Raw genomic sequence first — 121,896 nt, 5'->3', positions numbered from 1 at the left:
TTGTGGTTGCTAGGTGACGTACAACCTCTGCTGCTAGGAGGTGATTAGTGAGCAGTGAGTCGCTCACTTTTTGTTTTTGTTCTTTCCGTTGTAGTTTTTTCTGCCTGGTTTTCCAACACGTATTTCTCTACCAGCGGCCGCCTGTTTCACTTCCAACGAGGAGGTGAGAAGTCAAGAGACAAGAAGGGTGAGATGGAAGACTACAGCACAGGGCTGGACCGAATATCCGAATAGTCGTTCGCTACAGCGGTATCCGGATATTAATTTTGGTATCCGAATATTCGCTCCCCTGCCCCCCGGTCGGACATTACTGGGCAGAAGGAACATTCTGCGTTACTGTCTTCCCTCCGCCTTCGCCTCATCCTGTCGTGTTCGGCTCATCTCGGCTCCTCCATTCCTGTTTCTTACCACCACCTGAATGTCCGGGTTGCTGCCGACTCTGACGTCACGCTTCACTTTGTTGCATAAACACAAGACAAGATGCTGAAGACCTCTGCTGTTTGGGAATTCTTCAGTTTAACTGAAGACAAAACGAAGGCAAATTTGGACCCAGGAGACCAGACCAACGGATCCAAATATTCGGGCCATCTCCGCCACAAGCCCCGCCCCCCGTCGGACGTTACGGGGCAGAACGAATATTCGTCTTTAATAGGGTCCGAATGTGCGGGGGCCAGAAACCACTATTCGGGCCAGCCCTACTACAGCAGCACTGTGGCAGAGCTGCCGTTGTTTCAGCCGACGCCGAGGAAGAAGTAATGAAGAATTTAAAGAGCAACGCTTCAGGACAGTAAACGCCTTTTAGTCTGCAAACAATTAAACCTGCTGTTCCTACAGAGCACACGCTGGCAGGGTATTACAGCTTCCACTCAAACCATTACAGTTTTCACTCCTAAATTCTTGAATATTATCATTTCTTAAAGATTATGACTGCCACAGAGGAATATATTGGAGAACAAATGGAACAGCATTTTGATAATACAGCGGCGTCTGCTAGAAAGAAACGCATCACATTTAGTTTAGTGCATCTGAGGAGAATAAAAGCTCTAAATTACACAGGACACATAACAGCTTCTCTGAGTAGTTCTTAAGTCATTTGAATTTTCATCAACATGGACTTTTTTCCTCATAAACAGGGCGATTATGGCTTTTAGGCGAGCAGAAACAGGAGAGCAGGAAGTGATGAGTAAAAAAAGCAGAGCGGCTTTATGAAGCTGGGGCCACTTCTTATGGGAAAATGGAAATTATGCAAATGAGGGCCAGACTTTAAAAACATTAACACAGGGAGAAGTCTTGCAAATTGCAAAAGTTCTAGATACCAGAAGAATTCTAAGTGAATTCATCTCCACAGTTTCTGTTTACGGAGCGCTTCGTGTGGAAACTGAATCTGTTTTTTTCTCAGGAGGCCGAGGACACGAAGCTTCAGTCTGACAGGAACAAGCGGTCGCCTTCATGAATGTCAGTCATTTCTCTGAAGCCGCTTCTGCTGCTGCACGACTTGCAAATCACTTTAATTAGTTTATTGACATGATTTGCATTATTTAATTAGCGGGGGCATGAGGTGGTGCACGCTCCCCATAGTGTGAGTGATGTTGATGGTTCAGTCATATGGACAGACTCAGCGGTAGACGTGGATTTGTTTTGCAGAGATATGCAGCAGACGGGAGTTCCATTGAAGCAGGAACAAATCAGATTTGTCGTCTTTTACCTGCAGATTTAACGGAGCCTCAGGCCAGTGCTATGCTTTCTAACGCTGGCCCGAATAGTGGTTTCTGGCCTCCAAGTATTTGGGCCCTATTAAAGACGAATATCTGAATATTCGTTCCGCCCCGTAACGTCCAACGGGGGTGGGTGGGGCTTGTGGCGGAAACGGCCCGAATATTCAGATCCATTCGTCTGGTCTCCCGGGTCCAAATTTTGCCTTCGTTTTGTCTTCAGTTAAACTGAAGAATTCCCAAACAGCGGAGGTCTTCAGCATCTTGTCTTGTGTTTATGCAATGAAGTGAAGCGTGACGTCAGAGTCTGCAGCCACCCGGCCATTCAGGTGGTGGAAAGAAACAGGAATCAGGAATGGGTGAGCCGAGATGAGACGAACACGACGGGATGAGCCGAAGTGTGCCGAAGGCGGAGGGTAGACAGCAACGCCGAATATTCTTTCTGCTCGGCAACGTCCGAGGGAGGGGGGGATATTTGGATACCAAAATTATATTCGGGATATTCGGGTCCAGCCCTGATGCTTTCTTTCTTTCTTTCTTTCAAGTTTATTTGTAAAAGGACAGCGTGCAGTTACATTAAAAAGATGGCTGCACCAGATTTAGCTTCAAGCTAATTTCCATCTGTAGTCAGTGTTCAGTGTTTTCATAATTATTTGAAGGACTATGACTTGGAAAAGCAGGATTTTTTCTTTTTCTTCAGGAACAATATTGTATGACTTTTACAGTTGGGATGCTATCGGAACATTTTCACCATGAAACCTTTATTTTTTCTAATTCTTTTCTTTACCGTTGCTTCACTTCAGTCCACCAATCGTGTATTTGATGAATCGTCAGTAAATGAAGGAGAAACGTCAAACATGTAGAGTTGTATTAGAACCCAAACCAGGTCACTTTAGAGTCTAACTTGAACTTTACTTCTAACATATTAAAGTGTTTAAAGTGTGGTATTTCCTGCAGCAATGCAGTTCTGGTGCTTAAACCAAAAAAACAAGTGAAAACGGAAAGTTAGCAATGGCACCACGTCACAGCTACACTTCAGCATATTTGAGAATTCAGATTGAGTTGTATAGAAGCGTAATTTTGTGGACACTGGGCTGCAAAGGCAGTAATGTGTGGAACAGGTAGAAGTCAATCTCATGCACATTTATGGTCCTCTAAGGCGACAGGACAGTAGTCCAATAGCAATAACTGCATGTTTGCGGTGTCCAAAGTCATCCACAGTCAAGGCTAAACATGTCCGAACTGCAGCAGACTGAAATCAGCAACCAGCAGCTTTCTATTTATAATGAAGTTGTTAAATGTTTCTGTGGGTTTTGCTGCCTTTCAATCTGTTTTTATCATCGCTAACAGTGCTCTTAGTCTAAAACCTCCTGATTTGCTCACTGACAGATGTTTTTCACTCCAACGGATTCAGCCGTCCTCATGCTCTTCCTTCAACAATCTCCAAAAGCAGCTCTAATTCACTGACTGTGGAGTTTAATCTGAGGAGTGAGCAGCGTTACGCCGCTGCCAGCAGCTTTGTGGGCTGCTAATTTTTGCAGAGTTTTGAATTTTTCCCCGGATCAATGAACAAACGGCGTGTGCAGTAAAGTTCAGAGCGTTTGCTTGGAAACATTTACAAATTAGCACAAAACACAAAGAACAGCTGAAGCCCGTAGAGATGCTATTAGGGTTGCATATATTTAATGATAAATAAAAGAACTGGACACTATAGAAAGTTTTATGAGTTGGTGAAACTAGAGTTATTACAAATCATGCTGACGTAAACACGAGAGCAGCTGTTAAACTGAAACTTCAAGTCAATCTACTGATGATGCTAAAAGAAAATTCAGAAGATCACAAAAATCATGGATATCTAAAGTTTCAAAGTGACAGAATTATTTCTTTCAGCACGTCTTTTCATGCATTAAAATTTGAGGATGTGTTTGAACAAAAGTATCTCCAGATTTATAAAAGATAAAAGCCTGATATTTTCTGTTATTTCTCGTCACCATGATTAATCTTAAGACTCATAATCTGCAACATTCAACACGTAGATCAAATAGTTTCTGATTGATGGGTGACTTTAAATATAAAAACATCCTCAATAACAAGTCTCGTATTTGAGCTCATATTAACAAAAAAAGATGAAACATTTGTCAAAAAGTGATGTTTTCTGAACCATACAGTGCCGTGAAAAAGTATTTACCCCCTTCTCGAATTAGTCCAGTCAAAGTCTGGACTTGAATCTGATTGAAATGTTGTTTTATGACCTTAAAAAGGCAGTTCATGCTGAAAACCCTCCAGTGTTGCTCAATTAAAACAATTCTGCAAAGAAGAGTCTGCCAAAATATCTCCACAGAGATGTGAAAGACTCATTGGCAGTTCTAGAAAATGCTTTATTATCCCCCGCCTCCACGAAGTGGAAAAGGGGGATATAGGTTTGGCGTCCGTCCGTCCGACATGAAGGGGACAGCTTTTCTCGGAAACTATTACAGCTAGGATCACGAAATTTAGTGTGTAGCTTCACACCATGGACACCTTGATCAAGTTCAAAAATGAGACCTGTGCGATAATATTTAACAGAGTTATGGCCCTTGATCACTATTTTGGATATAGACTCATAGACATCACATGTGGCGGGGGATATTGATGACCATGTCGTCTTGTTTCAGTTGTTGTTACTGAGGGTGGACCAACCAGTTATTAGGTTTAGGGGGCAATTACTTTTTTTTACACAGAGCCAGGGAGCTTTGAATAAATAAAATCATCATTTAAAAACTGCATTTCACGTTTACTTGGGTTATCTATGTCTGATATTTACATTTGTGTGATGATCCTAAACATTAAAGTGGCAAAATATGCAAAAAAGAAGAATTTGAGAAGGGGGCAAATACTTTTTCTTGGCACTGTATGCAGCTGCATGTCACAGTGATATAAAACTGAGCATAACCTTCAATGTGAGTATGCAAAAAAATAAAAAACAGAAATCTAAAGAACTATATATGCTTGAAAAATCAATCTAAAAGTTAACAGATTCCATTTTAAATGTCTAGAATTTATGATTTTTGCTGAGTTTCACAGAGAAACTCAAAAAATTCAACTATTGTGTTGAGATGAAAAAAGTCTCTTTTAAGATGAATTAACCTCCAGTAGAACCAGGTTCAGGGTGAGCAGTTGGGGTGAGGATAAAGGAGAAAAATAAGAATAAAGCAAAGAGAAACAAACACTGTCCTATAAATGAGCCATAGAGGCCAAAACTGTGTTTGTAACAAGCTGTAAATATGTTAAATTTGTCTGTCAAGTTGGACATTTTAACATGGAGGTCTATGGGGTTTGGAGCCAGCCCCAAGTGGCCGTTCGAGGAACTACAGTTGTTAGCACTTCCCTGTTTTTCAGACCCAGATTTTGCTGTTCGTTCTGCCCATAGAGCCACATGGCTAGTGTGGTTAAACCCCGTTAGCTTTCTGTTTCAGCCCCTCAGCCTCATCGCTGCCTCAGATTATCAGATCTGTGTCAGTTCCTCTTCTACCTCGTAATTAACACGGGGACACTGCTGCAGATTAGCACACAGCAAATATGTAATTATGCATCATTCACCATGTTGAAACACGATTAGGCTCAGGCAGGGATGTTTGGTGTGAATGTGTGTGTGAGACAGAGATAGCGTGTGTTTGTCTATCTATTCTTGAACACTGTCGAACGGCAGAACCTCGAGGGCGAAGAAAGAAAAGCAAAGAGCAAAAAGATAAGAGCTGAAAGGATGCTGTGTGCTCAGGGTTAAACATCAGGTGCTGCTTCAATACCAGGAAGGACGGTTTCCCCCCGTTAAAACACAGATGTGGGTTTAAAATCTTCACATCTACACTAGATCTCACATTAAAGAAAGTTTTAAAATAAAGTAAATTAAAAGTTCTCCACAGAGGGGTGTCCAACATGAGGCCCGTGGTCCAAAAGTGGTCCTCCAGAGGGTCCAACATGAGGCCCGTGGTCCAAAAGTGGTCCTCCAGAGGGTCCAATCCGGCCCTCAGAGTGGAAAAGTTACAGAGAAGACATTAACTGCAGATTGTAAATTAGTAAAACTATAAATTTAGAATAATTTCTAGATCATGACACGTTGTTTGGATCAGAAAGTACAATACGAGTTTGTTCGTTTGTCATTTTGTGTCTAGTTTTGTCATTTTGTGTCTCGTTTTAAATTGTTCATTTGTTGTTTTCTCATTTTTGTAATATTTTGTCGTTTTTGTTGTTTTTTGTCAGACTTTTGTTTCTTGTTTTTGTCGATTTGTGTTTCCTTTTTGTCTAGCTTTAGTTGTTTGTCCATTTTTTGTCATTTTGTTTCTCGCTTCTGTCAATTTTTGTCTCGTTTGTGTCATTTGTCTAATTTTGTCAATTTGTGTCTCATTTTTGTAATATTTTGTCTAGTTTTTTTGCCTGACATTTGTCGTTTGTCTCATGTTTTTGTCGTTTTGTGTTTCCGTTTTGTCTCGCTTGTGTTTTTGTCATATTTTTTGTCATTTTGTGTTTCACTTCATTTGTTGTTTTATACTTTTTTCTTTGTGTTTTCTATTTTTTTGTCGCTTTGTTTCTTGTTTTGTCATTTTTTGTCCTGTTTGTCAATTTTTTTGTCATTTTAAAACATTTTTTCCAAATTTTTTGTCTTCGTTTAGTTTCATGTTGTCTAATTTTTGCCAACTTGTGTTTTGTTTTTGTAACATTTTGTCTTGTTTTTGCTGATTTTTTTTTTGTCTTTTTGTATGACTTTTGCTGTTTTGATCATAAAGTAAAATTCTCTATCATTCAGTTCCAGTTTGTTTTGTGCCTTTTTGTAGATACTCTGATCTGTCAGGTGTAATGTGGAAATGATGAAGTGAGGCATAATCTTTGGCACTAAAACAAAGGAAAGATGGGGTTACTCTGCTGTGGTTTTACTGCCCGCTTAAAATCAGATTGGGCTGAATGTGGAACCTGGACTAAGATGAGTTGGACACCCCTGATCTAAACCTTCATATCTGCACCAGATCTCTCATTGATCACTTGGAGACATCTCATCCTCCAGCTGATTAAACAGCAGCGTAATCTCCTGGAATCCATCTGAACACAAGCTCTTTTTAAAGAATGCTGTTTTTCATGCGGTTTGTTTTGAAATACCAGTGGAAGAAAAGAAGAGGGAGAGGCTGAAGAGCGGTAACATCTGACTGCTCTGGTGGAGCAGAATGGAGATGCCTCATTAAATTTTAATTGCAGCACGATGTTGAGTGCATCGCCATCTACATTGAGATGCGTGTGACCTTCTTTTTTCTCATTTCACTTCCACTGAGCGAGCGTGCACGGCTCATCCGTCCTCCTGTCAGCTGAGAGGCGTGTGACTGAATTAAAAGGAAAAACTGTCTCTACGATTTTAAAAAACCACAAACAGAAGATTTTAAATCGTCACCTGAAGACAGACCGCAACAATAGAAATCACACTCCTCCAGGAAGAATAAAAACCTGAGTCACTCCTCACAGTTTCCAGGTTTGATGTGAGAAAAAAGCAGAGCAGGAAGCAGCTGGTAGCGTCGGTGCTGCAGGAGGTTTGTGTGTTTATCGTCTTCCTGTCCTGGACGGGTGTTGCATTACAAGGTACTGTCTCCAAACTGCCAGAATCAATTAACATGAATAATGAATGTTACTGTCGCTGTCCGTCTTGAGCGCTCATTTTGTCTCGGCGCCCATTGTTCCCGCACATGCAGAGCAGTTTAATTCTGCAGCAGCTACAAGGAGCTAATTCTTTAAAAGATAAAAACTCAGGCCTCCCGAGTCGTTCCTTTACCAGGTTAAAGGCGCCACACGTCCTCAACAAGCCTCAACACCACAAACTCTGCACTCCAGCAGCCCCGAGCCGACCGCCGTGGCTCTCAGAAAGGATCTAATTCACACGGAGCCGCTAAATCAAGAAACATCGATGGCATTACTCGGCCCACTAAGATCACTTTACACACTCCAGCACCCTCAGCTGGAGAGCATTAGCCCGGTCAACAGGCACTAACCGCCGGTCACCGAGCTCCAGCAGACACCGGCCTCTTTACCGCTCGCTCCGAAATCAGGATTTATGGCCCAGAGAGACCGAAAATATAGAAGATGTTTGTCCAATCTGACAAGGAAGCTCTGAAAAGCTGTAGAAATGAAACCAGTTTACGACATCAGAGGAGAAGCTGCTCCATCCAGACGTTAGGGTTTCAAAGCAAATCATTTTATGTACACGATGGAATAACTGGTGAATCCAAGAATGAAAAAAAAAACAACAATCAAGGCCTTTTATCTGCAGATACAGCACTGCTTGGTGTTCATTCCTTTATTCACAGAATCCACGTTGATCTGACACGATATTAAAACCATCTGCCTTGCATTATACGGGTCAAAATATAATTACAGGACTTTTTGTGTCATAGTCACATTTTTGCTGTTTTCACGCCTAAAACCAACATGGCCGCCTATAACCAAACACCAAATGGCATTTTAGAGAAAGATTCTTCTAAATAGTAGATATACAACTGAGTAAAATTGAAATGTAAAGTTATTTCTAAAGATATCATAGTAAACATGTTGACTACTTTACATTAAATAAGTCAGAAAGCCTTGGAGTGTGTCCAGTCTTTTCTTCAGGAGGAAATGACATCATGTGGAGCAGGTCATGTGATCTGGAGTTAACACACTTCCTGGAGAGGAGTTTTTGGAACAGGAAACTTAAGGGCCGTTTACACGAGGACCATCTGAACAGAAAACACAAAAGTGGCGTCCTGTCATTTCACGTTTAGACGAGCGGTTTTGAAGGAAATCTGCGTATATACGGTGACTCTATAGTGTGTGGAATTCGATTGGATATGCATGCCAGGCAGCTGGGTGGCGCTGTGATAAAACTCCACCATGTCTACGCGCATGCGTACTATCTCCCTTTTCAGATCTCTGCTGCGGTAAATGTTCATGAATGGAATCTGTACAGATTCTGTACGTTTGTTGGTACGACTCCTGTAGTGTACATAGAGCTGCCAGAGTCGCTTGAAGGTACGAAGGATGGAAATAATCACATCTTTGTTTACTTCCTTGTACCAGCCGGCAAACCAAAGCACCGGCGCACGTATGTGACGTAATCACGTACGCGACGTGGTCAGATCTCGGCAAAGTTTTGCGTTTTGCTGTTTAGACGGAAACGTAAAGGCGGAGCGTTTTCGACTTTTCCACTCTGGAGGCCGGTTTCAAATTTTTGCGTTTTTAAGCCCCCAGAACGCCGTCCTCGTATAAACGATAGGGTGTTTTGTTGAAATATTTTGACGTTTTTACCTGCAAGCGTCCTCGTGTAAACGGCCCCTTAGCTGAAAGGGATTTCTTGCACTCGGATACAATTTGTTATTTTGTGCTATAAAACAACACAAGAAAAACAGAAAAACACAAATGACTCAATAAGACACAAAATTATCATAAAAAGAGACAAAATGACCACAAACAGACTGATAATGACCAAAAATGACCACAGAGAGACTCAAACTGACAAAAAAAAAAAACCCACAATATTACCAAAAAAGGCTCAAAAAGACACAAAATGACTCAATGAGACACACAGTTATCACATAAAGATACAAAATGACAAGAGGCACACGAAATGACCACAAAACACCTAGAATTACCCCAGACTGAAAACGGCCTCAGTGGCCCAAAATGACCACAAAATGACCTAAAATGCTCACAGAACAGTCTGAAAATGACCAAAAAAGAAATAAAATGAGCACAAAGACACACCAAACAACCACAATAAGACATATGACCACAAAAATGCACAAAATGACAAAAAATGACACAAAATGACTCAGTGAGACAGATAATTATCACATAAAGACACGAGATGAGACACACTCACAATAACGACAAAAAAAATGCAAAATGACCACAAAACACCTAAAATGACCACAAACAACCTGAAAATGGCAACAAAGCGGCACAAAATGACCACAAAAAGAACTAAAATGCCCACAAAACAGTCTGAAAATGACCAAAAAAGAAACTAAATGAGCACACAGACGCACAAAACAACCACAAAAATGCACAAAATGACCACAGAAAAACACAAAATGACTCAGTGAGACAGACAATTATATAAAGACACAAAATGACAATACGCACAAAATAACCAGAAAACAAATTGCAAAGAGTGAAACTTTCCCTGTAATCAGCTCTGCTCAGGGTTTCAGAGCTGCTGGTGGTGGAGGAGCTAATTAGAGCTGACTGCTAAGTAACATTATGAAGCAGATTTAACGCTAAACCCTCCGTGTGTGCGTTCTTTAGTTGGAGGATGCTGCTGACATAAAGTGCCGTCATGCGGAGAGAAGCTTGATTATTTCTGCAGCAACTCGTCGTCACAAATACACCAACGTTCTCACTTTGTCTCGTGAAATCCTGGAGAGCAGGAGGCGTTTCCTGATCGCCTGAAGATAACTGAAGGTGCATCAACGCCATCTTCACACGTTATTTTTCCTTTTGGTATTTTCTGCACCTTTAATCCACGGTGATAATTAACAGAAACTCTCCACTGCTGCTCGCATCCTGCTGATGCTGTTTCTCCTGAACAGATGTCGCCCTCTAGTGGTGCAGAAACGCCTCCACAAGCACATTTTAACCAGCTGTTCTCACCCTCGTGTCACCTTGCAGGTCAAATTGACCCGTTTTAAAGTTTGAAAATGTGGGAAACAAAAGTATTTTCACAGTGAATATTCTGATGGCCACATGTTCAACATTTCTGGGAAGTTTTTAACTTTTTTTTTTGTGGAAAAAAGCAACGTTTCTTAAGACATTCACAAACAAATCAACAAAAAGCCAGCAATTTTATTTGTCAGTGTTCTTAAAGAAAATATTAGAAGTTTTACTGATATATATGTAATCACTTTAGATGTTTTTAGGATCTCTTTGGGAAGATTTTTAATCATTTAAAAAATATATATTTAGAATTTTCTTGCCAAATTTGGAGCTTTTTTAAAAATAAAACATTTAACGGAAACTTTTAAGGAATTATCGGAATTTTCTTCTTGAAGGTTTTACAAAATTTCAGAAATTTGGGGAATTTTTTTTCAGACATTTGGTGTAAATGAAAACAACAGGAAGGTTAAGAAGCAAAATGCATCTCAACTGATGCTAAATGAATATTACTCTTGTTTCTTGTCTTCTCTTTCTTTATATTTGATCTTTTATGTTTTTCTTTCCATCTTCTGGCAGTGAAACACTTTGAAAACCTCTGTATCAGATAAAACGCTGCATAAATAACCTTACATTTGGGCTGTGATGTTTAATTTTTTCCACCAAGGGACTGAAAACTGACAGAAAAGACTTTGTTGCTCACATGCAGTGACCTCTGCAGTTGATTAACAGATTTAAAACAACAAACACACAGACGTTTTCACTGATCCTGGCTGATTAGGTTTATGTTCGAGATGAAAAGGGCCTTTTTGATCCCACAGCTCAGGTGTTTCTAATAACATCATCCATGGCTCTGCTGCAGTTAAGTGTCTCACTGAGTAACACGCCTTTTTCTGTTTAATCCGCTAATCTCACTGTGATCAAGGGATAATAGCCCTAATTAGAAAATCTATCAACACAAAGACAGCTGTGGGATTCAGATCTCTGACAGCCTGACAGGACAGCACCACTTCAGGACTCTGAAACAGCTGAGAGGAATGCATCATTTTCATTTTTTACATGTCAAAACATCTTGAAATTGGTCTAAAAAGCCTCCATCTGCAGACACTGCTGTCAAACAGTCCACAAAATTACATCCTGTGTTTTTTCCCCCCAAACACTTTTCCTTCACCTTGACGTTGTGAAGTCATGGAAAGACGTGAAGAAGAATCCATGAAGACACAGGAGAAGACAGCTGTGATGCTGAGAGTCCTTCCACTGGGCTGTTTAGTCATGTGATGGTTGTTGTTGCTGACATGATGCTTTCATTGTTACAGCTGCAAGAAACTGTAGGACAAAGACTCACACTTTTATCCATGTGATAATATAACTGCTGCAAGGGTTTTCTGATCATCAATGAGCCTTTCAGCACCATTAGCTAACACAATGTAGCATTAGAACACAGGAGTGATGGTTGCTGGAAATGTTCCTCTGTACCTCTATGGAGATATTCCATTAAAAATCAGCTGTTTACAGCTACAATAGTCATTTACCACATTAACTATGTCTACACTGGATTTATCATTCATTTAATGTGATCTTCATTGAGTAAAAACTGCCTTTCTTTCAAAAATAAGGACATTTCTAAGTGACCCCAAACCTTTTAACAGTAGTGCATCTAAAATATTACCAAATAATGACCTTTCAATGAGGTTTTGTGTTGGAGTTTGGTTTATTTTAAATTTAGACACCATTTTACCCCATATGTACATCTGTTATAGGTCTCCTTGATTATCAAACATCAGTATTGAATCAGGTCAACCCCTGTGTTTGTAAAAAGTAAATCATTGTTGCAATTTTTCAAAAACACAATTTACAATGATTACTGTTTAGTTTATATGTCAGATATATTCATTTAAAATGCATGATAGTGACTCTGATTCAGCTGCCTGACCCACTCGTCTTGTCAAACTCGCTCAAATCCTTACGTTTACCCACTTATTCTGCTTCTAATATCAACTTTGAGGACAAAATGTTCCCTTTCTGTCTAATATATCCAACCGACCAACAGTGTTCTTCACCCGTCAGTGCACAGTGGGCTGGGACCTGGAAATCTAGAAAATTTGACCCCCTCCAAATTGCTTTTATTTTTGTTTTTCTTATAGTAGAATAAAAATCCAGTTCAAAAAAATAAAAATAAAAAATCAAGTCAAACGGTCTATTCTTTAAAAAGTTCGGCCAGTTTGAATCTCAGGAAATGACACATTCCACAGGCGTAAAAACATTGATATTTGAGCTTTTCATTCTATTTCTTTTTGAGAAATTAATAATTTTTACCTGAGATTTTAACAATATTCAGGTTTACCTGCTCCAAATTTTCTTAATTGCTTAAATTTAGAAGATTTCTGCAAAGTTTGAAAAAAATATAGTAAATTTTCACTTTTTTTCTGAGACTATTTTCATGTACCACCCAGAATATTTTCACTTGCCATAAGCCAGATATGGGAAAGTATATATTTTCTGAAAGAATAGGATGTCAGGTGTTGAAAAATACAAGTGTCAGAAAATCTGGCTTACGGCAACTCTCACAGATCAGATTTTACTGAAGAAGGTCTAAGTTCCCCTGTGTGGGCGATTGATGTTAACACGTATGTATCCAAACTGTAAGTAGTACTTCTAATATACACAAACTTTGCAGTATAAAAAGACTTCTAGATGTCTAAGTGTAACAACTGCCTTCAAATTTTGAAAATGGTCGTTTAAGGCATCAATTTAGGGCAGATTTCATTAAAAATTCTTGAAATTTGGTAGATTTTTCCAGTTTAGACTTCATGTTTCACTGTTATGTTTTTTGTAAAGTAGTCATTTACTCTGCATAGAATTAGTTAATAAAACATTTGAAGGCAATATCATGTCTCGCCTTTCAAATTTACGTTTAATCACCAAATTCCATCGGTGGAACCCTACACTTATGTCTAGAAAAATCTCCCTGCAGCCTTAACTTTTCATATAATTTAAAGATATCTTTTTAGATGTATTCCCAAGTATATTGCGGATGAAATGAGCCCTCAGTCACTACCAGGGGATGATTTTTAGCCAAGATATTACATTTTTTCCAAAAAATAAGCCGAGCTGCCCACTGTGCAGTGGTCATGATGTCATGTCTGATCGGTGTATGTTCATATTTTATTTTATTTGTAAAATTGCATCTGTATTCTATATAATTTATTTTACTGTAAATCCTGACCAGGGACAAAGACTGCAAATTAGCTGAAGCTAGACGTCCTATATACATTCACATTTTCCCATTGTGGCAATGTTGTATGTATCGTCCCTGTTAAATAAACATTAATTAAATTAAATGTGATAAAAACCTCCATAGAGACTTTAATCTAAACATAGACAACAGATAAATAATAAAACAGAAAATAGCAATCTTTCTCTGAGTACAAGAAGAATGATTGTGAATCACATTATGTTACTGCTGAGCAATGATTCATGCTTCATGTATGTACGAACAATAAATAAACTCATTATCTGTAAAGAATACAAACACATCTGTGTTCATAGAAAACAATAATTCCTCACTGAAGCCTCCAGAATAGAGTCTGTAAGTGACTCCAGCCTCAGACTGAACTGAAGTTAATTATCGTTCCTGTTTTTCCGCTGGAAAACATTTCGGATCACTTGGATTTGGATGAGCTGCATATTTTGCCTCAAGCTTTAAAATTACTTCACGAACATCATTTCCTGACAAAAACAACCACATCTGTGAATAAACGGATAAAACCAACAAAGCAACATCAGATACTTGGAGTAATGAAGCTAAAAAAGTATTTCTCGTGCTCCTACGTTATTTAGTTTCAGCCGGACCGCTGTAATTCGTGTCTTTACATCATCTGTGATTCCAGACAGAACTGAGACCATCCGGCTGCCAAACACAGGAAATAAATCCCAAGTCTGAAATCAGGTTTGTCTGTCTGGCAGGTTAACTGAGATGGAAACCATCCAGTGGGAGGTTTCCAAACCGCAGCCAGAAAACTGCAGAAATCTGAGGAAAACAAAAACTTCATGTCAGAAATTCCTCACTAAGAAAAAACTTCATTATATTTGAAACTTGCCCTCACCGTGCACATTAGAGGCAGTGGAATTATAGCGCTGAGAGCTGGATTAACTTCATATTATGTGTAAAGGAAGCTCCATTTTCTGTGTTGGCTGATTAAAAGTCACATTTTTGTTCATAATACCAGTCATAATTAAACATATATTTGACTGCAGAGAAAGTAAAATTGCCACAAAGTCAGTGTATTCTGTCAGATTAATTAGAAGTCTATAATGTAATAGCTGCCTATAAGTACTGGGAAAATGTATTGCCTGTAGTGATATGTACTAATGTGTGAGCCGATTGGTACGCCAGTAACTGATATAAGGAAAAACATTTAGAATTATTTCATATTTGGGCATTTTAATCTGAGGACTGAAATGACATCTTAATCTGTATAAATGTAGTGGACTATAAAGGACATTATTTCCCTCAGAACTGCATTTTAAAACACATATATCTATAAAATACTTGACTAAATGTTCTGACTCCACCACTGAATTTGTTTTTCTCCAGTAAAGAGAGAAATATTGCATTGTGTCATATTAAATATTCACAAACCCCACTTTTTTCCCCGCTGGTTAAGGGTTTAAACGAATCAATTTTGTAATTTTGAGTCATCGCAAGTCAAAGAGAGGCCGAGTTTTATTTGTCTCTTTCCAAGAAACAATTTTAAGCAAGGCCCGACTGGTGTTTAAAGCTGAAGTCTCGAAGGACCATAAACTACCACCTAAATTCTAAAAGGGGGAGTCTGGAGAGTGTAAAGTACGACTCAGAAGTCTAAGCTTCAGTCAATTTTCGCCTGAAATTTCTCCTGAAGATGTACAGAAAGTAAATTGAATGCTGTTCTTGAACTGTTTGGAGTACAGGCATGGTTGGGGTCTCCTTTGAAAGCTGACAACCTGAATTTTCATCCAGTGCAGTCAGAATTACTCTAGGTGCTACTGGCACAGAGTTATTTATGTTGGAACACACTGAATTAGGATGACTTTTATTCTCGTCTAAATTTTTTCCCTAATAAAACACCTGAAAATTAGTGTGGCAGCACTGTGACAGCTTGAAAACACAAAAAGGCAACAGCCTGGGGTCTTACATAGTTCAGGACAAAATTTCAGAGCAATACTACAAGAAATGAGTGTTTCACACATGTTTTTGTACTAATATGCCCCGGCGCTGTCAATTTTGGACACCCTATGTACACCCTGGGCAAAAATGGTATATGTTCGTTTATCAGCCCTTTTTCACATTATTTTCACTCCAAAAACTCAAAGATTTGCTCTGAATTTATTGACTAAATGAGGTAAGTCTAGATCCATCAGTCTCGGCAACAGTTGGCTGTTTAGGCTTCGGAGGCAGCGATGAGTCACTTGATTGGTTGAAATGCGGTTGGAATCGAAAGCAGAGGGTTCAGTCGCCATTTTCAGTCCAAGACCGTGTGGATATCTGAATGCTTCATAAAATTATGGACAGAAATATAGTGAAAATGGAATGCGCAGCGCCACGTGGACGCGCACGGAGCCGAGCTATTTATGGATTATTTACTTATTTCTAGACATGTTTTGGACAAAATATGATACTTGATAGTATTGTCTGGATGCCTACTCTTGGATTATGGCCGTTTTTTGTGGATTATTTTCATCTTTGACCAGTAAAATAGCGTCCAAAGGTGAGGTCTGCCCTTTAAATGTTTTGTTGTTTGTTGGATAAATGTGTTTATATTACCCGCTGTGGTAATCACATCTGAAAGTGGTTTATACCGGTGGATTCATGAGAATCTAAGCTTTCCATGGATGTATAGTGTTTCTATCATCGCGTTTGCAGCTAAAATGCTTTTGCAGATAAACTTCAGCGGGCTCGTATTCGGGCCCTTACAGCGTAAGGGAAGGACTATAAACTACCAAGTCTGGCAGGACTATAAATAAACACCTAAATTTTAAGAGGAAGAGTCTGCAAGGACTATAAAGTATGACTCAGAAGTGTGGAAGGACTATAAACCACCACAAACAGCACTGTCTGAAATTGTTGAGGACTGAGACAATAAAACAACGGGATCTTCTGAGAGTAAACTCACTGCGGATGCCAAAATACACGAATAAAATCAATTCAAAATCAACACAACATCTTAAAACGTGGAAAAATGAATATAGATTCAATGGTAAATTAACGTGGACGTTTGCAGGAAACAGAAAAACACAGAGATAAAAGAAGTATTAGCTCTAGAAGATGTACGACTAATTAAAGAAACTCTGCTTTGGCTTTGGTGACTGTGTGTCTTTCAGAAAACTTCTCTGACAATATATAGGTTATGTTTTTACCTTTACAAATAATCAACACTTGATTTAATATTTTCTTGCTTTTCAAAGTATAAAAACGTTGTTGTTTAAAAAAAAAAAAAAACATTCCAGAGTAACATCTAAGAAACGTTCATTCATGCAGTGGAAAAAAGGAATTTGCTTCCCTCTAGTGGCGGAATCAATAATCAATAACAACTCATTTAATTCCACAGTGGCTCTGTCACAATGAACTCCTGTTTTTAAACATTTTGTTCAGTGTGTGTGAAAATATTTTTAATGCCATTAAAAGATACCAACGTTTCCAAAGACATTGGATGAGATATGTTCGGTCTGTTTTGTGCCTCATTGTCGTTGCTGCCTATTTATTTTGTAAATAAATCCACTTTATTTTGTAAATAAATCCACTTTATTTTGTAAATAAATACTTAAATACAGATGTCTTTTAAACATTTGCTTTCCTCTCTTGTCAGCACACAACGCGAAAACTACCAAAAATTAAAAGCACATACAGCAAAGGTTTCAAAGCAGTTGTTTTTAAAAGTGTGTGTAATTAGACAGACCCAATGAGCTCGCTCTCAAGCTAGTTCCAGTTGATAGACGGGTCCATATATGTTAACTGGCAACAACAAACGCATCAAACCGTCCACAAAAACGGACCTGGACAAATAATTAACACAAATGTGAGACAGATAAAAGTTAAAAAGTCACAAATTACCGTGTGAGCCTCTTTGACGGAGCAGAATGAGGTTTTTTAAGGACTGTTTTTCCTCTGTAGCATTGTTAGCTTCCTCCCCTTTAGCCGTATAGTTTGACCCATAATTCCACAGGTGAGCTCATTAACTAACCTGTGGTCATGTGACCTGCTGTAGTCTTCATCAAAATAAACATTTTAATAAAGAGCATTGCATTAACCAAACATTATTTGTTGTGGTGTGGTGGTGTATTTTTAAGGTTACCTACTATATTTAATCAATTTAAATGTCTGTTTGATTTCAGACTGTAGTGAAACCATGACAGAAAGTGCATCCTGTATTCAGTCTGTGTCACTCTGCAGATGTTTAGCTTCTCTTTGTGACCATTTTGTGCCTTTGTTAACACTTTATGTAACTTTACGGTCATTTTATGTCTCTTGGTGGTTATTCAACGTGTCTTTGTTGTCGTTTTACGTATCTATGATCATTTTCTGTCTCATTGTGGACATTTTAAAGGCATTAATGATAATTTTGCACCTCTAAGTGGTCATTTTATGTCCATTTATGATCATATTATGTCTGAGGCCATTTTATGTCTCTTTGATTATTTTATGTTTTTTGTGGACATTTTATGTCCCTTTATGATGATTATTTATCTCTTGATGATAACTTTGCATGTCTTTGTGGTTATTTTATATCTTTGTTGTTACTTTATGTCTCTTCATGGACATTCTGTGACCCTTTTTTATGTCCCTTTGAGGGTTTTTTGTGTATCTGTGATTATTTTATGTCTTTTTGTGGCCATTTTATGTCTGTTTCTGATAATTTTACATCTCTTTGTGCTTATTGAATATGTCTTTGTTGTCATATTATGTCTCTTTGTGGTCAGTTTATGGTTCTTTGGGGTTGTATGTCCTGTTACAGTCATTTCACTTCTCTTTGTGGTCATTTTATGTCTTTTCATTATACTTTCATGTCTTTTGTTGGTAATTTTATTGCCTCTGTGATCATTGTACATGTCTTTCTAGTTATTTTACCTGTCCTTCTTGTCATTTTATGTCTCTTCATGGACATTCTGAGTCCCTTTATGATCATTGTATGTCAGTTTGTACGTCTCTGTGGTTATTTAATGTCTTTTTGTGGATATTTTATGTGCCTTTATACACATTTGTTGTCATTTTATGATTCTTTTTGGTAGTGCGTACCTTTGTAGAAATTTTGCGCACCCTTGTGGTCATTTTATGTTTCTTGGTGGATATTTTACATCTCTTTATGGTTGTATTTCATGTCTTTGTGGTCACTTTATATCTCTTCATGATCATTATGCATCTCTTTGCAGTTATTCTAATTATTCTGATCTCATTTGATGTCTTTTTGAGCTATTGTTTTTTGGTTTTGTACATCTCCTTGTTGTCATTTTCTGTCACTTAGTGGTCTTTCTATGTTTCTTTGTGGTTGTTTTGTGTTTCTTTTGGGTTGTATCGAACGTTGTGGTCAATTTATCATCTCTTTGTGGGTATTTTATGTCTCTTTATGGTCATTTTATTTCTCTTTGCTGTCCTTTTATATCCTTTTTGATCATTTCAAATCCCTTAGGGGTCGTTTTATTTTTCTTTCAGGTTTGTTTTGCTTGTCTCTGATGTTGTTTTGAGTCTCTTAGTGGCATTATTATGAGAACATACCTGGATTTTAAACTGTCGTGTGTATTTTGTAATTAAACTGATTACATCTCAGTGTGTGTTCACAGACTTTGATTGTGTTGCTGAAGCAGACGGAGCCATATGTTATGACTACTTTGCATTTATTCCAGATTAATAATAGATTAAACGGTGAAGTGGCTGCTGCTGCTGCCTGTAGTTAAGATGAGCTTCATTAAGCAGGACGCCTGGTGCTGCTTCTGTACGGCAGCTTGTTTGACACTAATGGACTGAAGCAGGGAGTTAATGTTTGGTTCTGGGAGGAGGAAAAGACGAATGTTTCCGAGACTAGGGAGGGAAATAACGCCGTTACTGGCAGTTACCGCTTATCATCAGCCTGCACATTATTTATCACACACCAGTTAGATGGACAAGGCACGCCTCCCTCCTGACAGCCGGTGGCATTTATTTTATGTCTGGATGACTAAAGCTCCACCTCAGTGAATATTTGTCATTATTTTCTGTTCATATTAGGCTTTATTTTACTTGGAAAAGGTTGCCGGCTCCATTGTTCCACTGATCCTTCAGCACATCATGCTAGGAAGTCTCATACTCTGGAAAACTTTCAGCCAGAGTTCAACTTTTAAACATCCTAAAGATGCTCCTTGTCTTTGCTTCCACCTTGTGGAGAAGCTCTGCACAGCCTCAGACTGAACTCTACTGTGGGTCTGATGGCACAAATGAATGATCGCTCCACTGGTTTCTTATTAGTTTGAAATGGTTTATTCTGTTTAAAATCAACGTTTAAGATATGTGAGAAATGGCTGCATTATTACGGCATCGATCCACTTCAACACGCTGATGAATCTGTGCTCAGAGGAAGAAGAAAAATGCTCGATGTCACACGTGTGATGAGGAACAATCTGATTTTTGAACATGAAGCTACAGTTTTATAGTCTTATTTTAATATTCAGTTACTTTGTTGGTTCTAGTCTGCACACATATGGGCTCATATGTTTGGTGGAGATTCTTTTATGAATTAAGAATCAGTAATATGTTGGATGTTGTTCAAAGGTGGAGTCAACAGATCTCCATTCCAGAATCTGGATTTTAGGGATTTTTATTCCACTTGGTTGATTTGTAAAACTTTCAACAAGAAGGCACCTTTTCTATTAAAGTCTCAAATGATGCAATTTTTTTTTGTTGTTATTGAGAAAAAACCCACTGAGGAAACAGGTTATAAGGTTTTTATACATTAAATCGGCTCACGGGCCAAAAGTGGTCCTCCAGAGGGTCCAATCCGGTCCTCAAAGTGGAAAAATTACAGAGAAGACATTAACTGCAGATTGTAAATTAGTAAAACTATAAATTTAAAATCATTTCTAGACCATGACAAGTTGTTTTAATCAAACTAATAATCATTCTCAGTGGTGAAAGTGTGTGTGTGTGTGTGTGTGTGTGTTCAGGTGCTGGCTATACTTGCGATAGCTATATATATATAGCTATCGCGCGATTTCAGAACGAGATTTGCTTTCTAGCGTCCTGAGATTTGGATACAGACCACAACAAAGAGCGATCGCCAGGTAATGTGGAGGTTTTCGTTCACTTCTCATCTCTAGTATGTTGTGGGACACTCGTTGAGACTATCCGAGCCGGTCAGTGTGGGAAAAAAAGCATGTTCGGGCGGACTTTGACGCGGGGGGGCAAGTTGCCCCATACTTTTTGCTAGCTGAGCTGCGAAGCTGCCTGCCTGGCTAAATACTGGAGCTATGTCGAAAATTCATTTCTCCATCACTCACATGTATGAAATGACATATGGAAACAGACCCCAGGTTGAAAAAAACGAAGTTCCCCTTTAAATGTACAGCACTTTGTGCGACATTCTTCAGATAAAAAGTGCTCTATGAATAAAGTTTGATTTGACTTGATTTGATTTAAAGTAAAATACTAGATTGTTCATTGTTCTTTTGTTGTTTTGTGTCTCGTTTTTGGAATATTTTGTCTTGTTTGTTGTCTGACTTTTGTTGTTTTTGTCATTTTGTTTCTCGTTTTTGTCTTATTTTTGTAATTTTGTGTTTTGCTTTATTTGCTGTTTTTTCATTTTGTGTTTTTTTTCTCACTTGCATTTGTCCATTTTTTTCTCTTTTTGTTTTGTTTTGTGTCGTTTGTCTATTTTTTTGTCCCATACTGGGTTAAATCTGCATTATTTTTGCTCTCATTTGGTGAGTATTTGGACGAATGGATTATCTGCATGCCGTTTTGCGACATACAGAATAAAGACTCCATGAGTTGCCCATAATTCACAGCTCAAGGCTTCGATGTATGAGGGGGTTTCAGGGTGATAAGTGAGCACAGATGGCACGTTTTCAGACACTACAGGCAAAGACATTGTTTCATACACAAGACAAACCGGACATTTGGAGATGTTTGCTTCCATAACGTCTGCTTTCAGTTTAATGGAAATAAAACATCCAAAATGCACATTTAGGTGTTTATCTGAATACATTTTAGCTGTTTTTGTCATCAGATTTAAATTATATGACATATTTTTATATGCTGTTTTCTCAAAATGATTTTTTTCTCAGACTCTGAGAACTCCGATAGATAGAGATGGATAGATGGATGGATGGATAGATAGATAGATGACTATTAGATCAATATTTAGACTACTGTGCTGTTGTTCAGCAGGTTTGTGGGTTGTAAAATGCTGCTAGTACAAATAATTTCCTTGTTAGGATCAATAAAGTTTACATTCTATTCTATTCTATTCTAGATAGATAGATACTAAAAGCAAATATCAAATTTAAATTTTTATTTCTCCAGAAAAAAGTAAAATAATCATGCACTTAGTATAAACTGACAGGTTCATTTAAATCTGTATGGATCCACTGAGTAAATTAAGGCAAATTATGGCATTTTCCCACTAAAATAATACCTAATTTGCATATTCAGACATGAAATTTGATAAAAACTTGTCACTGGACAGCCATCAGGTCCTGACAGTGAACTGGGTCAGTTCCAGTTAAACATTTCCCTCCAGTTCCCTCACAGCTTCTCCTCCGGTGTCAAACATTACTCTGCTACTATTTCATGTAAACTTAAGTTAACAAACAACCAAACTTCGACAACAAAACCCCACCCAGGCTGAACGGGGCGGACTCATTGGTCCGTGCGTCTGTAAATCGGTTCCCTCTCCGCGCGCCGCCTCCTATTGGCCGCCGGTGACGACAATCGCGCGCGCAGCTCCCGCCCACCGAGCGGATCAAGTTTGAATGAACAGCAGCAGTCTGCTCCGGAGCTGCCACTTGCATTTGCAGTAATTATTAAAAAGTGAGTATCGTGTCGCAGGGCGCGCACATCCACGATGGACATGAAGAAGCGGATTCACCTGGAGTTGCGGAACCGCACTCCGTCAGACGTAAGTTGGACCCGCTCTGCTCTGCGCCTCCCGCCGCTCCGCTCTCCGTTAATGGAGAATTATTTCGTGTGATGATCTCGGATACAAAGTTTCCTCCTGAAGTTAAAAGAGGAGCGGCCGTGGGGTCACATTGTTGCTCCGCCGTCGTGTTTCCAGCCGGCAGGTGCTGCGGCTCCAACTTTTCCGCGGCTCCTGCTTCACGTCTGAGGATGAGCAGTTTGAAAATGCAGCCGAGCTTTCATAAAAACACACAAACAACCGGACCAGGAGCCATATTTGGAACTTTTGCACGTTTAAAGCCCCTCGGTGTTGTTGTTATTGTTGTGTGCGCGCCGCTACTCTGCAGCTTTGGGGCTTTTTTACGCTTAGCTCTTGGCGCGGTTCGGGATGCGGATCCTCAAAGTCAGGAATTAGCAGCGATGCGTAAAGGAGCACCGGCCCGGTTCGAGCTGCACGCTGCGCCCCGATGGTTCGCTCGGAAAGTGACCGGTTTGGAGCGGTGTGTCGGTTCGTTCAGACGAGCCCCGGCAGCCCCTCCAAGACCCGGAGCCTCAGTGCGCACCGGGGAGAAAGCACCGGAGAGCACCGGGATGGAGGAGAACGAGGAGGTGGAGGGAGGGAGAGGGAGGGAGGCGAAAACACGCAGACATTGGACGCAAACACGCCCGTTATCCGGTCGTTTTTCATCAGGAGGGTCTGGTGAAAACAAACCGCCGCGCTGTTGCTCCAGTTTTCCAGAACTAGGACAAGCCGCCATTTTACCGAGAAACAAAGGCAACCCACCGAAAGCCCTTTTCTACTCGACACCGAGCGGCGACTCTCGGTTACCTCCGCGGTGACAGAAGCCTACAGGCGCCACCGAGTCCAACCGGAGGGAACCGTTTGGCATCACCGACAATGAAACGTTTGCCTGGCAGCGATGTGCGCGGCTTTAGCGGCCCCTCCTACTCACGGATGACCCCGTGCACGACTCGTAGCCGCTCACTGCGCCGCGCAACACCCTCAGCCTCCCGTTACCGCGGAGAAAAACACCCTCAGCCTCCCGTTACCGCGGAGAAAAACACCCTCAGCCTCCCGTTACCGCGGAGAGATTCTTTAAAAAGCGGCCAAATGTGGTGAAATTACGCAGCGGATGGAGCATCGCGATATCTGCGGCCGGTTAAACGCGGCTCGGTACCGACGGAAGGTGTTTTGTTTATTCTAGTCCCGCTGCTCGCCGCTGATTGGCTGAGTCACGTCCGAGGCCGAGGTGAAAGATCCGATCAGTGCACACCTGTGACCGCAGAACAGCGTCAGTATCAGTGCGCAGAGCGTTCAGGTGCTGCGTCAGAAGGTGACCGCTTCTCCTGTGACCTGAGATATGATTATTAATATATTATAACACCTCTGCTCTGATTAATGGCTTTAAAGGACCAGTGAGTCATTAAATGTAGTTTTCTACCTGTTTTAAAGTGGTACCAGCTGTTACTGATGTGATTTCATTTAATTGTTTTTATAGATTATAGGTCATAGGTCATCGTAGAATATTTTCTTTCTGTATTTTGAATTTCAGATTTCATTTTTTTATCATCTAATTTATTACAAATAGGACACAATGTTACCACATTACATTATATATTGTTATTATTATTATTATTGTACATCATTACCTTTTTAGCACTGTATTAACACAAGCTAATATCTTGTATGTCCCTATATAACCCACCTTCGCAACGAAATACATCAGTTTTATTTTTTTAAATATTATTTTCTATTATGTCTATCTATCATCTATATATATATGTATATGTATGTATGTATATATATATATATATATATATATATAAATCAAAAAATTATTTTCTCTTTTTTTTAAACTCACTGATTATGGGCCGACAAGTTTAAACTTCACTGACTTTGCTGTCATAATGGTAGAATTTCATGCATAAGTAAAAAGTTTGTATTGATTGAAATGACTTCTGAAGTTCAATTTAAAACTGATGAGCCTAGTAGAAAAGTTTTAGCTTTCCTGTAACTTTTTTTTTAATCATAATAATGTAATTTTATGCATAAAAAACAAGTCTGTATTGATTGAAGCGACTTCTGAAGTTTGATTCCCCTCCAGGAGCTTCTGCCAGTGTTGACCTATTTATATATATTTTTAAAGAAAAACATAAAATAGCCTTACAGCAGCTTACTTAGATTTTAATTTCAGCATTATACCGTACTTATATCTGATCACTTTTCTATTAGGAGCTGCATTTATTCCCTATTAACAGTTTCCTTTGGGATGAATAAAGTTCCATCTTAGCAAATCTTACCTTTGATAAAATGCAGAAATTATTTAGAATTCTTGAGTTTGATTGTTGACAATTAGTTTAGAATTGATGGACCAAGGACAGAAGTTCTGACTGTAGTTTAACTTTATCATCACTGATATTTAAATTCCACTTTTCTCAGTAGTAGTTTGGTTAATCTTTATTTTATATAATGTTGTAGCATCTTAATCTCTCCACTCCGGTAAGTTTACACAGTAAATAATATTGTAGGGTTTTAATTTAATATTTGAACTTGCTAATTTCTCCACTTTGGTGCTGCTGCTTTGGATGTGCAGTGACTTTAATATTGACATTTCGCATTTGTTTTAACTTTATCTTAATGGTTATTCTGCTGCCATCTGGATATCCTGTTTTCAGTTTGTCTTTAAAAGTATTTAGTTAACACCTTATGTATAGAAATCCAACCTTAAATCATGTTAATTACCAGGATATTAGATGAACCAGACAGTAATACCGTATTACCTAATTTAATCCTAATTTCCGTGCTTAATTTCTGTATAAACTGCAAACAAAAAGTCAGAATTATTCAGTTACAAGAAAAAAAAAATCACAAAAAACTGTTTTGCTCCAAACAGACCCAAAGTTTTGTGTATTTGCTCGTCATGTCTGTTAGATCCTGATAAAAGCAGCTGCAGATGTTCTGTAAACTGGCCGTTACAGCTTCAGTTTTTGGCAGAAAAACACTTTTTGGCACGAAACTGGAATTACTGTGTTGACTGTAAAACATGGCACCAACTGGACGATACGCAACAAACTGATACTGAGATGATTCTAACAGATATTTAAAGTTTTCTTTTCCACTGAAAACAATCAAACATTTCTGAAGCTTTTCCCTGATGTGTGGAGAATCTAATTTTAGTCCGGTAACGGTACGCTGAGACACATTCAACCTGCATTTGTGACGTTTGCAGCTCCTGCAGTGTGGACGTTAAACGTGGCCGTGCATTGATGATATTTCTATTAATTGTTCAGCTGTAGCACCAACACACAACATTTTATTGCCCTTTTAGAGAGGACAACATCTTCTATTCTGTCTTTTTTTATTATTATTCAGGGGAGCTTTTAAGCAGTCTGTGAATCCTATCAGCAAAACAACACAATAAAAGTGTTTCTTTACAGTTTAGCCTGCTTAATATGATATTGTTATTTCATAGAAATATCAAAAATAAAAGTGATTTATATTTTTAAATATAGGGGTGTCACATATTGGACTGTTAGTCGTGTAGTTGACACATGCAGCGGTGTTAAAATGACGTCTTTAGTCAACTTGGGCTGTTAAGCAGTTTAGTATTGGATCATATTTATAATTTTTCTGAAAAATCTTCAGCAGTCAAATGATTGCAGCGTGGTAGCTGTCCAATATCTTCCTCTGAGTGGGAGAGAAAAGTGCTGAACATTTCCACTTTTCCTGTCAATACGGTTTTAAGGTTAAATTAAATCATCTTACATCGACTTTTTTTTTCTTCCAGAAATGAACACTTTATTTAACTCTAAAAATAAGAAACCTCGACGGGAAAAGTAGCTGAACGGAGCTTCTCAAAAAGCTGAAACCAAATAGGTTTATTGTGTCAAACAGTTCTGAACATTTCTGCAGTGGATTTATTCTGAAGTCATCTTCAGCTAGAGGACGTCAGACATGACCACAAAACTGCTTCTATCCAGACAGGTTTTACATCTTTCCCTTCCTGTGTTTGACTTTTTTATGTTGATAAATGCTGATCAGTTCTGTCGGTTCGTTCTGCAGGTCAAAGAACTTGTGCTAGACAACTGTCGCTCGAACGAAGGGAAGATCGAGGGTCTGACGGACGAGTTTGAGGAGTTGGAGTTTCTAAGCACAATCAACGTCGGTCTGACGACGGTTGCCCACTTGCCGAAGCTAAATAAACTCAAAAAGGTGGGCGTCTTTTCTTCCATACGCAACAATTCCATATTCTTTATTGGGGTTTTTGCACATTTTTATTTGTTTAATTCATCCACAGCTTGAACTCAGCGATAACCGGATCTCAGGAGGGTTGGAAGTTCTGGCGGATAAATGCCCCAACCTCACACACCTCAACCTCAGCGGCAACAAGATTAAAGACCTCAGCACAATAGGACCGCTGGTACGTAGCAGCCCACAGTACGTTTTAAAAGGACAAACCTGAGTAGCAGATTTGTTGATCAAACCTGGATTTGTCTCCCGACAGAAAGAACTGGGGACCCTGAAGAGCTTAGATCTGTTCAACTGTGAAGTGACGAACCTGAACGAATACAGAGACAACGTGTTCAAGCTTTTACCCCAGCTCACGTACCTGGACGGCTACGACAAAGACGACAAAGAGGCGCCGGATTCAGACGCCGAGGTTTACGCCGAGGGTCTGGATGATGACGAGGACGATGAAGACGGTAGGTCTGGAGGAGCCTCGTCTGTCCAGCACAGGGGTGTTGAAACCATAATAACCTATAAATAACCACAACTCCAAATGTTTTCCTTGTTTTAGTGCAAAAAGTAGAGCCTAGAAATGTTCAACTTTAAGCAATTATCTTTTTACAAAACAACATAAACCACCTGAAATTTCTTAAGAAAAATAAGTTCAATTTCAGCAACATTATGCCTCACTTTATCATTCACATAAATATATGACAAAAACAAGACACGAAACGACAAAAAAAGAGACAAAAGACATGAAACAAAAAGACAAAAATTAGACAAAAAAGTTGCAAAGCGACAAAAAATGGACAAACGAAAAAACGAGACAAAAAATGACACAAATATCACAACCAACAACAAAAACGACAAAACCGAGAAACAAAATGGCAAAAAAAATAGACACAAACGAGACAAAAAACCCCCGATACAAACGATGCACAAAACAACGAATGAAGAAAACACAAAATATTACAAAAATAAGACCAAAAACACGATCGAGACAAAAAGGCAACACAAAGCAGCAGAAATGAGAAACAAAACGACAAAATATTACAAACGTGAGACAAAGCGATAAAAAAACGGACGAGCCAGACAAAAACGAGACAAAAACAACCCATAAAGCGAAACACAAAACGACAAAAAAATTAGACAAACGACACGAAACAAAACAACGAAAAGACAAAAAAATGGACAAACGAAAAAGCAAGAGAAAAAAATTACACAATTGACACAAACAAGATCAAAAACAACAAAAGCCAGACACAAAACGGCAAAAACAATAGACACAAACGAGACAAAAAAAACACAAAACGAATAAAGCAAAACACAAAATATTACAAAAATGAGACAAAAAAACACAATCGAGACAAAAAGGCAACACAAAAAGGGAAAAATAAGAAACAAAATGACAAACACATGAGACAGACGACAAACTTCAGGCCAAAAAACTAAACAAAATATTACAAAAGTGAGACACAAAGAGACAAAAACGAAAACAAAATGACCAAAAAATTTGACAAATGACACAAACGAGACAAAAAATTACAAAAGTGAGAAACTAAACTACAAAAAATGGACAAACAACTCAAGCCAGACAAAACACAACATGACAAAAACAAGAATCAAAATCAGACAAAAAAAGGCCAAAAAAACAACAAAAACAAGACAAAATATTACAAAAATGAGACACAAAATGACAAAAGAACAATCTAGTATTTTACTTTCTGATCCAAACAACTTGTCATGGTCTAGAAATGATTTTAAATTTACAGTTTTACTAATTTACAATCTGCAGTTAATGTCTTCTCTGTAATTATCCCACTTTGAGGGCCGGATTGGACCCTCTGGAGGACCACTTTTGGACCACGGGCCTCATGTTTGACACCCCTGGTCTAGCATCTGCTTTTAAGGTTACACGTTTGAACTGATGATGAACCGGTTTTTCTCAGATGTAGACGAGGAGGACTACGACGAAGACGCAGCACCGGGAGACGAGGAAGAGGAGGAAGGAGAGGAGGATGAAGAGGAGAATGAGGAGGAGGAAGAGGAGGATCTCAGCGGAGAGGTGGGACGAGAAAAGATTAGAGTTGTGTTGTGTAATCGTGGAACAGAACATAAGTTCATTTTGTCTTTCTAATGAAGGAGGAAGAGGAGGAAGACTTGAATGACAGAGAGGTCGACGATGAGGACGATGAAGGTGAGCAGAAAGCGTCATTTATCGTTTTATTTGCAGTTTTTAGACAACAAAATCTGCAGAAATGTCGTATTACTCACCAAAATACATCGTCTGTATCCCTGAGGGCTCATTATACGCTGAATATTTTAATTTTACCGTGTTTATATGCAGGTTTGTGTGCATTTTTTCTTTGCATGTTTCCACCAAAAAGCGGAAAACCAGCTGCAGAATTTTTACTGTGGTTCATATAAACACATATCCTGGGTGTGTGTGTGTTAGCGTGCACGATGCAAACAAAACTGAAGAAAAATAAAAGGTTTCAGAGGAAAGCTATTCCCGCACCAACAGGAAATGATCCACGACTGCCAATTAAACTTTTTCCAAAATTTCTGTCATTACTTTTGGCCTTCTGAAGTGAGTCCTGGACCGTTTCCACCGTTAGCTGTAATGTTTTCCAGCTGCAGCTTCCTTTTTCTGTGCTTTCAGATTGCCGTAAAGGTGGTTTTCTGAACACACAAACACTTAAAACCTGCTTAAACTGATTCTGAACATCCCAATAGTCCACGTGAACTTGTCTGTTAATGTGAAATTAGTGTGTTTTTGGAGCCAGTTAGCATTTGTTTGCTTGATTCTGGTGTTTTTCTCTCTAAAAAGGCTAAAGGCTTCTTACTGGTTTTAACAGACGACATCACATCTCCTCTATTCTGGCTTCTCTTCATGGCTCCCTGTTCATTTTAGAATAGATTTTAAGGTTTTACTGATCACTTTTTAAGCTCTCCAGGTGTATTTAGACATGTTAACCCCGTACGTCCTTACAGCAGCCTTAGATCTTCAGGAACGACTTACCTGAGGAGACCAGACTCACCCAATCAGTAACTTCTTTAAAGTCACTTCTAAAAACCCACTTTTATAGACTCAAGTAAAGTTCTCTTTTATCACTCTCTGTCTTTTTATCCCTTTAAAATGTTCACTGCTTGTAGTCCCTCTTTCTAACCTCCTGATCTTCATGTATTTCTATCTTTTATTTTCTCTTCAGCTTCTCTCTTAACCTCTTTGTGTGATGTCGTCCTTTTAACCAGCTTTAACTTCGCTATCCATTCTGGACATTTTAGCTTTTTTTATGTGCTACCTGTCAAAGCACTTCTAAAAGGTGCTATATAAATAAAGTTGTTATAATAATGATAATTATTATTATTATTGTCTACTTTTTCATTTTATGTTGTTTTTGTTATTTTGTGTTTCATTTTTGTCATTTTGTCTGATTTTTGTGTCTTGTTTTTGTCATTTTGTCTCATTTGTGTCTCGTTTTTCTGTCAGATTTTTGTGTCTAATTTTTGTGATCTTGTCTCATTTGTCATGTTGTGTCTCATTAATATCATTTTGTGTTTCATTTTTGTCATTTTATGTCTAGTTTTTGCCATTTTGTCTGATTTGTGTCTGGTTTTTGTCATTTTGTGTCTAGTTTTGTCATTCTGTGTCTGTTTTTTCTATTTTTTTGTCTCATTTTTGTCATTTTGTCTCATTTTTGTCATTTTGTGTCTGGTTTTTGTCATCTTGTCTCATTTTTGTCATTTTGTCTCATTTTTGTCATTTTGTGTCTGTTTTTTTTTCTTCTCATTTTCGTGTCTCATTTTTGTCATTCTGTGTCTCATTTTTGTTGTTTTGTGTCTCATTGTTGTGTGTGGTTCTTGTCATTTTGTCTCATTTTTGTGTCTGGTTTTTGTCATTTTGTGTCTCGTTTTTCCCCATTTTTTTGTCTCGTTTTTCTCATTTTTTGTCTCGTTTTTGTCATTTCGTGTCCCATTTTTGCCACGCAGCAGCTCGTTTTCTTACTGTTTTAACAGATGACATCACATCTCCAGTATTGTGGCTTCTCGATGTCTATCTTTTATTTTCTCTTCAGCTTCTCTCTTTACCTCCTCGTGTGATGTCGTCCTTTTAACCAGCGTTTAATCAGCGATCCATTCTGGACAGTTTTGTCTTTTTTATGTTCTTCCTGTGAATGTTCTTCTTGAAGGTGCCATACTAATAAAGTTATTATTTTTAACGTGACTCTTTATGTTCCAGAAGAGGAGCGAGGTCAGAAGAGGAAAAGGGAACTGGATGAAGAAGGGGAGGATGATGAAGACGATTGAGAAGCCTCTTTAAGCTAATTCGTGAACTGTTTTAAACTCGTATCTCCCCGTCACTTCCCAACAGCCCCATGTACTCCCCCCCCCCAGTTTCATATTGCAGTAGGAGTGCTTTTTGTTATCGGCCAGTCAGGTAGATGGGGTTGTCTGGAGGAAAGAAAAACTACAAAAAAAAAGGATAAATTTCTGTACCTTTGATGCTCCCGTGTTCTAGTCTTTTCTGTCCACTTTTACCGGCTTCGTGGACACCAGTTTTGTAAAATGGAATAATAGCAAACCTTTTTGAGAAATGTTTCTGTTTTCTCACTGTTTGTGTAAAACCAGTTTTTGATGTATTTTAAGACCTCCCCTTGAAAAGAAAAAGAGAAAAATCAAACAAAAAGAGTGCATGTCTAATACATTCTAAAGTCAACTACTGGATTCATGTACGGCTGTCCTCTACTCGTCTTGAACTCGTTTTTTTTTTTTTTTGCATCGTACTTTTTCTTAATCATGATTTTTTTTAAGTTATGTGTTCGTAGTGTCACCAGTATGCCAATACTCTGCTGTCCTGGTGTGAATCTTGTGTCCGAACATGCACAGTGTGATATTTTTAAATCATAGCAAACAAATGTCTGCCCTTGTCAAAGCTGCTCCTCCTCCTCCAGCCCTCAGCTTTGATAGTTCGGAAATTACGTGTTCTTGTAAATAATGACCAAATCTATTTTTTTGTATTCTCTTTGATGACGGCAGACATTGAACAGACAACTGAGGTGAAACTATGAATTGTAATAAGATATTAAATATGTATGCTGCTTTATCTAAAAGAAAAACAAACTTACGCAGTGTGAAATTTCTTGAATTTGAACATGACTTTGTATGCATCAACTTTCCATAGAGAGAACGCCATCGTTGCTTTTCCCGTGTTCTTTTTGTCCGTGACGCATCAGGTGGAGACGTTTGGATCCGTGGTGGTGGTCGTGCAGGGAAGTGCTCGATATAAATGGAGGTTACAACTTCATGTGCATTGAAAATTTATTGTTTCAAAGTGTAAACTCTGGAAAACGGTCATTTATTTGAACGTTGTTTTCTCAAGTTATACGCAGCGGTCAGATTGGCCTACCTCAGTGATTCTTCACTCTATGTTAATTCCACTGTCATCAGCCAAATTCTGTTTCTTTTTGTTTCTTCTCCCTCCCATTCACTTCAATAAATCCCTTTTATATATGTGTTTGAAGTTTGTGGTCCTTGTACAGCAACACGGTTCAGTCAAAAGGATGAAATGTGTACAGCAGGGGTGTCAAACATGAGGCCCGTGGGCCAAAAGCGATCCTCCAGAGGATCCAATCCGGCCCTCAAAGTGGAAAAATTACAGAGAAGATATTAACTGCAGATTGTAAATGAGTAAAACTATAAATTTAAAATCATTTCTAGACCATGACAAGTTGTTTGGATCATAAAGTAAAATACGAGGTTGTTCGTTTGTCATTTTGTGTCTGGTTTTTGTCATTTTGTGTCTAGTTTTGTCATTTTATGTCTCGTTTTTCTAATTTTTTTTCTCATTTTTGTCATTTTGTCTCTCATTTTTCTCATTTTTAGTCTCATTTTTGTCATTTTGTTGTTTTGTGTCTTGTTTTTCTCATTTTGTGTCTTGTTTTTGTCATTTTGTGTCTCATTTTTCTAATTTTGTCTCATTTTTGTCATTTTGTTGTTTTGTGTCTCGTTTTTCTCATTTTGTGTCTTGTTTTTGTCATTTTGTGTCTCATTTTTCTAATTTTGTCTCATTTTTGTCATTTCGTGTCTCATTTTCTCATTTTTTTTTCTCATTTTTGTCATTTCGGGTCCCATTTTTGCCACGCAGCAGCTCGGCTATATCTGTCTCTTATTTTTGTCTTTTCTTGTCTGACTGTTGCTTGTCTCTTGTTTTTGTCATTTTCTGTTTCTCATTTTTGTCATTTTGTTTCCTTTTTGGTTCGTTTGCATCATTTGTCTTTTATGTCGTTTTTTTGGCTCGTTTTTGTAATATTTTGTCAAGTTTTTGTTGTTTTTTTTGTCTGACTTTTGTCATTGTGATCATAAAGTAAAATTCCAGGTGACTAAATGTTGTGTTTCTTTGTAGACACTCTGTGATCTGGAAGTTGTAATGTGGAAATGATAAACTGAGGCTGAATGTTGATGAAATTGAACTTATTTTTCTTCAGAAATTTCAGGTTGTTGATGATGTTTTGTAAACATTTTCAGAGCACACTCTTTTTGCTCTAAAACAAAGGGAAAGGTGTGGAGTTGTGGTTATTTATAGATTGTTATGCTGTGATTTTACTGGAGATTAAACTGGGCTGAATGTGGAACCTGGACTAAATAGTTTGACACCCCTGATGTACAGAATTCCAGGTTTCGATTATTCATTTCGATGACGCATTTTCACAAGACTTGAGACGTAAACTCTTAGCTTAGAATACAAATTGAAGCCAGGTTTTACTCAAATTCCCAAAAATTCCAGTTCAACACTATCAAACTTTGAGGTTCTGCCAGTTTTTCAAAGTCAAAATGCCGTTTAGCAGCTGTACAAAAAGACACTTTAAAAGCACATTTCTGCCTTGTTATCCTACCTTCTCAAACGAGAACAGCTAAGTGGTTGATTTTAGTCCTCGGTTCATCTAAATGAGAAGCCCTGTCAGTCTGGAAGATCCCTTTTCTCTCTTTCTACTTTCACTGCAGCCTTTTACTTTCCCTGCAAGAAACACACACATTTAGCATTAGCCTGTCGCTAGTTCAAGTCTGCTTCTCAAGGGTCCCTGTGCTTTTATTTTCAAGCTTCTGACCCTTTATGTCCCCGCTGTGTTGTGAGCAGAGAAGACTTGTGACCTTTAATCCTTAACTTACTTTCTACTTTCAAATTATAACTGAAAATGGCATTTAAGCAGAATCCTTCGTGAACCTGGACGTTACATCGGAGCCAATCCAACGCTAATACAGTACCCATTTCTCTTACAATGTAACACCGACGGAAAACAATATCTGGAGGTGAAATTGAGGCATTTAAACTACAATTTAGCCTAAAATCTGTTGATGGTACAAGTGGAGGAGAGGCGGATGACCTGAAGTCTTAAAGAGCAAAATTACACATCTACAGGCAAACACGTCTCAGTAGGAGTAATATACTTAAGTTTAAATGTAAAAGGACGGTTATTAATACAGTCTGCACTGTTAGGAAGAGGCAAGAATATAGCTTCATAACTTATCTTAAGTTATGCAGTTGGAGTCGAAGAACTAAATACCGTTTAAGGTGCCGTTTCACACAACACGTCTCGCACCATTTCAACCGGAGACATTCAGCAGAAATCTATCAAGCATCACAATCATTACTTGCGCAGCCACGTCGTACAAAAACAGTGGGATTAACAAATATACATGTTATTAGCTAAAAAGGTAAGATGTGACAAATAAATAGAAGCAAATATACATTACCCCCCCAATCCTCAAAATTAGCCCTAAAAACCAGAAACAGCCAATAAAGTCCACGTGGATCCACGTCTCCTGCTGCTTTCCCACTATTTAAATAAAGAACAGAGTGTGAGCTATCCACCCTCCTGGACGGCATTAAGAGAGCTATGCGTCGGTGTTAGGGAGCAGATTTAGAGTCAACATCTGTAGGTGAAGAAAGCAGTTACAGGATAAGCAGCTTTGTGGGAAAAAACAACAGGATCCACCTCAGCAGAACTCTTCAGGTCTGTCAGAGGACTACTACTTCTTCAGCCGTTTGGAGATGAAGCTGCAGCTCAGCAGGGTCTAAGGCCTTAGGGAAGAAGAAGAGGAGGAGTCGGTGATAGTCTGTTTCATCCTCCGGTTTGAACCTGGATGAGGATTCGTGGGTGGTTTGGAATGGGAACTGTAGTTTTTTTTTTTTTTTGCACGGTGATCAAGGCATTGCCACGAGGACAACAGGGCAGGCATGGTGAGAAGAATACCGAGGCGGTGCGGTGGAAAATATTCAGTCCTAACACTCATTTATAAAAACAGAAAATACCCAAACTGACTGGATCAGTTGAATGTATGAGCTGAATGTGAACTGTCTCCCCTTCATCACTTATCAGTCCCTCCAGGTGTTTGTGATGTTTCAATATCAACAATTAACACAAATTTAACCAATCTCCATTAATTCTGTGCAATCTTGCAATTTTGTCCAATCACCGCAACGTTTCCGCAAATTTGTCCCGCCTCCCGTGAGTTCCACCAATCACAGCAGTCCCCAGCATAACGCACGTACGTCACTGAATTCACTTCCTGGTTTATGGTCTGAAAATGCAGACATGTCCCATTCTAATGTCTCTCATTTACCAACAAAAACTACTGCTAAAGACGTGAAAAACAATTCCCTGATGTTCTTCACCAAAGCAGAGCTAAACTGTTTTACACCTGTGAAATGCTGTGGTGGAAAACAAACGAAAACCATCGACTGACAAACACTTTTCTACCTCCAAACATATCAGGAGAACGTCTGAAAGGAGCGGAAACAAACCAGACAGATCACCGTGATGGAAGCTGTTGATCCAGATCTGTTGGAGCTCTAAAAGGATGAAGGGAAGTTGGATTCATTATTCCGCCAAGAAACACGGCAGAGTTATGTGACGATCAGCGTACAAGAATCATTCTGTCAACAACATTACCCAAAAACAGACCAACGGATTTGGATGCAATTTTCAGGGAAGGTCAGGATCGAGTGTTTAGATTTTGGCAGTGATGCGGCTTATAGTCTGGATGCAGGGACTTTTTAAAGATTTCCCTCTGAGGTAGCGGCACGGTAACCATGACAACAAGTGAACGCTACGAATCCACCGCTGCAGAATTATCGGAAATGATGCAAGACATAATTGATTGAATTGTGGGGGTGTTCCTGAGTCCCATCAATTCCCACCGCCCGCTACATATTTAGGTCACGCGATTTGGTACCCGTACATAATGTACACGTGCAGAACAGACGCCTGTGCCTTGAATCTACCAACCACTTCATGTTAAATCAGCTGCTGCTGATAAGTTCCCGCCATGGTGTGCCCGCTTGTGGAAATGGGTTGGAGCGTGTTAAAGAATTAGTCCTGGTGATCGTAGGAGCTTCAGAAGAAACCAGCCGGATTTCTCTGGAAGACGTTAAAAGGTGGTGTAGGAAGAACGTTCTCGCATCAGCTCTGGTTGGAGGAATAAATACTGTCAATTAAAATGTTTAAACATGTTCTAAAAGCTGAACAAAATGCAACTTTTTAGCAACTGTCTCCCAGGATTTCATCACAACAAATACGCTTAAAACATCGCAGAGATGCAACGATCTGGAAAAATGCCTGCGAAATCCTGGAGGGACTGGTTTTAGTTTTATCGTGGATGTAGCAAGGAATTGGATACAAGAATTAAAGAATCAATCGTGAATTAGGAACCATCCACAGATGCTTGGTTAAATCTGTCATCCTGCAATAAAAACACTCTGGTTATTGTGGAAATTAGTGCTGCTTGGAGGTCATTAATGACCACAGAAGTCTCTGTCATGGTGCCCGTTGCTGCTAAACTCATCCAGTAAACGTCTTCCAGAGAAGTCTGGCTGGTTTCTCCTGGAGCTGCTACGACTAAAAGGAGGCGTAGGAAGAACGTTCTCGCATCAGCTCTGGTTGGAGGAGTAAATATAATCAATTAAAATGTTAAAACATGTTCTAAAAGCTTTTAGCAAATGTCTCCTGTGATTTCATCGCAACAAATACGCTTAAAACATCACAACTTGCATCGCAATTTTTTAGAAAAGCTGCCGCGAATTCAAGAGTTTTAGGGGCGCAACAATCTGGAAAAACTCCACGGAATCCTGGAGGGACTGATTTCTGATCACTACTACAATAGTCCAGTAAATTGCATCAGTCAACACTTTATCCCAGTTTCCATGTTACCATGAGCACTATGTGGGGCAGCAGGAATGAACTTATGATATAATGACATATATCAAAAATGCAGGGCGGAGTCTCAGGAGCTTGTCGGAGGTCTGAGTTGGGGGCAGCTTTGCCAGTCCGGGAGGCTCCAAGGTCAGACGTTGTTGGGACTAACGTTCTTCAGGTTGTTGAGCTCCAGCTCCAGCTGGCGTATTCGCACATCCTTGGTGGTCAGCTCCTCCTTCAGCCGCCGCAGCTCATCCTGCTGCCGGAAAAACATCCGCAGGAGCTACGCAGAGGAAAGAAGAAGAAGAAGCACACATGCAAGAAGGTTCATGTACCGATGCTTTGACTCATGGAGGAAAGCTAGAGAGAAGGCCAGAGGACATTAGTGGAGTGACTCACTGCTCTGACCTACACAACAGACTGGAACCTGACAAAACAACCTGATCTCAGAGTCCATTTCTTATCGTTTCGAGATAGCATCACACTGGACTGTTAATATTCTGAGTAAAGCCTGCTGCAGATAGAAAACGAACCTTGAGGTGAGGCTGCTTTGTCAACTCCTGCTTCAGTTACATTCAAGTATAAACTCTAAAATTCCAACCAAATAATTTTCCTTTTAATATCCATCAAGTAGCTCTTCTCCTGATCTACTTATCTATTTCTCTTTTCTGCTGAGTTAATCTGATGTTTTATCAAATTCTGCGACTGATCTAATGACTCTTTTGTATGTTCTCTTCATTTTTCTTTTTTTTTTCACCTTGTTAACATGCCCACATGGCATTTTACATTTTGTGTCTCATTTTTTCATTTTGGTTCTTGTTTTTATTTTGTGTCTTGTTTTTGTTACTTTGTGTCTTGTTTTTGTCGTTTTGCGTCTTGTTTTTGTCGTTTTGTGTCTCGTTTTTGTCATTTTGTGTCTCATTTTTGTCATTTTGTGTCTCATTTTTGTCATTTTGTCTCTTGTTTTTGTCGTTTTGTGTCTTGTTTTTGTCATTTTGTGTCTCGTTTTTGTCATTTTGTGTCTCATTTTTGTCATTTTGTCTCTTGTTTTTGTCGTTTTGCGTCTTGTTTTTGTCATTTTTGGGTCTTGTTTTTCTCATATTGTTTCATTTTTGTCGTTTTGTGTCTCATTTTTGTCATTTTGGGTCTTGTTTTTGTCATTTTGTGTCTCATTTTTGTCGTTTTCTGTCTCGTTTTTGTTGTTTTCTGTCTCGTTTTTGTCATTTTGGGTCTTGTTTTTGTCATTTTGTGTCTCATTTTTGTCTCGTTTTTGTCGTTTTCTGTCTTGTTTTTGTCATTTTGTGTCTCATTTTTGTCGTTTTCTGTCTCATTTTTGTCATTTTGAGTCTCATTTTTGTCGTTTTCTGTCTCGTTTTTGTCATTTTGTGTCTCGTTTTTGTCATTTTGTGTCTCATTTTTGTCATTTTGTGTCTCATTTTTGTCGTTTCACACAGTTGCGTTCTCCCTGTTCCACCCAGACTGAAACAACCCCAGATGGTCACTGATCCACCCCCATGTTTTACTGTAGGGGCAGACAGTCTGGTTTGGAGCTTCTTCAGGCTTCCTCCCAACCAGGAAGTTTGCCGGATTGGGCATCAACTAATATTTTTTTCCATGAATATATATTTTTTAAATTTTAAGCTCAGGCATTAGACCCAATTAGCTGTCAAAACAGTAAACCTTGTCTTCATTTGGTTCATGTGTACAAACAGATGAAGCAGCAATGAATCCTACACATATGCACCACACTGTAGTATGCAGAGCAACCCCTCATGCTCTTTACAGAAAAGAAAAACACTGTACAGCAAGACTAATATGTCGAATATTTGCAGTGTTATCTGACTCTCTACAGGTGTCGTCTAGGACATTTTTCTCAGTGATTCCCTGTGCAGAACGGCTCCTAGCTTTACCTCGTTCTCCGTCCTGGGCGGTACGTTCTCCAGCAGGTCGATCCCGTTCACCACCACGCTCTTCTTCTCCTTCACCGGGGCCTTGAACACGAGCTGGTTTGGCCGGTGGTAACCGTCCTTCAGGGACATCAAGACGGGGTCTGTTTGGAGCGAGGAGCAGAAACACTTCTCACTGAGCATGTGAATACCAACACAAAGCACAAAGAGGCTTAAGTCCTCCGCAGATCGCCACAGGGAGTCTCTTGTTGCTCCGTGCTGCTCTTTAACTCCTGCGACCGTGACAGCATCGTTTGATCATCTACAGAGTGCGGCTTGAATATGCAGCTTCCTCGTTAAATGCTTGGTAATGTTTGGGAAGCGTTACATTCTCCTTCCACTGGCTCTTTGTTATGGAGGATACAAACGCTGAGAACACACAGACCATGAAGGATGAGGGTGAGGAAAAGACAAAAAAACAGATTTCCTCGATCTGCTCCTGGATGTGATGCTCTCTTGGGTAACGCTGTCATTTTAAGGCTCCACGAAATGCAAATCAGAGCCCCATTCAACTTGTATGATGCTGATTAAAAGGAAATATCTGTGGGAGTTTGCGCTACAGCGGTGACAATACAAGCCGTATGCTGTCAACAAAACAAAGATTCCATGATTGAAGTTGGCTGTAGTTTAATCACCACGCTCTGCTTCAGTTTTGTTCAGTTTTTAGAGTGAAAGTTTTGGTCCAACTTATCTGGAAAATAAGTTACAGCACATGATTATGATCCAAGTTTACCTCACATGGGTTTACATTTTGCAGAAAGTAAAAGTGGATTAACCCTCTTAACCCCAAGCAGTTTCTGAGCATTTTTGGATCCTGTCAGGTTTTTTTTACTCCATGTCGGTTCATTTTTCATTGCACCTCTATGGAAACAGCACAGCCATGGCTGGAAGCAGAGAGAACAGCTGTTAAATGTAACAAATCACAAAAAAGAGACACAAAAGTTGAATTATTTTATTAAAATTGATGAAACTTGAATCAGTATGTTAACTTTTTAAGTGCCCACAGGTGTTAGCAATACTAGAAAAAAGGTGGATGCTGTAGATGTTTTAGTTTTTTAATAATTTTATAAACCTTTACATACCAGGAAATATTTCACCCTACTCTGCACATCAACACTCTCTCTCTCTCGCTATATATATATATTTATATTTCACCGTGCAGAATGTATCTTCCAACAACTAGCTCACAATTTTTCTGCTCAGTTTTGCGCGTTTGTTTCCATTCTATTGTCTGAAAACACGGCCTGCAGTTCAGCTGAATAGTGTCGCAGCTCAGTAGCTGAACGTTCTCAGTTGTACAAATGAGTGCAGAGATTTTAGTTTTTTACTGGATCTGGTACAAAAAAGAAGATTTTTTTAAAATGAAAAATGTACAATAAAGAGATTTTGTTGATGTCGCATGATTTTAACTGACGGTGAGACGCGATAAAAAATTAATGTAATTAATTCAAGGCTTTGTAATTAACTAATCGATAAAATAGCAAAGCTTTTCAATTCAAATTGACGACTGAATGGATGAATACGTGAACTTAAACAGCAAAAATGTTTGTTTCATTTCTATTTATCTGTCTACATTCACAGATTACTGCAAACTCAGTTTTGCAATTCTAGCGATTATATTCAACATTTTAAGACTTTTTGTAAACTCAAGCACTTTCAGTGTCTTGAAAAGTGGTCTACTGTTGGATAGTTACACCGTTAGCCAGGACCAGGACTATCATAGCTAACATATGGGCGTCGCTCCGGAGCTCATTTGCATAAAGTAGTGTAATTTATGCAAAAGTAGAGCGGAGGTTTGACGCACTAAGAAATTTTTGCTAAATGTCTAAACGAGCCGTCGGTGAACTAAAACCAGGACGGATTCAGCAGCAGATTATTTCTCAAATGCTTCCAGAAATACTACAGTTTTCATAATAAAAGAGAAAGTTTGCGACCCAAACGCCATGTGGGTCTGACGTTTCTGCACCGATTCACTCTTTATGGCGGCTGGAAAACAGGCTTTAGGTTCATTAGCGCCACCTACTGGGCTGGAGTGTTCATCATACAATCAAATGCGTTCTTTCCTTTAAAGCGTTATTTTTTCTGTAATTAATTAAAGTCCCAGCCCGAGTTTTAACCTCAGATTTGGTGAATTTTGTCAGTGACACTGCATGTCACACGATACGTTGAAACACGAAAAGAAAGCAGAAAATCAGACGATTCCGGCTGTGAAATGGGCTAATTTTGGGAATTTAAAAAAAACAAAAAAAACACCACATATTTAAAATCCATCTGAGGGTTTTGGGGTTCAGAGGGTTAAAATGTGGCTCAACAAACCCGTCTATAGGTGTCTACTGTGTTGTTTTTTTTACCTCTATCAATCCCGCTGAGCCATTCGCTGGCGGACAGGGCGGGTTCTGTCCCTGCTGTCATGGGGTAGATGTCCTCCTGGTATGTGTCCGACTGTGAACACACATTTTCAGATGCTTCAACCACATTTTCCATCAGTGCATATCCTTACTTTATTTGATTTGATACACAAGGTCCTTTGCATGAAATTTCTTTCCTTGAAGATAATCAATACACTGCAAAAACTCAAAATCTTACCAAGTTTATTTGTCTTATTTTTAGTCAAGATGTCTCATCCCATTTGATTTAAGATAAATTCACTTAACAAGAGACATTTCAGCAGATGGAGGGACTTGTTTTAAGATGATGCATCTTAAAAATCTTGTTAAGTCAGACAATCTTGAAATTATCTTGTTTTTTAGTTGAATTTTACAAGAAAACTCAAAATAAGTTTAACCCTCGTGTCGTCCTGCGGGTCAAACTGACCCGTTTTAAAGTTTGAAAATGTGGAAAATATATATGTTTCCACAGTGAAACTTCTGATGTCCACATTTTCAACATTTTTGGGAAATCTTTGAACATTTTTTGGTGGAAAAAAAGAAATGTTAAAAATGTTTTCTTTAAGAACATTCCCAATCAACCAAAATTCAGCAAAATTCAATGGATTTTGGCAGATTTTTTTGTGAATGTTCTTAAAGAAAATATTAAAAGTTTTACTGATATATATGTAATCACTTTAGATATTGAATATTTTTTTGGAATATTTCACTAATTTTTTGAAAATATTTACAAGAATTTTCTTGCCAAATTTGGGAGATTTTTTTTTTTTTAGAAATAAAACTTTCAAGGGAAACTTTGAAGGAATTATTGGAATTTTCTTCCTGAAGGTTTTGCAAATTTTCATAAATTTGGGGAATTTTTTGCGAATTTTGGGATTTTTTTTCAGACAAGGAAACAATATTTTTTGGTGCCTGTAAATGAGGACAACAGGAGGGTTAATACATCTCAGATTAGGAGGTTACGAAAGTGGAAATCTATTTTTGAGTGACAAACTGCTAATTTTTTTTTAGCATGTCTGGCTTGTTCTAAGACACCTTAGCTTGACAATCCTGGTAAAATATAGTTTAAAATAAATTTCCCAACTAATTTTAAGATGTCAGTATTCTAAATATCATCTCTTATTTCAAGAAATCTTACCAAGACATTTCACTTGTTCTATTGGCAGATTTTTTTCACTTATTTCAAGGTAAAAGTTCCTTGAAATAAGTTTTTTTTTCTTGTTTTTAGAGGGGCATTTTTTCCAGTGTAGAATCTTTCTACACGGGCCTGAATGGACTTTATGCTAGCAAGATGCTTTAGACATCACTTTGACAATTCTGTGACCTCTAAGAGCTTCAGCAGGAGATAACTGAACCTCTATCAGATTATCTCCATACACCTCTGTCCTCTCATTAGCTATGTCTGTCTGTCCTTTCATCACATGAGAAAACACTGCACATGTCGCGTTGCTAAGAGATGTTAATTAAAGCCAAACAAACACTGCAAAAGCCTCCAAGTGTTGAATAAATGTCATATACTGCAGACGTCAACCCTTCACTCACCCTCCTCGGCACAATCATGGAAATTGGCTCAATCAAACCCTTGAGCGTCACCAGTTTGTAGAAGCGAAACACCTCGCAGGCTGCCACATCCAGCCCGTGCTTTGGCATCACACCTGCAGACAAAAACAGCGGCATGCGGTGACAGAAATCATCTCAACCACATGAAACCCCTTCCCAGAATTCACAGCTATTCTGGAACCTCATCAGCAAGTTCTAAAAAAAAAAAAGCTGCAATGTGACGCTGCTGGACCAGTTGGAGGAGCCTCTTCAGCTTCATTCAGGGAATATTTGATTTCATCTTGCTCTTTTTTTTCCTCAATGAATTTCATCCTTTCAGGCGTGCGGCTTCCATTTTTAGAGCCGTTTTGAAGCTGAGCCCAGTTTCACAGTGATTCCCTCCCTGCCTCCTCCGTCTCTAAAGACTGCTAATGAAGTGGTGAGGGTTTCTCTTTCTGCTCTGGCAGGAAAGATCACATATTGCTGATCAACGACTGACTTACCGAGTCCTTTCTGCGGGGCCGGGGACCGGAACTCCATTAGGTATTGGATGTACGGCTTCTCCGAGGTGATTTCAAAGTAACGGATGTTGCCGTCCCCCTGCCAAAGCAGCACAACGTGGCCGTTAGACTCTTAACATCACAAGTACAGCTTCCTCTCATTTGCTGCTACACTACAAAAACTCAAACTCTTACCAAGTCTATGTGTCTTATTTTTAGTCTAAATGTCTCATCCCACTCGATTTAAGATAAATTCACTTAAGTGACATTTCAGCAGATGGAGGGACTTGTTTAAAGAGAATGCATCTTAAATATCTTCTTCAGTCAAACAATCTTGAAATTATCTTGTTTTGAGTTGAATTTTACAAGAAAACTCAAAATAAGTTTAAGCCTCGTGTTGTCCTGTGGGTCAAATTAACCCGTTTTAAAGTTTAAAAATGTGGAGAAAAAAAAAATTCACAGTGAAACTTCTGATGTCCACATTTTCAACATTTTTGGGAAATCTTTTTTAGCGTATCTGACTTAGTTTAAGACACCTAAGCTTGACAGTCCTGGTAAAATAGGGCTTAAAATAAGTTTTCACAGCTAATTTTATGATCTCACTATTCTAAATATCACATCTTATTTCAAGAAATCTTACCAAGCCATTTTTCACTTGTTCTATTGGCAGATTTTTTCACATAATTCAAGGTGAAAGTTCCTTGAAATAAGTTTTTTTTTTCTTGTTTCGAGAGGAGCATACGCTCAGATCCCCAGAACAAACGATGCTTCTTAGATTCTTAGAAAAGTACTAATTCACCCCTTAGAGACAAACCACAATATCATAAAACCTCACAGCACTTCTCAGAGTAGTTTTAGTCTAACCCTCGGCTATTTTCAGGCTAATTTTACTACCTTTACTTTTAAGCTCTTATCTTGGTCATTATGAGGGTTAAGCACGTTGTAGTTTGTTCATTTTCAGTCCAGTTTGATCTCTAGTGGACCAGACCAGTAAAATCACAGCACAATATCCTATAAATAATCACAACTACAAATGTTTCCTTTGTTTTAGTGCAAAAAAGAATGTTCTGAAAATGTTCCTACTGAAGGAATTATTTCTCTACAAAACATCATGAACATCTTGAAATGTCTAAAGAAAAATAAGTGAAATTTCATCAACATTCATCCTCAGTTTATCATTTCCACATTACAACTTCCAGATCACAGAGTGTCTACAAAGGAACACAACATTTAGTCACCTGGAACTGAACCAGAGAGGATTTTATATTATGATCAAATGAGAAAAGACAACAAAAACCGCACAAAATATTACAAAAACGAGACACAAAATGACCAAAAAAATAGACAAACGACGCAGGCAAGACAAAAAGGAAACAGAAAACGACAAAAATGAGAAACAAAACGACAAAAGGATGGGACAGGCGACAAAAGTCAGACAAAAAACAACAAAAACAAGACAAAATATTACAAAAATGAGACAAAACGACAAAAATGAGAAACAAAATGAGAAAAGTGAGACACAAAACGACAAAAGAACAATGAACAATCGAGTATTTTGCTTTATAATCCAAACAACTTGTCATGGTCTAGAAATGATTCTAAATTTATAGTTTTACTAATTTACAATCAGCAGTTAATGTCTTCTCTGTAATTTTTACACTTTGAGGGCCGGATTGGACCCTCTGGAGGACCACTTTTGGACCACGGGCCTCATGTTGGACACCCCTGGTCTAGAAAGTGGCAATAATGGTGGGATTTTGTATGATTTAGAAATTGGAAAAAAAAACCTATACAATACAAAATACAGTTAATTGCGTACCTTAACCCTGTTACTGTGTGATCAGGTGTGTTCACTGCTCTTTTTACATTTCATACCAAGACCAAAATCTTTTCTTTTCTGCAAAAAAAGTTTGTTTTTCTTGCATCTGTTGCCATCTGTGTGCAAAGGCTTTTCATGCAAATTAAAATACCACTGCATTCTGTAGAAACCCCCCCCACAAAATAATAAAAACTGTAAAAAGATGCTGGTGTGACCCAGTGAGGGCCGGCGGTTCTGACCTTTCCTGCCAGGTACAACATGTGCGTGTCGGCGTCGTAGAAAGGAAACAGCAGTCCCGAGAGCCCGTCTATGTCCTCCTCTACAATTGGCATCGACAGATCCTCCTGGGAAGAGCAACGCATGCGTGGAATTAAACTCACAAACACACCGACTCCAACCAGCGTGGTGTCAGAGACAGACGGAGGTGTTTCCTGACCTGATCCCAGAGAGCGATCTGCCGGGTGTTCCAGCGAGAAACTCCTGTGGTGAGCAGTCGCTTCATGTTGCCCAGGAACACCACTCGGTTCACACGGTGGTTCTTACAGCTGGCTTGCTGTTGGAGAAGCACATAAAAGTTAGCCTTAGATGCTAAAAAGCTGAAGCTCTGATACAGGGCTGTCAAAGTCATTTTAGTCCACATTCAGCCCAATTTGATCTTAAGTGGGTCGGACCAGTAAAATCGCCACACAATAACCTATAAATAACCACAACTCCAAATGTTTTTATGCAAAAAAGTCTTGTTTTGTCATTTTGTGTCTTGTTTTTGTTGTTTTGTGTCTTGTTTTTGTTTTGCGTCTTGTTTTTGTCGTTTTGTGTCTCATTTTTGTCATTTTGTGTCTCATTTTTGTCATTTTCTCTTATTTTTGTCATTTTGTGTATCATTTTTGTCGTTTTGTGTCTCATTTTTATCGTTTTGTGTCTTGTTTTGGTCATTTTGTGTCTCATTTTTGTCGTTTTGTGTCTCATTTTACATTTTGCATCTTGTTTTTGTCATTTTGTGTCTCATTTTTGTCATTTTGTGTCTCATTTTTGTCGTTTTCTGTCTCATTTTTGTAATTTTCTGTCTTATTTTTGTCATTTTGTGTCTCATTTTTGTCGTTTTGTGTCTCATTTTACATTTTGCATCTTGTTTTTGTCGTTTTGTGTCTCATTTTTGTCATTTTCTGTCTCATTTTTGTCATTTTCTGTCTTATTTTTGTCATTTTCTGTCTCATTTTTGTCATTTTCTGTCTTATTTTTGTCGTTTTGTGTCTTGTTTTTGTCGTTTTCTGTCTCATTTTTGTCGTTTCACACAGTTGCGTTCTCCCTGTTCCACCCAGACTGAAACAACCCCAGATGGTCACTGATCCACCCCCATGTTTTACTGGAGGGGCAGACAGTCTGGTTTGGAGCTTCTTCAGGCTTCCTCCTAACCAGGAAGTTGCCGGGGTGGACATCAACTAATATTTTTTTCCATGAATATATATTTTTTTAATTTTAAGCTCAGGCATTAGACCCAATTAGCTGTCAAAACAGTAAAACTTGTCTTCATTTAGGTCATATGTACAAACAATTCCAAATGTTTTCATGCAAAAAAAAAAGTTTGGTCAGCTGCCATAAAGCCTCCTCCTAACCTGAAGGACTCTCCCGGAACGCGGCTCGATGACTCGCAGCTTCTTGTCTTTGCAGCTGGTGGCCAGCAGGCTGCCGTCTGTGTTGAAGGACATGCTGAGGATGACGTCGGTGTGGCAGTCGATCATCTTCACCGGCTCCCCGATCTCCAGGTTCCAAATGAGGATCTGACACAGACGGGAAGGATTGTTTGGGTGGAGACGTTAGACGGTGCTGTGATTGTGTCATGAGCTTGTGAATGGAACTTTCTCGGTGGTGATTAATCCCACACATCAACACTGTGATAAATTTAATTCAAGCTGTGTTGATTGGAGCTGGTTGGTACCTTGTAGTCGTATCCTGCGCTGAAGAGGATGCCGCTGCTGGTCGGGTGCCACTCGATCAGACCCACCCGTCTGCTGTGACCGTACAGCTCCAGGACCGCCTCCGTCATGTTGCGCCTCAAACCGCCCTCTGGGATCTCCCATACTCGGACCTGCCACGTTCACAAACACACAGGATGAGAATGAATACACAAACGATATCTCCACTTAAAACAGCAACCAAAATGAGAGTATTCAAGGCGTCAGTGGGATCCATCTCGCTCTCTGGATCTGATCCTCAAAAAGAAGTGATGGGACTTCCACCAGAATGTTCTGGATGGAACAAAACATCTCCGAGAAATCACACCTCACCAACAAGTCGCTATACGGCTCACATCTACGCTGGCCATCCATCATTAGGCGACGTAGACCAGCCCTGGATAGACATGTGGAGAGACACAGCGAAGCAGCTGGTCGTTGCTATGGAAACCTGATGCTATCAGAAGGGCAGGCAGGCCGAGCCTAACCGGATGGTCAAACCCATCTTAGTCCAGGTTCCACATTCAGCCCAGTTTGATCTCAAGTGGGCCGGAGCGGTAAAATCACAGAATAATAACCTGTAAATAACCACAGCTCCGAATCTTCCAAGATACAATTTTACTTCACGATCAAGTCAGACAAAAAAGACAAAACAACAAAAAATTTGACAAAATAATTACAAAAACGAGGCTCAAAACGACAAAAGCGAGAAACAAAAAAAAGCAACAAACGGCAAAACAAAACAAAAACTGAGAAAAAAGTTACAAAGTGATAAAAAATGGACAAATGACAAAAATGAGACAAAAAATTACACAAATGACACGAGAGAAAAAATGACAAAACCGAGAAACAAAACAACAAAATGAACAGCCTAACAATGCAAGCGAGACAAAAACACACAAAACGACAAAAATGACACACAAAACAACAAATAAAGCAAAATGCAAAATGACAAAAATAAAACAAAAACCGCAAGTGAGACAAATGGGAAGCGCAAAACAAAAAAAAGAGAAACAAAACGACAAAAAATGAGACAAACGACACGGAATAAAACAAAAAAGAGAAAAAAGATTTGACAAACAAGTTACAAAGCACCAAAAATTGAAGAAATGACAAAAATAAGACAAAAAAGTACAAAAATTAGACGAAAAACACAAGACACAAAAAGGAAGCACAAAATGACAAAAACAAGAAACAAAACGACAAAAACGTGACACAAACGACAGAAATCAGACAAAAAACAACAAAAATGAGACACAAAACAACAAAAAGTTTGACAAACAAGTTACAAAGAGACAAAAAAATGGACAAGGGGCAAAAACGAGACAAAAAAAAAACAAAACGACAAAAACGGAACACAAAACAACGAATAAAGCAAAACACAAAAGGACAAAAACAAGACAAAAAACATAAGCAAGGCAAAAAGGAAACACAAGACGACAAAAACGAGGAACAAAACGAGAAAAACACGAGACAAACGACAAAAGTCAGACATAAAACAACAAAAAGAGACACAAAATAACCATGCCGTGTTAGAAATGCTGAGTCCATCTGTAAACACTTCTGCTCTGGTTGGCCTCAAACCTTAACCTGTGTGACTGTGCAGGTAATTCTTCTATAACTAAGCTGAGCTACATGACAACTGTTCCCGAACAACAAAGATATATGTACATAAAATAAAGAAAACGTCAGAGCTTGCCACTGATCTTCTGCAGGTTGGGTGAGTAAAAGTTCACGAGGCAACGGTCTGAAGCTTCCACCTGTGGATGTGGACGTGGAGCAACGACAGCCAGCTCCAAACTTTCCTGTCTTTTTTTCCTTGATGACTTCAAACATTTTCAGTGGGCAGTGATGTACAGCTTTATAGTACACAGTTATACCCCACAATAGGAGTCATGTATTGGTATCGTTGACCCAGAACACATTACCTGCTGACTTATTATTATTATTATATTTTTGAAGTTATTACTATTGAGTGAGGGGCCGCTACATGATTTTCATAAACCATTACTGGGAAGTGGTTACGACACAGCCAGAGATCCCTCTGATCAAAAATAGCCCACGCTATCACTGCAGCCCATCGCATTAGGATTAGAGTGGATTACAGCTGTGGCCTGAGGCTCTGTGTTGGACCACATCAGATTATCCTTCAACAAGTGAAAGTACAACACAGAACACATTACAATCACGCCTCTACTGTACTCAGCAGCGTAACAGGTGCTCGTGTCGGAAAATAAAATGGCCTCAGAGATCGTAGTTATGTAAAATATTAAAGATTAACAGAAACAGTGATTGAGGTTTGATCTCATTGATGCAGCAGCAACTGAGCAGCCTTCAGTTTTAAGTCCTTTTGTTCACACAAAAGGTGAAGATAAAGATGCTGATTTGACCTTGAGCAGCTCTCGTCTTCTTCAGAAGCGTCTCGCCGAGAGGAGGTCAGTGAGACGCTACGTCTGAACTGGGGCTGGCCCGAATAGTGGTTTCTGGTCTCCGGATATTCGGGCCCTATTAAAGACGAATATCCGAATATTCGTTCCGCCCCGTAACGTCTGATGGAGGGTGGTGGAGACGGCCTGAATATTCGGATCCATTCGTCTGGTGTCCCGGGTCCAAATTTTGCCTTCATTTTGTCTTCAGTTAAACTGAAGAATTCCCAAACAGCGGAGGTCTTCAGCATCTTGTGTTGTGTTAATGCAACAAAGTGAAGCGTGACGTCAGAGTCGGCAGCAACCCGGCCATTCGGGTGGTGGTAAGAATGAGCCGAACACGGTGGGATGAGAAGAAGTGGGCCGAAGGCGAAGAGACGAGCTCTGAAAATTCCTATTTTCGTCTGGGGGGAGGAGGGGGTGATCACATAGACATATGTGTATATGTTTATGTGATCACAGGACGGGATCAGCTGGTATGAGCCGATGTGGGCCAAACAACAGTAACGCCGAATATTCGTTCCGCCCGGTAACGTCCGACGGTGGGGGGGGGGAGATATTCGGATACCAAAATTATTATCCGGATACCGCCGTAGTGAACAAATATTCAGGATATTTGGGTCCAGCCCTAGTCTGAACAAAAGAACTTCAGAACCGCAAGCCTTTTTTATAGACTCACTACTGAATACTGCAGGAAAGAAAGGCTAGAATGAAAAGGAAATATTTTAACCCTCCTGTTGTCCTCATTTACAGGCACCAAAAAAATACTGTTTCCTTGTCTGAAAAAAATCCCAAAATTCGCCAAAAAAACCCCCAAAATTTCTGAAAAAGTCCAAAACCTTCAAGAAGAAAATTCCAATAATTCCTTAAAAATTTCCCTCAAAAGTTTGATTTAAAAAACCCTAAATGTGGCAAGAAAATTCTTGTAAATATTTTCAAAAAATGAGTAAAAATGTTCCAAAAAATCCTAAAAAATACCGAAAGTGATTACATATATATATATCAGTAAAACTTCTAATGTTTTCTTTAAGAACATTCACATAAAAATCAATCAAAATTTTGGTTGATTTTTATGTGAATGTTTTTAAGAAACATTTTTTAAAAAAAATTTTCCACCAAAAAAATGTTCAAAGATTTCCCAAAAATGTTGAAAATGTGACATCAGAAGTTTCACTGTGGAAATAGATTTTCTTTCCACATTTTCAAACTTTAAAACGTTCCAATATTGACCTGCAGGACAACACGAGGGTTAACTGATATATATGCAATCACTTTAGATATTTTCAGAATTTTTTGGACGATTTTACTCATTTTTTAAAAAATATTTACAAGAATTTGGGAGATTATTTTAAAGTAAACCTTTAAAGGGAAACTTTTAAGGAATTATTGGAATTTTCTTCCTGAAGGTTTGCAAATTTTCAGAAATTTGGGGAATTTTTTTGCTGATTTTTTATTTTTTTATTTTTTTAGACAAAGAAACAATATTTTTTGGATGCCCATAAGTGAAGACAGCAGGAGGTTTAAGCTAACCTGCATTAGTGAGAAGACATGATGAACATTTTTCAGATTTGTGCCTTGCTCAAAGGCGTTTCACTTCTGCCATTTGTCATTCTCAAGCCACTGGTTCACAACAACAACAATAACAACGACAACAACAGGAACCAGAGCAGCTGCCAGACAAAATCCAATCATGAGCTTGCGTCCAGTACGAGCTCAGCCAATCAGTGACCCTCTGACCAGAACACGCCGCTGACCTCTTTATCTTCCTTTCAACCTCAGCATCTAAAAAACTGTGTGATTTCAGGGATACCAGACGTCTGTGTCATCTTCAAAGTGAGAAAAGACGGGCATAAAAAGAGGCTGTGCTCACTGACCGAGGTGTCCTCAGAGCAGGATGCTATGATGTTTTCAAAGAAGGGATTCCACTTGATATCCAGCACATTGCCTTGGTGGCCGCACACTTTGGGGTAATGAGAGTCCAGACGGCCAGACTGAAAGAGAACGACAAAAACACATTACTTTTGTTGTTTAACGGCACATACGACAGCACGTCAGCGGAAGAAAGCGCCCTCTGAATGGTGTGCTATTACAATAATGTGAAATAATGTTGGTGTTAATGTTAGGAAATGAATCACATGAAACTATTTTAGCAAGGGAAGTAATGTAATCTTTGAAAACCTAATAAGCAAAGAAGTAAGACAGCTGATTAATTCCCCTGCAAAGTGCATCACTGTACAGAACTCTTTGTGCTGTTATTGAAGTGAACATGAAAGACCGATAATAAAAGTGAAATCACATCAGCCAGGCGGCTCCATAAATCCTGAAGAAAACAAAGCGGACCTGGTTATTGTACGGGGACGTCTGAGGCACATTATTGTTATTGCAATAACCCTGAGAGTCCACAGAGGGGCACTGGCTCATAACAGCAGCTGACAGGAAACCTTAATGTCGGTCATGATGTCATCAATGTTTGATGTCACTTCAATCCACTGACCTCTTTTTTTATTTCCTCAGAGATTTGTTTCAGAGCGCCGGGTCATGAATCTGTGTGTGTGTGTGTGTGTGTGTGTGTGTGTGTGTGTGTGTGTGTGTGTGTGTGTGTGTGTGTGTGTGTGTGTGTGTGTGTGTGTGTGTGTTTACATGCAGTATCCTCGCTGAACCCTGCCGACTGACTCTGGATATGTTAACAACCTCTGCTTGTAATAATAAACAGTTTATTTTATTCATCCTGAACATGTAGCGGCACTTTAACCCGCACACAGAATCAAACACATAAATTAGCTTCTCTCCTCTGGTCCCAAACAGACAGAAATACATCCAGTTTTACAACTCTAGGAGGTAAAATGGGGAATTACAATCAGTAAAGCTCGGATTTAAAGAATTCTCAGTGTTTATATTAATACTTTATTTAGTTATCTGACAGTGCTGAGCCAATATTAGCTTCCTACTGACATGTAGGCGTCAAGTTTGAGAGCTAAAAGGTTCAGTTCATGTCAGTATAATCCCAGAAACACATATTAGAGGTGTCAAACTCATTTTAGTTCAGGTTCCACATTCAGTCCAGTTTGATCTCCAGCGGACCGGAGCAGTAAAATCACAGCATAATAACCGATAAATAACCACAACTATAAACATCTCCCTTTGTTTCAGTGGAAAAAAGTACGTTCTGATAATGTCCACATTTAAGGACTTATCTTTTTACAAAACATCATCAACAACCTGATATTTCTAAAGAAAAATAAGTTCAATTTCATCAGCATTCATCCTCAGTTTATCATTTCCACATTACAGCTTCCAGATCACAGAGTGTCTACAAAGAAACACAACATTTAGTCATCTGGAACTGAACCACAGAGGATTTTACTTCAAAAAACACAAAAAAAAACAACAAAAACAAGACAAAATGTTCCAAAAATGAGACACATAATGACAAAAGTGAGAAACAAAATGACAGAAAACGAGGAAAACGACACGAAACAAACAAAAAAGAGGCAAAAAATTAGACAAAAAGGTTAGAAAGCGACAAAAGAAAAAAGCGACAAAAGAATGGACAAACGACAAAAATGTGAAACAAAACCACAAAAACGACACACAAAACAATGAATAAGTGAAAACACAAAATGACAAAAATAAGACAAAAAACACAAGCGAGACATAAACGAGCAACAAAACGACAAAAACATGAAACACGACAAAAGTCAGACACAAAAAAACCCCTAAAACTAAATATTACAAACATGAGACACAAAAGAACAAAGAACAATCTAATATTTTACTTTCTGATCCAAACAACTTGTCATGGTCTAGAAATGATTTTAAATTTATAGTTTTACTAATTTACAATCTGCAGTTAATGTCTTCTCTGTAATTTTTACACTTTGAGGGCCGGACTGGACCCTCTGGAGGACCACTTTTGGCCCACGGGCCTCATGTTGGACACCCCTGCTGTAGAAAGCCTCAGTTTTATTCATTTCAGGCTCAGTTATAACTCTGGTTTCCTCATCAGCCCTCGTGGACGCTCTGAACTCAGCGGTTCCCAGCAGAGTTGATCTTTTTGTAGGTAATTAGCTGCTCCCAAATAAGGAGTCCCAGATCACGTCTTATTAATGTTTCGAGGTCGTGTTGAAACCGCCTCGTCACCGTCACATCTGAATGAGTCATCAGAGCTTACACTGGGCTGGTCGCTCATTTTAAACACTGAACGTACATTTATTTACATCCAGGTACATCTAAAGTCCCGTGTGAGACCCTGACAGGAGAGTGACATCAAACAGATTCGATCACATCCCTCCTGGTCTGCATTCACTGCAAAAACTCAAACTCTTACCAAGTCGATTTGTCTTACTTTTAGTCAAAGTGTCTCATCCCACTAGCCTAGCCGCGCTAGACAACCCACAGCAACGAATTTAATTCTCTGCCAGGGTGGGTCTAGTTACCCTCCATAAGGCTCGAGGTTGGATTCTCCTAAAACTGGCCGGACCAATCACCATGAAGTGTAGAGTCAGAAGGCGGGCGTAACGAAGTGACGACAGAGGCGCGACGATTCTGACAGAAACAACCGGCGCACAATAAACAGTTATCTTTCCACTCGGCTTTGGCCACAGCCCTTAAAGATTTGAAGCTAAAATTCAACTTGAAAGATAAACAAAGGACGGCACTGAAGTGTTTCATTGAGAAGAAAGACGTATTTGGACTTATGCTGACGGGATATGGCAAATCCTTAATATACCAGTTGGCTCCGCTGGTTGGGAAGCTAATGGGACTTAGCCACAATCCGCCGGCGCTCTCGGAACTCCGTCAGCCTATTCGTTGCACTGATTGGTTGTATACCTACCCAATTGCTGCAGAGTGATTTGAAAGACAACCTTTTAGCCCGCCTCCCTCCCTGTCGAGCGTTCCTAGACCCTTGTGCCTTCAGAAACATGGGTCTAGCGCGGCTAGGCTACCATCCCACTTGATTTAAGATAAATTCACTTAACTGGTGACATGTCAGCAAAAGGAGGGACTTGTTTTAACGCAATCTTCTTTTAACCCCTGTGTCGTCCTGTGGGTCAAATTGACCCATTTTAAAATTTGGAAACGTGGAAAAAAATATTTTCACAGTGAAAACTTCCATGTTTTAATTTTTTGGGGGAAATTTAAAAAAAAAAAATATTTAAATGGGACATTTTTGATGGGAAAAAAAGACATGTTAAAAAAAAAGTTTCTTTAAGAACATTCGGGGAAAAAAATTCACCAAAATCCAGCGAATTTTGCTGGATTTTGGTTAATTTTCAGAATATACTTTTTTTGCACTAAAACAAAAGGACCATCAGGAGTTGTGGTTATTTACAGGTTATTATGCTGTGCTTTTACTGGTTCAGTCCACTGGAGATCAAACTGAATGTGGAACCTGAACTGAGATGCATTTGACTCCTCTGATTTACAGTTTGGATTTCATTTACTTCACAGTCTACCTTTTAAAACTAGCTGTTATAAACTGGCCAGCATTCATCTGACAGGAAAACGCTGCCGGCCTCATGGTCTTGGTGCAGATCATTTCCTGAGGCTGTGGCACAGATGAGCTTCTGGTGACGCACAGATGTGTGGGTCAGGGACCAACGTCTGCAAAACGTCAGAGACTCCCAGCGTTTATCGATCCATAATTCCCAATGAATCATTACTAATGCAGTTTACCGCTGCTGCTCTGTGATTACAGCATTACAAGAGCTCGTTTCAATAGCAGACAACACAGCAAAACAGAACATGGCTCCTCTGGCCGTGGAACAACGCGTGAATTACAAAGCAGCAGGAACTCAACAGCTAATCTTATCTTCACCATATGAGTCTGCAGGAGTCTATTCTGCAGCCGTTTGTTCTCTGGAAACCTCACTGATGCTGCAGCTACACATCAGTGTTTCTGCACGCTGATTACAGACCATGAATCTTTGCGCTTATAAATATTCTGTGGTATATCCTCCCATATGGCGTGCCACACCTCAGTGAACCGAGATGAACGTGCTGAGTCATGCTTATGAAAGTGAACCGAGTGAATATTCTGCTGCTGTGTTTTATCTCCTGTTGATGGTCTAAAGATCTGCATGCAGTCCAGCAATTTAGGAAAGAAAACGCAGAGTTTCCAGGGGGCACATTCAGCCCAGTTTGAAAACATACTAACCTATAAATTACCACAACTCCTAATTTTCCAAGAAACACAGGTATCTATGTAGAATTTTACTTTATGATCAAATGACAAAATTCAGGCAAAACAGACGAAACAACAAAAATCAGACCAAAATAATTACAAAAATGAGGCACAAAATGACAAAAGCAAGATACAAAATGACAAAAAATATACTAACAACACAAGCGAGACAAAAAAAAACACAAAACGACCAAAACGATGCACAAAAAAATGAATAAAGCAAAACACAAAATGACAAAAACAAGAAAAAAAACCCCCCAAGTGAGACAAAAAGGAAACAAAACAAAAAAAAGGAGAAACAAAATGACAAAAACATAACACAAACGACAAAAATCAGACAAAAAAAAACAACAAAAACAAGACAAAATGTTACAGAAATGAGACACAAAACAACAAAAGAACAATCCAGTGTTTTACTTTCTGATCCAAACAACTTGTCATGGTCTAGAAAGGATTTTAAATTTATAGTTTTACTAATTTACAATCTGCAGTTAATGTCTTCTCTGGAATTTTTCCACTTTGAGGGCCGGATTGGACCCTCTGGAGGACCACTTTTGGACCACGGGCCTCATGTTGGACACCCTTGGTTTAGAGTATAAAATGTCAGAAAATAGCACCAAAAAAATGCCGATTAAAATATCGCAAAGCAGAAACTGATGTCTGAAAATAACTAGCTTGTTTAACCACCAGTCGAACACAAGTCACAGTCACACTAAAACAAAAACAGAAAAAGATATTCTCACAATTTAGGAGCTGGAACCAATACTTCATTTGCATCTTGGCAGGAAAAACGACTGAATCCCAGAGCAGCATCATGCATGGTGGCAGATAGGAGCAGCGATACACAAAGCACCACACCCACTGCACTCTCCTTCTTTGTGTGATGAGAAGGTGTCTGTGACCTTCTGTCATCCTCTGGGTACCAGGTGGTGCCAGCGGCAGGCCGTCCACTCGCTCCTGCTTCTGTCTGCAGGCGACCATATGGCCGTCTCGCCGGCTGTCATCGTCATCTGCTCATAGCTCACCGTCAGAAAACCCGTCACAGACAAGCCTGAGTTCTAACGGAGCCAGTTTTGAAACAGAAAATGTGAATCCAGATTCCCTTTCGCGCTTGTCTTTTCAAACGGTCTAAATATTCACATCTAAAGCTCAAAGTCTGCTTTTTTTATGTCATTTTTCTATTTGAGTGACAATTTGTATCTCGTTTTTGTCGTTTTCTGTCTCAATTTTGTCATTTCGTGTCTCTTTTCTGTCACTTTGTGTCTCAGTTTTGGCGTTTTCCGTCTCGTTTTTGTTATTCCGTGCCTCGTTTCTGTCGTTCCGTGTCTCAACTTTGTCGTTTTGTGTTTTGATTTTGTCATTTTGTGTCTTGTTTGTGTCATTTTGTGCCTCATTTTTGTTATTTTGTGTCTTGGTTTTATCATTTTGTCTCTTTTTAGTAATTTTGTGTCTCGATTTTGCTATTTTATGTCTCACTTATTAATTTAAAATGACTGGATATCACTAAAATATCAACTAAATAACCGTCCACATTTAATACCAACCACATTCTAATGAGCTAAACAATAATAAAATGAGCTGATTCAGAAATAGCTTTGACAATTTGTGCCTCGTTTTTGTCGTTTTGTCTCTCGGTTTTGTCGTTTTCTGTCTCAATTTTGTCATTTCGCGTCTCTTTTCTGTCGCTTTGTGTCTCTGTTTTGGCGTTTTCCGTCTCGTTTTTGTTATTCCGTGCCTCGTTTCTGTCGCTCCGTGTCTCAACTTTGTCGTTCTGTGTTTTGATTTTGTCATTTTGTGTCTTGTTTGTGTCATTTTGTGCCTCGTTTTTGTTATTTTGTGTCTTGGTTTTATCATTTTGTCTCTTTTTTGTAATTTCGTGTCTCGATTTCGCTATTTTATGTCTCACTTATTAATTAAAAATGACTGGATATCACTAAAATATCAACTAAATAACCGTCTGAATTTAACACCAACCACCTTCTAATGAGCTAAACAATAATAAAATGAGCTGATTAAGAAATAGTTTGGATTGTGTTCTTTTATTAGGCTGAGATAATCATGACAGATATTTCTTTTTTTGCCACTGTATCAAATTTTATATAGAAATAACAAATTAAATGTCTTTCCACTAAGTTTCCCATTCCAAAAACTCCTCTCCAGGAAGTGTGTTAATTCCAGATGACATGACGTGGTCATTTTGTTTCTTTTCTGGTGATTTTCAGTCCGTTTTGTGGGGATTTTAGGTCTTTGTGTAGTTATTTTTCTGCATTTTTGTGGTTATTTTCAGCCTATTTGTAGTAATTTTAGGTGTTTTGTGGTCATTCTGTGTCTTTATATGATAATTGTCTGTCTCACTGAGTCATTTTGTGTCTTTTTGTGGTATTGTGTGTCTTTGTGCTCATTTTGTTGTTCTTTTGGTCATTTTCAGAATGTTTCGTAGGCATTTAAGGTTTTTTTTGTGGTCATTTTGCAATTTTTTCATATTTATTTTGTGTGTCTCGTAATTTTGTATCTTTATATGACAGTTATGTGTCTCACTGAGTCATTTTGTGTTTTTTTGTGGTCATTTTGTGTGTTTTTGAGCCTTTTGTGGTCATTTTGTATCTTTATATGACAGTTACGTGTCTCACTGAGTCATTTTGTGTTTTTCTGTGGTCATTTTGTGTCTTTTTGAGCCTTTTGTGGTCATTTTGTGTAGTGGATATGTGTGATACATGTGATCTGAATACCATAACTTGTACCTCTATTTATTCATTCATTTATTGATAAACTACTTTTCAGTCCACAGCTGCAGCCTCAACATCAAACATGTTTAATGTAGTAGAGTTTAGCTCTAATGGTTTGGTGTATTTGGAGCTAAGTGACCATAAATATTTTAGCATCATAAAGGCTTGACCACTTGCCTCGAAGCTGTGTAATAATCCCCTCATAAAGAAGCCGTTAAAACCAAATAATCATCTGTGCATCTCATCCATTTAGTCCTCCTCTACATGTTTCAGGTCGCCTCAGTGAAATATAATAAAATAAGTCGTTTGTTGTTTAACCTTCGGGCTGACTCTCTCACACAAAGGATCGTTTAGGTTTGCTGATTTGTTCTTTAGATCAGATGATACTGCATCAAACAGCAGCCGTCCTACCACCACCGCCGCTGAAATATGATGAACGCCATTTCTGAGCTCGACAACTCAGCAGAAGACAGAGGAAAGGCCCGAGAGCAATGCTTGGAAACGAGGTGGAAATCAATCGCATAATGGTCTTCAGACGGGTGGTGGATTGAGTCGTTACACAGCATGAGAAAGCACCACCCGGGGGTTTGGTGGGGCTAGGGCGGGCGGGTCCTCTTGCCCCGGGCTGCCTGGGTCGGTTCTGGCGTGCTGGGGGTGTCGGTAGCTGCTCCCTCTTGTCTTCGGGGTCCATGTGGTACGCGGTGGCCCCGGTTGCTCTCTGGGGGCGCTGCCCCGTGGCTCCTCGGCCTGTGGGGGGGGGTGCCCTGTCGGCTTGGCACTGCATTGCTGTGATGGCTGTTCTGGGCTTCGGGGTCTTTCACACTTGCATGTGCATGTTTGCTCAGGTCCCACCAGCTCCTGTCGAGTTCCGCTGTTGAGCAGTGATGGGACCCGCCGGAATGTGTTGAGACTCTCTCCAGAGTCTAATCTCAAACTAAACCCTCTCTCTTTTCTCTAGTATCTTCCTCTAGTATCTTCTGGCCTATTCCACTCTATAATAACATGACACCCACAACTATGGTGTTCAGTACTGTCTGGCTAATTATTCATTTATTTATTTATTGTTTGGTTTTCTGTTCTCTTGTGTATGTGTTTGTTTGTTTATCTTATTGATGGGTAATTATTAGATGGGAATAACACAACACCTGATATTCTTCAGCTGTAATAGCACCGCTTGCTAGTCCCTGTCCCTGTCCGTCCCCTCTCGTCCTATCCACCCCTTTGTTTCCCCTCACATCACCACTGAGGTGTAGCACTGCCCTCCCTGGCTCTTAAACAGGGAAATGTAATAAAAAGTGTCAGCTTAGCTTTCAGGGAGGGCTGGTGATGGTCACACGCATGCACTAAATAATAAAATATTTGGCTGCAAGACTAAAATATGCATTAATCTCATAAAGTGTTGACACCCCTTCCATGGAGTTAAACAATGAGAATAAATGCAGACAAAAATTTAAAAAAAAAAAATGAGAAAGCACCACAGCGGAGTCAAAGTTTAAGAATTATTAGCAACTGCAGATGAAAAAGTGGAACCTGGAACCAACATAATAATAGAGCTGCTTGCTTTAATTAGATTATTTCACTTTAAAAAGGTTAGTGAATGAAAATAAAAGAATTATAAAGAGACAAAACACTTCATGGTTTCTCAGACGTCATCTACGGATCTGACTGAGATGCAAACTAGACGGCAGCATCATACTGTTTGTGTAACACGTCCAAAGTGTGTGTATTCCCATATTAACATCAGTAATGGTCTTGTACAATCAATGAAGTAGAAGTGAAGCAGTAGAAATGTGAAGCGTTAATGAGAGAAACACATTCCCATTTCCTACAACAGGAAAAAGAAATTCACACTTTCCAGCACAACAGGGCCCCTTCTTCGTATTTATGGGCATCACCGCTATTCCTTCATGTGCTCCTATTTGCAGAACAGCCCCGTTACAAGGCTGGCTGTAGATTCTGGCTTGGAGATGGAAGGTTGGCACGCTTTGTAATAGCAGTTACAGTCTGTGCTTCATTTGTGTGGTTTGCAGTTTTGGATTTTACGATGCTGGGAATCAGCTGAAAATAACAATTTTATACAGCAAAAGAAAAAAATGTAAGGTCTAAAGAATATTACCCAGAAAAACTCCTAAAAACGGAACATAACTCTACTCCATTCACTCTCGACCCTGGTTGGCATGGCAACAGACAGCAAATGAGGCATGTCAGTTACCTGGGATACAGGTATGACGATGAAGGAGCCCCCGCCGGCGCTCTCCGTGACGACTGCCAGGAACTTGGAGTTGACGGCACAGAAGTGGTTGTCATGGACGTTCTTGGTGATGGGGATGCCGTCATAGCAGTGCTCCCTGTTGCCGACTTTTCCGTAGACGTTTCGAAACTTGGAGCTTCGGTAGGTCGGACGCCATGACATCTGAGAGAGAAAAGAAAAGTTCAAATTCAAGTTAAACGTTTAGATCAGCCTCATAAATAAATATAAGTTTGATTTCCACTGATATAAAGTGGAGGTAAAAAGCAAAACCTCAGATTTTAGAAGCAGGAACCAGCGAACATTTGGCACTTTTTCTTGATAAAACCGTTATTTCCGGCTATAACTCGCCATGTATGGCGGTTAAGCGGCAGCTATGCTTCAGATGACAGCTCTGCTTTTAACCTCGTACCATCTGGTGAGTGTGTAGAAGGAAACAGAGTAGCAAATTTATCATTGTGTAGGCAGACGTTAGAAAAAAGCATGGTGAAACACCTGAGCTAGATAAATGTAAATCACTCTGCATGGAAAAAAATATCTTCTTTCTCTAAGTCAGGGGTGTCCAACATGAGGCCCGTGGTCCAAAAGTGGTCCTCCAGAGGGTCCAATCCGGCCCTCAAAGTGGAAAAATTACAGAGAAGACATTAACTGCAGATTGTAAATTAGTAAAACTATAAATTTAGAATAATTTCTAGACCATGACAAGTTGTTTGGATCAGAAAGTAAAATACTTGATTGTTCTTTGTTCTTCTGCATCTTATTTTTGTAACATTTTGTCTTGTTTATGTTGTTTTTTTTGGCTTTTTTTGGTCTGACTTTTGTTGTGTGTCTCATGTTTTTCTCATTTTGTTTCCTTTTTGCCTCACTTTTGTTTTTGTCTTATTTTTTGGTGTCATCTTGTGTTCTTTTTTTACTGTCATTTTGTGTCTCATTTTTGTTGTTTGCCCTTTTTTGGTGTTTTGTAACATTTTTGTGTATTTTTGTTTTGTTTCGTGCCATTTGTCTCATTTTTGTCATCTCATTTCTCACTTTTGTTGTTTTGTGTCTTGTTTTTGTCATTTTGTGTCTCATTTTTCAAATATTTTGTCTTGTTTATGTTGTTTTTTTGTCCGACTTTTGTCGTTTGTCTCATGTTTTTGTCGTTTTGTTTTCCATTTTTGTTGTTTTTTTTTCTTTTGTTATTTTTCATGTAATTACAGAGAAGACATTAACTGCAGATTGTAAATTAGTAAAACCATAAATTTAAAATAATTTCTAGATCATGACAAGTTGTTTGGATCATTGTTCTTCTGTCATTTTGTGTCTCATTTTTTAATATTTTGGGTGTTTTTTGTTGTTTTTTTGTCTGACTTTTGTCATTTGTCTCATGTTTTTGTCAGATTGTTTCTCATTTTTGTCGTTTTGTGTTTCCTTTTTGTCTCGCTTGTGATTTTGTCTCACATTTGTCATTTTGAGTTTTGCTCTATTCGTTGTTTTGTGTATTGTTTTTGTCATTTTGTGTTCTTTTGTCTCGCTCGTACAGTTACTCTATTTTTTTGCCGTTTTGTTTCTCACTTTTGTCATTTTTGTCTCGTTTGTGTCATTTGCGTAATTTTTTGCCTCGTTTTTGTCCATTTTTTTGTCGCTTTGCAGCTTTTTCTTCTCTTTTCTGTTTTGTTTTGTGTCGTTTGTCACATTTTTTTGCATTTTGCTTCTCGTTTTTGTCGTTTTGCGTCTCATTTTTAAAATTATTTTTGTGTTATTTTTGTTGTTTTGTCATTTTGCGTCTTGCTTTTGTCATTTTGTTTCTCATTTTTTAAATTATTTTTCTCTTTTTTGTTGTTTTGTCTTTTTTGTCTGACTTTTGTCACCTGATCATAAATTAAAATACTGTATAGATACCTGTGTATCTTGGAAAATTTGGAGTTTTTTTTGGAGAATTTTACTAGTCCGGTTCACTTGAGATCAAATTGGGCTGAATGTGACCCCTGGACTAAAATGAATTTGACACTCCTGCACTAAATATCATCATTATTAGAAATTGGACACTCATAATTACGATTGCAAAGGGAGAATCGCTGAAAACTAACATCACATTTCCATGTTCCAGACCCCCAGTCACAGGGTGGGTGGTCCCATCTGTGCTGACATGATAACAGTCACACATGCAGTTGTGGGAAATCGTCCAATCTGGTCACGGCTGTGCGGCTTTGGAAGGGTGAAAACTGCTTTGACACCATTTCACGTTGCACTAGAGCCGGCGACAGATGTGTCAAGAAGGAGAAGCAACAGTAAAGACGTTTCCTCCAAATAACTTAATCCAGAGCTAGATGATTTATTTCTGACAGAGACAGTAAATCGCCCTGTTGTTTGTCGCTCTATTTTGGGTCGCGGAGATCTTGTGCAACAGTAAAAGCAGCCATTGTTTGCAGCCGCTTCACACAACAAAAGAGAAGTGGTTGCGTTTGACTCGAGATGCTTCTTTTGTCTGTCACTTCACCACAAGAATGTACTGGTGGAGCTCTTGATTGCTGCTATGAGGCGGCTCTGCATGAGTTCACTCACAGGATGTGGATATCAAACGACCTTTTGCACCAAGGGGATTCCTCGCCAATGAATAAGGGCACATTTTGAGAAATTTTCTGTTTTTGAGGTTTTTGTCAGAGGCGCAATTGATGCAGAACATATCACAGGAGTGTCAAACTCATTTTAGTTAAGGAGCCGGACCAGAAAAACCACAGCATGAAAACCTATAAATAACCACAACTCCTGTTTTAGTGCAAAAATGTACGTTTTGAAAATGTTCACATTTAAGAAATCATCTTTTTACAAAACATCATGAACAACCTGAAATTTCTGAAGAAAAATAAGTTCAGTTTCATCAGCATTCATCCTCAGTTTATCATTTCCACATTACAACTTCCAGATCACAGAGAGTCGACAAAGGAACACAACATTTGGTCACCTGGAACTGAACCACAGAGGATTTTACTTTATGATCAAAACGACAAAAGTCTGACAAAAAAAGGCAAAAAAACAACAAAAATGAGACTCAAAATGACAAAAACGAGAAACAATATGACGAAAAATGAGACAAATGACAGGAAACAAAACAAAAAAGAGACAAAAAATGACAGTAAAAAAAGAAGAACACAAGCGAGGCAAAAAGGAAACAAAACAAGAAAACATGAGACACACGACAAAAGTCAGACCAAAAAAAGACAAAAAACAACATAAACAAGACAAAATGTTACAAAAATAAGATGCAAAACAACAAAATAACAATCTAGTATTTTACTTTATGATCCAAACAACTTGTCATGGTCTAGAAATTATTGTAAATTTATAGTTTTACTAATTTACAATCTGCAGTTAATGTCTTCTCTGGAATTTTTCCACTTTGAGGGCCGGATTGGACCCTCTGGAGGACCACTTTTGGACCACGGGCCTCATGTTGGACACCCCTGCTATATCAGTTTGCGACAGGAACTCGGGGGGGAGGATATACGACTCTCGTCAGACCAGTGGCAGCGATGGCGGATGACATCAGGCAATCCTCTATTGAGCATTGTTCTTCAGATGAGGAGTGGCGCAAACAGAAACATCCCCAGGCCATCCTGCTGCCATTGTCTCTGCCTGGCATCCAGCAGGCTACATGAGTGTGGGCGATCACTTTCCTCTCACTAATCAGCCGCTAAAACGTGACCCTTTGCTGTTGCAGTACATTAAGCACAGTGTTTGTATTGTTGTTTTACATTTAGCGCTGAAATCATGACTTGCTTATTCGAATGCTGTCATCTGTTGAGGCACAGTGCATCTCAAACACTGGAAAATATCAGCATATATTTACTCGGCTGGACCCGAATATCCGTTTGCTACGGCGGTATCCGGATATTAATTTTGGTATCCGAATGATCGCCCGCCTTCCGCCTTCGGTCCACATCGGCTCATATCGGCTCTTCCCGTCGTGTGATCACATAAACATACACACATATGTCGATGTGATCACCCCCTCCTCCCCCCAGACGAAAATATTCGGAGCTCGTCTCTTCCCTTCGTCTTCGGCCCACTTCGGCTCATCCCGCCGTGTTCGGCTCATCTCGGCTCCTCCATTCCTGTTTGTTTCCACCACCCGAATGGCCGGGTTGCTGCAGACTCTGACGTCACGCTTCACTTTGTTGCATAAATACAAGAAAAGATGCTGAAGACCTCTGCTGTTTGGGAATTCTTCAGTTTAACTGAAGACAAAACAAAGGCGAAATTTGGACCCGGGACACCAGACGAACACATCCGAATATTCGGGCCATCTCCGCCACAAGCCCCGCCATCGCCGCCCCCCCCCCCCCCCCCGTCTGACGCTACGGGGCGTAACGAATATTCGGATATTCGTCTTTAATAGGACTGAATATTCGGAGGCCAGAAACCACTATTCGGGCCAGCCCTAATATTTACTTAATTACAGAAATAACTGACAATTTTAGGATAAGATTATTGAGCTTCTCTGCCAACTCTTGTCATATCTGACAAGTTTAGAAAATACAACGTATCTGTAGTGGATTTAACTGCATGTGGAAGTTGTTTTTCCATAATTCAAATCAAACAAACTTGAAATCAGAAGGCGAGTGATGCACCACAGCACTGACATGCAGAGTAGTCCGTTTGTAACACAGATGTTTTTGTGTTTTTCTTGTGGTTTAACGCCACCATGTCAGCCACACACATTAAAACCACCTGCTGAACATCCTGTAGGTCTTTCTTTTGCCACTAAAACAGCTCTGATCCACGGATGTAGGACATCTGGAGGTGTTTCCTTCGATTAGAGATCCACTGGTCTTGTTGGCTGTGGGGACCGATTCTGGCAAATCTCAAAAATGATCAGGATCATGTCGACGTCTTGGCCTTTTCTCAGGGTTCTTGAGTCATTCGTGAGCTGTTTTTGGGGTGGGGTGGGATTCTTAGTCTGCAGCAGTGTTTAGGTGGACAGTTTGTGTCAAAGTATGAACGCCGGGTCACAGAGATGATCAGTAGTTGTGTGTTTTAATGCTGCGGATGAGAAAGCAAACAAAGAAAAAACTCGTCTCCTCGGCATACGCTGGTTCGACACCTGCCTGAAATTCTTAGAAAACAAAGAACTAGCCCAGGGGTGTGAAGGCTGTGGTCCAAAAGTGGTCCTCCAGAGGGTCCAATCCGGCCCTCAAAGTGGAAAAGTTCCAGAGAAGACATTAACTGCAGATTGTAAATTAGTAAAACTATCCATCCATCCTCTATACACCGCTTTATCCTCATTAGGGTCGCGGGGGGGTGCTGGAGCCTATCCCAGCTGACTCGGGCGAAATTAGTAAAACTATAAATTTAAAATCATTTCTAGACCATGACAAGTTGTTTGGATCATGAAGTAAAATACTAGATTGTTCTTTGTTCTTTTGTCATTTCGTTTCTGTAATGTTTTGTCTTGTTTTTTTGTCTCTGACTTTTGTTGCTTGTCTCATGTTTGTCATTTTTGTTTTTGTCGTTTTTTGTGTCCTTTTTGTCTCGCTTGAGTTTTTTGTCCTATTTGTCATTTTGTTTCTCGCTGTTGTCATTTTTTGTCTCATTTGTGTCATTTTTGTGTCTCGTTTTTGTCGTTTGTCCATTTTCTGTCGCTTTGCACTTTTTTTTCTCTTTTCTGTTTTGTTTTGTTGGTTGCATTTTGTATCATTTTGCTTCTCACTTTTGTCGTTTTACGTCTCATTTTTATAAGTATTTTGTCTTATTTTTGTTGTTTTTTCTTTTTTGCCCGACTTTTCTCGTTTGATGATCATAAACTAAAATACTACATAGATACCTGTGTATACTGGAAAATTCGGAGTTGTCGTTATTTATAGGTTGTATTATGGTGTGATTTTACAGGCCTGGCTCACTTGGGATCGAATTGGGCTGAATGTGAAACCTGAACTAGAATGAGTTTGACATCTCTGAACTAGTCAAAGAAAACTGTATTATATCAAAGAAAACATCCTGAATGAATCAAGTCCCAACATTTTACAACATTCCTCCAACAATACCCAGCATTAAAATGCCTCTTCCATGCTAATGTATCATTAACCACATCACTTCAAGTGTATGGTTGACCATGAAGGAGGAAATAAGCCAAACCGGAATTTTGTAGGCTTGTAGTACCATGATGGAAGATATTTTATACAAATTTATAGATCTGTAGCACCTGTGCCACATCGCCTTACGGCCTCACCAAAATTGGTCACTTTTTATTTGGTCCATACTTTAGCAGCTCATATCTTTCTATATGATACCCCCAGAAGTCTCCAACTTTGTAAGTTATCATACAATTTTGTTTAGAATAGGACAGAGCGGTCCTTGGGTCAACATTTATAACATTTCTAGTAATTTTAGACCCCTAAAACCTACTCGCGAGTGTGTTTTTCTTAATTTTTTGGCATTTTTAGAAGGCTCCTATGGTCTGTAGAGAGTAGCTAGGAGGCTGTGAGGCTACATGTGAAGTCAGATGGTTGCTGTGAACTTGTCTGCCAAATTTCAGCCATCAATTAAGCCGAGGCGCTGAGAAATAAGCAGTGAAATTGTGCAAAATCCTAGGCGAGGATTTAGGGGGTGGGTTTAGGTCCAAATTCCAGAAATTTGAAGAGGTCATAACTTTGGAACTAGTAGAGATAGAGACCTATAATTTTGCATGGAAAGTTCTATTGTAACTATCTTTCAGCACTTAAAACCCTGAGAAAATTGTTAATGGTGCAGCAACCACTTTTCTGGAAGTTGTGTGTTTTCATATGAAATGACCCACATGTCAACACTCAGGATAGCACCTTTACTTGTGTACCTTTACTTGATGGTGTCTTTAATGTGGATATTTTTATACTGAGGTACACACGTAGCATATGAACATCCCATTTAAACACAGATGAACCGTTCTGAAGTCATGTCCTTCCGTATGAGCAGCATAATGGCAGCTTGTTAAAGAATTAATGTAGAACAGAAGAGCAGCAGAAATTGGCCTGAGGGACAGTCAGAGGAGACTCGTCTGCTCTGAGCTCCCTCCACAACGATGCTCATTCATTGGCCAGGGACCGGTGTACGGCACAGAGAGGATGTCTGTCTGCTTGGTTCTTCTTATCTCACGAGGGTTTGAAAACACACACACACACACACACACTGCAAAAACTCCAAATCTCACCAAGTCTGTTTGTCTTATTTTTAGTCAAAATGTCCCACTTGATTTAAGATAAATTCTCTTAACAAGTGACATTTCAGCAGATGGAGGGACTTGTTTTAAGACAAGGCATCTTAAATATCTTGTTAAATCAAACAATCCTGAAATGTATAATGAAATATATTGCTGTGAGTTGTATTTTACAAGAAAACTCAAAAGTTTAATACATCTCAGATTAGGAGGTTACATGAAAGCAACAATCTATTTTTAAGTGAGAAACTGCTATTTTTTTTTTAGCATGTCTGTCTTATTTTAACCCTTCTGTTGTCCTCATTTACGGGCACCAAAAATATTGTTCCCTTGTCTGAAAAAAATCCAAAAATTCTGCAGAAACAATTCCCCAAATTTCTGAAAATTAGTAAAATCGTTAGCAAGAAAATTCCAATAATTCCTTAAAAAAATCCCTTAAAGGATTTATTAAAAAAAAAAAAAAAAATCCCCCAAATGTGGCAAGAAAATTCTGGTAAATATTTTCAAAAAAATGGGTAAAAATCTTCCCAAAAAAATCCTAAAAATATCTACAGTGATTACATCAGTAAAACTTAAGAACATTCACATAAAAATCAACCAAAATCCAGCGAAATTTGCTGGATTTTGGTTGATTTTTATGTGAATGTTTTCTTAAGAAAAACATTTTTAACATAATTTTTTATCCACCAAAAAATTTTCAAAAATTTCCCAAAAATGCTGAAAATGTGACATCAGAAGTTTTGCTGTGAAAATATATTTTTTTTACACATTTTCAAACTTTAAAACGGGTTAAGACACCTAAGCTTGACAATCCTGGTAAAATATATCTTAAAATAAATGTTCTCAGATAATTTAAGATCTCAATATTCTAAACATCTTTTTTCATGAAATCTTACCAAGCCATTTTTCACTTGTTCTATCTGCAGATTTGTTCATTGTTTCCAAGGTAAAAGTTCCTTACAATAACTTCTTTTTTCTTGATTTGAGAGTTGCATTTTCTCCAGAGCAAAAACACAAAAACAAGAAATGACTATATTAATCATATCACAAGACTTGTGGGTTGTGAGCGTGACTTCCTTTCAGTCTGAAGCCTTCCTAACTTGCTTTTGATGCCAACTTGGATCCATGTAAGCCTCTTTTTCTATCTACTGAACATCACAGACCTCCACAGCAGCTCATATCCTGTGAATCACGCTCCTGAAACTGTCCCCTTACCTTACCGGTGTCCTCACGGTGACACTTCGGTCGCAGCGCTGCCTCGGCCTTCAGACTGCAAACATCCACCCTCCCTTCTACACGAGCCGCCAGGATCTCCTCCTCTCTTCCTTCCTTCCCTTTCGAATGGAAGCAGGCGGCCTGTGTCTGCTCTGCCTCTTTCTCTCTCATGTTTTTCTCCCTCCTCCCCTTTAAACCGGCTCTTCCCACCCTCTTCGCCTCCTCCTCGTACTGATAGCTGCAGGGCTAGCGCTCCCCCCGTCCTCCTCTCGTCTCCTTCCTCCCGTTCTGCCACTCAGCCGGGCCTCTGCATCGCTTTCAGTTGAAGCTCTTGCAGCAGAGCGTTTAGAGTAGCAGCCATTCATCTTATTTCCTCTCCCACCCGCTGCTTGTTTGGAATCGCACGGCCCTTCTGGATGATTCCCAGCACCAACCACCGGCAGTTTTTCTCTCCTCGCATCCTTTTCTGTCATTAAATGTCTCATCTCTACACTTTTCAGTCACTTCCACTGTAAAGTACACAATCCACAGATGTTTTAAAGCCAAAAACAAACTCTATATCTGTGTTTTTATCGGTACAATACATCTTATCTACCGTCGTTAAGTTCAGAAATTAATTATCTTGCGTTTGAGCCCACTTATTACATCATGTAATTAAATCATAAATTAGTCTCCCATCCTTTGAGCAATATTAATGTGCATGAAAATAAGAGTTAAAGGTTTGCAGAGAACATTTGTAGTATTTCATGGTACGTATCAAGCGTTTAACAAACTGAAACCATCATAACAGTTATGTTTATTTATACTATCAAACTGAGGTTGTCTAATTTTGTATTTTCTTCACACAGTTCTTCTATTTTTCTGAGTGTGAAAAACAAGAATAACATCTTTTACTGAAACGAGTCCTACATTTCACATCCTGTTAGATAGATAGAGCTCTTTATTGTCCCAAAGGAAATTATAGATATAAGATATAGTTATAAGATTTATTATTTCATAATTAATATATTTTAGCAGGTTTCTTATGATCAATGCCAATAAATTTCTATTTTGTAAATCGCCACAATTCTCTATGGTGTCAGAATGAGCTTATATTGTTTAAGTTAATGCGACATAAGAGCTTAAACCAGATTTTTTCTGTCTAAAATCTCTGACCTACATCTTACAATCACTTTGCTACTGTGGTTTAAAGTCAGTGAATAAAGCAGAAGTAACAGTTGAAAGAGCTAAAGCTGATCTGAGCAAAAGTGTTTAAAATCCCTTTAACTGGACGACTCTAACAAAAATAAACACGTTTCTGAAATAAACACGTTGCCAGGAATTTTAATTGAGAAAAAAAATATTATTAACCCTGTAAAAAAACCGTCAGAGAAATACACCAGTTTTATTTTTAAATTATTTATATGTATGTGTATATATATGTGTGTATATATATATATATATATATATATATATATATATATATATATATATATATGAACCTAAATCTAGGCAAAAATTCCCAAACAAATCTGAAAAAAAATGTTTTGCTAATTTTTGTTGCTTTTTTCTATATTTGGGTTATATATATATATATATATATATATATATTGCTAATTTAAAAAAACTATTTATATATATATTCTCTTTTTTGCTATTTTTTCTATATTTGGGTTATCTATCTTTAGTTATTATTTTTTGCTAATTTAAAAAAATATAAAACTATTTATATATATTCTCTTTTTGCTATTTTTTCTATATTTGGGTTATATATTTTTTATTATAATTTTTTGCTAATTTAAAACAAATATATAAAACTATTTATATATATTCTCTTTTATTTTGCGATTTTTTTCTATATTTGGGTTATATCTTTTTTCTTATTATTTTTGAAAATTTAAAAATATATAAAATTATTTATATATATTTTCTTTTTTGCTAAATTTTTTTCTATATTTGGGTTGTATGTTTATTATTTTTTTGCTAATTAAAAAAATATACAACTACTTATTTATGTTCTGTTTTTTTGCTATTTTTTTCTATATTTGGGTTATATGTTTATTTTTTTTGCAAATTAAAAAAAAACTATTTATATATATTCTCTGTTTTTTTGCAAATTTTTTTTTTCTGTATTTGGGTCTTACAGGGTTAAACCCACACAGTCTAACAGATTTGTTTTCATCCTGTTTGAATGCATATCTAAAGAGCTAATGGAGCCAGAGATAAATGCGTAAATCACTCTAAAGTCTGTGCTCTTTCACTACAGACAGCTTGTGGAATGACCCCTGATCAGGTCGATACGGTGAGGCAGGTGTTCTGGTGAAAATTGCCTCCCCAGATGATTGTCTGGCTCTTTGAAACGGGGCCCTGCAGGTTCCCTGTGAAGCAGGCCGGCCTCGACCTCTTGACTCGGTGTGAATGTGTTTGTTGCTACATGCGTGTTGGTTTCCGTACCTGCTGGTTTGTACGTCTGACCGTGCGGACGTGCACGCTAGCTCGTGGCCGTGAGGCAGAGCACTCCAGAGAGCAGTGTGTGTTTATTGAGTGTTCTTTAACGTGTTGCCTCCAGACACTCTGCTGTTCTGTGCACCGGTTTCCTCCTCCTCCTCTCTGTGAGACGTCAAACCTTCATCCAAAAAGCACCACATCTTTGTTTTCTGTTAAAAGCACACAGCGACGTATAAAACCACCAGTCGACCTGCTACAAACCACAGTAAACCCTTTAAATAGTGATTTTCATGAGAACATTGCTTCTCTCTATGATTCTCTTTTCAAACATGACACAGTGAACGGCAGCAGACCCACTCATCGTGAACCCTAAAAGGCCATTCAAATTACACCAAATCAAATGAATGGGTTAAATTATTCCAATCTAGATTTTCTCTATGTTGGTGCCAAATAAGGAAGTAGGACCATCTGAGCTCGCATTGAATCCACACAAAAGGCAAATCCACGGGGCGACTGCATGTCTTGTCACTCAGACACAGTGAAGGCCTGTCAAACCACCATGCCATGTCCTAGCTTTTCTTCCTCTGCCTTGGCAGGGACACTGTACACTCATTTATGATGACTTCCCGTCTCTGCGAGGAGTAAATTTCACAAAAAGAGAGATATCCCATTGGCTCCCGAGGCCAAATTTTCTCTCAGCGTGAAGTGGGTTCTGTATTTCTGACTCACACAGGAAGTATCACAGCTTGGCTGAAAGCGCTGGAATATTTTCTGCACTGCTACGGCGATGCCTGATGGGACAGTTGTGTCTATAAAGGGCTTTTGTGCGCCGTGAAGCTGCAGCTTATTAGAGCATTTTACGAGCGATCAGCTGACAGTCAGCATCACTGGTTGGTGTTAATCCTCTGAAGAGCAGCAGCACTGACTCCAACTCTATCTCAACAGATCAGTCATGTTCTCCGGTACGTTTACTGACATTTATTGTAATGTTAAATACGACTATGCATGGTCTATAGCAGGGGTGTCCAACATGAGGCCCGTGGGCCAAAAGCGGTCCTCCAGAGGGTCCAATCCGGCCCTCAAAGTGTAAAAATTACAGAGAAGACATTAACTGCAGATTGTAAATTAGTAAAACTATAAATTTAGAATCATTTCTAGACCATGACAAGCTGTGTTGGTCGTGAAGTAAAATACTTTATTGCTCATTGTTTTTTTTGTATCTCATTTTTGCAATATTTTGCGGTGTTTTTGTCATTTTTTTGTCCTTTGTCTCATGTTTTTGTCGTTTTGTTTCTTATTTTTGTTGATCTATTTCTCCTTTTTGTCTTGCTTGTGTTTTTGTCTTACTTTTGTTGCCATCTTGTGTTCTACTGTATTCGTTGTTTTGTGTACAGTTTTTGTCTCACTTTTATAATTTTTTTTCTCATTTTTGTGACTTGTCCATTTTTTTGTTGCTTTGTAACATTTTTGTGTGATTTTTTTGTTTCTTTTTTGTCTTCTTTCATGTTTGCTCATTTTTTGTCATTTTGTTTCTCAGTTTTGTGGTTTTGTGTCCCTTTTTTGTAATATTTTGTCTTGTTTTTGTCGATTTGATCATAAAATAAAATCCTCTGTGGTTCAGTTCCAGGTGACTAAATGTTGTGTTCCTTTGTAGACACTGTGATCTGGAAGTTGTAATGTGGAAATGATAAACTGAGGCTGAATGCTGATGAATCTGAACTTATTATTCTTAAGAAATATCAGGTTATTCATGATGTTTTGTAAAAAGATAATTTCTTAAATGTGAACTTTTTGCACTAAAACGAAGGGAGAAATTAGGAGTTGTGGTTATTTCTAGGTTATTATGCTCTGATTTTACTGGTCCAGGCCACTGGAGATCAAATCAGGATGAATGTGGAACCTGGACTAAGATGAGTTTGACACTTCCACCTTATGGACACCAGGAGGTCAAAGTTTACACCTTTCCAGTGAAATCTCTCCACAAAATGGATTTGCACCAAAGAATGACCGTTCATACTGCCCTGTAGTTGTTCATTGCAAAGTAGAGCTCAGCTAAAGAAGAAGAATAACGCCTGATGCAGACAGGAAAGGCTCCATTAACACTTGGACCGGTGAAATAAAAGCCATACGATGTCTGCTCAAAGCATCACACTCACAGAAGCAAAAGGAAAGCACAGCAGCTGTGAGCGAGTGCCACACTGAATAAAACAAAACGGAGCATAATAGATTTAACACACCTGCTCCGGCAGCCCAAAGTGGATCCGTCCATCTGGCATTTTGTTGGATTTTCCAGATGGCCAGTTTAGGAATGTTGGAAAGGTAATCTTTTATTAGAGTCTGCATTAATTTCAATCGAGTCACAGGAGCTGCTGGAACTCGCTCAGTCTGACCTGTTACCGTCTATAATGCTATTTCTAGAGTTTATCAAACAATTAGGACGACACACAAAGACATCAGACAGACTCAGCTGTTACACATCAGACTGAAGCTGACATCCAGGTCGGGCCAGAGAGTAAAATGTGTCAACTGTTCCTGTCAGTGGATCATCCGATAGCATTCATGTGTTCAGCTGGCAGGTGGTGGTGGGTGGAGGTGATGCTACGTGAGCTCCACATGTCACATCTGCAAAACTACAGCAAAAACCTGAATCTTAAAGCCCATAAACTGGACATACACACATACAACGTCTATTAAAGAGTCACAGCAGAGCTCTGCAAGCGCCACTGATTTACTGTGAGCTGTGCCAGTGAATTAAGTCTCACGTTACTGGTTCCAGTGCAACTACTGAGCAGTTTCAGAGGTTACATACGGATAGGGCTGAGCGATAAATCAAATTAATTCGATTAATTCGCGTTTTTAACTCTTTAAGCTGCAGTCAATTCCAGCCATTTTCAGTATAAAAAATCGCTAATATTCTATTTGTAAATAAAAATATGACGAGAAATACAGGGAATATTGGACGCGCATCGCGAGGTGCATTTCCTTGAAAACGAACGATTCGTGGATTTTATACAGACTTCAAGACATGTTTTGGACAAAATAGTTCACTGGCTTGTTTTGTCTGGATGTCCAAGGTTGGATTATGGCCGTTTTTTGTGGAATATTTTCATCTGTGTGTAATAATAAACCCGGAAATGTGAGTTGCGCTGTGTACGTTGAAGCCGTGTATAGAGAACGGATGGATGGATATTCGTTGTTTGTCGGACAAATGTGTTTATATCACCCGCTGTTGTAATCACATCTGAAAGTGGTTTATACCGGCGGATTCATGAGAATCTAAGCTTACCATCGATGTATAATGTTTCTATCATCGAGTTTGCAGCGTCGGTCAATTAAGCGAAATACTTTAGCGCATCTCAAAGTGTACCGTGAGCGGGACACTGAAGCGCACTGAAGTGCAAAGGGTTAAAACCTGACGATTTGAAAATTTGCCAAATCGTAAAATCGAGGCGAGCTTAAATATATAACAATACAGATTCTTCTTCTGCCTTTCACGACTTGTGCACTGGCGTTTGCTTCCGCCTCTCATCTCCTTCCACCAAAACACTCACACCCCCGTCATGGCGGACAGAACAGCAGACGAAGAGTTGATCGCGAGAAAAGGGCCTCATGTTACATCGATTATATGGAAGTGGTTCGGCTTTGACAAGACTGACACAGAGCAAACTGCAGTCATGTGCAAGGTTTGCAAAAGTACTGTGAAAACGAAGAGTAGCAGCACAACTAACCTCTTTCAGCACCTCCAGCAGAGGCATCCTAAAGAATGGGAAGAGTGCTGCAGCTACGGGAGTGCAGCATGGCTAGCACTAGCCATAGCAAACACACCGCAAGAAACAACAAAAATCCATTGAAATCGTAATCGTCCAAGATGACTAAAAAAATCGAGATTTTATTTTTTGGCCATATCGCCCAGCCCTATATATGGACTTTACTTTTGATAACTTGGATGGCCAAAGCCAGAGGAGTCAAACTCATCTTAGTTCAGGTTCCACATTCAGCCCATTTGATTTCCTGTGGACCGGACCAGTAAAATAATAACATACAGACAGGTACGGGTGCCTTATAGAGGGACGTATTTGTTGCATTGCTGTATATTATTCTTGTTACTGTGTGACCTACAGTGTGTTAGTCTCTCAGTCTGCATGAATCCTGTTGACTTTGATGATCGTGATTAACAGTCAAACTATCAACCGTGAAATTTGCTCCAGACATTAAAGTGGCCTCAAGCACGATTTTCAATGATATTTTATTGACCTTGACAAGTGATCCTGAGCACACAGCTACACTGAATGCACAACAAATGTGGACCCTTTGCAGATCGGATGCTGCATCGCCATGATTCCATTAGAATCAATGAAGCAGGCTGCAAACATACTTCAGTGTTTTTATTAGATTTTTACACAAGCTGTGCAGAGTTTTTGGACACAGAAAAAGAACAAAAACAATATTTTTTTTAAAGATTAAACTACCTCTATCTACTATCTTGTTGTTTTTTGTCTTTTTCAGGCTGAATGTTCTTAAAATTGAATTCGTCTTTCTTAACAAATGTCAGGTTGTCGTCTCTTGTTTCTTGAAACTGGCTGGTTTCTCCTGAAGCTCCTACAATCACCAGGACCTGGATGAGTTTAGCAGCAAAGGGCACCATGACAGAGACTTCTGTGGTCGTTAATGACCTCCAAGCAGCACCGATTTCCAGACTCACCAGAGTGTTTTTATTGCAGAATGACAGATTTAACCAAGCATCTGTGGATAGTTCTTAATTCATGATTGATTCTTTAATTCTGGTATCCAGAATTAAAGAATCAATCATGAATTAAGAACTATCCACAGATTTAACCAAGCATCTGTGGATAGTTCTTAATTCATGATTGATTCTTTAATTCTGGTATCCAGTTCCTCGTTACATCCATGATTAGACGACATAAATACAGATTTTTGCGTCCTAAAATGCCTGAATTCTTGGCAGCTTTTCTAAAAAATTGCGATGTAAGTGCATGTGTCACGACACAACAAAACAAGCGAGTGTCCATCAAAAGTTTGCTCAACTCCACCAACATCCTTTAACCTTAATATATAGTAAAAAGACCATGAAAGTCATCGCAGACAAACTTGCTGCATATTAAGGGTTATTCTTCATGTCGCGTATAAAGTAGCTGCCTGAGTTTAAGAGTGTGTTCATGATGATAGGGCACTACTCTGGATAAGGACAGGAGATGCAGCGGCTCAGCTAATGGCAGCTCTCAGGCCTACAGCCAGCCCCATTAGGCAGTCGTAATGCAAAAAGCTCACTACCCAAGGACAGGAAACACAGGAGCCCGGCTGAAGAGCACTTATCAGAGCTCCAGTACGAGGAGGAGTGGGTGTCCCGGAATCCGTGCAGCGCTGCCAGAGGGTGAAAGGAGTTTGTTATCAGCAGCCGCAGCGCTATCATCCAGGTAATAGAATTAGCATGAACATATGCCGTATCATTTCCTAGATGTTCTGATATTCTCTTCATCCTTTCCACTAACGCGCTCCATATTTTCCATTTCAACCCAAATCAGAGGCACATTTTTTCCTATTCCACTTAGGCCAGTCATCCAAAAGCCACAAGAAAGGTCTAAATTAATAATCTCCCCTGTGCTTGGCTCTCCTTTTCCCCCGGGAGCTTCTGCCTCGTGCTTTTTGGAGCATAATGATGCAAGCTGGGCCTCACACCCTGCAGGACACAAGGGGGGTTGTAGACTGAAGGTGATGGAAAAGTCCAGAGAAACAAAAGACGGTGATACAAGGCAATTATAGACGAACGAAAACAGACGATGAGGCGTCTAAGGGGAACGAGAAGGCAAGAAAAGCAGAGGGAAGAAGGGAAGAAGGGGCAGGACGGCCAGCGAAGAGTGATGAAATATTTAAAGAAACAAAGAAAAACGCAGACAGAGAGGAGGAGCAGAGGAGGCTTTTACCAGACAGAGATTAACTCCCCTCTGTCAGACCACCTGGCCGCTCTGCAGCACTCAAATACACACCGAGACGACTGAAACTGACTGTGATAAATGTTGATATTTTCGGTATTTAAACGGTTTCCATAGCAGCATCAAAATGACTCAAATATTAACGTCCAATGTCAGCTTCATCTCGGAATGAACGATATTCTTACAGCAGGGCCTCTGGATGACAAATTGTACTCATAGTTTATATGGCAGGGGTGTCCAACATGAGGCCCGTGGTCCAAAAGTGGTCCTCCAGAGGGTCCAATCCGGCCCTCAAAGTGTAAAAATTACAGAGAAGACATTAACTGCAGATTGTAAATTAGTAAAACTATAAATTTAAAATCATTTCTAGACCATCACACGTTGTTGGATCAGAAAGTAAAATACTGGATTGTTCTTTCGTCATTTTGTGTCTCATTTTTGTTGTTTTTGTCTTTTTTTGTCTGACGTTTGTCATTCATCTCATGTTTTTGTTGTTTTGTTTCTCATTTTTGTCATTTTGTGTTTCCTTTTTGTCTCACTTGTGTTTTTTGTCTCATTGTTTTGCTTTATTCATTGTTTTGTGCATCTTTTTTGTCATTTTGTGTTTTTGTTGTTTTGTTTCTTGCTTTTGTCATTTTTTTGTCTCGTTTGTGTAATTTTTGTGTTGTTTTTGTCATCTGTCCATTTTTTTGTCACTTTGTAACTTTTTCTCTTTGTGTCATTTGTCGCACTTTTTGTCGTTTTTTGCAATTATTTTGTGTTGTGTTTGTTGTTTTGTCTTTTTTGTTTGATTTTTGTCATGTGTCTCATGTTTGTCATTTTGTTTCTTGCTTTTGCTGCTTTGTGTCTCATTTTTGTAATTAAATTTTGTCTTAATTTTGCTGTTTTGTCTTTCTTGTCTGACTTTTGTCGTTTGATCATAAAGTAAAATACTACATAGATGTTAGGGCTGGACCCCAATATCCGAATATTCGTATCCGGATATTAATTTTGGTATCCAAATATTGCCTCGCCCCCCAAAATCCATAAAGAACTCCCCTTCTTTACGTGGAAGACATCTGTCTGAGCTGCACTGTTACATAAAGATGATTGAAACTGTGTTTTAGGAGAAAGCCTACAAATATTGACAGACTCGACATGAAAGAAAGTTGATTTATCTCACAGTACACAAATCTCATCGGCTCTGAAATGAAATCCCTCCTGGCCGTGGCTCAAACTGAGAAAACAAAATGGCAGCGAGCCCGAGACACAGCGGGCTGTGGAGGGGTACTTTCATCAGATTATTGAAATGCATCGCCGAAGTAAGACCACAGCAGCATCCGTCAAAGACGATTAATCAGCCGGTGAGCTATGATTTCAGATCTGCTCGGATATTGGTGGATTGCTGATGGAGCGTTGGATCACCGGTCATTTAACCCGGTGCCTGGAGAGAGCCAGAAGTCTGGCATCGAAACCACACTCTTATGAGTTACGCACAACCAGCAGCTCTGTCTGATGCTGTAGCCTAAAGCATGTTCAGAGACTGTAGGTGGATGAGCTGCTGTTTCATTGTGCATGTGTCTCTCTGCTGTCTGCGGTATAAATGAGGGTACTACAAAGCAGCTTCATGCTGTAAGGTTAAAAAGAAATACTTGTAGTGGCACTGCATGCACACAATTCAGCAGTACCACAGGGAGAAACAGACATCATCTCATCTGTTCTGTTATCAGGGGGTAGGTAGCCAAATATCCCCCAAAGTTTAATTATGAGCAAATTTATCAACGCTGTATCTCTGGAGGAGAGATGAATAATCAGCCTTTGGCATGGACGACATTCTGATAGGATACAAAAGAAACTTCCAGTTGTAAATAACAAAATAAAATGTAAAAAACTCACTCATTCAATATTGTAGAGTGAAACTGTCATTATTTAATAAACAAATCTAGATAAAGTTACAGAACCACTAGCTCATTTAAGCAGCAGCATCTTTGACAACAACACATTCATGCAAGATTTTAAGCTTCATTCATATAGAAAACTGGCCTAATTTCACATAAACAGCAGCTACAATTAATTTAAAAAAAAAATCCAGATGTACTTAACCCTGGTGTCGTCCTGCGGGTCAAAATTGACCCGTTTCAAGTTTGAAAATGTGGGAAAAAAATATTTTCACTATAAAACTTCTGATGTCCACTTTTTCTACATTTTTGGGAAATCGTCGTTGAATATTTTTTGGTGCAAAAAAGAAATTTTAAAAATGTTTCTTAAGAACATTCACATAAAAATCAACCAAAATCCAGCTAATTTCACTGGATTTTGGTTGATTTTTATGTGAATGTTCTTAAAGAAAATATTAAAAGTTTTAATGATATCTATGGAATCACTTTAGATATTTTTAGGATTTTTTGGGAAGATTTTTACTCATTTTTCGAAAAATATTTACAAGAATTTTCTTGCCAAATTTGGGGGATTTAAAAAAAAACTTTTAAGGGAAACCTTTAAGGAATTATTGAAAATTTCTTCCTGAAGTTTTTACAAATTTTCAGAAATGGGGGGCATTTTTTTGCTGAATTTTTTAAAGGGAAGGAAACAATATTTTTTGGTGCCTGTAAATGAGAACAGGAGGGTTAAGCAGCAGATTACAAAGTACTTTTTTCAGAGTATCTAGTGCCTTTAATGTTAATGTTACTAACCGTCCTGTTCTGTCTTTCTGTTATTTATGTTGTTGTATGTAAGCCCTCTAATTTCCCTTCAGCCACAGTGTCAGAAAACCACTGAAATCATATCGTCGTCTTACTTTTAGCTATTTTATATCTTGATGACAGATGGGATGAATACATTCTTGCAGTTGCGGTACAGTTTTGGCATCCTGAGTCTTCTGCCTGACGGTAACACCTCAGATTTTGGATACAGGATGTGTGTTTTATCATTTAGAAGCTTCTGTGCCTCCCTGAGCACAGATTTTACATCTAACCTGAAGGTAGTGATGTTCCTCTTTGCAAAACACAAAATTAAGGACGGTTCATTTCAGTTTTAGGATCCTGTACTGTTCACACCAGTTTACTGTCATACTGCTGATGTTATTAATGACACGAGGGCTGGACCTGAATATCCTGAATATCCGAATATTTGTTTGCTACGGCGGTATCCGGATATTAATTTTGGTATCCGAATATTTGCATCCGCTTCACTTCGTTGCATAAACACAAGACAAGATGCTGAAGACCTCCGCTGTTTGGGAATTCTTCAGTTTACCTGAAGACAAAACGAAGGCAAAATTTGTACCCAGGAGACCAGACAAACGGATCTGAATATTCGGGCCATCTCCACCACAAGCCCCGCCCCATTGGACATTAGGGGGCGGAACACATATTCAGATATTCCTCTTTAATAGGGCCCGAATATTCGGAGGCCAGAAACCACTATTCGGGACAGCCCTAAATGACACCTGTGCCTTATTAGTGTGACAAGTCAACATGTCTGCTGTGAATTGCTGGATTATTGCACATCATAACGATGTTTTTAAAACTACCCCTGAGCAGAATGACTGGCCAGCCTCTTCTAAAGAACAACATCAATCCATCCACTGCTTCATCTTTTCTCCTACAAAGGGCACAGAGTGTTTATTACCCACTTTCTCATGAGTCTGGGAGAAGCTCCTCGTTCATCCAAACTGGACGAGGCTCAACGCTTTGAAGTGGAGGACGGCAGATCGTCGGTATGCCAGGCTATCCTGGCCGACTGCGACCAGACGGATTCGGCACCCTGTGGTCATCTCTGCCTCCTCAATCCTTCACTCTCTGTCTCACTCTCTCTCTCTCTCTTCTAGTCGTTTCATTATCTCTTTCTCTCATTCTGTCTGTCTTTGTAGGGTTGGAAGGACGGACGGCGTGAAAAAGCAAACCTAGACGGAGCACTGCCAGACCATCTGCCGAGCCAAGGACTCCTCTCTTCCAGACACTGACCGTCTGAACCTTGGCAGCAGTCGCCCTGTCCTGCTAGAATACTGATCTTCCTCTAATGTATGTGAGGCTGCCCGGAAACACGTAGAAGAATGTATTAATTAATTCAACATGGAGCAGAATCTGGAAGATCTAATATTCCTTCAATCCAATTCCCATTAGTTTGTAAATCAAAAGTTCATCTGTGTGGGGCCAAAAATACATAAAGAAAACTTTGTTTTCATTCTAGTCTGTAACTAGGCTGTAAATAGATTAGTTAAGACAGTTTAAGTTGTTAATTTTTATAAGTATGAAAGCAGCTGTAGAAATATGATCAAGTACAAGCCAGGATAAGAGTGTAAAGCATCATTAGTGGTCCTTTGAGGCTGCAGAGTTCCTTCTATACAGTCAGTTACATCTCAGTATCATATCAAAAGGATTCGTCTACTGGGGAGCAGGAATCAGTACGCTTCATGGTCTATCTGTGTTTTAGTTTTGTATTTATCTTGAGTGAAGCTGCATGATTTTATTTTACGATTTGGAATCTATGGTGTGTTTTCTTTCTTTGATACTCTAAGGAGAATGATGATAAATATTTGGAACCAGACATTTCCACAAACTCCATCACTAAAGCTAGGGCTGGGCGATATGGCCAAAAAATAAAATCTCAAATTTTTTTTTTTAGTCATCTTGGACGATTACGATTTTAATCGATTTTTGTTGTTTCTTTGCGGACTGTTAGCTATGGCTAGTGCTAGCCATGCTGCACTCCCGTAGCTGCAGCACTCTTCCCATTCTTTAGGATGCCTCTGCAGGAGGTGCTGAAAGAGGTTAGTTGTGCTGCTACTCTTCGTTTTCACAGTACTTTTGCAAACCTTGCACATGACTGTAGTTTGCTCTGTGTCAGTCTTGTCAAAGCCGAACCACTTCCATATAATCGATGTAACATGAGGCCCTTTTCTCGCGACCAACTCTTCGTCTGCTGTTCTGTCCGCCATGACAGGGGTGTGAGTGTTTTGGTGGAAGGAGATGAGAGGCGGAAGCAAACGCCAGTGCACAAGTCATGAAAGGCAGAAGAAGAATCTGTATTGTTATATATTTAAGCTCGCCTCGATTTTACGATTTGGCAAATTTTCAAATCGTCAGGTTTTAAAAAGGCGAATTAATCGAATTAATTCGATTTATCGCTCAGCCCTAACTAAAGCCTTTGTTTTTCTGCCTTGACAACTGTTTAAATAAAAGAGAACTCTTCAACAATTTGCCTTCAGTGTTGATTGACTATTACTCAGAGTGCGTATCCAGCCAGATACTGCTGTAGGTGTGACCTTCACTCGAATACCTTTCTCAATTTGTATAATACAATATAATGATAATCTGACTGATGGTGAATATCATATCTGATAACCAGATAACTGGTTGATCCCTACTAACGATGGTTGACATACTCACCGGGAACTTAAGGAATCATCAGGTGGTGAGGTGATCTTGAATTTTTTTGGCCAATCTGTAGAGTATTTGTTGACATACATTGTCAGAGATTAAAGTATTTGAGAGACTAAAGTCTTGACTATACTCACTTCCATGTAGCTGTAGTTATTATACTATTTTTTGCTTTAGTTACAGCACTCTAGTCCACAAATATGCAGTATATCATGGCTACGTATTCCACGCATGCACACCACTATCCTCATAGCGTTGTGACCATGTGGACCCTCACAAACATAGAATAACATTGGCCGAGTATGTGCCAAGGGTGTCAAACATGTGGCCCACGGACCAAAACCAGCCCTCAAAGTGGAAAAATTCCAGAGAAGACATTAACTGCAGATTGTAAATTAGTAGAACTATAAATTTAAAATCATTTCTAGACCATGAAAAGTTGTTTGGATCATAAAGTAAAATACTAGATTGTTCATTGTTCTTTGTGTCTTGTTTTTGTCATATTTTGTCTGACTTTTGTCTCGTGTTTGTCGTTATATTTCTCATTTTTGCCATTTTGTGTTTCCTTTTGTCTTTCTTGTGTTTCTGTCTTGCTTTTATCATTTTGTGTTTTGCTTTATTTGTTGTTTTTTGTCTTGTGTTTGTCATTTTGTGTGGGTCTATTTTTCTCGCTTGTGTCGTTTGTCCATTTTTTTGTCGCTTTGTGTCTCATTTTTCTCATATTTTTTAGTTTTTTTGTCTTTTTTTTGTCTGGCTTTACGATATCATTCCGTTCCAGATCCCAGGTGACTAAATGTTGTGTTCCTTTGTAGATTCTGGAAGTTGTAATGTGGAAATGATAAACTGAGGATGAATGTGGATGAAATTAAACTTATTTTTCTTTAGAAATTTCAGCCTGTTCATGATGTTTTGTAGAAAAATGATTCATTAAATGTGAATATTTTCAGAACGTACCTTTTTGCACTAAAACAAATGAAAGATTTAGAGTTTATAGGCTACTATGCTGTGATTTTACTGGTCCGGCCCACTTGAGATCAAACTGGGCTGAATGTGGAACCTGAACTAAAATGACTTTGACACCCCTGGTATTTGCAGATTGAGTACAAGTCTTAAGCTGTTATGAAGCGAATTGTCTACTATCGTAATCCAGAGCAATGAGGTAACAAATATCCTTCTACGGGAACCACTTACATGTCAATATCACATTAGTGCATTAGTCGGTTCTCTGAAATCTCTTTATTACAATTTAATGAACTAGTTGTTCCACGTGGATGATGGGTCAATGGAGTAATGACGGGCTTTGTGACGTGATATAAAGAAAAGTTCAGTCGAGGAAAAATGTGCACAAGCGCTTCCTATTAAAAAATAATCCATCATTTGGACAAGGTGAGCTGTGGTTTGCTGATTCTGGAGAAACTGAACCATTCACCAGGGAGAACAGGAAGGAAAATGCAAGAATAAGAGCTTCTTTGCGATGCCATTAAGGCTAAACGGAGGAGGAAAAACGTCCTTTTGTTTATTCTTCAGCACACACAAAAGATAGGCAGCTTATTATCATGGCTGGGACACAAAGGAGATGCAATCTGTGGAAGACAGGCAGGTTGCAGCAGTTCTGGAATCTTTGCCAGCTTTAAAATGGGGGAAGGGAGCTCCAGATGTTCCTATTTATCCAGGGCAGGGGTCACGAGGAAAGGCTCCTAATGAGTTTTTTTAAAATTAAAGTAAGCAGGTGGAACTACAGACAAGCAGACAAAAGCCGGTGCAAACTGTGAGTGTTGACGGCGTGCCGCTAAAAACTCAACAGAAAAATGAACAAAGAGATGGCACTTTCCACTCCTCTCTCCCACCGAACTGTCTGCACTCCAGCACATCTGGGATCATTTCTCCAGTGCCTCTGCTGTATTGTCCTCTTCAGCTTCTGGCTTCAATAAAGGGAAAAGAAAAGACGGGCAAAAACATGTGGGCACACACACAGACAGAAACAGGCGGCAGTAATCGCCTTCGCATCCACGTGTGAGCTTGTTCAGCCACATTTGAAATGACGGTATTCCCACATGTGGGTGAAGGTTAATGTGTTGTGAATTTGACCCAGTTCTGAGCAGCCACTGTGTTGATGAGATCACCGAGGGAAAACCAACCACAGAAATGCAGTACTAATGCTGCTGTCACTCTAAATCCACCTGCCTCTATACTGCTAATATCATTTTTACACTGTTGAGGAGGTTTATTATGAGGTTTACATGAGAGCACGCCACTCACATGGCTCCTAGCAATCTGCTGGACATCTATCAGATGGTCACTCATGCACATTTTCCCACTGTGTTGCATTGATCTGTCTATTACCAGCCTGTCGATCGGACTTCCGTCAGTACAGTTGACTTATGTGTCCTACTTTGAAAGCCTGATGTAAAACACAGACCTAATTTCACTATCCTCCGTGGAGACAAATATTTAATTTTGGATGTTATTCCATAAAGGAGTCTCTATTGGCACCACCTACTCCCAGCTGAATCTGCTCATTTCCAATGTGATACTTGAGCTTATTGTATTATCTCCATAATCCTTGTTTCTGTGTATCACAGAGGTTTTTTGTGTTACAGTTTTTTGGATGAATCAGACACCAGACTGGTCAAATCGATCAAATACGCAGCTGTTATAAAATGATCTGTATGCTGCATTTTCAATATGTAATCAACTAATCCGGTTGTCTTTTTACACGAGTTTATTAGGCACATTTAACTAAAAGTACATTTAACTGAAGCTAATGCAATAACGTTTATTTTCATGGACGTCATAAAGTTTAGATTTTTATAATTTGCTATTAGGACATGTTGATCAAACTGTATGGTGATTTAGTTTGGAGTCTTCTTGGGTTGTACTGGAATATACTGACACGTTTCTGTTATTCTGTTATTAATAAGATGTTTTTGCAGGGCTACATTACTTTTAGCCAAGTGTACCAAATATATTGGTAACTGAGGACATCTTCAAGGACATTTAGACAAAACATGATGTGTTTTTCCTACAAATGTAAGACATACATGCATCTTTTTTCTTTATTCTTAAAATAAAATCTCTTATAGGCCGAGCTGCTTTAACATTCAACGCATGTATCAAAACCATCGTCTATATATAGTCAATATAATTAGTAGTTAGCAGTAGCATGTGGCACTAGCAAGTTTGGTGAGCTGGCTTGTACAGTTTCTCAGTCAGTGATAAGTTAGCTTAGGACATTGTAGTAGTCTTGCAGCTAGCATTGGCATTTAGAGTTAGCACTAGCAGGTTTGGAGAGACTATATGTATAGTTTCTTTGTCACTTTTTCACAGTTGGCACTAGATATTCAGCATCTAGCACTAGTTAACTGGTAGCATCAGCACTAGTCACTACCTGGAGCATCTCCTCAGGGATCCTAGGTCTTTCATTGAGTGCACATCTTTCTTGGTTGGAGCACAAGTGTCTTGTGTTTAAATTAACTTAAATACATATCTTCTCTTTGTGAGTCATTCCGCACACTTTTTTCTTCACCAATATTACAAAAGTGAAGTTACTGCAGCTAATGAGTCTGTCACAAGGAATACTGGATATGTTGCAACCTCCTGTGGCTGTTTAATTTGAATGACTCTGCTATCTATTGTGGTTGCAATTGCGCAAAGACACAGAGGTTTCCATTGTCCGATCATTCACAGTGTTGTGGTGGTAAGAATTCACTTATCAAACGACGCCAACTCCACTGAGTAAACACATTGAATTTCTCTAGCGTAGGCGTAGCAATGAGGGTGAGGTGAAAAGTATTTGCTGACGTAAGATAACAACCAAGGTTAACACTTCAGTTCTGATCATTCAACGGCACAAGAACCTGCTTTATTTATATCTGCAAGTCATAAACTGGCTCTGAAGCTCCACAACCTGGGACGGTCCACACCGCTGTGCTCCTGGATCCTTGACTTTCTGTCCAACAGGCCTCAGGTGGTCAGAATCGGCAGCTAACTATCGGCCACTCTGGTCCTGAACATGGGAACACTGCAGGGTTGCGTGTTCAGTCCAGTCCTCTTTACTCTGTTCACACATGGCTGCACTGCCATCCACACTTCAAATACCATTGTGAAGTTTGCAGATGACACGACTGTGGTGGATCTTATATCAAACAATGATGAGACCAACTACAGGGAGGAGATCCAGCACCTGACCGAGTGGTGTTCAGACAACAACCTGATCCTGAACACTAGGAAAACCAAGGAAGTCATGGAGGACTTCAGGAGATCCAGGAAGACGGCCCATGCTCCTCTCCTCATACACGGAGAGGATGTAGAGGAAGTTGATAACATCAGGTTCCCCAGTGACCTCACATGGACCTTGAATGCCTTCCACTTGGTTTAAAAAAAAAAAAAAAAGCCCAAAAAAGACTTTATTTCCTCAGAAGGCTCCAATGGACTGGACTCCATTCTCAGCTGCTGAAAAACTTCCATAGAACCACCATAGAGAGCATTCTTTGTCTTGATATGGTGGTCTGGTATGGAAGGACTTGGCCAGGGTGTTAAAGACAGCTCAGGGGATTGTGGGACACCCTCTGCCAAACCTGGACTCTGTGAGAACTAACTGCTTAATGACAAAAAAGAGTATTGATCTGGAAGTTTTTCCTGCTACTGTCAGGACCCTTCCACTCAAAACATCTCCCATTTCCTCCAGATGTGATGAAGTCATGAGTTTTTTGCCTTTTCCTCTCATTCTTCATTGTCAGAAGCATTAGGGTGCTTACACTGTGTGACCAACAAAGGGAAAACGTGGAAATTAGTGATTATCAGTTTATTAAATGACTCCACATGACTCTGGTCTACTTAGCTAATCGTGTTAAAGGCAAACATCAACAAACGGACGCAAATGGAAGATGTATTTTAGGTTGTCTGACCTAATTCGGCCTCTTAGCAGCATGTTCACAAGTTTAATTGTGTCTAGTTGTGTGTAAAGAGATATGAGATGGTCTCAGAGGGAAATATTCAAGTTCAAGGGGGATAACTAGTCCTTTTTGCCTGCAGTTAAATGCATTAGTATGACCCCAAATCTCATGTTTACACCACAAAAATACCATCTTCAGACAGGTAGTCCACATTAATTTGTGATTCAGACGTATTCTTACAGCCATGACTTGTATAAATTGTGTACGTAAGAAAACAAGACATGTTCTCTGTGATTTAGCAGCTGATGGCAAAACCCAGCAGCAACAACACAATACAGCACTCCGTCAGTAGTTAAATTTGCCATGACAACGGCGTCATCGATAAGGAAAAAAAGCCACAATAAAACCAGATTCATCTCAGGACACAATCACTGTGAATAATCCCCATATTTGGATCAACAGAAAACTTGTTTTAAAGTACAAGATCTAACACCACATAGTGATACAATAACATGATTTACGAGCTCGGTCGAAAGCCCTAATCTCGACTTTAACTGCCTTTAATACATATAAATCCAAACCCAACATAAATAAGAAAAAAAGTTGGTTAACTGGTCAAGGTTTAAGACAACAGAGTGTCGCGTTATTCCTTCTGTAGTGGGAGACATTAATGAAAATAGACAGAAGACTCCACAAGCATGAAGGTAAATTATTCATGTCTTCAGGTCATTGCGTTTTTCCTTTTCCCTTCTTGTTGTGACGTATGCTACGCTCGTTCTTTCTCCTTCTCTTTTCACGAACCATCCACATAAATAAATGACCTGGCACATCAGCACAAACCCAGCAAACCCTCTCAGCGGCAGTCAGCGCCCACAGTGAAGAGGCCAACAACTGGAATGCAGACACAGCTGGCTCTCAGCTGGTGAATCAGTCTGGTAAACAATAACACACAAGGAGAAGGCCTACAGGAGGTCCACATGTGGCGTCCTCAGGGTTTCTACGAGTATGAGGCTTTGGTGTCATTTAGCTGAGAAAGTATGGAAAGCCAGCATCGGATTATAAAAGCCTGAAGTCTTTTGCTTCATTAAAACTCAGGCCATATTAGATGGAAGGTTCAACGTACTTTCTAATAAAACTGCAGAGAGGGAAATGCAGGCCGATGTCCAGTATTTATGAATATACTCTGTCAAAGTCATAAACAGGGTCGTAAATTTTAAGAATCAGTGAATATAGTTCATGTCTGAGTTAACTTCAGCAGTATGAATTCTAATGTCCAATAATTTCTAAAGGCTCTTTGTTTCTCAACTCAGTTACTTCTCTGACAGACAGGCATACCCACTGTGTTTCCATAGTGACGAGCAATTGAAATCCAGACAGCTGGAATTAATAATTTCTCCAAAAACGAGAGCTGATTGACATTTATGCAGACGTTTCTCACTTGTGATGTAAAATAGGTGGTGAAAACTCTGAAGGACGTCTGAGATAATAGTCCTGTTAAACAAATTCCAGTATTCACAGATGAGCCACAACATTCAAACCACCTGCCTAATGTTGCGTAAGTTCCCTTCATGCTGCCAAAAGAGCTCTGAATAGTCCGGTCAAGGACATGGGACCTCTGACAGTGTCCTGTGGTGTTTGGCACCGGGACGTTGGCAGCGGATCCTTGGGGTCACTTGGCTTGCAGGGTGGGGCCTCCATGGACTGGGCTTATTGTGATGCATCCACCAGATGCTCAGTCCCATTGAGGTCTGGGGAGTATGGAGGCTGGGTCAACACTTTGACTTCTTTGACATGTTCCTGATCAGTTTCTGTCGTATGGCAGGATTCACTGTCCTGTAGGGGGAGGCCTCTGCTGTTACCATGGGGGGTTGTAGTTGGTCTGGAACTATGTTTAGGTGGGTCATATGTATCAAACTAACATCCACGTGAAAGTCAGGACACAAGGTTTCCCAGCAGGATCTTGCACTGTGAGATGATTAATGCTATTCACTGAACCTAGAAGTTCAAACACAGCAGTACAGTGTTACATCGCTGCTCACACAAAACTGTGTATCCCAACATATAGACTGATGCTTCAGGATTATTAACATTTAAACTACTTGTTTTATCTCATGTTTCTCCCATTTGGAAACAAATACTGACTGCTGGTCTGAGGAGAAGGTAAACACACATTTGATTCCTGTGACATCCTCTAGTCACTGTAATTATGCTATCGGTCCTTGATCCTGTTTGTTACACAAAATACTTGGATCAACCACCAGGAGTCACAACTGCAGCAAGAAGACAACGGGCTGCATTCCAAACTGCAAATTTTTTATGTTTAAGTTTGTACTACAGCCACTCTCACAAAGCACATACTGTTTAATGCAGTTTGTATGCAATTGAGACACACCATCCATCTGTCCGTCCATTGTCTTCCACATTTTTGAGGTCAGATCATGGAGGCAGGAGACGAAGCAGGCCATTCCAGACGTCCCTCTCCACAAAAACCCTTTTCAGTTCTTCCTGGGGGATCCTGAGGTGTTCCCAGGTCAGGTGAGATACATAATCCCTCCAGAGGGTTCTGGTTCTACCCCGGAGTCTCCTCCTACACAGACATGTTCAGAAAACCTCCAAAGGAAGTCTCCCTGGAAGATCTGAATCAAATGTCCAAACCCCCTCCACTGGTTCCTTTAGAGGTGAAGGATCAGCAGCTCTACTCTGAGCTCTCTCCAGATGTCTGATCTTCTCCTCCTATCTCTAAGACTGAGACCAGACACCCTACAGAGGAAGCTCATTTCAGACGCTTGTATCCATGATCTCATTCTTTGGGTCACTACTCAGAGCTCATGACCATAGGTGAGGGCTTGCGAACCAATCCTCCTGTCCATCTCTCACTCCATTTTCTTATCACTCTTGAACAAGATACTTGAACTGTTTCGCTTGGGGAAGGAGACACACCACTTCGTCACAATAACACATCTTAAACTTTGACCGTTAGAGTCTGTAATGTTAAATAAAATGTCTTCTGTCACTGCACTCTCAGCAGGCTCAAACTTGTTTATACTCGCCTGATACATGGTGACTTATGTGATGTAATCGTACAGCATCACCATGGCTAGAAGAGCATGCTGGCTTACATACTGCAAAATTCAACCAAATGTAGTAGGAAGTGGGTATTTTTGGCATACTGCATTTGATGTACTCTGTACTGGGACATACTAAAGCTATTCCTGGCACACTGTATAGAACACACCCTGTCTTTGAGCTTAACTGACCCCTTGGTAGGATTTGGTTGCAGGTTGCAGATAGGTTGCAACAAACTTCCTCACATTGCTGTTTTTAAGAATGCTGAAGAACCTCTGGTGTCCATACTTTAATGTAGAACCGCAAAAAGACCCTCCCTAGAGCCTGCGTTTGGTTTCTACAAAGTGAGCTGCTGTAGAAACACAGTTAACTCCATGGAAGAGGACCCACCTCCCATGTAGATATGCAAGGCTCATTCCACTGAGACCATAATTATTATGAACACTAGTTTCCATTTCTGCTAATAGGTCCTCATAAATCATGCACACTGGTCCTTTAACTCGCCACTTATGAACACTGCCACCACAGCAATACTAACACTTAAAGTCTGCAGGATCACTGGGATGAGTTCAGGTTTCTGCTGCATCATTTGCTTTCTCCCTGCACCACCTGATTCCTCATCTCTCCAAATGTCAATCGAACTCAAACGAGCATCGCTTATAAAACAGATTGCTTCGGCCAAACTCATCTACCAAACTGCTGACACACCAGGCCTTATCTGTGGCTCAAAGCTGGCACTTACACCATATACCGCAGCCTTTATAAGAGGCTTATGTATTTATGGTTCGTGTGAACATTTCTTGGGCTCATCAGCTTGTTCAGAGCAGCGACCCACCAGGACTAACCCAATAAATGCCAATGCTTCTCACGGATCTCTGACTGTAGCTCAGATTGTATTGTGGTTATTAAAAATATGTGAAGACTGAGATAGAAATGTGGAAATGTGAGGTAAGCGAGATGGCACACGAGGAAAGAAAATCATAAAAAAGTCGAAGCATTCTGTGTTCCGGAGACTAATATCTATATTTACACTGTGATCAGTGCCCATAGGCAAAACACAGAGCTGAATGTGACCATGATGAACTCCAGGGTGGATGTCTGTGTGTTTGTGTGTTGGAGAGAGTGTGGGTGGTTGTATCATCCTCCATGGATGTACTCTCACTCGTTGCCCCACTCCCCACTCATTGCTCTCTTATGTTCACTCAGCTCTCCAGAACCGTCGGATTCTGTGTAAAATACCAACGGCACAACACACACAAGGATGGATTCATTATCTGTATGTTCGCATGTGGAGATTAAAGTGTTGTTTCACTGTAAAAACAAAACCTCTGTGATCTGACAGTTTCTAAAAACCTGTTTTAGATTCCGTCAGTGTGTTTGAAATGTACGGAAACTGTGAATTAATGTCTGGTGAAGATGCAGTTAAAAATATATTGGATAAAATGATTAAGTTCATGCTTTATTTGTGTATGTAAATATATTTGTCAAATTACAAACAGTTAGTGTAAATTATTGAAAAAGGAAGCATTGGTTCTGCAATTTTACAGGGATTTAATGTTAGATGAAAAATATTGTGCACAATTACAGAAGTTTTCACAACAAAAATGTTGAATTACTGTATTTGTGTTAGTGAAAAGTGGCCTATTATGGGATGTAGGGCTGGGCGATAAATCGGATTAATTCGATTCATTCGCCTTTTTAAAACCTGACGATTTGAAAATTTGCCAAATCGTAAAATCGAGGCGAGCTTAAATATATAACAATACAGATTCTTCTTCTGCCTTTCACGACTTGTGCACTGGCGTTTGCTTCCGCCTCTCATCTCCTTCCGCAAAAAACACTTACACCCCCGTCATGGCGGACAGAACAGCAGACGAAGAGTTGGTCGCGAGAAAAGGGCCTCATGTTACATCGATTATATGGAAGTGGTTCGGCTTTGACCAGACTGACACAGAGCAAACTACAGTCATGTGCAAGGTTTGCAAAAGTACTGTGAAAACGAAGAGTAGCAGCACAACTAACCTCTTTCAGCACCTCCAGCAGAGGCATCCTAAAGAATGGGAAGAGTGCTGCAGCTACGGGAGTGCAGCATGGCTAGCACTAGCCATAGCAAACAGAGCGCAAAGAAACAACAAAAATCGATTAAAATCGTAATCGTCCAAGATGACTAAAAAAAAATCGAGATTTTATTTTCTGGCCATATCGCCCAGCCCTAATGGGATGGCTACAACATTAGCTGGTACCAGGAGTGTCATAGCTAGCATATAGAGCGTCGCTCTGGTGCTCATTTGCATAAAGTAAATTCATTTATGCTAATGAGGTGCGGGGAGCAGAGATCCGACGCATCGAAAAACTTTCGTCATACGTCTGAACTAGCCGTTGTTGAACCAAAACCAGGACAGATTCAGCAGACTATTTCTCACCTTAAATGCTTTCAGAAACAATTTTTGCTGAACAGTTTTCGTAATAAAAGAAAGTTTGCGCCTGATCTCTCTATAGTCTATCTATCTATCATCCATCTATCTATCATTTTGTTATTTACAACTGTGATTTACTGTGACGTGTCCAAATGTCTTCGACTGCAAAGCCTGAGTTTATATTTAGTATTGACAAAAAATTTTTGCCGCCCCCGCTGTCAAAATGCTTCTGTTTTTTTGTTTTGTTTAGTTTTTTAACAGTGTATAATGCATCATACTGTTCCCAACCACCCCTCCACATGTGAGGACCAAACAAATCACAAAACATTTAGCAGCTGCACTGACAATACAACACACCCTAAACGTGAGCTAGCATTACGTGAAAACACAGCTCTGCTCCCGTCAGCCTCGCGCCTGGAAACGTGATGTGGGCTAAAATTTCGCGAGTCGATTCCACAACACTTCATCAAACCTTCCAACCAGGTGGCTACAGTTTCAGTGAGAGAGCAGACCACCCTGATCCTCACTGCGGTGGCACTGCAATACTCCGCATGGCTGACACGCACTGACCGCTGCAGCGTCATCAGGACAGCTGTAGCGACACATAATAGGAAAATAAGTGCATTCCTTTCAGAGAGCCTCGCTTCGCTAAAAAGCACAACTTTAATTCTATTTAATTCCTGCTGCTGAGTTATTTCACTTGCTCTGTGACTGTTAAAGGGATAAATTGGTTCCTGGGGATGGTTCCATTTTGAAATGCAATGTGGGTCTTATGACCATTATTCCTCTTTGTTTGGATAAATTTGCCCTCAGTAAAATTCAGAGCTCTGGAAACACGGCAACATCACCCCACCAGATGAAGAAAAAAGAAATGTCACAACTGACTAGGGGTGAAAACAAGCTTACATTTATGAGAGATTACCCAGCATTTTAATTTTTTGGAAAAAGCCAAAGGGAGCAACCAGAGATGGCAGTAATTTCTAACTGCAATGCACAAAAACACAACAAATGGAGACCCCAAACCAGGAAACTGGTCTATAAACAAATTATGATGTTTACAACAGACAGTTTTGGTCAGAATTTTACACTGCAGCTTAATTTTCTCATCAAAAAAATTGAAAACCTGTCTATTCCACCTACTGTCTCTGTTTCTTCCATTGCTGGATGTAATTACAGTAATGTCAATGGCCTCTTGTGTCTCAGAAATTTGCTAAATTCAAAGTTTTTTTACACTCAGATGCACCTTGCTAAAACTAATACAGTCCAGCTTCGTTAAGCTAGAATGCACTATTGTGTAGTTTTATTGGAGCTGTTTTAGAGAGGCGTTAAATCAACTAAATAAGGTAGATTTGCAGTTTGTTTATACCTACACTCACCAAGCCCTTTATAAAGAACACCTGCTCATTCGTGCTCTTATGCAACCATGTGGAAGCGGTTCAGTACATTAAATCCTGCAGATCCAGGTCAGTGGCTTCAGTTAACGTTCATATCAAACATCGGAACGAGGGAAAAAATGTGTCCTCGATGACGTCGGCTGTGGCAGGACTGTTGGTGCCAGATGGGCTGGTTTGAGTTTTCCCTGAAAATGCTGATCTCCTGGATCTCTTTACACAACAGTCTCTCTGGTTTATTCACTATCATAAAAATGTTGAGCTGGATGGGGGGAAAAAAAAACACCCCGTTGATGAAACAGTTGCTGGATTGACTGGACAAGATAGAATGACTCAGATGGATGCAGATAAAGAGTGAAATGTTGGTGTTCATCAGCCAATTTTGCAGACTTTGGGCCCCATGAAACCCATCAATCATCACTTGAATGCTAAAGCTCACCTGAGTATTGTTGCCGATCGCATGCATCCCTTTATAGCCGTGTCACAAAGTCATCTCAAACTACTTTCAAGAACGCGACGACGACTTCAGCATCTTCCCAGCTCTGCTCTGAATCCAGATGTGGTGGGACCTTTGAGCATTCCAATATAAATAACACTAATCCAGCTGCTGAGTCTGTTTCATTGTCAAAGCCAGAAACTATTTGACTGGAGAGCCTCTTATGTCACCATAACTCTGTCATCATAGCCACGAAACTTAAAGGACCCTCGAAATGAGAAAGAAAGCAAGGAGGACACAGAGAAGAAACAAAAGCAGACAGGTAGACAGACATGAATATAAAGAAAAGAGCTGCAGCTTGGAGGTGGAATAAGCAACGGCAGCCAAAAGGACATTTACTAGAGGAGACAAGAGATGGCTGCTCATACTAATACACAGGCAATTAGGAGAGTGGATGGAAAAAAAGAAAAGATGACTGTGATAAATTAGAGTTGCTCAGAGGGAAAGGACAGAACACACAGAGGATTTGAATCCATCGAGGACAACGATCATCTCTGCAAACAATCTCAACAGTTAGGATGAAGCTTTACAACCAGCTTCTTCATAAAAGCAAAGAAAAAAGTCAGGCAGGACGAGAAAAGGACATTTCCTTAAAATAAATTATGACAAACCCTTTAAGAAACTGAGGCTTCTCATCCTACTTAGGGGCTCGACACATGGGAAGCGACAGTTGAGGGGGGAATGCGAAAGTCATCGCAACAGGAGATAAATTCAACACACGGTGCGCAATACTTGACAGCAGCAGGCGACAGTGACACACGGCGCACTGTGCAAAAGCACAGAGCGCTTGTCTCCCTCACTTCTGATTGGCTGTGAAATTGGAGGGATTTTTTATGTTTTCAAAGAGTTTCATGACAGAAAAGCATAAAGATGATGAGCCAGAAGATATTGCTTGATTTAGCCAAAATTTTACTCTTGACATTGGCAACTCCCACGCAGCAGCTCTTTTATTTATATCACGATAGTCATTAAGGGAAGGATCATAAAGAATTGGGAAATCAATCATGGCTAAAATAATTTGCTCCTCCATATTGAAAAGGGCTGAAAACAATGTTTGAGAACCGGAGCGGACCATTAATGTATAGGAGCGGACTGTACTGTGTAACATGCTGTAAACTCATTGGTCAGTGAGTGAAACCCTCGCTGATTGGTTGAAGCTCCAGGTGACATCGACAAAAGTTGAACATTTTTCAACTTTCTTGTATCGCGTCGCAAGCCAGCGGGTCCACGTCTACGTGAATGCGCGCAAAATTTCACATGCACGAATGTCGCCGTCGTGCTTTTGGGAGGAGGGAAAGCGATGTTCGTCTCGTCGCACAACAGCCATAGAAAATGAATGTAGGGTGACTGCTGTCGCTTCCCGTGTGTCGAGCCCCTTACACGTACCTTCATTTTACACTGTCCAAACAACTTTACCACCAATCCACACGGATGCACAGTGAATGTCATGAACTTATTTCCAAATGCAAAAATCGCCCCAAATATCTCCTCAGTAGAAACCATAGATGCCAAGTTCACTTATTCTAAGCGACTCTGGGCTTGTTTTTCTGTAAAGTCGCTTGCAAATGTCATCAGTCGCGGGTTGTGGGGTTTCAGACTTGTTTTCTTAAAGTGTAGTCACTTATTTGGGCTTGCTTTGCTGCCGGTATGAACCCCTCCTGAAACACGTTAGTTTGTCCGTTTCCAGGAATCGTCCACTCACAAACATGGTCAACAACGCCTGATAGTCTCTTAGGCACAGACTGACAATGAGCGGGGAAAAGTGGGGGAAATACGGGAAAAAATACAGCAAAGATCGGAAGAAAGAGAGCGCATAGAAAGACCGGATCTGACCTCAGGCGGGAGATAACTCAAAGGCATTCTATTGATTTGGAAATGTGAGATATGTGCTTACCATGCAGATCTAATACAGCATGCTAGCACTGGAAAGCACGAAAAAAAGTGCACCGCGGTAAATCAACACATTGAGCAGGCGAACCATAAGCAGCAGTCATGGGTTGGAATCCAGCCCCTTTATTGCAGGTCATCTCCCCAATTTCCTCTCTCTCTCTCAAAGCCGAACAAGGTCAAAAAATAACTAAAAAGGGCCCATGAGACAAAACAAGCAAATGAGCTACAGATAGTCATTTACATTCAATGTCAGAATACAATTATTCAAAGTTTTTATGCTCTTACTGTCAATTAACTACAAACAAAATTAAATAATCACATTTCTACTGTTATCACGAGGCTTCTCATTTACAAAATGTGGCAGGTCAGCGTTGGGCTTCGGTATCAACAGTAGAAAATTCACCATATAGTCTAATCTAACCCTTATAAAGCCGAGACCGAGTATACTCGTTCACGCTTACCCGTACACACAGCCGAAACCGAACATTCTCGGCTCAACACGTGTGACTTGTTTATGGTCGCTAATTAACATAAAATATGCACACACTCGTATGTTTAAGTTAACCAATGGCAAGATATAAACATCGGCCCCAAATTTGCTTGTTTCAAACGATAAAGCCGTATAACGAAGCCACAATTACGAAGTTCTTATGGGGGCCGCGTACCGGCCGAAATTCAATATGGCGAACGTCTACGACAATGCGACCTCGCAAGACTTGATCGATATTTTTATGGATTAGGTGGTTTTAGTATATGTTTTAGTATATGTAATTCTCCAGAAACATGGCCTGGTAAGGGTTAACAAACCCTCCATTGTTCTATCACCTCCATGCTCACAGAAGTGGAGTTACAGCCACTAGCTACTGTTTGTTGTTTACAGCACTCTAACTTCACGTTGTCACTGAAGGTGTCGATCCTACACCACATAATAGAAACATAAAGGGCCAATCAGAGAGTAGCTCCTGTAAAAGTTCTCCCATCTCTCGCCTGCATCTAGTTCCTGCAGTAGAAAGCCACCAGCTAACGCACAAACAAACTAAAACACCCATCTCTCTTGATGCACTTATTGCTTTGTCCCGAGGCACGCAAACAGGACGCACATCCTATGTCCTGATTGTACAGACTGCACACACACACACACACACACACACACACACACACACACACACACACACACACACACGGGATGTGCACTTCATCTCAGCTGCAGGCTAAAAGGAAACGCTGCTGATGGTCACTCTCTCCTGCGTCTGTATTTGAGGTTCGCAGATAATTTCACATGATTCCTTTTATTTCAACAACCTCCCAAAGGGGAATCCAAAAATGACGGCTTTTATCCCGCTAGAGCCACAACAAAGCTTTCCGCTGTGCACTTTCCAAAGCGAATTCAAGTCATATTTTGGCAAGAAGGTCATTACTGTACGGGAGTCTGTGAAAGCATTCGCAGTGAAGGAATGATTTATGCAGCGACACAAGGAAAGAAGACTTTCTCAACTCTTCTGGCCTTCAGGTTTTTCACACAGAATAGAAAAGTAGAGTTTTTTTTACAGACATTCACACACACACACACTGAGCGGAGTGAGGAAGCTTTCTGACAGGCAATGAGCTCATGAGATCTGAATGTCTTCCTGTGGTGAATGCTTTTCTGTGGCTTTCTCACAACTATCCCCCTTTTCCCTCGTTTTTTTCTCACACTTTTTTGTTCGCCCGTCCTCTTCACACGTACAACTCGCTCTCCAAGTGTTGATTCTTCGTCTGCTCCCTTTAGAGGGAATTTGAAAAAACAAAAAGGAAAGTAAAAGCTCATTTTTGGATTTAGTATTCTTAATCGGCTAAACCGTTGCGTATTATTCCTGCTTGAGGAGTAGCAGGTTTGGGGTTGCTAGGTTAGCGCTCGGTTTAACGTGCCAGGCTGTTTGTGAGAGAGCGTGCGGGTAAACATTCAGCTTGACAAATGGCCAGCGGTCTAAATCAGGCTCAATTAAGATTTATAGTAGGCGAGGTACTCCGAGTGAAGAATTTAGACCAACATGAGGCCCGTGGTCCAAAAGAGGTCCTCCAGAGGGTCCAATCCGGCCCTCAAAGTGGAAAAATTACAGAGAAGACATTAACTGCAGATTGTGAATTAATAAAACTATAAATTTAAAATCATTTCCAGACCATGACAAGTTGTTTGATCATAAAGTAAAATACTAGATTCCTCATTGTTCTTTTGTGTCTTATTTTTGTAATATTTTGTCTTGTTTTTGATGTTTTTTGTCTTTCGTTGTCTGACTTTTCTCGTTTTGTTTCTGTTTTTTGTTGCCTTTGTGTCCCCCTTGCGTTTTTTTGTTTTATTTACATCATTTTGTGTTTTGCTTTATTCGTTGTTTTGAGCATAGCTTTTGTCATTTTCTGTCTCATTTATGTAATTTTTGTCAGTTGTCCATTTTTTTGTTGCTTTGTAATTTTTCTGTCAATTTCTTTGTCCCTTTTTTGTTGTTACCTCTGCCAGGAGGTTATGTAATCATCGGAGTTTGTTTGTCTGTCTGTTTGTCTGCTAACAGCATAACTCAAAAAGTTATGGACGGATTTTCACCAAATTTTTACAGAATGACAGAAAGAGCAAAAGTAACAATCGATTAGATTTTGGAGGTGATCCGGATCACCGTCTGGATCCAGGATTTTTTTGAAGGACTCTGTACAATTGAGAGATGGCCGCTGATGGCGCAGATGGCCTGGCGGAGGTCTGCGCTCTCCAAGTGCTTTTCTAGTTTTCCATGTCGTTGGTCTCCTTTTTCTTATATTTTGTCTTATTTTTGTTATTTTATGTTCCTCTTTATTCATTATTTTTTGTCTCATTTGTGTCATTTTGTGCTTTTTTGTCTCGCTTGTGTTGTTTGCGTATTTGTCAATTTGTTTCTTGCTTTTGTCATTTTTGGTCTCGTTTGTGGCATTTCTGTAACTTTTTGTCTCGTTGTTGTTGTTTGTCCATTTTTTTGTCGCTTTGTAACTGTTTTGTCAAATTTTTTGCTTTGTTTCGTGTCGTTTGCATCATTCTTTGTCATTTTGTGTCTCATTTTTATAATGTTTTGTCTTGCTTTTGCCTTTTTTTGTCTGACTTTTGTCATATTGATCATGCAGTAAAATCCTCTGTGGTTCAGCTCCAGGTGACTAAATGTTGTGTTCCTTTGTAGACACTCTGTGATCTGGAAGTTGTAATGTGGAAATGATAAACTGAGGTGTAATATTGTTGAAATTGAATCTGTTTTTCTTCAGAAATTTCTTAAAATTCCTTAAATATGAACATGTTCATACTGTACCATTTTTGCACTAAAACATAAGAAGTTGTGGTTATTTACAGGTTATTCTGCTGTGGTTTTACTGGTCTGGTCCACTGGAGATCAATCTGACCTGAACTAAGATGAGTTTGACCTCCCTGCTTCAGACAGTTTGAGGAGTGTGGATGTGCTCGGATTTATTACTTTTTTGGATTTTGGACCCATAAAACCACTCTTACAGCTTATCAGTTCAGAAAACGATTACAAGCTTTTGCATCTTGAACCAAATCTTGAAATGCTTTATGCTATGAGAGGCTTAACTGCCTGACGGTTAACAGCAGAAGCGGTACCATAAACACTGAAAATGGCTTTCAGGCGTCTTTCCGACCACATGTGTGTGCCTGACATCAGAGCAGCGTGGGCCTCCCTCATAATTGGGGTGTTTGCAGATATGTAATTGCAAACACACTCAACACAGCTGGAATGCTACTTTGAATTATATAGGATTCACGTCAGTAGGCTAAAGCTCTTGCGAGAGAGAGGCATATATTTTCGTGTGTGTTCTTAAGGTCTGAGTTTAACGTGTGTGTGTGTCCTCTGGGAGCAGACAATCATTTATCACCACATGGACTCCCTTTAGTGGTAGCTGGGGAGCATTTAGCTGGTGTCTAAAGGAACAAAAAGGGCCAATCCAAAAGGCCACTCCTCCCCTCCCTGTCTTGGTCACTTTACTCCCCTCCGTCCTTCCTCCCTCCCCCCTCACCAGCCGGGCACACTGCTCTTTCTGTGGTATCCCACCAAAAACAACCGAACCATTTAAGGGGTGGCCGTGCGAGTTGCAGCTTTCTAATCAAGGGGGTATTCAGCACAACAGCCCAAATGGTCTGTACAGCTGCTTCAGTGCCAGCAGATATGCTTCATGGGGCTAAACTACGAGTGTCAAACTCATCTTAGTTCAGGTTCCACATTCATTCTCCAGTGGTCCGCACCAGTAAAATCACAGCATAATTACCTACAATAACCACAACTCCACATTTTCCAAGATACACAGCTATCTATATATTATTTTACTTTATGATCAAACGACAAAAGTCTGACAAGAAAGACAAAACAGCAAAATTAAGACAAAATAATTACAAAAATGAGACACAAAGCTGCAAAGGACAAACAAAAACAACACAAACATTACACAAACGAGACAAAAAATGACAAAAGCAAGAAACAAAACAACAAAAAACACAAAATGACAAAAACGATGCACAAAACAACGAATAAAGCAAAACAAAAAAATGACAAAAATGAGACAAAAAACACAAGTGAGACAAAAAGGAAACACAAAATGACAAAAATGAGAAACAAAACGACAAAAACATGAGATGAACGACAAAAGTCAGACAAAAAAACAAAAATGAGACACAAAGCTGCAAAGGACAAACAAAAACAACACAAACATTACACAAACGAGACAAAAAATGACAAAAGCAAGAAACAAAACAACAAAAAACACAAAATGACAAAAACGATGCACAAACCAACGAATAAAGCAAAACAAAAAATGACAAAATGAGACAAAAAACACAAGTGAGACAAAAAGAAACACAAAATGACAAAAATGAGAAACAAAACGACAAAAACATGAGATGAACGACAAAAGTCAGACAAAAAAACAAAAACGAGACACAAAATGACAAAAGAACAAAGAACAATCTAGTATTTTACTTTATAATCAAACGACAAAAGTCTGACAAGAAAGACAAGACAGCAAAATTAAGACAAAATAATTACAAAAATGAGACACAAAGCGGCAAAAGCAAGAAACAAAATGACAAAATGACAAAACAACAAACGTAACACAAGATAATTAGAAAAAATGACGAAAAATGTGACAATGACACCAAATAAAGAGAAAAAAGTTACAAAGCGACAAAAAAATGGACAAATGACAAAAACAACTCAAAAATTACACAAACGAGGCAAAAAATGACAAAAGCGATGCACAAACCAACGAATAAAGCAAAACAAAAAAATGACAAAAATGAGACAAAAAACACAAGTGAGACCAAAAGGAAACACAAAATGACAAAAATGAGAAACAAAACAAAAAAAAACATGAAATGAACGACAAAAGTCAGACAAAAAAACAAAAACAACAAAAACGAGACACAAAATAACTAAAGAACAAAGAACAATCTAGTATTTTACTTTATGATCAAACGACAAAAGTCTGACAAGAAAGACAAAACAGCAAAATTAAGACAAAACAATTACAAAAATGAGACACAAAGCGGCAAAAGCAAGAAACAAAATGACAAAATGACAAAACAACAAACGTAACACAAGATAATTAGAAAAAATGACGAAAAATGTGACAAATGACACAAAATAAAGAGAAAAAAGTTACAAAGCAACAAAAAATGGACAAATGACAAAAACAACACAAAAATTGCACAAACGAGGCAAAAAATGACAAAAGCAAGAAACAAAACAACAAAAACACAAAATGACAAAAACAATGCACAAACCAACGAATAAAGCAAAACAAAAAAAATGACAAAAATGAGACAAAAAACACAAGTGAGACAAAAAGGAAACACAAAATGACAAAAATGAGAAACAAAACAACAAAAACATGAGATGAACGACAAAAGTCAGACAAAAAAGACAAAAACAACAAAAACGAGACACAAAATGATGAAAGAACAAAGAACAATCTAGTATTTTACTTTATGATCCAAACATGTCATGGTCTAGAAATGATTTTAAATTTATAGTTTTACTAATTTACAATCTGCAGTTAATGTCTTCTCTGTAATTTTTACACTTTGAGGGCCGGATTGGACCCTCTGGAGGACCGCTTTTGGACCACGGGCCTCATGTTGGAAACCCCTGAGCTGAACGTTTAGAAATAGCTTTAATATGAAACAGAATCCAGTTTTTCTGAGATTTCACTGGCCAGAGTCTCTGTCTGGAGGTCATTTGGCAAACCGAGCTCTGGGCGACCTCAGCCTTCTGGAGAGGTCGGCTTCTTTCACAGAGAAATCCCATCGTGGCCATTATGCTTCTCCCTCGAGCCCCGTGGACTCAGAGCAAAACTAAAAGTGACAGGAAAGTAACTCTGGGCAACGATCAATACGACAGCAAGTCTCTGTTACCCCCTGTGCTGTTGGAGGACACTGAAGAGGTCTTTTTATGGACCGAACCGAGGGTGGGGAGTTTAACTGTACGGGTTTGTTGTTCTGAGCTGCAGGGTTTTATGATCAGACTGAACAGCCTGCAGGACGTAGCAAACGTATTCACACTGTTTAATGCAGGGGTGTTAAACTCATCCTAGTTCAGGTTCCACATTCAGCCTGATTTGATCTCCAGTGGACCGCACCAGTAAAATAACAGCATAATATATAATATAATTTTTTTAAGATGCACAGGTATCTATATAGTATTTTACTTTATGATCAAATGACAAAAGTCAGATAAAAAAGACAAAACAACAAAAATAAGACAAAATAATTACAAAAAATGAGACACAAAACCGAAAAACAAAATGACAAAAAAATGCGACAAATGACACAAAACAAAAAAAAAGAGAAAAAAATAACAAAAGCAAAACAATGGACAAAAATAAGACAAAATAATTACAAAAATGAGACACAAAACGACAAAATCGAGAAACAAAATGACAAAAAAATGCGACAAACGACACGAAACAAAACAAAAAAAGAGAAAAAAATTACAAAAGCAAAACAATGGACAAAAAAAGACAAAATAATTACAAAAATGAGACACAAAACGACAAAACCGAGAAACAAAATGACAAAAAAATGCGACAAATGACACGAAACAAAACAAAAAAAGAGAAAAAATTACAAAAGCAAAAAAATGGACAAAAACAAAAATAAGACAAAATAATTACAAAAATGAGACACAAAACGACAAAACCGAGAAACAAAATGACAAAAAAATGCGACAAATGACACGAAACAAAACAAAAAAAAGGAGAAAAAAATTACAAAAGCAAAAAAATGGACAAAAAACAAAAATAAGACAAAATAATTACAAAAATGAGACACAAAACGACAAAACCGAGAAACAAAATGACAAAAAAATGCGACAAATGACACGAAACAAAACAAAAAGAGAAAAAAAATTACAAAAGCAAAAAAATGGACAAAAACAAAAATAAGACAAAATAATTACAAAAATGAGACACAAAACGACAAAACCGAGAAACAAAATGTCAAAAAAATGCAACAAATGACACGAAACAAAACAAAAAAAAGGAGAAAAAAATTACAAAAGCAAAAAAATGGACAAAAAACAAAAATAAGACAAAATAATTACAAAAATGAGACACAAAACGACAAAACCGAGAAACAAAATGACAAAAAATGCGACAAACGACACGAAACAAAACAAAAAAGAGAAAAAATTACAAAAGCAAAAAAATGGACAAAAACAAAAATGAGAAAAAAAATCACACAGATGACACAAACGATGCACAAAACAGCGAATAAAGCAAAATCCAAAATGACAAAAATAAGACAAAAAACACAAGTGAGACAAAAAGGAAACAAAACAACAAAAAGATGAGACAAAAGTCAGATAAAAAAAGGGACCAAAACACGACAAATTATTCCAAAAACGAGGCACAAAACGACAAAACGACGACGAACAATCCAGTATTTTGCTTTATGATGAAAACCAGAGGGTCCATTCCGGCCCGTGGACCGGATGTTTGACACCTTTGGTTTAAGGTCAAAAGACAGAACATGAACGGGTTTGTTCTTCTGCTGGTATCAGATCTATAAAGCTGAGCTCCTATTTAGTAGTAAGGCAGTTATCCGCCCACCTATACATGATGCCCTCCCACCCACGCTGCACACACAGACACACAAACACGTAACCATAACACACACGAGAACACGGTGTCCAGATATAGCAGCCATAATCTCACACTGATGTGTTGCTGTGTTGGCAGTTTGCAGCAGAAAGCGGCATGAAGCGTCTCACTCAAGACACACATTTTATTTATTCTTTCACTCCCATTTCAATATTCTCCTCATGTGACATTCTAGAATCCCGACGATTTGGAGGATCAATAAGCTGCAGCAACGCTTGTAACAGAATTTAGAAATCATGATAAGGTAACTCTGACCTCTAATGGATTAACTATAAAGTGCTGAATCTACAAGATGGTCTTCAGTGGAAATAAAAGGCCGTTTAGATCAGCGGGTTGGGATCCTTTGAGCAGGTTATGTTCAGAAACAGGATATGGCTTAAGTGGAGACTGCAGTGACTTTTCTCTATCCCCAAAAGACAAACCTTAACTTTAACCCCAAAACTTGCCCTTACATTAACCAAAAACCAGCTCTTAGCCCTTAAATTTAGAGGTTTGCCTTCTCTACTGTGGTCAGAATCCCTAAAATGTGAGAATGAGCAGTTTTTGTTGAGATATTTTCAAACCAATAAAACTTAAAAACGTTTAGAAATAGGACATGTTTTGCCATATGTGTGAGTCTGCTGCTCCTACATACTGTATGTTTTCTCAATCCAAACAGTTCATACATGTAGGTTACTATGACACTACGTTTGTTAGACTGTTGTGTTCTTTTGCGATGTCTTAATGCTGGCTTACTAGTCAAATCAGCCACCTCTGAGCATGGTTCGGCTCATGAGTCTCTGGTAATGATAAATCAAGGTCGGAGTCCCTGGTCTAGAAGATCATAAAATACAAAATTATCCACTTTCAAAAGTGCACGACACCACACTAGGGCTGGGCGATAAATCGGATCAATTCGATTAATTCGCCTTTTTAAAACCTGACGATTTGAAAATTTGCCAAATCGTAAAATCGAGGCGAGCTTAAATATATAACAATACAGATTCTTCTTCTGCCTTTCACGACTTGTGCACTGGCGTTTGCTTCCGCCTCTCATCTCCTTCCACCAAAACACTCACACCCCCGTCATGGCGGACAGAACAGCAGACGAAGAGTTGGTCGCGAGAAAAGGGCTTCATGTTACATCGATTATATGGAAGTGGTTCGGCTTTGACAAGACTGACACAGAGCAAACTACAGTCATGTGCAAGGTTTGCAAAAGTACTGTGAAAATGAAGAGTAACAGCACAACTAACCTCTTTCAGCACCTCCAGCAGAGGCATCCTAAAGAATGGGAAGAGTGCTGCAGCTACGGGAGTGCGGCATGGCTAGCACTAGCCATAGCAAACAGACCGCAAAGAAACAACAAAAATCCATTAAAATCGTAATCGTCCAAGATGACTAAAAAAAAATCGAGATTTTATTTTTTGGCCATATCGCCCAGCCCTACACCACACTAATCATTCTGTAAACAAATGGTAACTTTTAGAGGTAAAACATGCCTAAAACCTTTTAGCAAAACAGGTCAAAAGTTCTTCTGTTGACCTTGAGAATACTAAAACCAAAGAAGTCCAGATTGAACATTTGTGGGCCATTATTACACAATAACCTTCCTTTCTCTTCTTTTCAAATCTCTCTGAGTCCCTTTCAACAAACAAAGACAATAATGCTGGATAAAACAATAGACGCTGACTTGTTTTTGGACTCATGAAAACTCCATTAAGTGTTTTGAAACTCCTATTCAAAGCAGTATTTAGTAAAGTTACAAACGGTGGATTAATTCTGCTCACAAACCCACAGTATAAAAACATCGTCAAGCAACTTATGGACGCAGCATCCTTGAGTAATTTTCAATTCGAGGTATTATGATATTTTGTAGCAATATATGGGATAAACCTGCAGGCCGGAGGAAACTACTGCCAGTAGACTGAAGTGTCGGTCTTAAAAAGCTAAAGAGCTTATGGTCCCGTCTCACAGAGGCCACGTTTGAAAGCAGAGGTCCGGATTAAAACTTCCAATGACCTATTTTCTCGGTCAGCATTTTTTTTGAGAATGGCAGCTTCTCTCTGACTGTCAGCTGATCTGTTCATCTCAGCAGGGAACCCAGACTTTTCTTTGACATTTACAGTTTAAATCCATGTCTGGTTGGTGCAACCACCCTTTGTGTTTTAACCCTGGTGGGGTCCTGCAGGTCAAATTGACCGGTTTAAAGTTTGATAATGTGGAAAAAAATCTCTATATTTCCACAGTGAAACTTCTGATGTCCACATTTTCAACATTTTTGGGAAATTTTTGAACATTTTTTGGTGGAAAAAAAAATGTTGAAAACGTTTCTTTAAGAACATCAAAAAAAAAAGATTGCCGTTTGTGTCGCTTTGTGTGTGTTTTTTTGCATCGCTTCTATTGTTTGTCTATTGTTTTGTCATTTTGTTTCTCGCTTTTGTCATTTGCGGTCTCCTTTGTGTCATTTGTATAATTTTTTCTCTTGCCTTTGTGGTTTGTCCAGCATTTTGTCGCTCTCTAGCTTTTTGTCAAATTTTTTGTCTCTTTTTTGTTTCTCGTTTTTGTCATTTTGTGTCTCATTTTTGTAATATTTTGTCTCGTTTTTGTTGTTTTTTTTTGTCTTTTTGATCATAAAGTAAAATACTATATTGTTCATTTCCAGATGACTAAATGGTGTTTCTTTGCAGACACTGCATTTTGGCTAATTTTTTCTCTTACTTTTGTCGTTTGTCCAGTATTTCGTCGCTTTTTAACTTTTTTGTCTCTTCTTTGTTTTGCTTCCTGTCGTTTGTCTCATTTTTTTGTCATTTTGTTTCTCGCTTTTGTCATTACGTGTCTCATTTTTATAATCTTTTGTCTTGTTTTTGTTCTTATTTGTCTTTTCTAATGTAAAATCCTCTGTGGCTCAGTTCCAGGTGACTAAATGTTGTGTTCCTTTGTAGACAGTGTAATGTGGAAATGATAAACTGAGGATGAATGCTGATGAAACTGAAATTATTTATCTTTAGAAACGTTCAGGTTGTTGATGGTGTTTTGTAAAAAAGATAATTCCTTAAATGTGAACATTTTCAGAATGTACTTTTTTGCACTAAAACATGAGGAGTTGTGGTTATTTATAGGTCATTATGCTGTCATTTTACCGGTCCATCTGTGAACTCAGATGAGTTTGACGCCGCTGCACTAATGTGTATAATTCAGTGCCATTTGTTTGACCCTATAAATGTGTGAGTCCTCGTTATAAATCATTGTAAATCTCTACTGTCGTGCCACCAGGTCAGGCAGACGATGCAAATCTTGGGTCTGGTACTAAGCACACACTGCAGGGTCTTGCTCTCCTGAACACTGTCAGTCTGTATCTGCTGCTGCTGAGGGAAGGAAGGCTGTTTAGCCCCGTCAGCACAGAAGCTCTTGTCCTGCATCCCTCCCAAGGTGACTTCTCTGCTGTTGGCAGGCAGAGCCATGAAAACAGCTCCCCAGACTCTCCCCCTTTCTCTCTGCTTCTCCCACACACCCGTCATCTTTCAGACACCGCTCTGCTTTCATACCTTTTTTTTCCTCCTTCCTCTTACAAAGATGTCAAAGCATGTTTTTCTCTTTCTTATATTTTCTCACTCCTTCCTCCTCACTTAATTACCATAATTGCAGGTAGGAAAATGCAAGCAAAGACAAAAAAGGAATGCATTAAAATTCCCTTCACTGCCTCTGGCCTCGTCTACAGTCGGGTTCGGGCTGTGGCTCGGTGCCAGCGCATGAGCACATGACCTTTTCCTCTTCCAGTTCTCACAGTGGAGAGCGTCCACCAACGCAGCAGCACACACACCTCCCACACAATCACTCTCTCACACACAGGCAGGAAAAATCGTACTTGGAAAGCAGCCGTCTGTGAATGTGTGTGGCGTCAGAAGATACAAACTTCCCCACTTTCTATTAACAGAACTTTTGGGCGGAACCTGCAGGTGTGCGATCGTAGGTGTGAGTAAATAGGCCATTGTCCCGTGGCGACAGCAGGTCATCTATTTTGGTCCGGGTTAATTCTCTACATGGGAGTAGGTGTGCTAATTTCCTCTTTCTATGTCTGTCTTCCGGTCTCTCTCTCTCTCTCTCTGTTAATTGATTAAGAGGATTCAACTGGCTGCTGCACAGACGGCGACCACCAACACACACTGAGGCACATGTAAACACTCACCCTACTTTAAGATCAGCTGGAGACCGCTAATACAGGCACACATTTGTTGTTTTCACTTATATGGGGACTCCAGTGACTTTTGTTTATCCCAAAAAGCCAAACCTTATCTTTAACCCCGACACTTGCCCTTACATTCACCAAAAACCAACTCTTAACCCTTAAATTTAGAGGTTTTCCTTCCCTCCTGTGCCCGGAATCCCCATAATGTGACTATTTCAATTGTTTTTTCATTAGAGAGAGGCTTTTGTCCACGGTTTTGTAATAAAATGAGGTAGAATCAAAGTCAGAGTAGATCACAAAGCCACAGTTTCACCTCAAAAAAATTAGAAACAATCCAATTTATGCTTTCATGTGCAGAGCTTGTAAGTTCACTGTATGCCCGTGTTTCCTTTATGCTAACTGTGATTATAAATCACTTTTTGTCAAAGCCATAGAGCTTTAGGAACTAAGTTTTACTCCTGCAGCTGCTAGCAAGCAACCTGATTATTACTTCTCACATACTGCATAAAGTAAATGAACCCACCCAGCACTAATGTCACCAATCTGACATGTACGATAACTGATAAGCATTACAGCACCGGCTTTGTCTTTAGATGTCAGGCCTCATGTTTAATTGCATCTTTTAAAGTCTTTTTGGATGAAGTTTGAAATACGCAGACAAAAAAAGAACTTCCTCGCCAGCTGGTCACACACTGCAGATCTGAGAAGGCAGCTGATTTTTGTCTCATCATAACCAGACTGCATTGCTAAAGAAACACAGTCTCTCCTATAAACCAGGCTGTGCACAGGAACTCCAACACTCCTCACAAACTCATCCATGCACTGACACAAAACATGAGAATAAAGCTTTAAAACGTCCCCCCTAAAAGCAGAATCTCCGTTGTCGCCCTGGAAGTTGTTTGGCATCTTAAAGCAGGTCTTACCTTTGTGACAGTCATGCAGAATCAGTGGGTGAGGAGCAGGCCAGTGTCCCCTTCAAGCAAAGAGCAATGCAGCAGGAGTGGCAAAGTGATGAGGAGGAGAGGAGGGCAGCTCTGCTGAATATGCAGAGAGAGAGAGAGAGAGAGAGAGGGAGAGAGAGAAAAGAGGAGGGGACAGACAGGTTAGAGTGTCTGGCTCACTAAGTACGAAGGGGCTGATTGCTGCTGCAGTGAAGTAACGGCTGGCAGTCGGCATGCAGTCGGTCGGTCGGTTACTACAACAAGGAAAAGCTCCCCGCTAGGATACACCCTCCCTCCTCCCACACAAACACAGAGTGATGATGCACTCAAACACCGGCTGTCCTACTCTCTCTCTCCGTCTCTCTGTCAGGATGATTAGAGGACGGCTAATGCAGCTTATTGATGAGCAGTCGGGCAGTCAGGCAGCGCTGCAGGAGGAGGAGGAGGAAGCAGCGCTGCCTGGCTGGGACAGGAGAGGACTGCAGAAACACAGCGAGGGAGGGAGGGAGGGAGGGAGTTGGACGCTGTGTCGCAGTCTGCTGCTGAGGCTGGGAGCTAGCTGCACGTCATCTGCTGTGTTTGAATGTGTGTCTGTGGAGGTGAGCCACAGGCATTAACCCTCCTGTTGTCCTCATTGACATGCACCAAAACATACTGTTTTCTCGCCTGAAAAAAATCCAAAAATTCAGCAAAAAAAAATCTGCAAATTTCGGAAACTTTGCAAAACCTTCAGGAAAGAAAATTCCAATAATTCCTTAAAAGTTTCCCTTGAAAGTATTATTTTTTTTAAAATCCCCCAAATTTGCCAAAAAAATCTTGCAAATATTTTCAAAAATAAGTAAAAATCTTCCAAAAAAATCCTAAAAATATCTAAAGTGATTACATATATATCAGTAAAGCTTCTAATGTTTTCTTTAAGAATATTCACATAAAAATCGATTTTTATGTGAATATTCTTAAGGAACATTAACATTTTTTTCCCCACCAAAAATGTTCAAAGTTTCCCAAAAATGTTGAAAATGTGGACATCAGAAGTTTCACTGTGGAAACATTTTTTTCCCCCCACATTTTCAAACTTTAAAACAGGTCAATTTTGACCCGCAGGACGACACAAGAGGAGATCATTTTAGATTTCAAACTACACACAGTCCAGCAATTTCCACATGTGAAACTGATGAAAAGATCCAGAAAGACACTCTTTTATGTGCTTAACGAGCAGCTAAATCCTACATGTATCTACTCAACTTTTTACTTTGACCTAATACTAATTCTGAACAACTTGGCTGTGATCATACTACATATTACTATTTTCCCTCATTGCATTGTTTACATGAAGAAAAGTAGAATCAAAAACAACCCAAATCACTTCTTATTTTACATAAATGATGTCGGAGTATTGTAGACTTTTGCAATAATTCAATATTAATGCTAGACAACCTTCAGCAGAACAAAACTACGATAACCTGCACACATTAAATTAATATTTTAGCTAATTCTCTAGTTTAAATGAATTAAATTAGAATAAGAAAACTACATAAATCAGCTTTAATTATATGGATATGATGACAGAGTTTATTTTATTTTGCATATTTTTGCAGATTTTACTGATTTAAGCCTCTGGAAAGACTTCCAATTAATTAATTTCCAATCGAAATTGCAACGTCAAACAAACCAATTAGTAAATCGTAAAGGCTGCAATTTAGGTGGGACTATCAAACAAAGAGAAGGATGCATTTCAGATCAGTTTATCTTGTGCAGATTGAAACTTTCACGGGTTGTTGTTGCAGTCTCATTATTTAATAGTCACATATCTCATATATCCTGGAGCATATCTGATTCTTTTTAACCAAATTGCAATCACAACATCAGATTGTTCCGACCTGCCATAAGCTTAACACTGACCGGCGTCCCGAGTCTTCACCTTCATGTGGTTCTAGATTTCACATCTGCACAAATTTCTTCCAGACACCAGAGAGGCTGTAAGTTTGATATCTTCATTTTGGAGCATTTTTGTTTTGTTTTGCTCATTAGGACACAAGTAGTACAAAGGTCTCCACCCACAGCCACAATGTAACACATCTTTGTCATTCTAGTTGTCTAAACAGAGGGATGGCCAAGATTCCAGCTCAGTTACCATGGTTTAACTTCCCACAGCTGAGTAGTAGTGGCCCGATCCACAATAACAGCTTTGTATTGTGGATGTACATGCTACTACTTGTGTGTCTGTGCATGCTGGGGTAAAGGTCGCAAAGACAAAGAGACTGAATGATATCACAGAAACTTTCTACTGCAGCGTGATTTCTGTCTTATTGTGGTTTAATCATTAATTATTTATATTGATCCTCAATCTCCGGCTTTCGTATGGAGTAGTGAGAGTGCCAAATTACAAAAATAAATCTGCAAAAGAATAATAAAATAAAAGTGGAAATATAAAGACAAATAAATAGAATAAATAAATAATCTGGCAATATAAAGCAATATCAATCAAAAAATGAATCCAAAAAAGAAAAAGCTAATAAAAGTAGAAATATAAAGAGACACAAATAAATTAATAAGAGAAATAAGAAGAAGAAATATGCTTAAAAAATAAAATTAAAAATAAATAATGTTGCCATATAAAGAAATATTAATCACAAAATGCTATTGCTATCTAAAGCAATAGAAATCAAAAAATGAATCAACAAAAAGTCTAATAAAAGTTAAAAAATCTAAAGACAAATAAATAAAATAATTACAAAAATAAGAAGAAATGTGCTTACAAATAAAATGAAAAATAAATAACGTGGAAATAGTAATCAAACCATGAATCCATAAAAGAAAAGGCTAATGAAAGTATAAATGTAAAGACAAATAAAAAATAATAAGTAAAATAATAATAAAAAGCATGCTTTTCCTTTGCTTTTACAGCGACATTATGGCGCTGTAAAAGCAAAGGAGAAGCACATTTCTTCTTCATATTTTTTAATTTATTTGTCTGTATACTTTTATGAGCCTTTTCTTTCAATTAATTTTTTGATTAATATTGTCATATTATTAATTTTTTTTATTTATAAACAAATTTCTTCTTATTTTTACATTATTTTATTTATTTGTGTTTATATTTCTATTTTAATTAGTAGTTTCTTTCATCAATTAATTTTTTGATTTATATTGCTTTATATAGCAATATCATGTATATTTTATGCACTGTATTTGCCTTTCTATTTCCATTTTTATTTGCTTATTTATTTTTTATAGATTTGTTCTGTAATTTGGCACTCTCACTACTCCATATTTTGGGAGTGACATCTGAGCCCTCACTCTTTGGTTTTCATGTCTGGAACAATAGCATTTCCTTTTTCTGTTACCTCAAATGTAATATACATAATAAAGTTTAGACAAGGTGGAAATCAGTTCTCTGTTAACAATCATCATTTTAGAAACACATACCAAGAGGGTTTAATGTTTTTGTACGATCAAATAACTGAATGACCAAGCTTAGAATCACTATTTTCATTTCAGACTTTTGAGTCCACTTAAATCAACAGAACATAACTTTTGTCAGTCATTTCTATAACCATGAGTATGACGTGGTGTCAAACTTGCATGCTGTGCCATAGTACTGACTCACTTGTGTTTAATTCTGTGTGATCTTGGAAGTCTTCCCAGTTTGCGCCACAAATAAGGTGTGGGAGGAAAAGACATCATCCGCTGGGTGGAGGTGACAAATCTGAGGACCTCCAGACCTGCAGGAGCCACCAGGTCTCACTTGTTCCACCACACGTCTTCATGATTCTATTCAGAGACGCAGAGGAGGGACGAGAAGACAAGCAGAAAAAATCACAGTGAAAATCAGTATACACAGATGTCAACAACACAACAATAAACAACCGTGGTCTGAACTGCACGATTCTTTTCTGTTCCAGTGAGTTATTCCATGTGTGTTTTGCATCAGGAATTCCATTTCCTTCTTGTTTACTTTCTGACCCTCTGACATTTTTACTGCCTGGAGAAATCCACAATATGTAACAGTTTGCTGCCATCTTGTGGTGAAACCATATCATTACCTCAACCCTGGAAAGCCGAGCCCATTAAAAAATAACCAGAAAATTTAATTTTTTCAGAAATGAGATGTTTCTGTCAACTTGAACACAATAATTTATGACTTTATTTTAACAACCAAAATCAATGAAATATGACAAAAAAACAAAAAGACAATGTGGACCATCAATGGTATGAAATATATTTCATTTAAGATTCATACAAAATCTCCCATTTTCTCTCCAGGGAACACAAAATCTGCTCATGAGTTCTTCATCCACAAAGACAGAAAGATCTTTGAAAGTCTTTAAGAAGTTGAACAGATGAAGAAAACTTCTCTTTTTGGCTCCACAGGTTTGTTTCAGTTCATCTTAAAGATTATCTTTAGTGATGGTGACTGGTTAACTCTTTAAAACCCTCTGAATATGTCCAGATGGTATTTTTTATTTACTGCAAAACATGAGTCAAATTGACAGTCAGCGTCATGGCCCGTTATTTAAGGCCTGAAAATGCAGCGTGACAAGGACAGCCTCAAAAATACAGATTCAGACTTCTGGAGTTTCTTGCAGAACAATCCTAAAGATCCCATCCTTGGATGCAATATTCTATTTATTTTATGACTTTATTTTAAGGAAACTATTTATCATTTTAATAAGTTAGAGGTCTCAGAAACTCATGAATCAAATATGATGCAAATGGTCATGTTGGGTTAAAATGCTTTTGCTCATCCAGTATATTGTCAAACTATTTATTATTTCTGTATTTTATCAGATTAATGGCTAAAGGTATTATATGATCTCTGGTGGAACATTTTCCAGTGTTCTAATGTACTCTAAGTTTCTTTTCCACAAAATAAAGAACCAATGAAGAACTAAAGTAGAGCACAATGGAGCTGTGAATAGAGAAAAAATAGAAAAATGTTATCTTCCCATTACTGTTTCTTTCAAAGCAGAGGTAATTTTCATGAAATTCAATACTGTGAGGGAAACAATCAAGAAAACACCAAAGAAATCCAACTTTTTCAGGCTACTGTGATGTTCTCTCACTGGATTTCTTGATCTTACTAAAATACATGACAGGAAAATAAGGTTTATGTGCATTTAATATTAGTTTATGGTTAATATTTTGTAGTTGATTTATGCAATATTATAGCTTCTTCTGTCAAAATTGCTTTCAATTTGTGTAATAGGACTGCTATAGAGTTGACTTTAATGCACCTTTTTTGTTAAATGTTATTATTTTCCCTGTTTTTGCTGGCACTTGGAGTATAACCGTATAAGCTAATGTTGACTTAGCATCTGTTGTTGTCAAAGGCCTTAGGTCAAAATAAGCAAAAAATACCTTTAGACAAAACACATAGGTTGTTTGATAATTTATCAATATGTCTTAGATTCCCCCAAAGCAAATTTAGGCAATTGGAGCGAAACAAAATTATATAAATACTTTTTTTTACAACTATTTTATTATTTTAACTCACCTCCGTTACCTGCTACTCCACCGGATGTGACGTACGAAATGTTTGGACTTCAGAAAACGGATTTTTTTTTTTTTTCGAAAAAATGACTTGTTTAAAGACTGTTTTTGCTACAGGTGGATGGCAGAGTCTCCAAAAAGACAAGAATTATCCTTGAAGTAAGGTAAGACTTCATGTGATGCTTTTTCTGAGTTTTTTTTTATCTTCTTTTGTTGTCACTCGGAACTTAAGCTAAAGTTAGCTTCGCATCTGTTTTCGTCAAAGGTCATAGGACAAAATAAGCAAAATTTACCTTTAGAAAAAACACATAGGTTGCCTGACAAAACTTGCTGTCACTTTAAAGATTTTTTTAGATTCCTCCGAATCAAATTTAGGCAGTTGGAGCAATTCAAAAGTACATAAATACTATTTTTATTTTACTATTTTAACTCACCTCCGTTAGCTGCTAGCCTAGGTTGCTGGCAAAGCGACCGGAAGTGACGTATGAAATGTTTGGACTTGAGGAAACTGAATTGAAGTGATTTTTTTTGTTTGTTTGTTTTTACTTGTTGACAGACTGTTTTTGCAGCCAGTGGAGAGTCTCCAAACAAACTGGAATTGTCACTGAAATAAGATAAGACTTCGTGTGTGGCTTTTTCTGAGTGTTTTTATTAGACCCGAGCCCCTGGTTTTTACTTTATTTTGCTAAGCACAGTCACGGGTGCCAGCCAGCCACTCCACCCACTGAGCTGTACTCCCTATGCCAATCTCACTCACCCACTGAGCTGTACTCCCTATGCCAATCTCACTCACCCACTGAGCTATACTCCCTATGCCTATCTCACTCACTCACTCACTCACTCACACACACACCTGGAATCGAACCCCGGCCTCCCGGGTGCCAGTGAGTTTATAGTTAGCGAAGTGCAAAAGTCTCAAACATAATATTTACAAGAGAGGCACAAACAATGGCTAAATAGGGGGGTGGAGATATATTTGAGAGTCCATGGCATATATCTTGCATACATTTTTATTAAAAGGAAAAAAAAAGTTTTTATGTTCATTATGATCATGTCTTTACAAATTCCATGATCATTTATGATGGAAACATTTACTTATTAACAAAAATGACTGGATGTCACTAAAATGTCAACTAAATAACCGCCCGAATTTAATAACAACCTAATGAGCTAAACAAGAATAAAATTAGCTTATTCAAAGAAAAGACTGGCAAGAAAAGACTGGCAGGACTCCACAGCTTTCTGAGTTTTTTAATATAAAATAGTGTGTGAGTCAAGCGTCAACAGGTTTGCTGCTAATATCTTTAGAAATAACTGTTCATTTCAGTTTTACTCAGTTGTATATATAATATCTAGAAGAATCTTTCTCTAAAATGTCATGTGGTGTTTGGTTATAGGCGGCCATGTTGGTTTTAGGCCTGAAAACAGTTAAAATGTTAACTATGATACAAAAAATCATGTAATTATATATTGACCCACAAATTACAATGCATGCAGTGTTACATTTAAATAGTGCCCCTTAAGATGCGACACCATTTCATCATTAGCTGCCTAAACTCAAGTGTCATACAGCAGCATTTCAAAAAAATCTTAGACGACCACATTCACCAGGACATTTTGAAAATTAGCTTGAAATGATTTCTCTTTTAAAGACGATCAGTCCAACAATCCTCACGACACAAGTGATCTAAATTAGGTTTAATGCAGGTTTAGCCACAGGTTGTGCTACTGGCCTGTCGTCTGGACAGTCCGTATTTACAAATTTATCAAGATTATTTCTAGCTGTCACTCACTTCTCAGACAAATAAAGAAACTTTGCAAATGAAAGACTGTCTTTGTGTATACTGGGTGTCAAAACAGAGTGGTGTTTTCATGCAGGATGATTTAGTGCTTTGAAAACACTCTCAGCAACAACGTCTCTGTCTATCTAAGGTTCTTTGTTAAATGCACTAAAAAGTATTCTTTAAATTCCTTAGCCTTGTGCCTGCAGATTATAATAGATCAGAGGGATGTAACTGCAACTTTAACCTTCCTTTTTGTACGCTGGTTCAATAAACTCTCAAACCTCAGTCAGACATATTATATCAGAATGGTGGTTGTTAACTTTCTCTATTTTTCTTTATTATTTTTATATTCCACATCTTCGTCAGGCTTTTTGTGTGCTCCTATAAAAGGTGGCGCTTGATGTGCCATTTGACTCTTCGTCTGCACAAAATAGAGATATGATGTGCTGCCGACTTAAGTCAAGAAGAACAGGCTGTTATAATGTAGAACTCTGAAGAATATGAAAATTTATTAAGGTGAAAAGCGACACCTTTACTGCAAATGATGCCAGAGAGGAATGCTGGTAGAAAACTGTTCATCATGTAAAGTAATCCATTTATTTGACAACTCAGTGCACTCTCCATGGAGCCTCTTATTTATAACTTGACAGCTGCACACTGGAACTCCGAAACTTTACACTTGATAAATTTAAACCTGATGCTCAAGAAGTGTATTCAGGTGGAAATCGTTTTAGTCTTTGGTCAAATCAGAGTGAAATTAATGCAATTTTTCAGACGTTCTTTGTGATAAAAATAGACAAACTAATCAATTTTCTAATCTGTGTTCTATTGGCTGCAACACCGCAGTGTAAAATGGACTTCCAGGACATACCATAAAAGCATTTCCTGCATCTTCTGCATGACCAACTGAATGCTTGTAGGTTGCCGTGGCAACGAGACACGTACAGTTTCCCTGCTGTAACTGCACAGCTTCATTCACTGGCATCACTACAGTACATCTCTGCAGGTTTGCAGATGGAACATAATCCCTTGACTGCGACTGAGAATGTGTGTCATTCAGAGGGAATATAATAATCATAAAAACAATAATAATGACTTTATTTGTATAGCATCTTTAAGAAGAAATGACAAAAATGTACAGAATGGATAGCTGATTAAACGCTGGTTAAAAGGACACCATCACACAAGGGGCATTAGGAGGGAAGCTGAAGAAAAAATAAAAGATAGAAATAGATGAAGATCAGGAGTGCAGAAAGAGGGACTAGAAGCAGGGAAAAATTTAAAAGGGATAAAAAGGCAGAGAGTGATAAAAGAGAACTTTACTGGAAGGCGAGTCTATAAAAGTGGGTTTTAAGAAGTGACTTAAAAGAACATAATCATGAAAAGAATTGGTGAAAGGGTGGTGCGTCTTAGAGCTGATTTAAATCCCAAACTCTGAACAGAATGTCCTCCAGATGTGCAACGTAAAAGTGTGATGATCGAGCAGGTTAAAAGACAAACTAATAGCAATAAGAGCTGCATCTCTCCAAGCCTCACTCTCTCATAAATTAGATGATTTTTATTCTAGTTGATGCATATTTGTGGATTCAGTCGATTCTCTCAGAAGATAATTGTTACAAAAGACAATAATGTGATGTGAAAATCACTGCTTTACTGACTCTTATAGAAAATCAGCAAGGATGTGCAAACCACAAGAAAATAGAGAAAACTCACCTTGGGACCCCCGCTGTTTGGCCCTTCTGCTGACTCACCATTCAGAACCCACACTGAAATAACAGTCAATGAGATGACTAATCTCTGCTGGCAGAGGCAGTTTAAAAACTGCAATGTAAAAACTATTTTATGCTCCATGTGAAGCTGACGCACTAGGGTTAAATGTTCCATCAGACGCTGATCTGCACCATTAGTTGCTAATAACACAAACAAAAACTACTGTGGCTAATTTGTTCTTTGTCAGTCAGGAGGTATGTGAGCTCACATTGGCTGCTGTGTTTTCTGTTAATCGAGAATTAGTGAATTCTCTCCACAGCTGTCTTCATGGGACATTAGTTTGAACATTAAACATAGAAGGGTTTATAGAAGCAACTTGTGCTTGGTGTCAAACTTTAGGGAAATTCCTGTAATTTCACATGTCTTTTATTCTTTGATACCACCTATCCCACATGCTGATATCGACCTTTGAATCCGAAGGTCGGACAGATATTTTAGATTTTTAGCTGTTCATATTTCATGCATTACATACCATAGCACTTTCATTTTATACAGATCCAATCCTTAGATAGCCAAATTATACCACATAAAATCTCTAATGGATTTGATGATTAGTTTGTGTGTAATGGGTGGCCAAATGTAGCAGTTTAGAAGTTTGTGATGGATAAAATCGCAACTTTGTCATTCTCTGTAACATGCAATTATAAATATAAAGTAAATATTTTCACATTTCTGAGGACTATAGGTCACTGTGAAATGATTCTGAAAATTTCAGATCTCTACCTTTTGTTGTTCAGAAGTTATAGAAGTCTGAAAATGGTCGAAAATTTCAAGTCTTAATTTTGGCTGCAATAATAGGGTACCTCCTACCTACTTCAAATGGCCATAACTTTGAAACTAATGACAATAAAGCATTCAAATTTTGGATTTTCCCATCATATATAATGTACTAAATGTATGTAAAAACTTAGCAAAATCTGAGTGGGTCAGGTGGGGACCACTGGTTGAAATGATATGGAATGACCCTTAAATATGTTAGTTTGTTGTTTAGCTAGTAATAAGCAGTGCCAGCTGACATTTTAGTGATATCCAGTCATTGTTTTATTAGTAAGTGATTGTTTACATAATAAATAGTTATAGAATTTGTAAAGATATGATCATAATAATGAACATAAAAACATTAGTTTTTTAAATACTTTTAATAAAAATGTATGCAGATATATCCCATGGACTTCAAAAGTCCCTCAGTTATACACACGTGGACAAAATTGTTGGTACCCCTCAGTTAAAGAAGGAAAAACCCACAATTCTCACTGAAATCACTTGAAACTCACAAAAGTAACAATAAATAAAAATTTATTGAAAATTAAATAATCAAAATCAGCCATCACTTTTGAATTGTTGATTAACATAATTATTTAAAAAAACAAACTAATGAAATAGGGCTGGACAAAAATGATGGTACCCACAACTTAATATTTTGTTGCACAACCTTTTGAGGCAATCACTGCAATTAAACGATTTCTGTATTTGTCAATGAGCGTTCTGCAGCTGTCAACAGGTATTTTGGCCCACTCCTCATGAGCAAACAGCTCCAGTTGTCTCAGGTTTGATGGGTGTCTTCTCCAAATGGCATGTTTCAGCTCCTTCCACATATGTTCAATGGGATTCAGATCTGGGCTCATAGAAGGCCACTTTAGAATAGTCCAACGCTTTTCTCTCAGCCATTCTTGGGTGTTTTTGGCTGTGTGTTTTGGATCGTTGTCCTGTTGGAAGACCCATGACCTGCGACTGAGACCAAGCTTTCTGACACTAGGCAGCACATTTCTCTCCAGAATGCCTTGATAGTCTTCAGATTTCATCGTACCTTGCACACTTTCAAGACACCCTGTGCCAGATGCAGCAAAGCAGCCCCAAAACATTACTGAGCCTCCTCCATGTTTCACCGTAGGGACAGTGTTCTTTTCTTCGTATGCTTGGTTTTTGAGTCTATGAACATAGAGTTGATGTGCCTTACCAAAAAGCTCCAGTTTGGTCTCATCTGTCCAAAGGACATTCTCCCAGAAGCTTTGTGGCTTGTCAACATGCATTTTTGCAAATTTCAGTCTCGCTTTTTTATGAGTTTTTTCAGCAGTGGTGTCCTCCTTGGTCGTCTCCCATGAAGTCCACTTTGGCTCAAACAACGACGAATGGTGCGATCTGACACTGATGTACCTTGGCCTTGGAGTTCACCTTTAATTTCTTTGGAGGTTGCTCTGGGCTCTTTGGATACAATTCCAACGATCCGTCTCTTCAATTTGTCATCAATTTTCCTCTTGCGGCCACGTCCAGGGAGGTTGGCTACTGTCCCGTGGGTCTTGAACTTCTGAATAATATGAGCCACTGTTGTCACAGGAACTTCGAGCTGTTTAGAGATGGTCTTATAGCCTTTACCTTTAAGATGTTTGTCTATCATTTTTTTTCGGATGTCCTGGGACAATTCTCTCCTTGGCTTTCTGTTGTCCATGTTCAGTGTGGTACACACCTTTTCACCAAACAGCAGGGTGACTACTTGTCTCCCTTTAAATAGGCAGACTGACTGATTATGAGTTTGGAAACACCTGTGATGTCAATTAAATGACACACCTGAGTTAATCATGTCACTCTGGTCAAATAGTTTTCAATCTTTTATAGAGGTACCATCATTTTTGTCCAGGCCTGTTTCATTAGTTTGTTTTTTTAAATAATTATGTTAATC

General features: G+C 39.0%; 2 protein-coding genes and 1 long non-coding RNA gene across 6 annotated transcripts; 2 read left to right on the top strand and 1 right to left on the bottom strand.

The window, feature by feature from the left end:
- Window positions 1–22,296: 22,296 nt before the first annotated feature.
- On the top strand, window positions 22,297–32,218 carry anp32a (acidic (leucine-rich) nuclear phosphoprotein 32 family, member A). Of its 2 annotated transcripts, none has more exons than XM_051936999.1 (7): window positions 22,297–22,477; window positions 26,540–26,689; window positions 26,775–26,897; window positions 26,982–27,180; window positions 28,654–28,769; window positions 28,847–28,901; window positions 30,951–32,218. In XM_051936999.1, exons 1-7 carry the CDS (start codon window positions 22,424–22,426, stop codon window positions 31,013–31,015), a joined length of 762 nt encoding a protein of 253 aa, XP_051792959.1. In that variant the 5' UTR covers window positions 22,297–22,423; the 3' UTR covers window positions 31,016–32,218. The 2 variants fall into 2 exon arrangements, with proteins under 2 accessions (XP_051792959.1, XP_022045731.1); XM_022190039.2 differs by having other exon boundaries at window positions 30,948–32,218.
- On the bottom strand, window positions 32,013–110,644 carry coro2ba (coronin, actin binding protein, 2Ba). 3 transcript variants are annotated; one of them, XM_051936737.1, is made up of 12 exons: window positions 110,155–110,644; window positions 60,592–60,792; window positions 51,344–51,460; window positions 47,028–47,177; window positions 46,705–46,869; window positions 45,528–45,644; window positions 45,331–45,435; window positions 43,276–43,372; window positions 42,776–42,888; window positions 41,198–41,288; window positions 38,811–38,950; window positions 32,013–37,183 (listed from the first exon to the last, which is right to left on the bottom strand). In XM_051936737.1, exons 1-12 carry the CDS (start codon window positions 110,167–110,169, stop codon window positions 37,049–37,051), a joined length of 1,446 nt encoding a protein of 481 aa, XP_051792697.1. In that variant the 5' UTR covers window positions 110,170–110,644; the 3' UTR covers window positions 32,013–37,048. The 3 variants fall into 3 exon arrangements, with proteins under 3 accessions (XP_051792697.1, XP_051792693.1, XP_051792698.1); XM_051936733.1 differs by lacking the exon at window positions 110,155–110,644 and adding an exon at window positions 69,014–69,346; XM_051936738.1 differs by lacking the exon at window positions 110,155–110,644 and adding an exon at window positions 69,019–69,142.
- On the top strand, window positions 76,273–82,568 carry LOC127530383 (uncharacterized). Its single transcript, XR_007937000.1, has 2 exons — window positions 76,273–76,875; window positions 81,242–82,568. It is a non-coding gene; the product is annotated as an uncharacterized LOC127530383 (long non-coding RNA).
- Window positions 110,645–121,896: the final 11,252 nt, after the last annotated feature.

This window comes from Acanthochromis polyacanthus, chromosome 2 (assembly GCF_021347895.1).
Source record: "Acanthochromis polyacanthus isolate Apoly-LR-REF ecotype Palm Island chromosome 2, KAUST_Apoly_ChrSc, whole genome shotgun sequence".
Classification (NCBI taxonomy): Eukaryota; Metazoa; Chordata; class Actinopteri; family Pomacentridae; genus Acanthochromis; species Acanthochromis polyacanthus.
Note: the sequence above shows the minus strand (reverse complement) of the source record. Positions and strands in the feature narration are given on the sequence as shown.

Excerpts from the sequence above, each read along its gene's own strand:
- anp32a (XM_022190039.2), top strand. The coding sequence starts at position 22,424 with ATGGACATGAAGAAGCGGATTCACCTGGAGTTGCGGAACCGCACTCCG. Across the intron at positions 26,690-26,774 it reads AGCTAAATAAACTCAAAAAG|CTTGAACTCAGCGATAACCG; the intron begins GTGGGCGTCTTT and ends ATTCATCCACAG. Across the intron at positions 27,181-28,653 it reads TGACGAGGACGATGAAGACG|ATGTAGACGAGGAGGACTAC; the intron begins GTAGGTCTGGAG and ends GGTTTTTCTCAG.
- coro2ba (XM_051936733.1), bottom strand. The coding sequence starts at position 69,184 with ATGAGAGAGAAAGAGGCAGAGCAGACACAGGCCGCCTGCTTCCATTCG. Across the intron at positions 46,870-47,027 it reads GCGCAGGATACGACTACAAG|ATCCTCATTTGGAACCTGGA; the intron begins GTACCAACCAGC and ends CGTCTGTGTCAG. Across the intron at positions 37,184-38,810 it reads CGCCCAGGACGGAGAACGAG|CTCCTGCGGATGTTTTTCCG; the intron begins GTAAAGCTAGGA and ends TCCTCTGCGTAG.